This window comes from Phaethon aethereus (assembly GCF_964289735.1).
Source record: "Phaethon aethereus genome assembly, chromosome: 2".
NCBI classification, from domain to species: domain Eukaryota; kingdom Metazoa; phylum Chordata; class Aves; order Phaethontiformes; family Phaethontidae; genus Phaethon; species Phaethon aethereus.
The window spans coordinates 49,424,219-49,531,776 of record NC_138582.1 but is presented as its reverse complement, the minus strand read 5'-3'; the positions used below and the strand labels follow the sequence as shown (position 1 = coordinate 49,531,776).

General features: G+C 42.3%; 1 protein-coding gene across 1 annotated transcript; it reads right to left on the bottom strand.

Annotated features, from left to right (window-relative positions):
* Positions 1-1,079: 1,079 nt before the first annotated feature.
* On the bottom strand, positions 1,080-100,803 carry GAREM1 (GRB2 associated regulator of MAPK1 subtype 1; the record flags this gene model as incomplete). The annotated part of the gene is made up of 6 exons (XM_082015319.1): positions 100,628-100,803; positions 77,180-77,320; positions 22,830-22,960; positions 10,569-11,747; positions 5,386-5,552; positions 1,080-1,992 (listed from the first exon to the last, which is right to left on the bottom strand). The coding sequence occupies exons 1-6, from the start codon at positions 100,746-100,748 to the stop codon at positions 1,080-1,082; spliced, it is 2,652 nt and encodes an 883-aa protein (XP_081871445.1). The 5' UTR covers positions 100,749-100,803.
* Between the last annotated feature and the right edge of the window lie 6,755 nt (positions 100,804-107,558).

Here is a 107,558-nt window from a genome sequence, read left to right as displayed (position 1 = left end):
CCCTGCTTACCAGCGTGCCACATGCTGTTTCTGCCCCACCTCGCTAATGCTTTATTTCAAAGGCATCCTACAGGAGCACTGTCACCTTCCCACACAGATCCGACTGCAGGAATAGAACAGCGCATCGAGCGCATTTTCAGATGATCGTAACAGCGGCAGAGGAAACGTAAGGCGCTGCCTTGCGCCAGAGCAAGGCTCTTGCAAGGGCTGTGCTAGCAGGCCACCGCGGCGGGCAGGATCTGCCGAGAAAAGAGCCTGTGCACTGAACTGCCTTTCCCATGAGAAAGCTGCATGACCAGAAGTCATGCTACTTACTCCAGCCATCCAACTACAAAAGCAACTTTTGAAATCTACAGGTCATAAACTTTTAATTGGCCAGGGCAGAGTAGCTCAGTAGGAGAATCCCCCTCCTCCCTCCCCTCTGGGCAAAGAGCTAAGCAAGACTCTTGTTTAAAAAACATTTAACTCTTTTTGCTCAAAGTAACATGGAAAATGTATCCACATTACAGGTAGTCAGGAAGATACTGTTAATAAAAATATGCTGCAAGAATAGTGTATTAGTGCTACTTCACAGCAATTCTTAACATTTTCAGATGTAGTGTCAAAATGACGTTTTTGTGTATCTGAACATGCTTTTTCTTAACAGAAACGGAAGAAAGTCACAGCATGTTGCCAAATATTATTTGAACAGAAATCATCCCATAAGAAATACATTTTTTTTTTGCAGTTAACACAAAACTGTAAACTGGATTGGTGTGTGTCTTTCAGCATCAAATTGTTCAGTAATAAATATGACTAAGTCTTAACAGACTACGGAGTAAAAGTTCCCTTAGTGTCCAGTTTTTAGCAGCTGTTGAATGTTCAGGGATGCACAAGGCACACCTCTGCAGATTCTCTACCTTTATTATTGACATAAAAAAAAATAAATCCATTCACCACTCAAAAATGTTTATCTGCATAGTAAGAATTTTTCTACCACTATTTACAGGAAGGGCTTTTAGTGCAAAAAACAGGAAGTGATGTACTATCCGAAGTGCATCGAGCACATCTTGTACAGTGTCACTAATAACTAGTCAGCATCACATCTTGGGCCGCCAGCCATTAATGAACTGCAGTATTTTCTTAACCTGCAATTTGCTTAGCTTAAAGTCTTCTGACAGGATTTCTTCCGTAAGCTGAACCAGTAAATTGCCATCAATCTTCTCTGTAACAAAAAATGATATGACATCTTCTGACAGACCAATAAACCTCAGCGATTTAGACACTTCCTCTATCGAGAGTCCAGAAAGGTCTGTGGGTGGCTGCCAGGGAGAGCCATCCCCACAAGACCTTGGTGCTAACTGGAGGTGGAGGGGAGACGAGAAGGGGTAAGACACAGAGAATGTATCCTGCATGCCCTTTTTAACAAGATACTGATCTTCCAAGAGGTCTGGAGAACCAGTTTTCGACTCCTCCTCGGCACCATCTATTTTCAGCGGCAAGGGACACATGTCTGTAACTGTTTTCTCTTCACTTGACTTTGGTGCCCGAGGAGGTAAGGCAGGACACGAGTGGCTCTGCTTTGCATTGCTGACTCCCAGAGTTTTCTCATCAGTGCAGTCTAGGGAGTAACTTGCCGACTTTGGACAGCTAGAGATGGTGCTCGCGAACTCTGCTGGGGTCAGCGGGGAGTACCCCGCCGGGAGCTCACACCCGTCGAAGTCAAAAGTCAAAGGTGCTGGACAGTTTCTCTTTGGCGTACCTGGAGTCTTCTGTCTGGGGTAACTGTAGCTCCTGCTTGGATCAAGCAGGAAATCGCTCCTATTCAGGCCTTCAGCAGTTCCTGAAAAATGGTTTGGCCAAGATAACCTCAAAGGCAGAGCTTCAGTCGAGGGGCTTCCCAAAGGCATCGTGCTCTCAGGCTCTTTGGATTCGTTTTTTATCATGTTACAAGGGTAGCAGGAAACAGGTGTGCTCTCAGCTGGGTTGGTGTTGTCGCTCTCAGTGACATTGCTTAAGGAACAAAGCAGAAAGGATGTCGTTAGTATGAAAAAATGTGGCATTTGAATAAATCAATAAATCATCTGACAGAGTCAGAGGGTGGCTGACACAAGGAAAGAATCTTCTTTCCTCCGGTAGAATTTCTCAGATTTGAGTTAACACCACGTTTGAATAATGCACTGACAGTTCTTTTACTCATTCTACAAGCCTGACAAGATACTGAGATAGCCAAAAGCCTCACATCTTGGTTTTTCAATCTCCCAAAAAAGTATATGCCTCAATTCAGTTCTGTGTCAGCTTCTGAATACTCAGTTTTTCCACTGTCGAATTCCTGGGGGACACCACCATACAAAAGGAACAGCCTCACGTATACTGGAAGATGCTCTAATCCTGTATGTTCTATTTATATACCACAGATGTGTAATGGTGTGCAAAAGCTCGTAACAGGGGCAGGTCACTATTGCACTAGACCCAAGCTTGACTGACATACGAGATGACCAAAAGACCTTTTGGAGCCAACTTTTTCATTTGTTATTGGCACTTGCTTGTGCACAGGGCACAGGATCCTTCCCCACTGGAAAAACTGCACCAGTGCACAGTACAGTAACACAGAATAAGTTAATGATTACTGCCAAAGGAAAAGTTTTACCTGGAAGGGTAAGCAGACCTAGCTGTGTGTGTTGAAGTATCAGGCTCTAAGCTTACCCCACAGTAACTTGTTTGTGTGTCCATATCCTTAAAAAATTATGACGAAAACCACTCGCTTTTCAAAGGCACCTAAAGAAAGTTACCCTGACCTACTTCCAGGTGGTAAACTAAGCTCAGCCTGTCCGAGTGAACTGATGGCTTATATCCAGGTGTTCTCGAGAGACAGAGGTGCCAACAAAAGCATGCAATCTGTTATCAAAAGCAAATTTTTGCCACTTTTATACCACTTTCAAAAATAAAGTCTGAAGGATTGGGTTGATCTTTGCAATTCTGGCCAATTAAGCCAGAACACTGGAAAAACAATTAGCAGATTTAAAAAATCCTTACTTAACACAATAGACTGAAACCAACAGTTGAAAAAATTGTTTTAATTACTCACCTTTCTTCTGGAAACTAACTACTCGAGAACGAAACAAACTCAGTAGACATTCTCTGACAGCTCAGTGAAAACTGCTTGAGGAGGGCAGCAGCTTTCAGAAAACCAGCATAGTTTTGTATGGATTGACACAAAATTAGTTCCTCATGTGCTTACAGTGAGCCAAAGGGGATGCTAACCTGGACTTGCCCAGCTCAAACACAAAGCGCAGATGCATAAAAGCAGCTCTAATCTGTATCACTGGAAAACTCAGTCCCAACAGATGCAGTTTCCCCTCTGTGTCTAACCATCCCTTGGTTTCCACTCCATGCCCTCCAAACTTTTTTTTTTTTTCCCTGTTTATGTCACTAATACAAGTCTGCCAGTTAAAGCAGTTGGATGTTTACAATAGCAGAGTTGGGTTTTTTTCCCCCTCAGCAAGGATACACTGTCAGCTGGTCATTTCTGGCTGCTTGAAGGCCAACTGGTGTAACATACACATTGTAGAGCATTTTTCACAAATGAAGCCATTGGGCTGCTCAATTCAGAGAAGACAGTGAGGTGTTGTAAACAACTAACTATACAGAAGAATTAAATTGGTTGATCCTCTTTCTGTTCTCTAATTCAATATTAGAAATGGGAACATTTAATGATTTAAAAGATTAATGGAATTACTCTTTTAATTTTTACTGATAAAATAATTATTTTATAATAATAAACATACAATGATATAAATAGTTTTGTGTAAATATAAATATTAAAAATAATACAAATTAAAATAATTACTGATAAAGCAACATTTTCAAAGTGCTTCCTTATTCGTCCTCCACCAAAATTAACTCACTGGGACTCAGTGACAAAGGATGCAAGTGAAACCTCAAATACAGCTGAAGTCGGACATTTTTATAGGCAGATAAGGACAAATCATATTGGTTTTGTTTGTGTTTGAAATACTGGCTGCATGCCTTCATAATCCAGAAAATAAGATAATTGATACAAAAGGGAAGACTCAAAAAGCAACTTCACCAGCAATCTGGTTACTCCACACATTGCCAATTTGCTAGCAGCTTCCTCTGCAGCGCTAGGCCAATTCTACCAAAATGGAGACATCTGGTCTGGACCCAAGCTGGAGATAAATTTCATGCACATATTGTGAAGTTCATGGCAAATAATACCACCTGGATTCCTGAGAAACTTCATTTCTCACTGTTATCCTTGTTTCTTGGGAGGCAGATGTATTCTTAGCCACAAAGAGAGAAAGCAGCATTTGGTGGGCCCCAAATGCTGGGAGGTCTTGTGCTCAGCCCCCTGTGGAGTAGACCTTGACAGAACTACCCAAGAGGCTTCCATAAAAACAAACGAGCAGCCTTGATCTAGAGTGATCATTGCCAGATACACAACACAAAGCTGCAAATGTGCAGTATGGCTTAGAAAGGCAATTTCAGCATTATATAATATATAATAATATATATAATATATAAATAATATTATATTATTACACCAATTCCATCCAGGCTGAAATGATTTCAGTGGCATTTCAGATCAATTTGTAATATCCAGACAGGTAGTATCTTGTCATTGAAGAGATACCAAAAATAATGGCAACAAGACATTCAAGGCAAAAAGGAGGTGAGACTTCCAAAGGTGTATACACTTTCTAAAGCCAAAGGAAGAACACTGCATTGCTAGGAAAAGGTATGCAGCCACATAACTCAAAATTTACTGTCTGAATGGATTTTCCAGTTTGTGGCTTCGGTTTCTGCTGAACTGGGTTTGATCTGGAAGCTGTCTGGCTCCCTTCCGCTACACCTCACTTGGCACTCAGTGGTGTTCTGCTGGCCTCTCTGTTCTTCATCACACCCACCGTGTAGGTTCCCATATAGTTGGCACAACACATTTCTGGATTACCACACTCCTTTTGTGCCCCCACTTATCAGAGCTGACTGCACTGCATGCACGTAGCACTGAAATCCCACCTGAAAACTAGCTTTGAGATGTTCTGGTTTGAAGATTCAAACCTTTCAAGAATTATACAGAACTGTAAGGGATTTTCCATTTAGACAGCCAGTGCCACCTTACAGTGAGATTACCTATAGCAATATGTGCACATATTTAATATAAATGGCTATGTTCTATCTAGTAAAACATAGTTTCTGCTGAAGCTTTGCCTCCTCTTCAATCTCTAAAAGTATCTTGACAGGTTAGTCCATTTCACAAAAAGTCAGCAACTCTGACACAGTACCATGCCTTTATAAATGAACACTTTCAAAAAGAACACCGCTAAATTTAAGTTTCTCAAAAAGTGATAGATAGCATGGGGCTCTCACAGCTCAAGCACATACATGTTGTGCAGTCCCGAAGAGTAGTAGGACAGAGTAGGGCTAGGAGAGCGGGTCTGCTGTCGTGCAGGTTTGACTGTGCGAGGAGGGATGGAAGGACTGGTGGAGGACGGCTTTGAACTCCGTGGTGGGACAGGGGGAGCATTCAGGAGCCTGCATTCCTCTTTTACCTGTACAAAAGAAGAACATGTAAGTAAGCAGCGAGAAAATCTGGGCAACAGCACTCTCAACCAGATGAAACACAGCTGGTTCTGCCTTGTTCTATGAAAGGAAATAATTAAAAAGGGAGGAGAAGAGAAAAATGATGCTAAGTATATACATTTGGAACAGTATGTGGCTGCCAAAGAAGTCCAAAAGAACGCCTTGCTACCGGTAGAGCTACTAGCAATCTTTTTTAGGGTTCTTTTCCGTAGTTTGATATCCGCTCATTTAAAAAGCAGCATCAATGGCAAGATGTAAAAGAACCTTCCAGTAACATACAAAATCAGACATACTGTTCCAGATACTTTACATTTTGTAAGGAGCAATTCCTTAGGTTTAAACTTCATTAGTGTTGTTTATTTAGATGCAATAAACCAAGATCTCAGCAGACTTTTATGTTTCCTGACTTACTTCACCAGCGATACTCAGGCATCCAGCTCTAAGACAGTCCCCAGCCTTCCTCCCCCAGGAATAGTACTTGTATCTCATATTTCCCAGATGCTGGGATTGAAACCTGCAGCTTCAGCCCTTCTGTAGCTGGCAAAGCAGTCCAAGATCAGGTTAACTACAAAACGTGCAAGCTGAAAGGCGTGGGCAGAAAAGCCTGTTCATATAATGCACCCAGCCAATAGGTCTACTCTTTGCAGCCAGCCTACTTTGCAGCTTAAAACACATGACTGTAGCACTGCTTTTCTGAAATTTAGTCTGGTCTGCCTAGGTAGGAGCAAGATGTCAGGATCTATCCCCATAGAAAAAATGATGGAATTAAGACCTTAATCTCATCAGTTACATATTTGGGACAGCAACTTTATTTAGTAGGGCTAGACGTGAGCAAGGCTACTGAGAATTAGGCTGCCCGGCAGGATTTTTAAGGACTCGCTACCTCCCCCTGGGCAGGAGGAGACCTCTACGTTCTCCTTGTCTGAAACAGCCTTAGATGCACCAGAATAGGGAAATTCTCTTTATGTTTGAAAGTTATAGTTTATTTTTAAGTTTAACAACACTGCAGAACTAAAAGTTATCTTAGCAGTTCTGCAACACATAATTAGCAATTAAAGTGATTTAATTTATTTAAAAAAAATAAATGTGGAACGTTTTGCAATCCATTTCAGCGTTTTCAAAATGCAACAACCCATTTAGTACTTTTGTGAAATGGAAAATTGGGGACTAGGACATTGTAGTACATTTTTTCCCTAATTCAAAACAAGTCAAAATTACAGGAAATGCCTGACAGCATAAAACACTGAAATAAATCTTGCTCTAAGGGTTCTTATTTGCTCTTTCAAGAAAAAAAAAATCAATTTTATTCATGTTTGTTATTGAATTCAGGCATAAAACCCTTCAACCATATTAGTGCTGTGCCCCAAGGATGCCTAAGGACTTTGTTGTTGGTTTCCCCCCCCCCCCCCCCAGTTAAGACTGCCTGCCATTGGATATACACCCATAGGGCTTGTGAGACCGTTCAGGGGAGCTCGTGGAGCACGGCAGACAGTCAAGGGGTTAAAGGGATTCTTTCCGGGGAAGATTGCTGGCATCCAAAGGTGCGGGCATAACAAACTGTGCCAAGCTCCCTTGCTGACCTAGATTGCAGATCAGAACAGGGCCATAAATAATACCGGTTTGCAGTCCCAGTTGTTCCCCGTCACAAGACCGTGATTACAGCTGCCAGACACAGCCCAGCAGAGGTATAAAAAGGAGAAATTTTTGCGATTAAACTGACAAGAGCAAGGGGAAACTTCAGAGGAGAGCTACCCTCACTAGGTCCAAGCAACCAGCAAGGAAATAAACGTGGGAGAGGAGGGGAGCAACATGATGATCACCTCGACGGCTCCTGCTCTTAGTAGGAAAACCTCTTTTGCCCAGAAGCACTCGATGCCGTACGGCTGCCAGAGACAGATAAAGTGCATTTGCACTGCACGTCCCGGGACTTTTATTCGTCACCATCTGAGATGAGAAAGGGACAGTGGCCCCTTTCCGATGGTGTGAGGTGCTAGAGTGGATTTTAAGACCTCTGCTTCTTTTCCTTGGTGCCAGCCCAAGCCCCACCAGCACCCCCGGGGCCCTGAAGTGTCCCTCCCGTATCTGGGCATCACCGGTGCCCGTTGCAGTGACCGCTTCCGAAGTTGCCTGGATAAAACCCACCCTGTCGCTGGCATGACCACGAGCGTTAACACAAAGTGGTTCAACGCTCCTTGCCGATGGAGCCTGAACGGCCGGCATGCTCTGTCAGGTCAGGCTTTAAATCAATCAGGAAATCAGCCTCCGATTTTATGCAAGTTAGTGTTTGGGGACTGAAGCAATTTTTAATTTACAGGCCTTAATTCAGAGGTCATTGTCCCCCCCCCCCCCCCCTTCTGCCTTTTATGCTGTTTTGATTTTCTGAAAAGTATTTAGAAAATAAGCATTATATGTCAGAATGCTTCACCCTGGCAGTGAGGGAAAAAAAAAAAAACCAGAACTGTTTCTGAAACACCCGAATGTCCTTTTCTCTTTCCTACAAACAGCTCCTGTACACATATTTTAAATTTAGTGCATGCAAAAATACAATTGCCAGCCAACCTTTATACAGAAATGCTACGGAATATCATTCTAGAGGGAGTGATGACTAAACCGCATGTTCATCAGCAGCTCCTGAGATCTACTTATTCTATAAATACCCTACATGGAAACCATGCAAACATCTCCTCGGCCCCAGCCCACTCATGAATTCAGTAGGACACTGATACTCATTCCAAAGCTGTTCCAGGAAGGCACAAAACTGAGTCTAAATTATTATCATCTATGGAGATGCAGGTTTTTTAAATTTTGTTTCATTTCTCTGTCCACCTCTAAATGCAAGCTAATATCTTTAGCAGAAATTAGTTCTGCACGGCTAGAAAGTAATATTGAAATTGCTGACAGCACTCACACATTACCTCAGTGATGCAAGGGAATGTAACGTGACAAAACCGCACACTTTTCAAAATGTCCTTAAAAAGCAAGATACGTATCTATCCCCAACGCCACCCTGCTGCCCCCCAGAAGGGAGTCGCTGCGCCACGAGGCTTGCCCAAGTGCGAGGTGCTCCACAGCTCTCCCGGCATCCTACCACCCACGCCTCAGCCGTGACCCGGGGGGATCGGCAGCCCCTGCCAGGAGGGCTGCCCTCACCCCACTGCGGGGGCAAGCCTTCCTCCCCCACCACCCTCCCGCCCGCTGGCTCCGGCGCTCCTTTGACCCTGCGCTGAAGCAGTTCAGCTCGCAGGAATCAGCAGGAAACTAATCATTTTCCAGATCCAGACCTGGCTGCCTGCCCAGGAGAAGGAGTGCCAGAGCCAGCACAACAGAGGAGCCAGGACCATGTGGCTGGGAAAGGAGGAGGAGGAGGAAGGTGGGACCAGCCCCACGCCGGTTTACATCAGCATAGGCTGCCAGGGAACCTCATCCCGATACGGTGCTGCCGGGCACTTGTCCAGAGGCGCCCGGACAAAGTGTCAGCACGTACCTGACCTCGGAGGCAAGAAGTGCTCTTGGGTTCCCGCACTTAAACATTACACGTAAACACTCTTTACCGAGAAGATGTAACGTCTTGACTTTCCTGTCTTCGCTGAAGCTGCTGCGGCTGCTTTTTGGGCAGTTTTGGCGGCGCGGTCAAGGAGCTGTAGCTGTGCATTTTGTGTCTGCACTGGCGTCCTCCTCCCCTTGCCACACCTCCCCAGCAGCTGCACAGCCTGGCCGGGGGGATCCCCACGGCAATCCACTGCAGGCTAACCCAGCACAAATAAACACAACTTAGCTTTCAACCAGATGGGGACCTGGCTCATGATGCAAAGGCTACGGCCAGCGCCGCTGGACTGTGAGATGGGAATTGGAAAGGGATGGGATCACCATGGTTTGCTGCAGTTTGGTCTTACATTAGTCTCAGTTTACCGTGCAGCCATGCTCTTGAAAATATCATTGGGCTTGCAAAGGCAACAACATTTTCTTTATTTAAAAACCCAGCAAAAAACCTGCAAAACTAATTTGTTAAATTATAATATCTGTCAAGATTTATGTGACATTAAGTCTGTATCATTCAAAGCTTGCTAACAATTCCTAGACATTTTTTCCTGGGGGTAGTTTTCTTTTCTCCTCCATGTTTTTTAAAAAAATAATGTTTAGGACTATGTCAAGAGACCACGTAATGGTTGAATTTTCCTCCCAGTCCACATAAGCTCCTGTTGATAAAACATATTTGTATTTTTGCCTCTGAAGTCTCCATGACATTTCAGGTTTGGAGAAATTATTTCTCCCACGAGTTTTTATTAGAAACCCGAGGACAGGAAACATGCCTAGTTTAAAATTGAGTCTTCTAGAATGCTCATTTATCAACTCTGCAGAGTTCCTATTTAAACATTTTTTTTTTTTTTCAATAAGTGGTACAGAACGATTAGTTCAGGTCTAGTTTGATAAAGTTTCCTTCAGATCAATGACACTTAATACTCTTCAAAATCTGCCATAGACTCGTAACAGAGAAGACAATCTCTCGTTAACAAACACTTCAAATCCATAAAAATTCTAGCTGTCCTCATTACTAGGGCCTGTTAATTGAAGATGCACACACTAAGCAGATCCGAGGGTGTTCTAAGTGGGGTCATGCCCCATACACTTCAGCCACAGAAAACATGAGAAAACATGGAGGCCACATGGAGTGAGGATATGGAAAGCAACAGAAGGAAGCGACCTAGCAATTCTTAGACCTTGTTTGGGGGAGCAAAAAACCCCAATAAATATCTCCTGAAAGTATCAGGATTAAGCTACTAGATCAGTTATATTCAAAATACTCCAGTGATTCTTAGGACATGACTTACACTTGGGAGGAAACTAGTTGAAGTTGCATGTCTCGTTAAGTCTCACCATTTCCTTGCCCTCCATGTGCCCTCCCCCAAGTCTTCCCTAAAAAAATACCCAAGCAAACTTCACCAGCTAAAAAAAGAAACAAACCAGCATAAATAAACCTGACTTACTGCTTCTGATTTGGGAGGCACTGGAGGTGGAGGTAGGGAAACATCTGAAGACTTTGTAGTTGCTCCAACAGTCGCAGGCACAGAAAGAGATGTGGTACCACACTTCGATCGGAAAGACCCTCTGTAGTTGTCACATTTGTTCTTCTCACTTAGCGAGCGAGTCAGAGGCTGATCACCAGCCTTTCCCGACCCTTGGTCCAACCACAGCTCTTCATAAGGAAGTTCTGGTTTTGTAGGCAGAAACATTGATTCTTCGCTAACTTCAGGAAAAAGGTAATCACTGCTACTGTCACCAGACTCCTGGTACTGAAGAGCATCGTGAGAGAACAGGGCCCACTCGTTACACAAGTCCCTGCAGCCGTGGAGGTTCACTTCGCTATTCCCATGCAAGTTGTTTCCATAGACACACACCGAAAGCCGGTGGAAGGACTGCGTAAGTTCGTCCCGTGCGTAGCTGAGGGAGTTTGGCACGTGGCTGTGCCCCGTGCATCGGCTCTTCTTCGGGCTCTTGCAGTCTTCGTTCCAGTCAGTTTTCACATCTCGCACAGCACGGGAATACTCATCAATGTCAAACTGTTCCTGGCATATATTAAACCAGTGCTGGATAAGGGATTCGTGCCACAGCTCCCCTTTCACCAGACTGTCGGGTAGAGTAAATTTCGGAAGTGTCAAGTGCAAGGGAAAATGCATGGGAATAATTTTGTTGCCACGAAGCACGCAACAAACCACCACTGTCTTGGTTTGAATGTTGACAAACTTGTACCTGTGCCCTTCACGGATAAAATGTAGGTCATAAGGGTTTCTTGGTGTAGGACTCGGCACAGTCACGTTAACGGGCAGCCTGGTTTTTTCTACTATATTGCGAATCGTGTGCTCACCTTCTTGCATCTGCACTTCCAATGGGCTGCGGGTGCTAAACTTGCCCTTACACTGGAAAGGGAGACTGATGCTTTCGTTGGTCCTGTGGTTCATGCAGATGAGGCAGGGCATTTTGCCTCTGCCTAGCTTACTAATTGAATTAAGTTTCCCAATTTTTTTGAAGATAGTGTTGAGTCGTGACTTCTCCTTAGAAGATTTTGCATAAAGGATTTCTGCTTGCCCCATTAAAGTGAGCTCATCCCCAGTACTAAGGGTAATGTTGTAAACCTCAGTGTCTTCATTGCATTCACCTGAAGCCACCTGTAAAATAATAATAAAAAAATTGTTTTTCCCCCACTGAAGATAATACTTCAAATCATATCAAATCTATTGAGACTGAACTTAGAAGACTATATACTGGGAGAAACAAAACTAACTTTAGTTGAACAGCTGAGTAGTCAAATGCAAGGTGTTTAACCTGAAACTCAGCCAAGTAACCTTTTTTATTGTTCTGCACATTCCTGCATCTTATGTGATTTCAGCCACCTGAAACTGCCAAAGGTGGCATGAGAACAAACATAACCAATTTTAAAAGAAAGGACAAATCCACGTATCCCAGCAATTCAAAGAGCCACTTGTGTCATACAGCTATGACAGAGCATGTCTGTATTCCCTTGGGTATCTTTTTCCCACCCCCTTGTTTTTGCTATTTGCTAGAACTTATTTGCCAGGCTCTTGAGGGAGCAAACAACTTCTTTCCCCATCTTCAGCTCCCTGAAGAGCAGAAAATGTGATCTCATGATTATGGATGAAGCATATCCCTGTGATATAATCTCTTCCAGGCTAAGGGGAATGACAGCTGACATCTATTCCCTGAAGGAGAAGTCAAGAATATCAGCATCCCATATGCCTAACTGCCTCGCTCTGCCTTGCCCTCCTAGTCATAGACTTCCTTCCTCATTTTTTGATCATAATTGCAATTAGGAGATTAAACAATATATGCACAGCCATGTGCGTTTCTAGTATGGAAATTGTACTGGAAAGAAAAAAAAAAAAAGAAAAACACATGTCCAAGGCTCAGTTGTTCCTGAAGTTATTTCCTTAAGACTAGAATAACTCTCTACAGACAAGATTGCTGTGCTTCATATTTGAGTGGTTTAATGTGAAAAGCCCTTTTCAGGGACCTAACAGAACCCACCCAGCTCTTCCTTAGCAGTAGCAGATACCTACTCACAAAGGAAGGTGCATCAGATAAATAAATGCTACTGGCCTGTTATAGACCGTTTTATTTGGAAATATAGAACGTACTAAAAAATTGCAAATGAAAACAGGTACTAAAATAGCATAACCCTTCCTCACCTCTGCAACCCCTAAAGACTTTGTGAAGCTGTCTGAAGTTCAAATTCCGGGCTTCAAATTCACGTATCATCACAGAATAGGCATTGCATGAAATCAAGACTGTAATTCCAATCAGTTAATAACTGAAACGTGCTGTGAATAACGCTTCCTCTTGTAAGATGTGATCTGCAATTCACCCGTATTTGCAAAGTTGTGACTATCTTCTGCAAGCCTTTCAGTGCAAAGGCACCGGCAGCTCAGCTGAGGTGTGCCGCCTTAGCACTTCAGTCTCCGGGCTTCCGGAGAGGAAGCCGTTGAAGCCCTGAATTATCTAAACAAACACTAATTGGTCTAATCCAGGAAACTGCTAAGTTTTCTGGTACGTAATATTCACAGTTCACACCGCTGGCCAGACAACATTTTGAAACACTGCGACATGAAAGGAAAGCACTCGGGTTTTTTGCTGATAACACTGGTGTGATGCTCATTGCTGGTTTCTCCTCAAAACCACCACAGACCTGCGGTCAGCCACATAGCCCTGCCTTCCGTAGAGCTGATAAAGGCTGAGGACGCACAGGGCTCTGTGCATGTAACACCCAATCTCCCCCTTCTCTTTTTGAAAGGCCACGTTCTGTAAGAACATTGGTTTCTAGCATCAACAAGTCCCCACACATGGCTTCTTTGGACAATGTGAGCTATGCTGTCAGAAATTTTAACTTGAGACAGTACAGCTACAGATTTTTCTCGTTTCCTGTGGGACACCAGCCGGAGTGAGGGAGGTGTCACAACCTACGGCTGTGGGAGCTGCTGCTTGGCCAACTCGCTGTTCCCTGGTGATTCACAAACAAACAAGCCACTGTAGGAGGAAACGGTGGGTCAGATGTGAAACCACAGAGGTAACTAACTGGCTGAGCTTCACAAGGAAGGTCTCATGAAGCAGCTGCTTATTAATGACACCCAATTCAGCCAGCCAAATAGCAAATGGATTTTTAGATCCAACAGGCATGTCAGATAGAGATAAAGACAAAATTATTCTCAATTCAAAAAATTGCAAAACATTCTTTTTTTAATATAGTCACAGGATAATAATAGGTGAAATAAGGTTGAATCTTACGGTGCTGGAACAAAAGAAAAATCATGCCATGGTTCCAGTTTGGTTCTTTGAGAAAACTACTGTTCTGCACTCTTCCTTCTGAACAAAAATATAAGGTATCAGGTGCTGTCCAAAATGGTAATAAAAACATGAAAAAGTGAAATGAAAAATCTATTGTGTTCCTACCCACTAAACCTTACTATGTTGAAGTTAAGGCTACTGGTACACCTCAGCAGTCTAAGTATATTTTAAAATTTAAGTTCTGAAAGTCAAGAAAGCTAGCTCCTCTCTTCTTGTGTTAGGTTAACTTCTTCATTATCACATGGTAGTTAACATCTGTAAAGCATACATGGTAGGTAAATACGTGTTCCAGGACATTAACAACATATATGTACCACACATATCATATATATGTCTATCAATACATATCATACCATACATAGCAATCACTCTAAAATAATCTAGAAACTCATGCAAAGATATCTCTAAGTTTTTGTTTCTCAGATTACATAGCTAAATGAACTTTACTTTGTCCTTGTAGCAATGACCTATGTAAATCAAATTTGCTCCATCTTTTTCATTCAAACATTTCACTTTATCAATGGCCACAAAACTTACAAAAACATCAACAAAGGGCCATGGACTTTAGCACAGGACATCAGGTGAGATTTGTAGAATCCTCCAGGTTGGGCAGGACACCCAGAGTTATCTAGTCCAACCTGCTCCTCAAGTTATGGCAGGCTGCTTAGGGCCATGTCCAATTAAATTTTTAGTTTCTCCTAAAAAGGAGAATTCACATTTTCTCTGGGCAATCTCTTTGTTCAACCACTCTCATGTTAAAAATTATTTTTTTCTTATGTTGGGGGAGAATTCTCATATTCCAACTTGTGCCTGTCGCCTCCTGTTCTCCCGCTGGGCACCTCAGGTGAGTCTGTCTTCTTTACACCCTCCCATTAGGTATGCACAGCAGAGAGATCTCTCCTCAGCCCTCTCAATGAGGAACAAACCCAGTTCTCCCTGCCTCTCCTAGTATGTAATTTGCTACAGCCCCCTGACCATCTTGGTATACCGGACTCACTGCCACATAGAATCACAGAATAGTTGGGGTTGGAAGGGACCTTTAAAGGTCATCTAGTCCAACCCCCCTTCAAGGACCAGGGACATCTTCAACTAGATCAGGTTGCTCAGAGCCCCATCCAGCCTGACCTTGAATGTTTCCAGGCATGGGGCATCTACCACCTCTCCAGGCAACCTGTGCCAGGGTTTCACCACCCCCATCGTGGAAAATGTCTTCCCTCCATCTAGTCTAAATCTACCCTCTTTTAGTTTAAAACCATTACCTCTTGTCCTATTGCAACAGGTCCTGCTAAAAAGTCTGTCCCCATCTTTCTTATAAGCCCCCTTTAAGTACTGAAAGGTTGCGATAAGGTGTCCCCAGAGCCTTCTCTTCTCCAGCCTGAACAACCCCAACTCTCAGCCTGTCCTCGCAGGAGAGGTGTTCCAGCCCTCTGACCATTTTCATGTCAATGTCTTCCTTGTATTAGTGTGCTACTGGAAAAAGCTGTTTCCAAAACTGGAAGCAATACTTCAGCTCTAGCATCACAACTGCTGAATGATGGGGAATAATCACCAACCTTGACCTGCTGGCTACACGCTTGCTTATACAGCCCAATATTGCTGTCGGCTGCCTCTGCCACACCACCACTGCTGTCCACCAGGTACCCCTCAGACTAGAGAGCCACTTTCTAGCCTGTCAGCCTGTTGCAAGGCTTATTGAAACCCAGCTGCTGGGTTTTGCAATTGCCTTTGGTGAACTTCACAGGGTTCCCATCAGTCCAGGAATCAGTCAAGCACAGCAGCTCCTCGGAACGGATTTGATTCATGCCAAATAGTATGCTTAAAGACAACATGATGTGGGAGAAAGTGCTTATCATAAATTATTCCTAAAAGGCAGAATGGGTAACACCACACAAGACTCTCTGCCCTCTACGCTTCCAGCACTGACCCAACAGGATTTGCACCTTCAAGCACCCCTACGCTCCTTTGCATCCCTGCCAAGAGTATGCCCCATGCACCCCTCCGCTTCCCACTCCAAAAATCACTGGTGGGGTGGAGCAGAGCCCTACGCCATTTCAGACACTTGGAACTGCCAGTGGCACGTCCCACAGCGTATCGCTGGTATACGATGGAGGAAGACAGAGCACACTAACTCAGAGCGGCAGGGTTAAGGTAGTCCAGAACACAGACTGACGCAGAAGTAACGATATATTTTTTGTGTCAAACCGTTAGAATCACCTCATAACTCTGGAAAACAGGTAATGCTACAGAAGGCAGAAAGCACCCAAGAAGCCTTCATTCAGCTGCATAAGATACCTGGGAGGGCCGACTCCAGTCCCAGCGTGGCTCCACTCTGCCCCCCACTTCCAGCTCACCTCTTCCCTCCTGCTTTGCCCACGCTCGAGCAATGCTCTCACCTCCTTTGGGACTTCTGCCAGGTTCCACCAACCTTCAGGTGTGGAAACCTTGCAGCTAATAGGGAGTGGAGACGAGCTGAAGGAAAGGGGGGAAGGAAGGTAGGACTATACATTTTCCTCAAATACCTCCATAGCGGGACTGTGCCCTCATATTTTTTGTGTATGCCCACTCCTCACATCTTCTATTTCAAACAGGAATTCTTCACTAGACAATTCCAGCGCAGCAACTTGCTGCAGTAACCACCGTATCTCCAGTTGCTGTCATTACCTGATAAACACAAAGTCTCCCCCAGTTATTAAGCTACTAGCCTTGGAATAGCTCCTTCCCCAAACACATTTATCTTCATGGTTGCTCTCTCTGTTTTACCAAACAATGACTCCTGCAGTTCAACTTCCCCCTTGCTTCTCTTTTGCCCTTCCCAGCCAGTTTTCACTTTCTGGTAATAGGTGAGAATAATCAGTGCTCCCAGGTCTGTGGAAGAGGCAGTGCTTCCCACACTGTACTCCAAAGCCACCTAGAAATCACTAGTAGATGTTAAAATTGAACAACTCCGAATGCAGAGGACTCACAGAACCAGAACCTACTCCATGCTGTACTTGCCCTCCACCTCCCTACTGCCAGATGTTGATCCATACTAACCGTTCACTACTGGTGCCAGGATGCTGACCAGAAAGGTTACTGGCCTACAGACACCTTATCAAACACACTGCAAAACAGCACTGGGTTAAGTCACTGTGATGTTTTAAATTTTAAGACTCCCGCAATTCAATAACAGTCAGAAGCCAATCACATCTACTGCAGAAGACAGGCATCAGAAAAGTGATGAATGATCATTTAGGAAACATGTTCTTTTGGGAAAGCTCAAGTATATTGCTTTTGCTTAAGGAAAGGTTAACTCAGAAAAACAGATTTTGATAACACCTGAGTCAATATCCTATCTTGGACTCCAATTGTTCTAATTTTTTATAGTTTGAAGTAGAAGTCTTTAAACATTTGGACACATATGAACTCCTTATAAAAATGATTTGCAGCTTTATATGGCTTGTTATACCTGCTAGATTTTATTAGAGTAATACAAGCATTGCATTCACTTTAAAAATACAGTCAGGGTTGTTTTTTTTTTTTTGGTAGAGCTCTTTTTAACTGTGAGGTCTCTGATTCATAGTTACTGCATATGTTTTTTACTATCAAAGCCAAGAAACCAATCATAGCACTACATAAAGTATATCTGTAATATATACGATATATTAATTTTTTTCACATCACAAAAAATGGATAAAGATTTTAAAAATATAAAACAAAGAGTCATCAGAAGAGCTATTAGCAGAAAAAATAAGCAAACTTTCTCAAGGAAAGAGTATCAGTGAGAGAGTATCTCATTTTTCTTTTATAAACATCTGTCTCCCAAGACAGAGAATCAGCAAGTGCACTCTTCACGTTAGTATATGGGCATTTCCCCCTCAGCTTAGAGGGATTTTGCTCTGATCATTACATTAAAAATTGGCTTCAGTGCTGTTTAAGGATGTCTCAAATAAATCAAGGTGTTCCAAAAATGACTCAGAACGTGACAGGTAATACCGCAGAGCTCTAACATGAAGCCTCTCTTTGTGCGGGATGTCAGGAAGGCCAGCTCATGAAGCCACTGTGTGGCACTGGCAGTCACTATCCAGGTTCCTTTCACAGAATCAGAGAATCATTAAGGTTGGAAAAGACCTCTAAGATCATCAAGTCCAACCATCAACCCAACACCACCATACCCACTAAACCACGTCCTGAAGTGCCATGTCCACACATTTTTTGAATACTTCCAGAGATGGTGACTCCACCACCTCCCTGGGCAGCCTGTTCCAATGCTTGACCACTCTCTCAGTAAAGAAATTTTTCCTAATATCTAGTCTAAACCTCCCCTGGTGCAACTTGAGGCCATTCCCTCTCATCCTATCACTAGTTACTTGGGAGAAGAGACCAACACTCACCTCACCACAACCCTCTTTCAGGTAATTGTAGAGAGTGATAAGGTCTCCCCTCAGCCTCCTCTTCTCCAGACTGAACAACCTCAGTTCCCTCAGCCGCTCCTCATCAGACTTGTTCTCCAGACCCCTCACCAGCTTTGTTGCCCTTCTTTGGACACGCTGAAGCACCTCAACGTCCTTCCTGTAGTGAGGGACCCAAAACTGAACACAGGATTCGAGGTGCGGCCTCACCAGTGCCAAGTACAGGGGCACAATCACTTCCCTACTCCTGCTGGCCACACTATTTCTGATACAGGCCAGGACGCTGTTGGCCTTCTTGGCCACCTGGGCACACTGATGGCTCATGTTCAGCCGGCTGTCAACCAGCACCCCCAGGTCCTTTTCTGCTGGGCAGCTTTCCAAACACTCCTCCCCAAGCCTGTAGCGTTGCATGGGGTTGTTGTGGCCAAAGTGCAGGACCCTGCACTTGGCCTTATTAAACCTCATACAGTTGACCTCTGCCCATCGATCCAGCCTGTCCAGATCCCTCTGCAGAGCCCTCCTACTCTCCAGCAGATCCACACACCCACCCAGTTTGGTGTCATCTGCAAACTTACTGAGGGAGCACTCGATTCCCTCATCCAGATCATCAATAAAGATATTGAACAAGACTGGCCCCAGAACCGAGCCCTGGGGAACACCGCTTGTGATCAGCCACCAACTGAATTTAACTCTGTTCACCACAACTCTCCGGGTTCAGCCATCCAGCCAGTTCTTTACCCAGCAAAGAGTAACCCTCTAGCAGGTACGTCAATGCAGACACGAAGCAGCAGGTCTGCTTCTCTCTCACTCAAGCCATGCACCAGATGCTGGAGGAAAGAGGCAGCCACAGCAGTGCACTGCCAATGGTAGACACTGAGGTGCCACAGTCTGTCTGTACTGGGAACAGAGGTGGAAGAAAAGAAGAAAAACCTTCTTGGGGCTGAGGCTTGCAGCCTCATAAGGCTGGCATCAAGCCACAAAGCAATGAGGAGACTAAAGCACTAATTCTCAAGGTGAAGTACTATGAATTGCTTGCAAATTTGGAGTTAAAACCTACACATGAACTGACTTCAAGAAATTCGCTATTGCAGCTTTTAAAAATGCCAGTGTAGGTTACAACCTTCTACACGTGCTTTTTGGAAACTCAGGGCAAGTTCATCAGAGCCAACAGAACTGCAATCAAATCAGCAGATCAATTTTGCTTCACTGTACTGCATTAACATTTGCCAAAAAAAAAAAAAAAAGCCAAGTTTTCACTATAGATTTCTGCCAAAATGTACTCTGTATGGGCCAACACAGTTAAACCACTGTGAAAAGAGGATTATGTTAAAAAAAAACCCCAACAAATCCAGTATCAAAAGTTCATACCAGCCAAACAATGTCTTTGATAGGAAAGAAAAGAATCACTATAGGTCTAATCAAGTAACTCACCTCTCCATCCAGGAAAGGCTCTGCAAACAGCTTCACAGCCTCTCCTGGGAGACTGAGTGGTATCTTCAGGACAAAAAGGATATCCTAGAGGGTTTGAAGGGTCCTGCCACATTAAATGGGCTGGTTTTTAGAGTACAGGAATTCATGGCTTATCCAATGTCCAGTCTATCAAGACAATTTGTTTTTTTTTAAGAGAACTTTTTGTGAATTGCCCTTGGTATGATGTGGGGTTCCTGTTCCTGGTTTTGTTTTTAAATCTTAATGCAAATAGTTTCCTGCGTATTTGTACAGACTGCCATCTCTATGGGACCAGAGCATCTGACTGCAGAAACTACTGCTGTTGGTTCAGCAAAAGCTAGCACCCTGGGGTAGCTTAACTTTCTTAGTATTTTTCTTCCTAGAATAAAAAAATCCTCATCTTTGTAGTGTAATGCTGTTACCTAACCAAAATTCTCTGCAATTATACAGTGAATATTAACTAAAAAAAGGTTATCACCTATCCGGTCAGTGAGGAAAAGATAGAATGCCTCTAATTTTAAATTAGAAACAGATTAAATACCTATTGACTGAGTGAAATTAGCTTATCCCCAGAACACTCCAAATTGCTGTGCCTGTAGATGCTGCTGGACTTGTATGTACGTCCAAAGAAATTACCAGAAATAGTTTTAGCCGTTAAAAAAGTTCGGTTTAATCTAAAATTTTTGTTTGCTATTCTGTGAAAAGTGACTCCACCTTCTGCTCCCAGCTCTGCTTGATGACATGCGTTACAGCCCTCCCGCAAGTATCTGGCTGGTCCCAAAGCCCCTGCCTGAGCGTACTGCCCAGAAAGACTGCCTAGCTGCAAAACCGTGGGGAAGGAAGGAAGGGAGGGAGATCCATCTCTCCTGCCTCTCCCAGGATAAGGTGGCTTATTTTGCCTTTTAACAACTAATAGATGAAGTAAAGTAGCCCCTTTGGAGAAGATCCCAGGGCCCATCACAGTGAGAACGCAGTTCTCCGAACAGCAGTGCTAGCTGCAAAATCCTGCCGGCACAGCAAAGGATTTACACGGAGGAGCAAGGTTCGCACCAAGTCCAACCGTAACCGTGGCATATTGGCAGGCAGACCTCAACAAGCACAGAAAAAAACATGCAGTGACTGTCTGGTGTAACTCTACAGGCTCCTTCTTCAAAAACGATCCATGAAAGACTTGAGTGTTTGGATTAAGAAAGAATTCCCATACTTCAGAGTTTCTCCTCATCTCAAATGCTTCATCAGATATTTTGGGCATTTTTTTTTTTTTTTATATTGGATTAGCTACCTTCTGATACTCTCTTCTGAATTTAAACAGCAATAGTGCATTGGACAGAAATCACTGTGCTTAGTATTCCACCCTTTGCTCTAATCAGTTTGATAGGATCTCCCCTATATTGAAATTTTAGCGTATGTAATTCCCTTGCATGTAAAAGGGTTATTAAACCCTTTAATATATACAGTTAAGTTCATTTATTTTTTGGAAGACTATAACTTTGGAATAGATTTCTATGAAACTGGAAAAACTGCCAAGAGAAATACTGCCAAGATAACTGTGCAACTAGGTTAAACCTGGATTATTATTACTGTTATTTACATTAAGAAGTATCACTATAATATCTTTTAAAAATTTATTTGCTATCTAGCAGTAAGCTATGCTTAACTCTCAGTTTGCTAAATATGACAAAGATTTTTAAGAACTCTCATATTAAACTCAAGACATGAAATTTTACATTTAAACATTTCGTCTGCAGACGAATACATTTCCCCCTATAAAATCAAAGCTGCACATTTTACTGTGCCACTCTCTTAATTTGTTCATTGATCAACTGAGAAATAATGGCACAGCACTGGATAAGTCGCAAAGTAAGACTGATTTTCCTGGGTAGAAATGGAATTTTCTTGTTGCCCAACTACATCCTAAACATACAAAAGTATTCCAACTTTCTCATGTAGCCTTCATCCGTGAAAGACTGTTTGATGGGTTCAGCTTAATGGAGAGCATACATGAAAACAACCTACTGTCTTGAAAGGCATGAGTCTGTGTCGCTAAATGAATTAACTGATGAGCTCTCACGCTTACAGCAGTCTTCAGCAATCTTGTTTCACACCTATACAAACTGCAGACTAGCCAGTCTCACCCAACTTTATCGTGCATGAAAGAGAAAAAGTCATTAAAAAGTTATTATAAAACCACCACATCACTACACATGAGACCAGGAAACTCTATACTGGTTTTGCACAAGGACTATCAACCAGTTTCCCCAGTAGGGTACATGATGTGGATCTGTGCCATCGCATCACAGCTCTAGGATGCTCTTCTATCAGTCTTAGGCAGCGTATCAACTGAAGCAAAGCAGACCACTCTGCTCTGTTGGCAGAACCGACCCACCTTGCATAGCGTCACACATATAGGCAGGACAAGGAAGAACAACTTCTGTCTTCGTTGTTTCATGCCAGTGCACTGCAGTGTGTTTGGTGGTAGCAAGCCCTCTTACACTCATGGGATTGCTGACCCTTTGATGAGCCCAGAGGCGTGCACATGCAAACAAACACGCGCACACAGAGAGCAAGTGTGTCTTCTGTTTTTTTTTTTTTGTTTGTTTTATTCACAATGCTATTTAGCTGCAGTATTTTTGAGACAAGCAACCCCATCATTTCACCCTGCGTGCTCTTTGAGAATAAGGCTTTCTGGACAGGGATTTTGAGCAGCTGCTGCTTAGCAGAGAATAAAATTCAGACTGTGGGAGGGGGAGGAGAAAGGGGGCAACAAACAACATTTGTTTAAAATCTGGCAGGAGCATCCTAATTAGATGAACTATTGGGTGGATCATCAGGACTGCTCCCCAAAGTGCCATAGGATGAGAGCCCTTAGAGGACATGATTATTTAAGACTGCAAAAACAATCCCGAAGAGCACCATCACTGAATGCAGAACACTAAAGGCTCATTTGCCACAAAAATCACACTTCCCACACAGCACTGTTGCTCACTTGCCTTGTATATAAAGGTTTTAACAGTTAATCATTTAGACAGGGATAAATATTTATTCAGGGACTACCTTAACGTTGAATGTTATTTCCTCCATGACGTAAACTCGTTCAGGAAATGCTTTAGCCACCTCCTCCACACTGTTAAAATACTGCACTGGCTCCTTAATATCTCGGTCTTGTTCCAGCAGCTTAAACTGCCCTGAAAACAGATGATAAACAGAAAGAGTTGTAAGATATTTATATTGGACAACTGTCACTGTGGCAACTGCTGGCTCAACTTCTTCACCGTTTTGCTCGGTCAGTTTTTCTGGTTATTAGCAGCCAAACAAGAAGACGAAAGATTGCAGAGTCTTCTGAACCTGCTGTGAAAGACACCCAGTTTCCCCAGGTCAGAACAAAAAGAACGTGTGGGAGCCAAAGTTAAATTAAAAAAAGATCCTTTTATCACATGCTCTCTAGAAATAGTAAATAACTATGGAGTCATTTGTGTTTGTGTACTTAATTCAGGGTAATAGTATCTGTACGGATAGCATTTTTGACCCTTTAATATTAAAAGTTTTACAAAAAGAAAACACACCCATTGCTATAAAATCCCAAAACAATGAACATAAGGGATTTGGTTTTGTTTTTAGCATCATCAAACAGCTCTTAAAAAATGTTAGGCTAAAACCCTTTCCCCCCTAGGCTTCCCTAAGAGTGGAGTAGCACCTAACTTTCCTTTATCATAAACCAAGCTCTTTGAGAACTTTAGCTAACACAAGAAATTAAACCATACACATCTACAATCCTTTTGAAGGTGGTTGCCTTCAGAAGAGCATTAGAAAGAAGGGTTTCTTGCTGACTTTACCTCCCCAGCGTAAGAACCTTGGCTATATTCTAACTCTTGTAAAAGGCAAGAACTAACACAGAGGCGGCTACCGAGGGCAGACCTGCCAGGGACAGCCAGGCACATCAATCACCTCTGGGCACTACGAACACAAAGTTTAAAAGCTTTCTTTTATAAATACAGTGATAACGAAAGCTTAGACACATTTGCTGCTTGCATGACTTAAAATCAGTGGAGTGATCTTCCCAAATTTAGAAACATTAACTACTATGAAGTTAAAGGCTGGTCTCAGCAAGAGACTAGTACATTAAGACTCAATGTAGGAAACAACTCCAGAAAACGAGAAAAAGGCTGAGTAAAGTCAATGGTTAGTGCATATCCTGGAAATCATATTTTAAAATTAGCAATGCACACAGCCACTGGACTATTGTTCCCAAACAGTGTTCACTTCATTAAAACACATCCAGTAATCAGGATGTCAGCCACCTACGGAAATATTCTCTCACTCCTTCAGCATTTCTGTGCACAACACCCTGCTGCCCCTGTACATCCCGTCAGACTTGAAGCTTTTGTGACATGTTCAGAGAATTCACCCACACTAAGCTCTTTCAGGCCACCTAGCAGCAGAGGAGGGAACGGACACAAGCTCAGCAAGTCCTGACGTCCCATGAGAAAGACCCGTCCCACCACCCCGCCAGGTTGTGCGCACACACGTGCATGCACCAAGAGAGGTGCGAGACCAAGAGGCTCAGCTCCTCCACGCAGCTCCAGCACCCCACTGACAGAGGCACACTCTTTTAATCAGTATGCTCGAGTACTGTGATTGCAAGCCTAAATATCAACGTGCAAGAGAGAAGACTTCCTTTTATTGCCTTCCATACGTTTTGTCTTTCTAAAGTGACCACAGTAACTTTGAAGTATTATCAGCAGGGTAACTAGAGATGCTGGTACTTCCCACCACGAGATTGTATTTTGCAACTGTTTAATAAACTTCACCACACTTCAAAAATCAGTTGCTTCAGAGTTTTCCTAACTCTGCCTCTGCTTCAGGACACACTATTGTTTGAAGTTCAGCCAAGACAATTCAAGTGCTTCAAAGACCAACACTGGGGTAGAAGCAGCAGGACCTTTGGTCTGACCTGCTGAAGCCATTCCGGTAGTATATTACAGCAATGTAGCTGACTACAGGAATGGCTTCAGCAGGTCAGACCAAAGGTCTGCCTTGTGCAGGATTCTGCCTTGGACAGGAGTTGATGGCAGCTGTGTAAGGAGGACTTTAAGCACAATTAGCAATATCCCTCCAAGGCTCTTCCACACCTCTAATGGGAACTCATTGCTCAAGGATGCCCAGAGCAGGGAAGAGGTAGCTCCAGTTTTTCTTCCTTGTAAATTTGTTTAATTGCTTACTGAAGGTATCTAAAACTTTCATTATAGACATACCCTCTATCTTGAAAAATTCTGGCAACCTCTTCTTCCACAGGCTCTACAGTGCCTCCACAAATAAAAGTACAGATTTTAGGAGTGACAAAGCTACATCTGGCAGACACTACAGGTAGCCATAGGAAACCTGACAGTGGACAAGCATTTGGAAAAACACTTCATGCGCTCAATAGAAATGTGCCAGAGTCTTGAGGCTGAACTCCTCAACCTGTCTGCTCTGAGCCCCTTTCACTGCAAAGCAACAGAGGGGCCAGGCTCAGGGAATCTGGACCATAAGCAGGAAAGGGCTCAGCTGAAGCTGGAAAGCGTGTTGTGACTGAAGCCTGAGGTGCAGCCAGGGAGAGATGAAGACAGGAGAACTGTGCTTTTTAATCCCCATACAGATCATTCAAGTCCTGGTTTCAGTATTTCCCTGTCAGCCACATCCTAACCAAGAGGAAGATGCGTTCCCCAGCTCTGCAGGTCCTTCCCCCCGCAGGCACCCCACTTTCCTGCAAAGGAAATTCTGGAGTCGGCGGCAGAGGGAGCTGAGTGAAGTCAGACCTCCTCCTACATGGAGTCAGGACATGCCAGGCCATCACGCAGCAGCAGGGACTATGAGTTGCACCAGGGAGCACCCGACTGCACAGAAAAACTGCTACTGTAGAGCGCAGAGCCGACGACCGTATTTCACAGATAGTCATGAAGGGCAAGGTGGTCTTAAATTTTACAGAAGCTATTACACAGTGTTGGTTCTCCATGGGCTGACCAGAGACTGTTGCTCTCTCCTGCTTACTCCTGAGTCGCTCCTCGGGGAGCGTTGCTGTCCTCTGTGACTACTGACACAGCCACCTGGATGTAACCCGAATGGATTGCCCAATTTGGGACCCAGGGGTCTGATGTGCAGGACTCCCAGCTGTGATTACTATTCGAGGCAAGCTGTGATTACAATTTATAATGGCATTTCATCCTTTAAGTTCCCCGAAGGAAAAAGATCAAAACCACAGCAAGTCTGAGTCACCTCAGACAGATCTAAAACCAGTGGACCTACTTCCAATTTAACGCTCCCCCGTACATACAGAACGGAGTTGAATATGACACTGCATGGAAGCTACATAGTTGTTTGAAACTGTAAGATATTGCACTGATAAAAAAACTAATTGAGAAGGAATTTGAGAACTTTCACTTCAGAGTGGGAATTGAGTTGGGCACAATAACAAGGCATGAATTCACACGAACAAGGAAGGAAAACAACATACTGAATAATTATACATTATATGAGCAATATTAATCCAGCACTTTGAATGAGACAGTGGTCTTTAATTCTAGGTTCTCTGGTTACTCTTTTTGGAAGCATAATAATACTACTTTACTATGGCTGTTATGTATTTAACAACAGATAGCCTGGTGGCAAGAAAAGGCCGGCTACCCCTTACAGTCCAAACTTCCACAAAAAAGTCCTAAATTCCTCAGCACAGGACAAATGCTTTAGGCTGTGTGCAACCGGGAGCAGGGTCTGCTATCTATTGTAGACTTATACATGTTTCTGGGGGGATGGCGGGGGGGGGGGGGGGAAGGCAAACCAAAAAAATCAGCTGGAGCTTCACTTTGGTACAAAGAGATGCTCAGAACCGTCTGTGTCGCTATCTGTGCCATCCTCCCCTTCCTTCAGCTGAGCCGCGCTAACACAAAGCCGTCTGTGCCTTCACTGCTAATAAGCAGCAGTTCACGAGGAGGTTGACAACAGAGGAGTACACACAGATCCCAAAGCATGTAATAGAAGGGCAGCATTAATCTCCCCCTGTTACGAAACCAAGAAGTATGCTGTGCATGGAAGCTGTCAGGGCTGGATGTTAAAATGCCTCTCCTTTGCAAAAGATGGTTTATAACTCGAGATTTTCTATCGATATTTTAAAAAACATTTATTTCCTCATTGGAAAAGGCAGACTTTTTTATTGGAAGGGGAGAAAGAAGGGCTGAAGAGAGGCCTGCAATACACATTTGAGCCAGATGTCAAGTAACTAACTAATGGGGAGGAAGGAGAAAATTTCTTATTATGTTTCTCCCCAGTCTCTACTCAAGCTGCCATAAAAAAGATAGCATGGCTGAAATACAAGTTAAATGGACATAAGTCTGGCTTGACTGCAAGTTAAAGTGGAATTTTATTACACTTCACAAGAGGCACAACTGACAGCAAGTTTAAACAAATCACAAGGCAATTTAACTGTGTGTTAATCAGGAATTTAACAAAAAAAGTAAAGAATATCCAAAGCTAAAACTATACTTTTATAGAAGTATCCCTATCCCCCTCTTACTAGCACAAAAAGAATAATGAAATGTTTCTCTAGTAAATCAGTGCAGGTTCTAGAAATATCAAAGATTTGTAATACCTACACGGTCCACCAAGCAGGTGTGGTTACTCCTTTGCAGCCAAATGCAAGGGAGTAATGAACGACTACTGCAAGCTTTATATATCTTTTAGTCTGGCCTGTGGCAGGCACAGTATTGGAACAGTTTCATTCTAGTATATATTACCTCTGCAGATTGTGAATTCTTATTTCCCTGTGAAGGTACTTACAGCAAAGACAGTAAATCCACTACTGCTAGAAATGAGTCTGGAAAGATAAAAAGGCAGGGAACGACCTAAACCAGGGGTTATCCTCCAGTTTATGGAGGCATTATTAAAACCCAGTAGGAACAGGAAGATAAGTCCATCTTCCTTCTTTCCAGAAGTTGGCCAGTCCTTTCTGTTCCAGTCTTTGGGTTGCTTCTGCTGCTTCCCACTGCTTAGGTTCTTGCAGGTTTACATATGTTCACAACTCTAACCCACCTCATACAGGTTATTTCTGTAATGTAAGATCCCCTGGTTTTCGCAGTGACTTATGCCTCACCTCCAAATAGTCCAGCTATTTCCAAGAGTTCAGAATGTTTCCAAGACAGAAACACCCATTTTGTACTGTGTCTGTACTGTGCCTAAACCAAGGGAGCCCTTACCTGTGGCAAGGATTCACAGACTGAAGAAACAGTCAAGTTTTCATGGATATAAAAGGATGACAGCATGCATATGCTCATATACAAAAAAGAAAATACAAAAAAAGAAAGTTTGGGGGGGGAAAAAAAAAAGAGAAAAGTAGCTGCATGTCATCAGTAGGAAACATGGAAGGTCACTGAAACATCTGCTCAGTTGTGTTAGCTTTTAAATGTTTCTCCAAGGAGGCAGGAGTTGCATTGTCTTTCAGCAGCTTTGATTACTTAGTAAGTCTCACATCTCTCTGTGTGAGACTGTGCAAAGCCCAGCACTTCTCAAGAATGCGCAGATGGCACAGCAGGGTAGCAAAAGTACTGCAGAGGTTTATGTTTCATATTATTTGTTGATTGCTGACTGCATTTCAGTATTTCAAAGAACAGCAGAGCTCACTCAGAAAGAAAAGGCTCTCCACCTGCCAGAATACCACCATTTTGGAAAAAGACAATTTTTGTCTACTTTTTTCAGTATTCCTGTGTATCAAGCTGACAGGAATTAACTTGGTTTTCCTCCCCCAAAAGATGATCCTTGATATAACTGGGCAATGTTGAACAGCATAAGCCTAAAGTGTAAGACATAATAATGAAGGGTACAAAGAGGTGGCTTGCTAGATATCAAGGAGAATGCAGTCACATGACTTGGAAAGTACACTTCTGCACGCCCAGTTCTCAGATGGACCTGTACAGCCTTCATCTGACAAGTATACACAACTGCCTTCAATGCCCGATGCAGAAATACATTTGTCTCAGTGGGGGATGATAGAAGTAAATCTGAGTTTACGGTCTCACTTGGCACCCCATCAACTAGATCATATGGTAGAGCTATACGTCCCTACCTAATCCTTAGACAAGACAGCCAGTCAAGAGTAAGCATGGCAGACCAAAGACTCTAAAATAATAGATTAAGATAGAATTTTAACACTCCAGACTACACGTAATTTTTTAAAAAACATTTTCTTCTTTAAATTGACATTTGCCAATATGTCTTTGCATAGAACCTACATGTGGCACTTTGTAATTGCAAGAAGTGTTGTCACGGCAGTGGCTGTAGCTGTCTAGACCGGAAAAAAAAGGAAGAACAAAAAAAGAATCCATCACCTCTTTGATACAGCAATGATGTGACTAACTTAAAGTAAAGTTAGGTGTAAAGTTAATATTGCAGCTCTTTCAGGAACCTATCACTAAGTAAATGTGAAAAGGTTTTGCAGACACACAGAAGTAACGACAAGTGGGAAATAAACGCCTTGCTTCACTTTTGTCATCTTCCAGCTGGCTTGAAACCTAGCATTTGTTCAGAGAGGAGAGAAGAGCGCCTGCGTGCTCAAGTCCTCTGGAGCAGCAGAACTTCCAGGTCCCCACTGCAGAGGTAACACTGCAGGGAGAAAAGACTTATTGCAGAGAGAAACTGCAAGTACAAATGGAATTACAGAACACCGTTTTCACCAGTGGGAGCAGACAGTAGCTCGCAAATGAATTGGAGCAGGCAGGCTCACAGCCCTACCGCCCATGGAGAGGACAGGAAAGCTAATCACCTGCTCTGTCACCTCCGGGTTCTCTACTGAAGGAGCCACTGACTTCACCTCAGGTTGGGACCTGTCAGCAAACTAACATGGATGCAATGCTACGGTAAGTTCATCCCCTCAGTCAATGAAAGAGCAAGACAACCCAACGGTACAAGTTCATCCTTATCTGCCACACTGACAGCTTCTGTGACTTATACCAAAAAAAGGTTTGGGAGGGCAGAGAAAGGAGTTAATTTCTGTGTTTTAAGAATTTATTTGTTTGTTTTGATATTGTAGCCTGTTGAAAGCATACAGGAGACTATAAAAGTGTGGACAACAGAGCAGGAAAATACACAAGAGTCTTAGGTACACAGCTTCCAAAGGATAACGACTGGGCCGCAAACTAGAAAAACTATGATTGATTCTTATATTATAATCACCATGAAGCAGCTATTAAACAGACTTTGAAATACTGCCTTTGTTTTTTAAGAGCTGCCGGACCGTAGTACTTCTTGAAGAGAGGGAGAGGGGTGAAGAAGAGGACCTCCTGTGTCCCCATCTCTACCCAATCTTCTGGAAATTTTGGGAATGTGTTAAAAAAAAAACAGATAAAACATGAACTAGAGACATATTTAAGTAAACATAATACAATTAGAATTCATCAAGTGCACTGGAGCTAAACTTATGGCACTGCAAAGCAGAGGGCAAGGCACAAAGGCACATTCAGTCAGTAGAGATTGTGCAATTTTTCATGGGGAAGGAGCCCTCCAGAATGAATAGTTTCACTTCTCGGAAGTATTATGAAGACTGTGAAGCCTTAAACGCCTTTATTCCTCTCTGTTATGTCTGCGGTACAAATACCGATTCAGCCAAGACAGAATGAGTCAGGCATCACAACCTGGTGAGACATGTCAAAGCAGAGCATCAGCACGCTGACACATCACCTGTGTGTATGCACACATGCTGTTGGAGAGAGCAAGGAAGGGAATCCAACCACGTTTCCCACACAGCAATGCAATGCTTGCTAATCAAAACCTCTAATCCTATGCTGGCAAAGAGAAGGGGATGGCACAACCTAGCATTCTAGTTTCCCTTATCTTACTTTTATGACTCTTAAGTAGCATAGCAAAAAAAAAAATTCATTTATTCTATTGGCAGCATAACAAAGAAAAATCAGTTCAAATGGTGACTGATGATAGCTTAAAGCAGATTTAACTCACAGATACTGCATGAGAGGGAATTTTAGGTTAGACGATGTAAAAAGACAGGGAAAACAAGCCTAACCTCTAACCTTTGTTTCATAAGTTATTATCATCACAAATACGAGATTACCACAATGAAATGTTCCATTTTATGGGGTCACATGTTTGAGTGTCTGGACTGTAAGTTAACTACATTTAACTTACTCACTGGGTTATCATCGATCTAACCTGTAATTAACATCATTCTATTCCTTTCCCATGTGCTGCAAAGAGACACCAAGAATATTCCGTAGGCAGCCTATTAGTTCACACGCTCAAGTGACCACACAGAGGAGTCTGATGACTACTGCACCGTCTGACTTTGTTAATTACTATCAACAAAAGCTGTTGCTAGTTCCCGTATAGAGTCATGCACATGAAGATGGCATGCTCTCCTGGTGAATACCAGAGCTTATCCAGATCGCAGCACAAAAAGGCATCAAGAGAAAGAGGGAAAAGTTGCAGAAAGTGCAGCTAAAGCAACCCAGAGCTTGCATGAAACAGTGTTGAGATGACTATGACTATGCTTAACAGCAGCTGCCCAATGACAAAAGCTTTTCTTACGTGACGACTAGCACTGCTCCCCTGTGACCAGAGTGGAGGCCCACTTAGACCTCAGTTAGGAAAATGGTAAGAGTCACTAAAAGCTTATGGATCTGACCTACTACAGTGGCATCCAGGATCCATATGATAATGTCTGCTGGAATTACCTGCCACCAGAAAGGAAGATTTGATTAAGAAGGTAAAGCAAATTTATCCGTCACTTAACAGAAACATCTTCCAAAACCTTCTCTCCTCTACATCAACAGCTGGAAAAGAAAATGAGGTAGAACCAAAGGTGAAAATGTACATGGTTACAGTTCTTACTGCAATTTGAATCACTTGTCTTACTAAGCAAACACGTTGCTTTTGTTCATACATTAACACCAATTCAGGGCTAAAAATCTGTCCTAAGGAGTGGAGACCCAGTTTAGACACATCAATGCAAGCTGAAGATCAAAACATGCACTGGATAGCAGCGCAGTCCTTTAACAGCATCTTACATTGTTCTGCCCAAGTAGATTTTCCCATTTTAGAGAAAGAGATTACATATATTTAAACTTAAGAGGCAGCACAGGCTTAATCTGCCTTTGGACCTGTACTTAACCAGGTGATCTCCTCCCAAATCATCAGTATACACTTGTCCCAAGACATTAATCAAAAGAACAGGGGTGTCTACAATAGATTAACATTTAATTAAAGCACAGGAGAAAGTTCAGATGATAGTAACAGAATAAACTCTTAGTTAACATTTGAAATCAGTATTACTAGTTTCAAGCAGGCCATATTAGAATACCTGTTAACAGTTAGCCAAGCGTGCTGGGACTTTTATCACAGCTGCATCAAAAATTCTTGCCTTTACACCATAGATTCCCCCAACTCATTAACACTGGTTTCAGTAGAAATTATGAATGTGTGAGAACATCAGATTTCCTCTTTAATGCAGAAAGAACAAAATCACAGTTTTTATTCCAACAAAATTTGTGATCATTAGTGTGAGGAAAACGCACTAACACAAATTTGTTCTGTTTAGGATGATGCCCCCACCAGTAATGGTGCACTTGTAGTTCATAATCTGCATGACTGAGTACCGAAACCCAACTCCATCCTTCTCCCACTTCAGAGGATGCCTCCTCATGGGAAATCCACGTGGAAAGAAACCTTTCTTCCCTTTAACTCTCCCCATTTTGGTTGCTAAGAATGAACGTTAGTTTCTTGTGCAACTTGTCAGTGACAGAAACTGGAGTATTTGCTAAGGGCAGCAATATTTCAGGACTTGAGGTCAGTGCAGCTGTAGTTAACAGAATTCTACTTTCAGTGTCCAAATTTGTGCAAAAAGTTAAAGAGGAATTTGGCACTGATGGAAAGTTAAAGTATTTTAAACACAAACTGTACTTACAGGGAGCAGTTTAATTTATCTCCTAATTACAAGTGGATGCAAGTAAACGATGATATTTAATTTAGGTTAAGATTAAAAACAGACTGAATTCAAAAGAGAAATCCCATCCACCAGTGGCAACAAAGAAATCACGGACAGATGAAAGAGGCTTCATTCCTCAGAGGAACAACTGAGTTTGGAAAGAGAGTTAAGCGTTTTAGGGGGCAAAAACTTGACTGCACTGACGAAAGCAAACTTTTGCACTTTAGAAACTGCCAGGTCCCAACCTCTGTATCATGCCTTCTCTGAATTGTATTACTTCATTTTGTTGATTAAAAAATTGGAGACAGTTGCAATTATAGAGAGGAAGGTAAGCTGTGCAGAAGCATATTTTTGGTCATAACATGGACTGCAGAGTTTCTAACCATGAGTGACTTATGGATTTACACCAGACACAACTTTCTGGATTTGGTAGCCATCTCTTAAAAAATAAACTTGACAGAATGAAAGTGGCTTTTGCACACAACTTCATACACATTCTTCTATTTCTTGGCAAGTTGAGGCTTTTGCTAAAATAACAGCAGCAACTGCTGAGCTTAATCATTAACTTTGCCTTACTAAGTAACAGCTTTTATTATTTATTTTGCAAAAGCTTTGAAGTCACTACTCACCAAAACTCAAGCTCTCAGTGTTTCTGCCACAGTGCAAAAACACTTTTCTTCAATCGCAAAACCACCACCCTTCATGCTTTCTGCTCTTTCGCTGACAGATCTTTTTCCTCCTGTTCCTCCCACGTGAGTATCCCCATTTCTATGTCCTGACTTCAGCACCATTCATTGCTTTCTTGCTTGCTGAGCAGCCTTTTGTGCCTGTCAGGTTCTGACCCCATCCCATGCTCAACGGGCCCCAGCACGAGTGTAGGACGGTGTGTAGTGAAATATTCCACCCGAGAAGGACAGTCATGTCAACAGTACTGCCTCCGGCTGGCACTTGTGCTGCAATAAACAAGGCTAAAGAAAAAGTGCATTCACGAAGCAGAAATCTTGAAAATGTACATAGATCAATTCTGTATAAAAAGTGCTTTTGTTTCCTGTTCAGGAACAGGTTTTTTAATTGACTGAATGGGAGGAGTTGTAAAAATCAGGAACAATGACTGAGTCAGCAGCTCAGTCAGTTCTTAGTGGCATACAGGGCTTTACATGAGACAGAATAAACGTATTTCATTCAGAGTTAGACATTTTTATCAATGTGTAGAGAGACTTCAGAGCTTGGGCTTGGTATCCTGAAAGACTGTCTGTGCATTATAGAGCAGCTTATTGTTTCAAAGCTTGTATCTCATTTGCTTGCTGAATATACATGTGGTTTACAATACAGCAGCCTGTATTTTTTTTTCCTTCTCCTTCCTCCCTCAACTTAGGTCTACTGAAGTATTGCACTCAAATTACTGGAGAACCTGTCGCTGAAATAGTTCCCAGCACTTGTGTATCAGCAATGGAAAGGAGTGGTTGCTGTTCTTTTGTGTGATTAAAAAAAAACCACCAATTTTCTTGGGAAAGGTACTATTGCTTTGTACTGTCAATGCCAGGTGCCGACTGTAGCTTAGCTTACATATTTACAAAGTGTTTCAATTAGGATGGCATTCAATTTATTATAGCTCTGACCACCAGCAATCATGAGCAAGTTCTGAAAAACAAGTTCACTTCACTTCTGGAACAAATTAGGCAACGTATTTGAAACTGAAACAAAGCCAACTTCCAAAGAAACTCTTTAATTACACAATAGATCTGGTTTATTCAGCTACAGTCTCCTGTCAAGGAGAGTATTCAGTGTACATTAATGCTACAGCTAAAACTATATTAAAGAGAATTTAAAACAAGTGTAGAGCCAAGATAATACATGGTCTGAAAATCACCTTAGTGAAATACATGTAGAAGCTTATGCTGCAAAAATCATCATCCATAATGTTGGAATATCTATCAAGCATGCAAAGTAACTTGCAGCAAGAAAACATTACTTTTTTTTTTTTGGTTTAGCCATATTTTCATCATCACTGTGGTTGAGAAGCAGAAGATGTTTTGGTACCCGTATTTTGCATGAGGTAAGCCATCTCTTCACTCACTCTGTATGAATGCAAGAGAGTTTCTATGAGAATCGTTTGTCTGGTTTCCAGTACAAGAGGACACTGATTCAGCCTTGTGCAATTTATCTATGAAGTAGACAAAGCTCTAGATAACAGCTCAACATGAATGAAGGCAGCTTTTAAGAATGAGCATTTTGGCATAACTTCACAGCATGTGCTAAAGTGTCATCAGAAAAAAAAAAAGGAAAAGAGGAGATGAGCTGAAAAGGTGGATGAATAGAGATGGTAAGAGCACACTGCTTCAGCACTGCCACTTCTTGTAATTTTCACTGCTACTCAAGAAGGCAAAGATGATAAATTTAAAATTCAGATTTAAGCAACATATGCATCTGCTCAGTTCTCTTGAATGCATTCCGTCACACATATTTTGTGCCATTACCTTAAATAAGGTGGGTACCATCTAGACCCATCTCTGGCAGTTCAAATTATCATAGCTGAATCCAAAAGGTATAAAGAAACAGAATGCTCAGCCAATTTTTCCCCTCTTGCAAGACGTCTGCCAGCTTGCTGAGAGCCAAATGAAACCAGTTAGTAGAGGCAGCCTAGCCTAAAAGAGCTTGACAGAAAATAAATGCTACAGACTACACATAGGGTGGTTTAATTTCAAAAGCGTTTTTAGAAGACCACTTAGCGGACTTTGTTTTCTTCATGTAAATGATAATTCATGATTTAAAGAGGTATACCTTGCTAATGCTTTCTGAAATGCTATTGAATATTTTATCCTATATGTGTTTCTAGTGAAACCTTCTTGCTAATATGGTTTGGGGCATCTAGTTGAAAGCCATTTTTGCACCAATTCCATTTTGTAGCCTTTCACAGAAAGGGCTGTGAAGTAGCAATTATCAGAGTGCCTGGCCGCCTATTTGTCTTTGAACGCACACAGACTTCCTCAGCTGCTAGATTATCATGAGATACGTTATTACATACTGATTGCTAAGTATGCAAGCTAGCATTAGCAGCTGCAAATGCTCCAGAGAAATTCTGTGCTTTACATTTCTAGTTTTAAAACAATGTGATCTTAAATCTACCTCTGGGATTAAGAAAAGTACTATTTATATTTTTAGTTAAAAAAAAAAGTTATTCCTTGAATCATGAAACGGAATCAATACTGGGCAGTTTGTATTAGCACACAGATTTAAGGTTGTGAAGATACCATGGATGGAAAAAAAGGGTTTCAGACACTTAGAATTGGTTACTGTAGATATTTAGAAAAAGAGAGACAGATGATGCTCAGAGACCAGAAAAACTGGGACATCCCAAGCTAAAAGCAACTCAAAACCAAAAACCGTCAAAAGATCAGTCTTTGCTAGAGTTATCCCAAAGTACTGAAAAGGTTTTCCCAACAGCCTAATGTTTCTTTCAGGGAAATGACTATTTCAGTTGAGATCTCTGAACACTGGGAGCAGAAAGGCAAAGACACAGTTAAGAAACTCTGCCTTTGAAATTACATGAATTGTGCTCCTTGAAGCAGTAATATCCTAAAAAAGTCCTTGCCTTCCTTTTTCAACTGCACTACTGCATATCCAGCAAGAGCAAAACCCAACAGCAAGCCTCTGCAGACATATAGTGGCACAGTCATTACTATGCTGCAGAAGATAACTTGGAGAAGGGTCACCTGCTCCAAGGAAGCACCACAACACTCCTCTTACCCCTTCAGTCTGCCACCTCCTTCCACGATGCTGAGTTGCCTTGAGGGGACCCAGTGTCTATCCCACCAAAATCCTGCCATTGAAAGTGACAGTCTTTAGCACCAGTAAACTTGGCCAACAGTGCATACTGGGTTCATAGAAAGTAGTCACAGGCATGGCTTACTCTGACTGGACATATGGCACCACAGCTAACAGGTTTATCTACACACAGTTTCAATGCCCGTAAATTAGCACAAAACATGTTTAGTTAAATCTTCTTAAATGGGAAGACTGTGACCAGCTAAGCCAAGCCAGATACAATCTAGTTTACAATCTGTGTCATTTTATCTGCTGGGGGCTCTCTGACTGACGAATGTCAAAGTGGGCAATTGCAGGGCCCTCTTCTTCCCTGCAGTCACTCTTCTTGCTCCGAGCACAACACGCAGCCCTCCCCAGCCGCTCTTCAGTCTGAATTGCCCAAGTGGCTGGGAGTCTAAATACCTATAACAGTTACTTAACGCCTTACCTATGGGTCACTATTCACCTAGTGTTGCACTCCTGCCTGCTACGGGCTCTTCATGGCTGACGAGGCAGCTCCGTTGCCAGCTCCAGGAAGACTCAGCTGAGCCAACTCAGGAAGCTGTATGCCAGCTGACCCAAGATTTTTCTTGGACAGGAGTCAGAAAACCATTCTGCACACTTTCCATCTGATTCATATTACACGAGCCTTATGATAGCCGAACACCACAAAGTGACAAACATCTGCAATATGATAAAAAGGTGGCTATTTTTCAGTTTCCACAGTAGAGAAGACAAGTGGTACATCCAAACAGAACGAAGGCACGCAAGTGTCACGTACACTATCACACACATCTGCTTCCTTGAACCAGCAGCATGCCTGACGGCAGTAAGGCAGATATGGCAGCACCGGCTTTCATCCTCAGCAGCACAGGAGAGAACACCTTCCAGGGTCCCAGGGACTCCCAGCACACAGATCTTGGTTGCTGTCGCATGCTGGGCTGCTGCTCCTTCCCCGCTATTGTTAAATGGGCAAGGCAGTACGCGCTGTGATCTTACACACCCACGGTGCTGCGTGGGCAGACCCTACGTGCTTCACTTCCAAGGATTCTAGGGAAAGTCTATGGCCATGGCAGACAGCTGATCCGTGAAGCCTGTGCACATCTTCCTGCGGAGCTGAAGGCTTAGCGTGGCCCTTCACACTTTATTTACTTGCTTCTTCCCTCGCAAACATCATGTGTGCCAATTCCTCCCTGTTCCCCTTCCCCCTCGCTCAGAATTATTTCCCTCTGAAGAAAAGGAAAAGCAAACAAACAAATATGTTAAAAATATGTTCTGTGATTTTCCTCTAGGAAGTAGTATAGCCAGCAATCAGTATGATGCAAGTTTCATAATAAATGTATGAAACATGCAGTAATCTACACTACTCAAAATTATTTTTTTCTTTTACCGTTAAAAAAAAGCTTTAGAGTTAGTATTAATATTGAGAAGAGTTGCTATTAACGTTGAGAGAAATGAAAGTTAAAAAGCATTCTTCCCAGAGTAATAATAGAGGATGAGTATATCTATGACCGCATAGCACACCACTCTAACGATCAGCAAAAAATGGAAGAAGGTTAGTTAGTAAACAAATTGAGCCAGACACCAATCCTTCGGAGCAGAAAAGCTACAATATTAGCAGCTTACATACACCAGAAATATCAAAACCACACACTTAAGATCTTCGTGCAAGATTATAGCACAGAGCACTATGGGCTAATCCAGGAATGCCAAATGATTTAATTACATTTTCTACTGAAAAATTAAGCCATATGTATAGCTCATCAGATCAAGCTTTCTAACATGTTTCTGCTTTTGATATCCAACATCTGTCTGAAAATGAGATTCTCATTTCCCTTATGAAATCTGATTCTACCTCCACAGCCAAAACTCAAGCAGCGCTGATGGAAAGAAGTGAAGGGGAAAAAGAGCAAGTGTTGGATCATCGGACTTAGCCTTATAGCAGAGTTCAACCTCTAAATAGTAAAAATGTTAGAATACGACAACTCTTTCTTCACAGGTGAAGGCAAAAGAGCAATGCATGAATAATCAGAATTTTTTCCCCAAAAAATATATATCCTAAATTTTCTTCATTTTCTTCCTTCAGTTCCACAATTAGGTAGGGTCTCAGCCCTCATTAAACAATTCCTCTGACACAGTAGTGCTATCTCACTGGTTTTGGCTGTCTCCTTCAGAAAACCATGTAGAAGGACTGCATATGTGCAATGTGAAGACAAAAAAAAAAGACAACAACGCATCTGCTGGATCAGCTCGTCTGCTATGTTCATCACCTGCCACCTGCTGTCACTGAGCAACGTGAAGCACGGTGAGCTTTAGGCACTTGCCCATCATGAGGATCCAGGCAACGCACAGTGCTCCAGCTCTTATCAACTGAACAACATCTATACTAAGGAGAACTGTATGAGTAGGGATTTAACCCAAAAAAATGCTTGCTGCAAATGTTATTTTTACAAAGTTGTTACACCAATAAAAAGTGCTTTTCTGAAGGAAGAATGCAAGCCTGCGTATCCCATCTGTATTTTACCTTATACAGGCAATTTGCTTGCCGTTTTTTTCAGCGGTGTCTTTCGAAAGGATCTTAAACTTTTGATGAAAACTTTATTTCACCAAGCGTACAGAATATTGTAATGTATTCAGAAACCTGGCTAAACTTTTCTGCCCCTTATACAGATCTGAAGTTTTAGAGTTATTTCTTTCTCTTCTGCCACAGAACTATTCTGAGATACTTTCTCAGTGCTTTGATGCCCCACAGAAGGGATGCCTGCATGCATGCTCGCTCAGTGCCCCCAACTAGGGTGGGACAACCCTACACCTTGGTGAGCGACTTCGAGTTCACGCTGCCCCTCTTCTGTTTCATTTGAGGTAGTGATTTGAATCCAGTCTCCCACATCCCAGTTACAGAATCAATCTTTCTGCCACAGTCAGAACCATATGTACATTAAAAAAGTGAACTGCTACAAATAATCCTTGGGGCAGAGCAGCTGATTATATACCTTTCTGGTCAGGGAACTGTGAATGTGGGAAGCAAATTTAAAGCCACTGCTTCAAATCCAGCAGGGCAGGAAATGCATGCATGAGCATACGCATCTTCTGTGTTACATGCTAAAGCTTCAAATTGCCAGTTAATTGTATGGTACAATTTTCTTTTCTATTTCCATTTTGGATCCAAGAAGCCTTTCAATAAAAAAACCAAACTCCAGGTTGAACTCAACATGATCCTGCAATAGTTTCAATAGGTCAGCATTCTCAAGGAAAAATGGTATAGCTGAAAATGAATTCTGCCAACTCTAATTTCAAACTGCTATAAAGAGATCATTATGAATGTTCGCTCACAATATTCACCCATACTTATACTAATAGCCTGTATTTGACTACAAGTTTCCTGGGGACGGAAATGCACTATACAAAACATCAGCAAAATGTCTTGCCCACGCTGCCGTCAATTTAGCAGAAAAAAATTAACCTGCAACCCTCTGGTTCAAGAAAAGTTTCATCAATACACATCAGACAGCAGGATCTGGAGCTGTGTATATGTTCTTTTAATGATTTCCAAGTAGTGTTTGCTCATTAAAGTAATTAAAATAATAGCTCAATCCTTTCAGGGTCGACAGTTTCTTAAAAATTAAACTGCTTCATTTCAGCTTCATCCATCAGAAAGAGTAGGAAATCATTCTTAAACCAGAAGGGGTTCCTTCTCACCAGGCAATTTACAGGATAATCCCAGATGCTGCAGCGTTCGGAGAAGCCAGCCAGCACAAGAGGTGCATTGTTAGAAGCCCCCTGCCTTGCAGGGGCACCCTGGCTCCCCGTAGGGCAAGGGTTCAAAGGCTTTATACAAAGCAGTGGAAGGAGCAAGCTGCAATTCACCCTCTGCCCTGCTTTTTCTCCTTGCCCAGGGTGCCAGAGCTGATGCCTTGGAGACAGGTTTCAAGGATCAGGTCTCCGCCTTGGGTTTCTGCACTCTTCTGACTTGACAACCTGAAGGCTGGTGGCAGGGAGAGGGTTGCGGCTGCATTTCCTACCCTGTCAGGACTAGTCCCACAGGAGCAGAGACACAGTTAAGCTATTACACAGAAGGGAGTTTTGTTTTCCTTTGGCATCAGAACTGATAGAGAGAATCAAAGGGAGGATCAGCACTGATGATTTATTTGTGTATCAAGGGGAAATCCAGAAGCCATTGAAATTGTTTACAGCAGGTTGAAAGAATAATACAGAGAACAAACATGGCACTGACAGATATCCAGATGGAGTTTGTAGGCAAACCTCAATACCTTTAGCCCAGCTAAGTTTCATTAACATTTACATACAATTTCAGGATTTTACTTCTGATATTTAAAAAGTACCAAATTATGAAGGTTTCAGAAGAACAGGAGTCATCCTTCCCCCCCCCTCCAATTTTTCTCTGTGACTGAATTAAACCTACCCGGTAGAGCAAAACAGTTCAAGCAACTGGTGTAGATGACAAAGAAGGGAACAGAGGAAGGGCTGTAATGCGCAGGGGAATCAAGGGATGCTACTTGTGCTCCCACGGGGTTTTTCTGTGACAGAGTTTCACAGAGTTCCTGCCAGGAACAGGCTACCCAGAAGTTTGGAAGAGGCAAAACCACACATGCAGTAGGAGAAAGCAGGTCCATCACCTTGTATTCAAACACTTGAAGTGATGGACCTACATAGACTCACCCTGGCAACTTCTACTGTCATTTGAAAGCCCTGTGCCTAGGAGAATGGTGGCAAACCACAGCAAGGGATGTTTCCCTACCAGATACAAGAGCAAGCCAGGAGTGATGTGTCAAGGACTTGCAGTATGCCGTGGAGGCCACTCTCCTCACTGGGAATCAGGGCACAAGTATTCAGAACTTGCTTTAAGACAGAGCGCCATAAAAGTTGAAAATATCTGTCTGCTATTTGTATGAACTGAAAGGTTTACCAGGCAAACCCTTTCTTTCCACAGGCCCATTTTGCGATACCAAAATTTCTTTACTTCTGTACCAATGCATTACTGGTCACATCACTGACAGCTTTTTCATGTACTGCGTATGGACAGGGTACAAACACTTAACGTTTTTCAGTCTATCCAACTAAATCATGCCAGATTGCTGCAGGAGGTAAGAAAGGGTGAAAAAGTAGCACTATATCCTTCACTTCTGTATAACGGCACTGAAGTTAATAATAGATTTATAAAATATTTGTAATCCTTAATCTCCCTTCAAATCAAAGCAACAGCTAGATTCACTAGTGATTACAGACCCCAAGAGATCTATTTGTAAATGGCTCAGACTCTGCTAAATCCTCCTTTTTATTTAGCCAGTTTGCTGACCTGGTAACTATTCAAAACACAGATTTTAATGAGAAACTACCTCCAGCATATTAAACCTCTGTAGCAGACATTATAAAGGGAAAAAAATAAGGTGTTCGTTCAGACAACACTGGCGGGGAGAGGGGAGACCTTTTCAGCAGCAGATGAATTCAATGTTGAGAAGTAGCCTAAATCTTCTATATAGGCAATGTGTTTTGTGGTTCCCTGCACAACTAATCTGTTGTTATTTATTCTTTTTCCTTCAGTATAGATGGACCCTGTGTAGCAGGGAACAGGGTTTTGGAGAACAGCCCTCATTTTGTTCAGTACAATAAAGCCTTCTCACTCTTACACTGCCAGTTGAACCCTCAAATCGTACACAGGCAAGAGAAGGACAATTTTGAAATGAATAAAGCAAATAACTGATTTTAGTCTCCTTTGGGTATAATGCCACATTCCGACTGATAAAAATTTTACGTAATATTTTCCATGCCTGGTAGTTTATACAAACACACCCTATGGGCATTTCTTGGCTTTCCAGGAAGAGAGACAGTTGCTAACGTACTCAACAGATTTCCAATCAGAAGTTTGGCAAAGGTTGGAGAGGAAGGCATTGGTGTCTGCTTGCACATGACTAATTAGCATCCACTGCAGACTAATGGATAGCTGCCTAAGGAAAAGGTTTTAGGCTTTATCAGTGACATTTTAGATCATAGCCAAGGAAGCCTTGCTGATCTACCATGACTCACATGGTTTAGTATTTCCCACAACAAATTTAGTAATATAGAAAGAAGTATGAAAGTGCCCACAATATCCCAGAATAAAAAAAATTCCTACTGAAAGACATTTTTGGTGAATGCTGATATTTTTATATAGCGACACCCAAGAATACAACTCACATGCTAAATGTGTTCCACTTAAAGTTTTAACAGATTTTTATCCATCAAGGCTCAGAGAAATGCAAGCTCAATTCCCAAAAGATGAAAGAATTCCCATTCTCATAGTTAGAAGTGAAAGGAGTGGGCTGAAGAGGGAAGTGACTGTAGTTAAAACTGTCAAGGAGTCTCAAGTAATGAATATGCATTGCCTGACCTGAATCTATTCCAGTTTCACATGGTATGAGAACAGAACATTTGTTTCCAGCTGAAGTACAGAAAAATAAATGGGTTTCTATGGGTTTCCTGGGTAAAGCAATATTTGAATTTGTTTTGAGATAGCACTTTTCGTAAAACGGTTCAGTTAATATTAAATAGTTCACAGCACTTCAGGCTGGTAAATGATAAAGTAGTTAGATTGTTGGCTCACTAAAATAACACTGCTTTCAAGTATTGTACAGTAAACAGAAAAACCCCTTAACTTCACGCAAAGAAAACCATAATCAGCAGAAGATCTCTGTTTGTCCTTCATTAAACGGGATGGAATTTATTGCTCAATAAGACCGCTCAGGATGTCAGATTTTTGCCATTTGCTGCAAAGCTGGATGTTGGTGTGAGCAGGTGTGACGCAGCAAAAAGTTGTTCAAGCATGCTAAAGCACGCATGTCCTGCTAACTCCTCCAGAGCACTAAGGTTTCATTTAAGAAGTTTGTTGTCTTAAAGTGGTACTTGTGAACTTTAGGCTTCTGAACCTGAATGTACCCGAGCACAGTAGCGGCAATTCAAGCACTCGCCCCCGAGGAGAACATAAGACTAACCTACTTCTTAAGGATACCTATGTTAAGCTATGAGACATGGGTCCTCGGGACTTCAGGATTCACTCTTGTGAGAAATTCTGCACTGAGAGAGATTTTATTTTATCTTTTATCAGTGATTTTTGGCAAGTGTCATTACCAGCACTGCAACAAAGAAATTGTGGAAGATGGAAAAAGGGAAAGAAAGAGGGGGAAAAAAAAAATGGTGATATTAATGGTTATATCTAGCATGGAACTAAATTCACATAAAATTATGAAGCTTAGAAATCATGGTCCTTTACCTGTAAAAAGGAAACTCTACCCTAGTTAGCACAGTGGCAGTGTATCTACTCTACCCCAAGGAACTGTATTGTACCATTGTATTGTACCTCAGGGGAAAAAGAAAGGTGAGGATTCAGAGGAAGCTATTTGGCATCTATCCCAGAGAGCCACTAAGCCCTGTCCTTCCATCCCTGCCTGAAGGAACTACCTTATAAGGAACTACCTTATGCCCCGGTTTAAAGGAAATCTGGAACTGCATATATGGAAAAGGAAACAGTGTGGCTCAAGTGTATCAGGGTCATTAGATCCGATGGCAAGTAAGTTTGAGCACACAGATAATTTTGGGGAGATGACATGAAAAATAGGAAAAAGGCTGCTTATTAAAAAAAAAATAATCCTAAAATGCAGAGCTTGGTTTCTGCTCCTACCTGGTCACCTCTTTAAAACCTGCGTGGATGACTGACTAATCTAAGAGGCAACCTGGAGGGGTGGGGAAAATTTCCTGGACGAAAGAAAAGAAGGAGGTTGAAGGAAGAAAACTCCGTACAGCAGGACAACTGCTAAGGCAAGCCTGTCTATTCCCAACTTGGATGCATTAAGGACTTAAACCAGTAGGATCCAGTTTTCACAAGTTAACAGACATGAGCGCTGAGACCTTCCCTCTCAAGAGGAGCGAAGAGACGGGGAGGAGAACCAGCAAGTTAGCCAAGGAAGGCCATCTGTTAAGTGAACCTCAGCTATGAACTTAAGACCTGCCCTTCCTAGGCTCAAACATTAATAGAAGTGTCCAGAAAACACCAGCAACTAAGCAAAAAAATTCTTTTAAATCAACAAAAATGAAAAAAGTTTAGGCATCTTATTCAAAATAGTGTTACCATATGCTATAGCCTATTAGTCACAAATTATATACAAAATAACTGCAAAATGAGAATATTAGTATTTTTGAAGGCATACTCTCATTGATTAAGAATAAGTGAACAATTAAATTATATGCATATGACAAATTTTCTTCTGGCAGTATTAGTAAAGTTGAGAAAGAACTATCTTGGAGGGATACAAGGAAGAAAAGGGAAGGGGAGAAAAAACCTCCCACACACATCCCCAGCTCCTAGTAGGAAGGGAGAAAAGAGTGAATCTGAACATCAGCTCCAAATTTCATCCCATAACTCAAAAGGTCAGGAACCAGAGAAACATGAGAAATTTCATGGTCATGTCTTACCACTACACCTTGTAGTACCCCATAGAGTTTCCTTTCCAAGGAAAGGAAAAGAAATTTCACCAGTGTACTGCACGTAATAAAGACAGGTTCATTCCTTTCCTATCTTGCTGCCCAACTCTTAACAGTATCTCATAAAACAAAATAAATGTCAGAATAGAATTGCCCATTTTAAGATAAGGATTCAGCTTTTAGCAGGAAATAAAGGGAAGGTATTACTATCCTTACAGGACAAATCTGTAATATCCTTAATAAATCATACAATTTGGAAGGAACCTCTGGAGGTCAAGTCCAACCTCCTGCTCAAAGCTGGATTAACATGAAAGGTGGATCCCAGCACCCCATTCCATCAAGGTTTGAAGGTGTCCAAGGATGGAGACTCCATGGCACCTCCAGGCAATCCCTTCCAGGCTTTAACCACAACTGTGGTAGCAAAGCTTCTCCTCACATCCAGGTGGAATTTTCCCTATTGGTCATTGTGTACATTGCCCTTTCATTGTGCATCTCTGAGAAGAGTCTGACTTGTCTTCTCTACAAAGCCCCTCTGGCTGGTGGAAGACCGCCCCCACCATGTTTCACTTCTCCAGGATGACTAAGCCTAACTTCCTCCAGCTTTCTTCATATACCACGTGCTACAGTCCCCAACTATCCCAGTGACTTTTTGCTGTTGTACTAACTCCAGATACACTAAAATTTGAGGAGAGCTCTTCATGGCTAAGCTTGCCAGCAAGATCATTTTGAAGCCAACAATCTTCCTTTTTTGACATTACTTACTTCCCTTTATAGAGTATGCTGTTGCCATGTCCCTCAATGGGAAGTATGTATAGTTTCATAATTCCATCTATAAAGGGTTAACAAATACTAGAAATGTAAGCCAAGCCTACTCTATCCCAAAATAAGTTCATGATATATTTAAGATGAAAAATATCCACACCACCAACTGCTTGGTTGCACTTTTTCCTCAGATTTTGCAGCTTTCAGGATACATTTCTATAGTACTTTCTAGCTTTTCTTTATTAAGAATGAAAGAAACTTGCATCAGTAATTATGTGACTCCAGAAACTGTGATGCTAGACAGAACAACAAATGAAAAAATTACTGAAGTTAAAAAAAAAAAAAAAAAATCCAGAGCTGAGGGAAATTCCCTTGATGGTAACTGAACAGTCTCCTCCCGGCTATGAGAAGGAAAAAAGCTAAAAGGTGCTCCTCTGACACAAACACACACAAAAAATAATCAATTAATAGAAGTATTAATGACCTAAAAAGAGCAGGCACAAAGACCGAAAAAGAAATTTTCAGAGAAAGATTACAAAATGCCAGTCATGGGAAAACCCTCCTTCCACTCCCATGAGAGCTGCTAATCTCTCATTTAAACCCCCACCATTTTGCAAAATAAATTATGAAGCCAGAAGGAGCCAATGTAATCATCTAAGTCTTATCTCTTTGATAACACAAGCCAGAAGACTGCAATGAATTATTTCTTTTGGGTTAATGCTTACGGGTTTTTGCTTTTTCCAAAGGGGAGAAAAAAATTCCTCCATCAATCTTGATTGAAACGTTTCCAGGGAAGGAAGTTCTACCCTCAAATTCCCGTTTTTCCTCATGCTCAGTGCTACCATACTCTTTACTTTCAATTCCAGCTCTGCTGTGACTTGGTCTGGCAGACTCTTTCAGCTTTAGCATTACATAGCTTAATTTCACCGCTTTGATAAGAGAAAGCTCTTGGAGACTACAGCCGAACAACACTAACTTCCCTTCCAAACCCCCAGAGTTTGCAAGCAATATTATTTTCCAGCCTATCATGTTTATGCCTCCTCTAGGAACTCTGCTTTTCTCCCAGGATCTCTTCCACAATGAAAACCAGCCATAAGTTGTTTCCCAGATGCAGTTACATCAGTCCCAAAGAGAGAAGGAGACTTGTATATGCCTCCGTTTTAGATATGCATTGATTACATTAGGCCCATTTACTACAGAAATCAGAAAAAAATTTCACAGTGGATAACCAAGTACTTTTCAGAAACAGTACTTCATAACATAGTGTTCCACTACTCTGTAAATGTAACTTATAATCCTTTGCTCCTACATATATACATTTCTGTATCTGTCTGTACTGAAATAAATACTGTTTTAACGTAGATGAATATGTAACCTGGTTTCATTTACTACTTATGTCTGACCTTCTGTTTCCCAGCCCTCTAATTCATTAATAAAAATACTAAACACAAACAGATGAGAAAGAGAGTATAAAGCTGCATTCATACCCAATCTCAGCTCTTAATTCACAGAAAATAAAAGCAAACATCCAAAAGGTTCCCTCTTCCCTCCCTTTTCTCACTTCCAGTGCACAATTTATTGTCCCTACACCAATTCTGGCAAATACCTGACCTATTCTTAAAAACTTCCAACATAAGAGATTTCGCAAGCTGCCTAGGCAATTCATGCCAACATAGAGCAACCTCACATTTGGAAAAGTTTGGCCAAAGGCATTGGCCTCTCTGTGACCAGCAAAGGAGGACTACCTGTCCTGGTTTCAGCCAGGGTAGAGTTAATTTTCTTCATAGAAGCTAGTGTGAGGCTATGTTTTGGATTTGGGATGAGAAAATGTTGATAAGGTGCTGATGTTCTGAGTTGTTGCTAAGTAGTCAAGGACAGTCCAGCTTCTCATGCTGGCCTGCAGCGAGCAGGCTGGGGGTGCACAGGAAGCTGGGAGGGGACACAGCTGGGACAGCTGACCCAGGCTGGCCAAAGAGATATTCCATACCATATAACGTCATGCTCAGTATATAAAGCTGGGACGAAGAAGAAGGAAGGGGTGGAGGGACGTTTGGAGTTATGGCGTCTGTCTTCCCAAGAAACCATTACGCGTGACGGAGCCCTGCTTCCCTGGAGATGGCTGAACACCTGCCTGCCCATGGGGAGTGGTGAACAAATTCCTTGTTTTGCTTTGCTTGCGTGCACGGCTTTTGCTTTACTTATTAAACTGTCTTTATCTCAAACCATGAGTTTCCTCACTTTTACTCTTCCGATTCTCTCCCCCGTCCCACCGTGGGGGAGTGAGCGAGCGGCTGCGTGGTGCGTAGTTGCCGGCTGGGGCTAAACCACGACACTACCCTACAGTTTACAGAAAGACCAAAGTGATTCTGGAAAAGTTCTTTGGAATACTTGGAATAACTTTATATCTGCTTTGCTAGAACTGTTTCCTTCAGAGGTTGTGTTTCCTAGATCATTATTATTCTTGCTGCTATAATCTAGATTTTCAGTTGTCTGCATTTTTCCTGAGTTCAGTGTCAAATGTGAACATGCTGCTCACCTAATGCCTTACTGACAGCCAAGAGAGCAGAATCATGTCACCCTACAAACTAAAAGTTTCATCTCAGACACTTCACCCCCCCCCCTTACTTTGAGGCAACATCATGACACTGTTGACTCATGTTCAGATGTATAAACAGAAGTAAACTATTACTAAATTTGTTTTCCATATCTAAATATCCAGCTGAACATAAGGTCTTTGATGTTTGCTGCCAGCAACATGTTTAATGCCTGCCTTTAAACCTTCTTTCATGCTTTCAATTCTAGAGTGGATTCCCTTTCAGCTGTCAACAATTTTCAAACTGCAACCATTGGTAGCTTGGATGGTTCATTTTCAGACATATCTGAAGGCCACTTTCTTAATAAATAAACAAACAAAAGCATAGCAGAGTGGTAGATGCAGACCATAAATACTACTTGCTTGAATCCCAATTCTCTGTACAGGTCAAAGGGAATGCTTCCATTTTGGTTACCCCCAACCACGTCCCAATGTACCAACTTGGCATGGACAATAACTTTGCTATTTCTTTAGGAAAAAGAAAATCTGTCATAAAAAAAACCCAAAACCCAAACAATCCAAGAACAGGGAAAAAGAACTACTGAATGCAAATACAGTATTTAAAAAACATAAGCTGAAGTGTCACATGGAACAGGAAAAGAAATATGTTCTTTATTTGCCCTGTTCTTTTAAAGGTTCAGTGAGTAGATCATTTTAGAGAACTGGACCACAATCAGGAAAGAGGCACCTGCAAGGATCACCAAGATAAACAAGCAAAGTGTTCAGCTGCACATAGGGATTTCTGTCTTTGTAGCAATACAGAAACAGACTATAAAAACCCAGCAAGGGAGCAGTCAGGCTACAACCCTCCAAAACATTCCTGAGTTTAGACGGCTTCTGTTCCTTATGTATAAAAACAACTGTTTGCATCACACATATACTCCCCATGTTTTAGAAATGCTTGTAAATAATATGCACTCCAAAACTGTACTGAGTTAGAACATTTGATAAAATAGATGATGTTTGTTTCGAATATCACTACAACAGTTTTCCAAATGGGATGCTGATGTGCAAGAGCAGTGAGGGCAGTGCAAGATGGGGAATGAATTGGGGAAGAGTCAAAAGAAGCATTTTAATTATGTGAAGTAATGGGTAGGAGAGATATTATGCATATGTAAGTGCGAGCGTCTTAAGTTCCAATAGTTTCTAATGAACAGAGATGAACAACTGCTACGAAGCAACTGTAGAAGTCTTAATTTTAATAAAAAAGATTCCTATTTTTTCTAAATGCTGTTGGACAGAGAGTCAGTGAATGAAACAATCTGTTGCTTGAAGCAATTAAATTTATGTCTATACTCATCACATCCTAAAATATGCTTAAAAGTTGGGCTTTGAATTCCTCAAAGTAAAATAGTCCGAGAAACCAAGAAAACAAAGAAGCTTCTGTTGAATATTCCTCTTCTGAAAGGTGTCAGACAAACATATTTTTTTCCCTTCCTAAGGAAAGAAGTCACAAGAAGCGTTAAGAATACGTAAGAGTTTACAGAAATGAACACTGAAGTAATACCATAAAAGGCAGAAATGAGCCATAAAATTAAGAACTACAAAATGTGACATCTCAATGATGCCTCCCAAGTAATGATTAATATTTTCCTTGCCTCATATATCTGTACAAGTTCTGGAAGCTGCTCTAGGCCACGCTAGAGCCTTCTTTCCGGAAAGAAATAAAAATCCCTGGATTTGTCTTTTAAAAACCAGGGTAGCATGAAGGAGTTTAAGTGAGCCAACTCCTGTACTTTGTACATTGAGTGCAGAGGCCATCCTTAAATGAGCTTGAATCTTGAAAGCTGCTTTCAAGTATTAGTTGTTACATAGTGCTAGTCCTCTGTATTCTAGAAGGGGACATAATTTAAGAAACGGTTCTGCCTGGCTGATTTTTGAATCCCTAATTAAGGTAGATTTTATTGAATATCTCCAAATACAGCATTTTACAACAACATTCAAATCTGATGGGGGGCAGGGTGTGAAGTACTTTTAAACTGTACTAAATACCATTAAAACCATCCTCATTCATAATGAAAGATGCTACTGTCTTACATGAGACCAACAGACATGAATTGCATTTTCTGTCAATGAACATCGTTTACCCTTTCCTTCAAATACATTTTTTCACATTTTACTAAACAGTGTTTTGTACTACAGACATAATTTTTCCAGTTTGCCTGGTGCACGCCCATTCTCAACTGTAGGATCAAAGTGACCTAACTTTAGCCAAGATTTCAAAGTCATTTATGGAAGCAGCGTTATTTACTAAGTATACCAAGATAAACACTATATAAATTTCAACAACAGTCTTGTCTGGTAACAGCATATGAAAGTGTTCAGAGTTCTGGGAATATTTCTAGATGACCAGACAATATTCTTTTAAGTCAAGTCATTAGCACCCTCTACTCCCTAACCATCAACAACAAGAAGCATCTTTGAGAACCTCTTGGCTCATCTGATTTTTCACAATGCTGCCTAAGCTTAAATACTACTAAACCTACTACTCCCAATAAAGGCTAATGAAAAGAAATCTAGAAAGGTCAAGCACTTGCTTTCTTACACAGATACACTGCTGTGCTTTTCACTACATGGATATATCAAGTAACTCTCTATGTGTGTAAGGCATCTTTACACGCTGATCTTCTACTACATGCCTGGTTTATCATATTTGCCTTTATTGCCACCCACCTGATGCTTATAGTGACTATGATATTTAGGATCTGAATTACATCAGAAGTAAAACAGTGCTAGGATGTTATTTAGAGAATCAAAGTTTTCTTATAATAGCTTTGAGTTCGGATCTATTAGAAGACACCAATAGGGTCTTTCACGTGGTTAAAGTGCCTAAATTAAATTTTTGCATGTGTAGCCTCTTTAATCCAGATTAATCACATATGGTGTATACATGCAGTATAACAGCATGCACCCAGCTCACTCTCTGAACCCTTGTACTGGTAGCTAGTAAATGAATGCTTTTGAGAAGGACTTGCAGAATAAAATTCCTCTTTAATCCATTCTCAATCAGGTAAGTGTAAAATTACATGGTAAACACAATTTTCTAAAGGAGAATTGATTGAGGTTAGAGGTTAGGAAGGCACATCCAGTTAGACAGTGACATATTACAGTAGAGAGATATATCAGTGGCTTTGTGTGCCGTTTTTTTAAAATACTATTAGACTCCATTTAAAAAACCCCTCTATTTTAATTGTCTAAACCAAAAACGAATGGTTATTTCTTCACTAGAATTCTTCACTGGATTTTTCCACTACAACCACTGGATTTCAGATCCTACAACATCCTTCCTCATAGTTCTACTTCTTAGATTTAGGACTACAGGCAGCACCTCTCCTCCATGCCTCAAGAACTAGGCAGGCAGCAGGCTCACCTGCCACACAAGAGGTCCCGCTTTCCACTCTGCTATACCAGGCACTGAAGTGGGGAGGACTTATGTTCAGGTGAGCACTGCTGGCTACTCTAAGGTCTCTAACATGGCTTTTTCTCCTCCTTGTATAACAAGACAGCCTCCTCTCCTCACTTGCTCCTTCCCACAGAAGGCAGAGTTTCCCAGGTGTTGAAGCACCAAGAATTAGAGGAGGTCCTAGCTGAATGCACCACTCCAAAAATGTGGTGCCCATGCCCACAGAGCATTAAACTGGGTTCTTTCCACGCTGCTATCCATCGAGTAACAACCATGTCCAGTCTCACAGAAAACAAAGTGTAAAGTCTCACCCTGTAAGGCTGAGATTATTTTCTGCTGTACGTCAAACTGTGTTTTGCCCTCCTACTTCAGTACTCACGTCCTCCATTTTTTCCTCCCACCAAGGACTCCACGTGTCTCATCCCTCCCGTGCAGTGCAAAAATAGCTGTTCCTCCCTAAGGACCATGTGCCCAAAAGTCTGCCTGCCTTTTCCAACTGTATCTTATGAAATTCCAGCTGGTCTAACAAAAATATTATGTCTCCCTATAGAACATGCCACAGAGAAACATACCTACATACCATCCCTCTCTGCCTGCATTTTTCCTTCTTCCTCACTTTTTCCACAGAGGAAGAAAAAAAAAAATATTCCAGGGTATCCAGGTTTTAAATCTTTAGTTAAGATTTCAAGTCAGGGCTCAGACTGCTACCCAAAAAGCAGTCATTTATTTGATTTACAGAGGAAGGACCAAAACTGCTCAGAGTACTAGCCAAAAGCCTTCTGATGCCTCAAACATCCACTGTCATTTTGGCACCAGCTCGACATAGCATCCAGAGAAACACGGGACTGGAAAGAGTCACCTGGGCCATTAAGTTTGGGTTTTTGATCAATCACAGACTGTCATAGTCACAGCTCTGTAGTCCATCAAGATTTCCAGGATAACCAACCCCCACAGATTGTCTCATTTTGGACACAGGCACCACAGAATTTTGCACTGGCCTCTCTGTGACCAGCAAAGGAGGACTACCCTACAGTTTATAGAAAGACCAAAGTGATTCTTTTAGCAGGGTCTGCTGCAACGGGACAAGGGGTAATGGTTTTAAACTAAAAGAGGGTAGATTTAGACTATATAGAAGGAAGACATTTTTTACAGTGAGGATGGTGAAACACTGGCACAGGTTGACCAGAGAGGTGGTAGATGCCCCATCCCTGGAAACATTCAAGGTCAGGTCAGATGGGGCTCTGAGCAACCTGGTCTAGTTGAAGGTGTCCTTGCTCAGTGCAGGGAGGTTGGACTAGATGACCTTGAAAGGCCCCTTCCAACCCAAACTATTCTATGATTCTTCTACAAAAGTGTTCATTTAATTGGGAAGCATTACATTGGGAGACATAGCTCTCCAACAGTCTCAGAAGGAAAGTATCTCAGGTATGTGCACCCAGATTTTGAAAGTATAGGCCCCCATCTTCTCCCAAGCAACCCTTTCACTTCCCAGAGAGGAAAGCACCCTCCCTGCAGAGCCAGACTGGCTTCATCCCTGGCCACACAGACCACTTGTCAACACATACCCCGTACCACCCTTCAGAAGAGGCAGCTGGACAGCTGTAGCTCTCAGCAGCTCTCACTGCTACCAGGCAAGATTCACTCCAATACGATTTTCATCGTGAGCTCTCTTCTCAGCTTTCATGTGAAAGTCTCAGCACTGTGCCTAGGGACTGTAGTTCCTGCTGTGATTACAGAAGGTCAAAAAATGCCTCAACTCATCCAAAGAGGTAGTGGCCACCCATCAAAAGCTAGTTTTCCTGTTAATATACACTATGGGATATATTCCTCAGTTTGGCTCACCTGTGGAGGATTTCCAGCCTCAGAATGTGAACTGCAACACACGTAGGCCATAAGCTTCTGGTTTCAGTTCACACAGAGGATGAGCAGTGAGTTTAAGCTTCTTTTGGATGTTTTAACAAGTCTACTTACATTTATCCACCCATGTGATATTGTTAGGCATCTTTCTCATTCACTGCAGTACAGTCATAATTACCTACAAAGCTTAGGTCCTTATACATATTTTAATTAAATGTGTTTATAAATGGATTTATAAGATTACAGACAGCTTCTGAATTTCCAGGAAAGCCCTTAGGAAGCATTTAGTAAAGTAAGAGAATTCACAAACAAAAACACACCTGGAAAAAGCTAGATAATTGAATGTTTTGGCAGGCCCCCAACAATTCTTTTTATTGGTAGCAATCAACACTCAACAGAGACTCTAATTTGTCATCTACCACTTTTAAAATCATGAGGCGAATCCATTAGACCCAAATACCACCTCAAGCAAAAACTCCTTTCAAGTCAAGTTTCCAGAACAACCGAGCTAGGAAATGTATCCTTCTTCGTTCTTTTTAAGTAAAAGGTTAACACGCACACTACAGAAAGTTTATGCTTCAGAGTAATAACATGATAAAAATGAAGTACTTGATAGTTATAGCTATTCTTGATTAGCCCGGAAGTAATATGCAAATTAATGCACTTATAATTCAGTACAGTGTCATCTCAATCAGCTAAGCATAACTGAGTCAATACGCAATCAAGAATGCTCATAAACACGTTTCATCATCTAAGACCAGCGTAGTCCTTTGCTTGATGTAAGCACACTTCAGCCTGCACAGCAGCTACAGGTTTTATATATGAAATAACCTAAAGAAGAGTGAACCCTGTATGTCCTACTCACCCACTAGGGAAGAATCAGACTAGCAGAGAACTGACATCGATCAGCATATTTAGTAACCAAAACCCGGTTCTGTCCTCCTGCTCTCCTAAGCCATGCTTCCTATTCTCACCATCACATGAAAGGTGTCAACATTTAGTATTGCCAGGTTTGCTCCATCTCTATCACTATTTCAACTCTATTTTAATTTAAGTTCACCTAAGAGAAAATCTACCCAGTGGACACCTTTGGGGAAGATTTTCATGACTATTTAGCACCAAGCAGCTCACACCTACAACAGCAAAACAGAGAAATACCACACCTATGTCTTTTAATTGGCTTGAGGATGGGTTCATAATCATCATATTAAAGAGAAAGTACTTGTTTCAAGAATGTTTAATCAGTGAGGTGTGACCCTTAATTTTTGCTTTGCATTTCATTTTCTACCAATTGCCTTATCTCTAAGGCCCTGCAGGAAAATATATGTTAAAGGAGTGCGCACAATTCAGTACACAAGAGAGTTCTGAGGGAAAAGGAAGATTTCCAAGTTTGTTCCATCTGCAGTAATGACTACACTTAATGTGGCTGAAAAGCAAGATTTTTTTCATTATTAGGTTTACACTGGCCATGGAAAGTATCAGGATCTCCACTGAAAAAAAAAAAATTTCAGATGGGTCAATGAGATAATGCTAAAAGGAGAACCCTGTACAACTTCAACAGCAGGTAAGTGGTCCAACCACTCCAGTGAAGTTACAATGACTATCTCCAACTATACAAGTCTGTCCACCTACATAATGAGTTTGCTGTGCTAAGACAGCTTCCAGGGTGGTCCTGATTTTTAACATTCAACTGTTAGGTAAAAGTTGGAAACAAGGAGCAGACAGTGTCACCACCCTGCGAGTTCTCCAAAGACAAACTAGTAAGTGGTCTCACAGGCCATAACCTAATAACCTAAAAACCTTCTGCTTCAGAACCAAACACCTCCAGGAACTAAGTAATTCTGCAAGATTTGTGAAGAGTAGCAATAAATGAATGAAGTCTAAGACACTCAGTTCCACATAAACATAATTAATGTATCCAACTATCATGCATAAGACTGACATTATCTTGGAAAAACTCCAAGGGTCACAGGCATGATACAGGAAAGGAAGCTACAGAAGGAGCTACTGTATTTGCTTAATAAATCTACTGCCCAGACTGCTGTCAGTGGATTTTGTTCCAAGAAACTATACAAACAGAACAGTCTTTACAGACAGAAGAGAGGGAAGGGGGTGGGAGAGAAGCGGGAAGGATTTCTCTCAAGATCTCTAACAAAGTTGAACAGCTGAAATGTTCATGGACAATGTCTGTCGAACTCATGAATTTTATGAATTATTGTGACAAACTTCAATTTCACAATTTGAAGGAGATAAAGACCACTTCTTTGAGAAGCCAAGTGCCACAGTTTGTCGTTTAAACATGAGGCTGTAATTAAACAGACACCTTGTTTTTTGTTGAGATATTTGCATTCTTTGATAAATATTCCATCCTTTTCCAAGATGGGAGTCATTCACACATTGTCTCTATTAGAATAAATGGATCAAGTTTTATACAATTGCCTGTCCTGTAAGATCACTGGAGAACCCTAAATATACACTAAAGTTTTATTTTTCACATTACGTTCTCAAATCACTGTAGTTTAACTAGTAGGCTTAAACTGCTCTCTCTGCACAGAAACGTTAAGTGTTAAGCATAAAAAAAAGTCTTCATCACAAATTCTCCTAAATTTAAGACTATATACACCACAAATGTAAGGATGCCTTAAGATTACACAGAAATAATCTTTCTTCATTCAGCTTTAGGAACAGAAAAAATGCCAAAGGGTAATCAGTTCTTCTTATATCCTTCAGTCATGCCACCTTTCAGTTAAATTTAATTAATATACCCCAAAAGGTGTTACTTTCATATCAGACCACCTGTAATCACTGAAACAGAGCATCAAGTAAAATAATTATACACAAATAGGGTAAGCACTACTGGCTCTCCAGACAGGACTCTCAGACGACTTAGTAGACGGCAAAATTCACTGTACTGCCATTTATTAATTAAGGCTTATTTTAGAGAATTAAGCTCACATACAAATGTGTCTTGTAACTTGGAAAGTCCTTGCAACTAGGCCTCGGCATGTGATTCTGGTGCTCATTACCTTCCAAACAGGCTTAATTGTTCTGCAGAAATATTTTTTTTTCCTTTACTTGTTACTGTTAAGGAAGTTTGGTATTATTACCCTGTTATTTTTCTGTTCTCTGTAATGAGAAATTGGCCTTCAACAGCAGCATCATACAACTCTGAATTGCCAAGAGTCACTAAAAGACGTGGCAGTAATTAACAATTATAGTTTCATATATATAGATATGTGTGTGTATATATTTTTATATATGCACATGTATATACACATAGTATATATATACATATCAATTTTAAGAAGATGGACCTTACCTTTCAACCCCTGCAAAGAAACAAACAAAACCAAAAATCCCACTTCATAAACTCTTAATAAATTTTTTCTCCCCGGTTTCCCCCTCTCCACATCTACCGCGATACACTCAAAGCATCTGTAGATGTCGGAATAGCACACCCCTCCCTCCTTCAACACATAACCCTGACCCACTGCTCTGTGGAAAGCTAGTGAAACAGGCTCCAAATATTTCACTCTGCAGCTGGTCTTTAAGCCCTAATAACCGAGGGAGGTTGAAGTCACTCTCTAATCTCCTAATGTGTAAGAATCAACAGAGCTCCCCTTTGAGCAGCCAGCCTACGCCAGAGCGCAGAACAGATTGTGTCAAGTGACAGCTGCTTCTGGCAGAACACGCCGGCTCCCTACCAAGAACGGGAGGCAGGAAGCATCACTCACTTGCGGAAGAGGTTCCCAGCTTAAATAAAAATAAATAAAGAAATAAAAAAAAAAATCTTACAGCCATTCAAATAAGATTGTGCAGCTCTAAAGACTGCTCTAAAGGTATATATTCTGCTACCATCTCCCCTTCCCCTCTCCTCGGTTGCTTGCCTTTACTAGGATGAAAGTTTCCCAACCGCAAGGACTATTTGTCTCTGCATCTGAAAGGTGCATAAGATATTACGGCCGCTCTACAAAGACAAATAATGAAGGATTGTCAAGCTCTCTAACTAGTTAAGCCAAGTTTGAAATGAAACACGTGATACAGATACTCACTGTGCTTTAAAAAGCATTAGACGTAAGAAAATGAGCTGCAGTTTGCTGATTGATCACAGATAGATATCGCTGTCTGCGTATACGCACAAACACGTGGAAGCACATTTCGTGCAATCACATCAGCCGTGCACAAACTAGGCACGTAATAAAAAATGGTTTCATAGCTCCACAATCTGTCCACCTTGTCCAAATATTATTTTAATTTGGAAGTAGCCACTAAATGCGGCTTAAGACCAGTTGCAGTTTAATTCCAGTAAGAGGTTTCTGAACTTACATAACCATTTTTTCCTGAGCGTCTATAATGTTCTGCAGGACAAGGTTGGAATTTTTTTAAAACGCTACATTTTTGAAGACAAATTGCTGGGATTACATTTTTGTACTTCTGGGTGTATTAGGTGCCAAGACTTGGGGGGGAGGGGTGGGGAGGGAATACCCAGCCCAAGCACCTTTCCCACCTCCCTTAAAGAAATAGAAACAAAACACTTGCTGAAAAAAATCTTGGCAACAAATCAGCAACTGATTTTTTTGCAGGACCTTTTAGATATTGTGGCTGCAACACTTGACAAATTTGCATTCGTATCCTTTAGCTGTGTGACTTAAGCCCTTGTAAGCTAGACTTCAGTCCTGCTTAAAACCTTTGTCAATATGTCAGACCTAAAGCTGGCGGCAACTAACTGCTTTGTCAAATCCACATTTATGTACAAGCAGCCAACATACAGGCCAGATGAAGGGATTTTTACCAGATAGCTTCAGCAGGATGAAGAAAGGACTGGAAAAGGGTATGGAATTAGGCATTTTTAGAGGAAATGGAGCATCCAGGTCGGTGTTTCTTTTGAAACGAGGACTTAAATCAGACTCAAATCAGTTCTAATACTATATGGGCAGTAGAGAATGTTAAACTGCAGACTGGAATTTTTCAAGAACTAAAAAATGGCAAAATGGGTGTAACGTAAATACACCAGACATTAACAATTCAATTTGTGGATGAAAGAAAAGTCACAACCCCTAAGAATAAACACACCTACAAACAGATCTGGTAATAGGAAGAGTTTTGCAATACAAGATAATACTAATAAAACAGGAAAGACTGTTACAAAATCCCCTCCTGTATGTGTCCTCATTACATCATGAATTTAAGATTATAAATTATTGTCTTTACTACTTCCTCTAGTGCTTTACATTCTGTTTACCAGACAGAAATAGTATGCAAAGAGTTTGTAACAGGTGTCCCACTTTGCTCAGAGGCAGTAGTGTCCCACTTGGCCACCGCCGGCCACGTCCCGGCGGTGGGGCACCTCCATGGAGACGATGCTCCAGCCCACAGGACAGCTACAGAGTTGAGGCACAGCTATGGCACATGAACGGAGCTCAGATTCAGACTCTGGTGCTACATGCTGCTACTTTTGAGATGTTAGTGGTTGGACAGACATACTCTGTTGCAACTACATGATGCTTTTCTAGTTTTGCATCTGTGTCCATGAATAGACTGCAACTCAGTGCCAAATTACTACTGTTCTCACAAATACCCCCCTCTAGTCAGATACCAAGAACTTTTAAAGTTGGTCTCCATTCAGGATCAGGCTAGTGCAGTGACTATCCTTAATTTGGGGTCTCTGTAGCACAAGCGCACATGAATCCTTCAGCCTAGAGTCAGAAATTCCTCCTCATCTTACATTGTCTCAGCCTGCACCACCCGGTATACAAAAATATCGAGTCTCTCATCTTAGAGGAGCAGCTTATCTAGTCATGGGTTATGACCCTCACTATGTGTCCAGCCTGGGGAACTTCAGTCTTGTCCACCTTCCTGCTTCACCTGGCGAAGTTCTCCTTTTCCTCCTGGCTGGGCCCAATGGTTGAGACATATCCAGAACAAAACCTCCAATAGCACATTCATAGTCAGGAAAGCAATTCACCTTGCAAAGAACAACCAGGATGGCCCCACTGTCTTATCCTGCAAGACTATAACAAGAAGTAGTCCCTTACTGGAAAGCTTTACAGAACTGAAACCATAGAAAACCTACTGCCAACATTTTGGACCTAAGCAAGATTTATTCTAACACAAAGCAGCCTTTGAGACCATATATCAGTAACTTTTAAGAAAAGTAATAACGACCTTTGCCAAATAATATATAGATCTTCCTAACTGCACAGTGAAAGAGGTGTTTAGTTTTTTAAAATGGCCTAAAATCTACTCTCACAGTTAACAGCTATTCAAAAAGACCATTAAAAATTTCTGCTAGTCAATTACAGCATTAAAATATTTTTAATCTAATACTTTTCACAGTTCTCGAGATCAGAAAGCTTTTATTCAAAACCTAAACACTAAGGTACTGAACTTGCAGGATAGCAGTGCTTAATAGCTCACAGAAGAACATGCATCTCTGAACGACTGCAAAACAAGAGGGAGAGAACAGTCTAAAAGTGACTTTGCTATATTTAGGAATAGCACAATCAATACAATACAGACATCAACTCCACAAATATAACTCGGGTCAGTCGCCAATGCCTGAAGCCAATACATCTGCAGGGAAAAAAAAAGTAGTAAATAAATAAATAGAGAAATCAGTCTGATAGCATAAGGGGGAAAAAATCCAATGAAAGGATTTGCCAAGAACAAAAGAAATGCCTCCTTCCTTTGTTTTGGGGGAATTTATCAAATCTCTATAGGAGTTTAGCAATCTCTCGGCTGTTCTTCACATGTTTACTTTAATTTTGTGTTAGCTAACACGAGATTGTTGAGCAGTCAAAAACATTAGGTGATACCACACAGAGGCTCAAAATGACAGTAAAAAAAAATAGTGGCAACCTAACAACGTCTACTGACAAAATAACTCTGACTTTGCAGCTCAGAGGGAAATGTTGCATTGTAATCTGGATGCAATCAAATCTCTGGTGGGTTTGTAAATCATTGCTAAGAATAATCTGTCTGGTTGTTTACACTATTTAAAAGAATACTGGTGTCGACACCCAAAGTTTGATTTCCATGTTGGTCTACAACTGTCTGCAGAAAAAGTTTTGTCATCTCTATTAAGTCGGACATTCTGGAATACTCAAACGTTGTTATTAGGTCTCCACAAATTCTAAGTGATAACTCCCATGTAGAAATGTTTGTAAAATAAATTGAAAAGATAAAACCAAAAAATTCATGAAAACGTCTACCACCAGACTGAAAGACATCCATGGAAACAGTACTGTGGGATTTTACATTTACTGTGTTATTGACTTCTGCATCGTATACGTTCCATTGACAATAAAAATTCCATAAATTTACATGGCCATAAAAACAAGTAGATTTGACTACTTATGGAAAGAACAGTTTAGGTGTGGGTTTTTTGGGGGGTTTGTTTTTTTAACTAAAAAGTTATTATACAGAATTCATCTTTATCAGCTAGTTTTAATATGTGCAATTATATCCACTGGAAGGGAAGAGAGGAGAAACAGTTGAGTGCATCTGTTTCCAAATATTTGATTGGATATGGTTCAAACAGTCTGCAGCCCAACCCTTACAAGAAGAGGTACTCTTATTAAATAATACGAGTCCTTTGTATATGCTCTTGCACCTGCTCTTTTCAGTGGAAAACACATTTATACTGTTCTTTACCCCTACGATGTTTGTGAGCCATGGCAACTAAGAGTAAAGAACCTAGATTTGGTGCTCCAGAACACAAACCCCATAAATCCATTGCTGTGGGTGGTTTGAAGTGACTAATTTACTGCATTTAAAATGAATAACTGTACTTACATGCCCTGAGTTCGTAGGTACACATTTTTGTTGTTGCTGCTATTGCAAACCAAACCACATTTAATACAGAATTGCATTTTTCTTGCTGTTGCTGCCATTACATCTGAACTACATTTAATATGGAATCAGCTAAATAAATATAAGCATCCCCATATCCGCATTACCTCCATCCACCCTTGGGCATTAAACTGATTTAGCTATAATTTATTTCTATACAGGGATAGACGGACATTCTTTTATAGGCGCTAGATTGACCTTCAAAGTTTAAGGCCACATGCTTTTGAATCTCAGTTGTTTCTGATTAAGATTTGAAAACCTTGCCATTTGTAGCCTCCACCTCCTCTCAGGAAGTGAGCCCCTAGATCTAGGGCATTGTGTTCAAATAGCTAGAAGCCACCCACATTGCTTCCTTGTATTTCTCACTTTTTGAACTATGGTAGTATCAGCAGAATACCACAGAACACAAGTATTTTCAACTACTCAGAAGTAGGCTTTTCTCAAGAGCCCTTATCAGTAATCTAGCTCTGCTCCCATTGAAATTAGTGGGAATTTTATTACTCTCTTGTGTTTTCACTTACTCCAAACATTACCCAAAAGTTCTGACATCATCCATGTGCCATAATCACTCTCCTCCTATGGCAGAGAAAGAATTTTCTCTTCCAGTGAGGAATTACCAAGATGAAAGACTGGTGAGTTTTTCAAAACACGAAGAATTACCTGATGAGGGTTACTAAGCCCTGGAACTAGAAAAACGATCATTCAAGACAAATTTCTGAGTCATAGCATTTGTTAATTTTAAGCATAATTGACTTGTGAAACTCATATGGCCTAAGCAGCCACAATATGACATGCTCTAGCATGCAGCAATATGGAGTTGTGGCTGCATACCACAAACAGACCCCAAACGTAAGAAATAAACACAAAAGGTTATTTTTAAATCCGTTTCAGAGAAACCGTTTGATGACATAGGTAAGAGGATGTGTTTGTATTCGTTTTAATGGCTCCTCACATAAAAAGATGAATTTTTTAAACATTTTTATTTGTTTAGTACAGAGAATTCCTGGAGGGGAGACTAGTATTTGTAGCAATGCTAGTCAAAGTATTCTGCCTCCTGTTCCCAAGACCATCCCTCCAACTGAAGAAAGCAAGAAACAAAAAGCCTCATCTGCCAAAACCAGCCCAAGTGGTGCCTATTGTTGATTTCTTTTGAAGTCAATGATACTGAAGCCTAGGGCAAATGCTAACCAACCAGGTCCTGCGTTTTATTTTCCCAAATGGCTATCCACACAAGGTCTTGAGCTTCACAAACAACTAAATCAGCCTTTAAAAAGAGTTTGTTTTAAACCGCTCCAACTAAATTATGAACATGATCAAGTATTACTCAAGTGCTGCCTTTCAAAATGCAACAGCTGAAACTTTCAATTCGGACTGGGAAGAGCAAGACTTACTGTTGCTCAAGGTGAGGCCCCAGACAGTAATGCTTGCTTTCTCCTCCACTTGATTTTATAAATGTGTCTAAATGTCACTGTGACTGGAGCAGTAACTATGAACTATCAAAAACAATCAATAGCCATCATCACCACACACAACAGCAAACATTAGAAGTGTGCACATAAAGCACACATATGGTTCCTAGGATATAGGACCTTCAAAGTGAGGGTCTCTACACGCTGTATAGCTCCTATCCTTCATAGCAGGTTCTGAGCACAACAGGCATTTAAAGCTGAAAATGTTCTTACCCTGAAAAAAGTTGCTTTTTACTAAACAAGGCAGCAGATACTTCATGCTATTTGTTTGGGCAGAGCAATTGTCTCAGAAGCATTCACATAGTGGTTTTGTTTTCGAAGCTTGAGGAAAAGAAATTTGATTTACATAGGCCTTAAACACTAAGTTGCTAATTCTAGGAGTCAACCCTCTTCTCTGCTCCCTTTAGAACTTTTTCAAAATGGAAAGGACCGGTTGCAACTTTCTTTTGCTGAAACTTTCTAATGGAAACACCAGCTTCCTTGCACACCCACTCAGATGTATACAAGCTGTGGCAATTTCTCACACAGGAATTTCACAGCATCCCAGACTTCTTTCCTCATCTCCCTTAAGCACACTAGTTAACTTTATTCTATGTTCTTAAAATTTGTGACATTAATGTATTTCAGCATTTCATTTAGCTCCAAGTGTCTAAAGCACCATAGTTTTGTTGAAAACTGCATACGAAAGAGAATTCTTTTGGCTATTTTTGAGTAACCAGAGATATGGAAAATTGAAAATCCTGCTTTTGGGTTGCATTAAATTTACCCTACCCTTTTTCAGATGAATTTAAGCCAATGGAAATAAGCTCGATACCTTAGTAGTTTACTCCTGGAAAGGAAAGAATCGGTCACTGTGAAAACTTTCTACCACTTACTGTACAGTCAGCAGGACCTACCAAATCCTGATCAACCTATTCAATTCACTATGCTATAAAAGTGTACAGGCCCTTTATGCTTTACAATGGAAAAACTAAATTTTCTAAAAACAATAAATAATAAAAAAACAACCCTACATGCATCCCAACAGCAAAGAACACAGTTTAGCTCAGTCACATTGGTAAAAGTAGGTAGACAATTTTGCTGCATTGCTTTTTTAATTACTTGCCCATCAGAGTATAACTTCCTTAAGGTATATTTACATTTTTCCCTCCAAAAAGTTCAACCCACTCACACTGAATGGTTTTTACTCCTCACACACAAAGAAGAGGTATCTGGAAATAGTCTGGTTTCTGGCATATAGATACCTTGGAAATAAAAATCAAAGAGAGATCTGGCATTTATATGTGTGTATACAGATGTATATAGTGGCTATTACTCACACCTTGCTATGATAATATGACTTGGCAAATACAGAGAGTTAAATGCCTTCCCCCTCCTCCCCTCCATACTGTACTGCTATAATTGGTCACCAGCAATTTAACATAGGGAAGGTTTGTACGTACGCACTCAGCTGGTGTGCGTCCAGACACGGTCTGGAGGGGGAAAACTTCTTCACAAGAGTCGCTGCTAGACGCACACAGTTGGAAGAAAGCCTGTGAGACTGCAGATCAACAGTCTACAAAGAAACCACCCAGACTGCGTTAGCCAGCTGAAACGCTCGTCCCCAGATTTTGAACCAGTTTGTCAGACACTAGAGCTGGCAGTGGCCGAGACTAATGGCACAGCTCTGTTTCCAGGCTGCTTAGATAGCAACCACGCAGCTAACAGGATGGACTGGGAGAAGTTAAGTTGCAATTACTAGTTAATATCTTATCAAAAGAGCTGGATGCGCACAATCGTTGCTGCTAATAGCTTCCCTTCCTCTTCTGAAAGGGCAACAAAAATTTTATTCATGGCAACTAGAGAAGGACTAAATAGCACCAGGTGAAGGGTTAGGTGGACTCTGCTGCAGCAACCACCCCAGTGAACTCCAGTACCTCGCACTCTTCTTGCGGGCGGTGCCTCACTCTTCTTGAACCACACATCTCTTTCTTGTGGAAATACTTAAACAGCCTCTTCCTTACAGTGACAAAGGATCCAACTAAACCACCATGTCGTGGCAGTGCTCAAAGCTGAAGTCTGCACAAGCAGCTGTGGTCTGGGTAGTCCCAACTGCACGCAGAGGGTAGCAAAGTACTTTGGATTTTCAAAGCAACCGTTGAGCAGCAGGGAGAAGTGTTAGAAATCACAACTAGAAGGAAAAGCAGCACTACTGCACATCAGATGAAGCACAGCTTCAGAGGGGGTCAGTAGCAGGACGACGAAGAGCTAGCTATGCTCCATTTGCTGCACACAAACTAACTCCAATATGAGAAATGTCTATGTCAGATCCAATATTAAAAGTCATAGCCATAGCACAGAATATTTTTCAGCAGGCAATGTTAAGTGTTGAAGGACAGCCTGACCTTGCTACAAGTTCATCTGAAGTCATAAGGCTGAGAGAGGAAGTTGGGCATAAATAAATACGTTTTTACTTGCATGACTCCTTACACAGCTACACCTCGGCAATGGATTTCTCTTAGATCAGTCACGCAGCTGTTACTAACATTTAGTCATCATGGTCATCACAAATTTTATGCTCCCATACTGGTGGCACCTACAGTTTAGGAACAATGCTCCCATCAATTCTCCAGACCCACTACTGGCTACCAAATACAGTATTTTCCATCAAGTATTTAATAAAATTCATTTTAATAGGAGTTTATAGACCAGTTGCAATCACTTACTGCAGCCTTCTAGATTACTGTGACTTTCAGAAGTCAGGCATTATGTTACTTATTTTATTTATCATTAGAAAAGCCCACATACTGTGAAAAGGTACATATGGTACCCCACCACCATTGAGAGGTAAAGAACTGGGTGCCTTCCGGCTTTCTAAGATGCGTTCTGAAACATTTTCTTACAGCTTCAGTAAAAAATGGTTGAAGAAGCTAACATGAGTCTTGTCTTTCTCTAATGCTTACGTTATGATCTTTTCCCTCTCTCCCTGAAAGGAAACCCACCAAAAGGTTGCAGGATTATTTTTTTTTTCCTGGCAATAACATGCTGCTCTAAGATTGTGCCACACACAAACTGGATGAGCAGCCAACTGCTGAGTGGGAGGCTCATTAAAAAGGGCCATTTGCTTGCCATATGTCTCTTTCTTCTAGACAAATTCTAGTCATTAGAGTTTTAACCAGAAATGCAAATTAGCAAAGCAACTTTTTGTTAAAATGGTACCAGAAACTTTCCTAAGCATCAGAGCATTGAAAACCACTTGGTACTCAGAGCAAGTTACCGGTTAGACACGAGAGCCCTGATCCCAGAGCGGGATTGGCAGAGCGCCTCGTCCTTGCAAGGCCGGCATTTCCCAACCGCCCGTAGGGGAGCCCCAGTCCCACCACCTCTTCCTGCTCCTGCCCTCCACCACCACCCAAGCTGCTGCTGCCATTGTCTCCTGCTTCCCCCCTCCACCACCAATTCCTTCTCACTCCTCTCCCTCCCTACTACGGCCATAACATTTCCCCAGCTCATTCCCACACCCAGCAGGATAACTGCAGGAGGATAATCAGCCAAGCCTGTCTGCCGTTGAGAAGTCTGTGCACTTCCATCTTGGGAAGGCAGCACAAGCACATCTACTCCCAACCATCTATCTAGAACAGCTCTTGCAGACCTTTGGGTCCATGCTGTGTACCTTTAGCAGTGTGGGTACTACCACACCAGTAGACAAACACAGGTAACTCACAGGCATCCATAGTCTTCCTGCAATGGGGTAGTGGTCAGTCAGCAGGAATCAAATTGACAAAAAGGAAAACAACCACCCAGCCAACTGAAAAACCCCAGTCCCTTAGGATTTCAAGTGCATCTCTCAGCCTCTTTTTTAAAATCAGATAAGCAGTTTTTCAGACAGGAACATACTCATGCTAGATCTTATTATAAATGTCAGTCTCTCTCCTATTTACATACTGTTTTAAGACACTAGCAGTCTGAAGTCAAACGCATGTTCTTCATTAATTTTAGTTATAAAGTTCATCTAAATTCACATTACGTTTCTACAGCAACTGTCTTCCTGGAGGATCTGAAAGCATTTCACAGGAAAAAACTGATACTATGAACAGTTACAAGTAATGACCATTTCTTCCGTCCAACATCCCAAAAATGTCCAGAGAAGGCAAAAGCTGATTTACTATCACACTGCAGCTCTCATTCCTACTCTGAGTATTTCTGAGCCCACATCCCAGCATATGCCCTTCCCCTATACCAACTCTGAGGGACGCATCCTTCCCAGCAGTTGGTTCTGGGTTTCCAAGTCACACTCGTAAGAATCTCTCAACTCGGACTCACAGATCTTAAACACAGCACTAATTTGTTTTTCTTCTTTTTCTTTTTTCTGGCCATGCCATTTGTGTAGCAAATGTCTTAATTTCCCCACACACTTTGAACCCTAGTAATTAAATTAGCAGGGACACAGTAGCTAAAGAGCTGGATTATGCAAGCCACCCTGTCCATCCATCTCACCAAGGTTCCACTTTTCCCATCAAGCTTCACAGGAGTCCCACTTGGCCTCCACGGTCTTTACTTTCTGAGTTTGGAAATGCAGAGGGCCATGCAGCATTTTACCAGCTTTCCCCAATCCCAATGAACACTCTTGCTCCTCCATAGATACACGTCTCACACTTGCCTATGATGTTCAAAAGGTTATTAATGGTTAAGAAACCCAAAAACTAACTAACTAAAACAAACAAACAAACAATTCTTCTGGCAGAAGACAACAAACGTGCTTCCCATTATTTTGACAAAGACCTTCAGAAACCTTCAGATACCTTCAGATATGATCATGCATCCTAATCTCATGTCCCTCTTCCTTTTTCATGCACATGTGCAGCCATCGTGACAAAAACGAGACCTTTCACATAAGCTGGTCCACACAAACTAAGAGAGGGATCAGGTGAGCACCATGAAACAAGGCAACAAGGAACAGACGCAGCCGGCTTGAATTATTTCAGCCATCCAAATGCAGCCAGCCAGCCAGCCTTGGCTGGCTACTCCCAGTCTATTGCAATACAGAATTCGTGTGAGATGAACTGGAAAAGGTTGAACCAGTGACAAATATTTAAAGTGTGCGCTGTGAAGGTGACTCCCCCGAAAAACATAACCTTCTTAGCATTTAAATTTAAAAGGTCTTTCTTACTCTACATAGGCTATCAGCCATCCAAGATGACAGTAGCATCTGTCAGTGTTGTAGATGTTGTGACAGGTGGCTCACCAGCCAGACATTCCTAGTTTGAGGACACTCATGAAAGCCCCCGTACAGTACAGACACGTACACTGTATTTCTTTCTTTGCGCCTGCTTTGCCTGCCTTTGGGAATCAAACTGTGCACTCTGGTTCAGAAAAAGAGTTGAGTCTCACCTGCAGTGAAGGGAATGAGTGGAAGAAATGGAGCTTCATGTCTGTACATAAAGCTGTGAGGGAAAGAAGTACTGACTTCAGTATTATGTACTGACTCCCTCTATTTATATTAAAGGGATCTAATGCTTAGGTCCTTCAGAACAAGAAGTTAAATACCTACGCTTCTCCTATCCAGTTAATAACAGTCACCTTTGCTATTAGTGTTAATAGCTTCCCCCCCCCCGCCGCACACACTGAAACAAGTTGATCTCTGCCAACTGAGAACAGAAAATCTCTACACAACAGCTCATGACAGAGAAAAAAGCCAGTTTTTCCACTCCTCAAAGTTTCAAAGCTCACAGAAATGCCTTTCCCTGACACAGCAAAATTACTGTCTTGGATCACAGGCTAAATTAAACACACAAATATCATTCTCCATATAAACAGAGTTATACATGGCTTAAATAGCATGGTTTTATTTTCCTATTGGCACCAATTGGTACAGTAGTGCAGTCGAAGCTTAAGACATCCGTGACGTCAGTTGCTTTAATAGGCAGCACTGACGTGACTGGCTCTTGTTCCCAGACGTGAAGTGTGCTGCTATCCACGAGGAGGATGCCAACCAAAGAATTCCTACTGCACTTCCTATCAGTTGTTTGAGCAGCAAACACTGGCTCCAGAGGGGGAAAAGAAAAAAAAAAAAAAAGAAAAAAAGAAAAAAAATCTGTTTGGGTATCCAAAAATTCGCAAGATGACATCATCCTGTGCGACAGATTTCTGTGCAGCTCCCTCCCCAAACACACATGACCTATCAAAAACCCTGCTCTACATTCCTGCCAGCTGGGTTCTGTATTTACAGAAGGGAAAGACATTAATAATTTTTGCCTTGCTTGTTTGCCATGTTAGCTCAGTTGTAACAGTTCCCCCTCCAGCCCCAAGAAGCAAAAGGGACAGTCAGTCTAAAAGCGATTTCTTAGACTAATCATAGGAAGCTCGTGGCAATTTCTTCCTTCCCAAATTCCCATGCAGATTTAGACTATGTAACAAGTCAGAATATCAGCAAAGGAAGAGAGGGAATGAACTTGAGACAAAGTGAAACCAAAGGCAGAAGAGACAGCCAAATGAAGTTAAAAAAAAACCCAAGTATGCAGTAAACCATACCCCAATACCCTAAGCATTAAGGATTGTGCTTCTCTGTAAAGGTCTTTATCTGCTACTAAGCATGCACCATGATCCAGCTAAGTTGCATTGGTGACTGCATCATTCTTTGTAAAGATGTCGTAACAGTGGCATGTGCTTGCTTTCTTCTGCACCTGCTAGTCTGTTCATACGAAAACACGAAGCCCAACTTCATGCACCAGAGTTAAGTATGAGATTAACAAAAGGCATTATTACCTGTATGAACTATGAACTCAAAACATAACACCTCTCAGCTCAAACAGATTTTGTAAAAATTCTTCCTCAAGGTTTGCACAGAAAGGAAAGAATGTATTTTTTCACTGATTAAACAGTGACCATGGCCTCTACAACTGCCTTCTCCTTATTCTCTTCTCCCATCATGGGTCAAGTTTGAGGCCAGATGGGTGGCATTAAATCTGTAAAATTCCTACTTTAGGAAAACAGGAGTGAAGTTCCAGACTTCCAATTACAGACTACAGGCTAACAGACTCTCTTTGAGTTTCTAAACTACCTTAAAGCTTTTTAACTGTATGGTTTTCTACACGCCTGAATATCTACTTCAGGGTAGGAAAGGGTGAAGCAACTTCACACTTAATTAATGGCTTGTTCAGTGCCTAGAAACAGGCAGCTCATCCCTACCCCAAGCTCACTGGCAGGAGCTTACCAGCTGGGTAGGCTGGAGTGTTCATGCATCTCCTCCCTTTTAAATCCTTAAGTTATACACCTCATGAAAGAGGACAACAGCTTCCTCTTGGGAACTCAGGAGCCACATTCCCAATTTCATTGTAGCTAGTACTTAAGGTAGCCTCAAATGGTCGGAAACATGGGATTGGACTGGAACCTCAAGTGCAGCCCTAAATACACCTCAAATTCCCAGTGGAGATCAGCCTTTTCCGCTCAGCTTCCTAGTAGTTAAGTTAGGCAGCTTTTAAGACCCTTCTCCCAAGCACTTAAGACTTTCCAGCATCATGGAAATGAGCCCAGTGCTCCACTGTACCAGCCAAGAGCTAAGGCAAAGTAATTCAAGTGGTGCCAAGCAAATCCTGTGTGACTTAGCCCATCTCCAAGTCTTCTGGGAAGCAGTTTCCTGGCTACTATTCTACCCTCCCTCAACTACAATCTTTCAAAAAGTCATCCTCCCCAGTTAATTTCTTTTGTACAAGCCTCTAGAGTTCTTTCCTAATTGATGCAACTCTGATCAGCTTCTTTGCTGCCCACAGAGATCTGAAACAAAACAAAAAAACACCTTATGCTGAATGCTTCTAAGGTCAAAGCTGAATTTCAGCAAGTTGCAAGTTTGCAGACTTAAAGTAACAGCCAAGAACTGCAGAAGTCTGCGAGGAGCATGTGATGCTTCAAATCATCAGTTGTACAAGCTGCAAGTTTTCCCTCTCTCCTCCTACTCCCTTTTTCTTCTCACAAATAAAACACAGAAAAAGTTCAATGCTGAGGCAAATCTTAGTTTTTTTTAAACAAGGGTAAGGTTATACTCCTGCTGAAGTCAAAGTAGAGGAGAGCAAGACAGCTGTATCTAACAGCAGACACCTCTTCCCGCCTAGTACCTCACTGAAATAGTATTAAAAAATATCACTATCATCACAAGCTTTTGTTTCCTTTAAGGCACAAAGCAAATCCCATGAAACCAAACAAATTTTATAGTACAAACTGGTGTCTATAAACCACAAACTCTTATTCCAGGTTGGAAAGCGAGAGAGAAAATGCAGGTATTTTCTTTCCATGAACTTTTGGGACATAATCACAGTGTTCCTCCATTACTTGGAATAAAACTACCCTGTGAACTAACCCTAATGTTCTCATTACATCAAAGAGCAGCACCCTTTGAGAGCTGCAGACTCTACAGCAGTTTCAGATGTTTCAGATGGGCCAAGGCAGCAAAACTGGAAGGTGGCTGGGAACTAAAACAGAGTCGAATGGGGTTTCGCCAGAAGGCTGAATACAAACTTTGATATATATCCAGCCACCAAAGTGAACATCAAGAAAAGTCTACAAATTCTGTAGGTGACTCCAGAAATCGCTCAGAGACATAAAGTTGTATATATACAAAGAGAGAAGCAGTCTCACAGTCCACCGATTTTAATTTATGAGGATGATAACTTTAAGGAAACTAGACCCTGCAAAAAAGTCTGGCTGACTCCAGAGAGATGAAGTTGAGAATGAAAGATTCTCAGCAGTGCAACCTGATAAAGAATTGCACAATGCCATTTCACTAGAAGCTAAATTTGAACCATCTCCCCACACAGAAAAGGTATTTCTGATTCATAGCTTGCATTCTGGGAAGCTGCTGGCGCACAATACTAGAAAGCACGTACCATATACACTCAGAACAGACTCCTTGGGCTCAGGACAAACTGCTCAATGAAAAATCAAGTAAGCAAGCAAACAAAAAAAAAAATTGGGAAGACCCATGTATACATTCCTTAATAGTCATAAAACAAATGCAAAGTAGAAGACAGTCTCCAATACAGGTGGTTAGACAAAAGAGGAATGTTTCATTAAACTTAGGTAAAAAGCTGCTACTTCACCAGAGTGGCTAATGGGGGGACATGAAGGAATAGGAAGAACACATGCACACACAGGTGCAAAAGAAATAAGCAATTTTTGCCAGGAACTTCAGTGCCTGCATTTTGGTCCTGTGATTTGATATTGCACTGTGAATCAACGGAGAGGCATTTGCTGAAATTTAAATAGGCACAGAAAGGTGGAATAACAAACAGATAGGACCATGGGGAAGTCTGATAGCAACTAAACTTGTTGAAGTTAATTCTCTGAAAAAAAAAAAAATTTAAGAATATATATATATTTTCTCATGTATGGAAGAACAGTTCATCCATTATTTCAAGGTGACAGGTTTGAAAAATCCAGGAATATGAAGACAGTTTCCAGACTGCAAAGCCATGACTGCCTAGAAGAGAAAAACTCAGTCTTTGATGGGGAAAAAGGAGGTAGCAGTTAAGCTAAAAACAAGTAGATAAATATATTTTAAAGGAATAATCACTTCCCTGACAGAAAAGTATGGAATGATGCTACCTGGGTGATTACAAGTGTTTCAGACCTTACTGATCTCAGACTTGTAGCTGAAGAGGCACTCACTGCTCATGAAAACAAGTGCCTTCTCACTCTGCAATACCCAGGCACTACTCTATACTCTACAATCAGACTTTTACATGAATACCAAATAGACTTTCTTCTATTTGTTTATGGGGAGAAAAAGGTTGCAATTCTCAGGAAATGTTACACAGTCCAGTACTCAGAGCTACAGAAGTGAAAGCTGTCTTTTAAAAGCATGAAGACTATATGCTTGTGGCAATACTTCTATTAGCAGTACCTGTGAAAAAAGCTTTCAAACCTCTGACTGCTTTTCAGATTGTACAACCTTTGTCAAGAAAAAAAACAACCACCAAACCAAAACTTCGGTACTGGGGGATTAACATGTGGGTTTCTTTTTTTCTTGGTTTTCTTCTGAGGACACACATTCATTAACTGCTTCCCAGCCTATAGACACATGGCAGCCTGTCTCTCAGGCCCTGTTCTCTAGATGTTCTATTCAGTTGTACAGTACAAAAGCCCCAGGAGAACTATGTGATAGTTGTGTGCCAGGTTAAGTTCAAAGCAAAACACAAATTAAAATGCAAAACACATTTCATATCAGGGAGTGGTGTACCTGTTGGCTGGAAAGGACTCACCTAAATAGGTTTCCTACTCCTGAGCCTGTCCCTGAGCCAGACAGTCCCTCCCTGTCTTAGATCTCACCCACCTCTTTGAACTTAAAAATTGCCCCATCAGAGCTGTACTGCTCCACTTAAGCAGAACAACAGGCGTAGCTCTCCCTGACACCACCCACTGTTCCCAGGGAGGGAAAGCCCTGGACAAAGGGCTCTTTGTCCAACACCACCTTCCTTGAGCAGCAGAGAGCATTAAATTGCACTTGAGGGAGTGAAGAGTTTAAACCGAATGCAAGACAAGCAAGCACCCCTCCTCTGTCCCCAAAGTAACACAAGTTGGCAGCAGATACCATAAAGCTGTCAAGCAAAGGACATTTGCCAGTCTAATGTTTGGTCTTCTCTCCAGGGCCATGAAGAGAGTTGTACAGCATACTTACAGAAGACCCAACATACTATACCATCTAAGACTGCTCAGTATCACCAAAGTAAAAATCCAAGCTCTTCCAGATCTTAGATGCATCGGGTTCAGGGCACGTACTGAGCAAAGGCTGCTGCTGTCACCATCTCAAGACAACTAGGAGATACCTAACTCACACCATACTTCAGCACTCTCCTCCCTCAGTGTCCAAGGTCTGACTATCCCAGAGTGGGCAGCAGTAGGCCTGCTGGAACTGCAAAATTGTGTCTTAGAGGCAGGCATGCCTTTGGACATGAGAGAGAAACTTCTGGCAGCTTCATGTTGCAAAATCCCAGGGAGCTCTCCTGCTCCACCACTGCAAAGGCAAGTTCACTCTTGAGAAGACCTGCAGAGAGCGTCTTCCTCTGTGTTAGCAGGATGCAATGAGGAACAGGCCCACCAGGCACTGCTCCATGATTAACAAATCAAACCAGTAGAAACAGGTTTCAGTAGGACGTTTGTTGTACACCAGTTCTAACACCAGAGAAGGGACTTCTGACTCATTCCCACCCGGCTCCCCAGCTGGGGAAGGTTCACATGACAAGGTTTTATAGTTCCTCACTTAAAAGACATGAGGAAAGCTATTAGCACACTTAGGTAAGCAACCAGACTGGACACCACTGATTACTCTGTATTAGCAATAGCACACCTTCACTATGTGGTGGAAAAGTGTGAGTTCACAGGAAGAGTATTTCCAACACCCCGGATGTGTTACAGTGTGGCACACCCTGGAACAGGGTGTTACTTGCTAATGTCTTCATATTCAGTATTTTCTTTACTCCTAGGAGCACACAGATGGTAGTGATACAAGAGGTGTTCCCTCCAAACCCTGGGCAAAGCCGAGTAGAAGCTTTGAGAGCTTCTTCTCCAAGACGAAGAAGAAAGCTAGGGGTTTGGGGTTTTTTTATTTTTTTTTTTAAACGTCATCTCAAAGGAACAGCTTTGCTCTTAGAATGGAAAAAACCTCAAACGGACAGAAGAGCAAATGAACCATCAGTTGCAACAACAGAGATAAGGCCCTAAAAACAACGGTAAAGGGCCTGTTATGATTTGATTAAACATGGGAGCAAGCATTTGGGACAAAATAACCTAGATGCTGCCAACCCATCCCAAAGTACTTTTTTTTTCATTGCATACACTCACCTATACTAGCAGGGTCTTTGAAAGAAAAGGCTACACTGTGTATGGGGGCAGGGGGGTACACACACACACACGTAGGTCACTCCACAGCCCTCTGTGCCGCCTTTCTGTACAGCAAGCATTAAGCAACCACAACCAACTCCATCAACTTTCAAACGAGTAATCTGCACACATAAGGAACTGTGGCCATGTAGCACTGGCATTTCCAACAGATTGAACCTGGGTCATTTAGAGTCAGAGCCGAAGATGTCTCTGGGTTGAGCTGATGAAGCCTCAAAAACGCTTTTGATAGTTTTGAGCTATATAGCCTTTAAAGTTAACACAAGAAAGGTCAGACAACACCCAAGGGCCACAGTGTTCAAACCCCTTTAATGCCTTTCAGTTATCACACATTACATTTGAGTCATGGTCATCAGCACCCCTGGGGCATATCTTCCCACACAGGTACCTCTGCAGAAGAATGAGAGGCATTCCTCTTGATGAGCAGCAGCACAGTGAAGTCTAATTCTGCAAGGTACCAACATACCCTGTACCTTCCAAATTCAGATCATAATCCAGTATTTTCCAGAGGCTAAGGAAAGATTACAGTGCTGCCTAAGCCAAAACTAGCTGCAACATTTGACATGGATGGGTATGGAGGGTACGGATGATATAGCCTCACTTTTAGAGCAGAAATTTAGTACTACAGATGTCACAGTACTAGGAACAGCATAAAACCAATTCAGACAAAGCTGGTAAGACCTTTCTGTAAGTATCAAGTGTGAGCTGTGTACATGAGGAAAGCAAAGGACACCAAAGCAATGTCCATCTGTTGTGACAGTTTACCTTGGGCTCCTGTGAAGTCCACTCTGCCCACGTCAAGACAGGGCAGTAATTTTGATCTGCTCTCCATTCCATATGCACGTGAAGACTTCTTTTGTTTTAGGAGCCAGAAACACATTAGCCATTGGGTTTTAATTACATGAAAATTGAACTTGATGCTACATTAACTTTAGCTTTTACTCTAAAGAGAAGCAGACTGGAAATACTATTCAAGAGGGAATGGTTAGACTAACAGCTGTCATATAGGACTGTTCTTTGACAGCAACAACAAAAATTAACCATGTCAGCCATCCCCAACAGAAACAACCAAGGTAGCAGTTTCCCAGTAGGGAAAGGAGCACTGGCAGGACTGCAGAACTCAGGTTCCGTTAATGAGATTTCACTTAAATGTAAAACACAGCATTCTCCTTCTTCAATAAGGCTTTATTGTATTTAGGTTTAATAAGCATATCAAAACCTGATTTAGCAAGTAGCAAAATAATATTTACTTTATACTTGTATTTATATATGTGAGTGATGACTTTGTGGTACTTAAGCCCATAATCTCAGGAGAATAACATCAGTTTCAACTTCCCTTCCTGCTCAACTGTTGCAACCAAAATCGTGCTGCAATTTACTACATTAAAATTCTGCTAGGGGTTTTAAAAACAACGTTATTCCATTAAAGCTGAAACAAACCTAGAAAGTCATTTTAATGAACTCTTATGTTCCATCTCCAAGAGTCATTCTGGTAAGCAGTACATCTTACTTGACAGAAATTTAAAGCATGTAAAAAGCCAGTCCTATAATCCAGAATTTGTACAGCAATACAGTTTAGAAACATTTGCCCACAAGGACATAAAACCCCTCCTCTAAGCCCAAAAACTAATGGCTGAGCCCCATATAAACATTCTGCCAACTGTTCTAGTTGTGCTTTCTGCAAAGATGGAAAGCTGCTCACATGCAAGCGGGGGGCCAGCCAGGTCACACAGCAATCGCCACCCAACAGCACTACGTTTCGGCAGCAGCACGTCCTCCTCATAAAGGCAATGATTCTGGAGTGCTCCCACCTCCCAGCCCTTTTCAGAGCTCACTGCAGGGCAGACACCCAGCTAGCTCCAGACATCACTGAAATAGAGTGCATCATTGCAGTTGCAGCACTGATGTGATTGAGATAAAACATTTCGGTCAGCTCTCGTACAACTCTGCACACCCCCATTGCACCAACACGGAAATATTAAGAAGTCCCCTTCAGCTTGAGTATGCAGTGAATGTAAAACCCACTCCATCTTTGACAGAACATTTCAAGGCATTTTCAAAACTTTCACGCTTTTGTCACCACATTCATAGATGGGAAATGCGGGCAATTCATTATACTCAAAATTGAAAACAATTCTTCTATGTAGCTATGTGTTCTGTCAATTTGCTGCCCAATGAAATACATCTATTTAGTAGCCCTGGGAGTAAATCAGTATCTCTTGCGCTCTGTAACATTATTAAAAAGTAAAGTCACAGACACCAACAGCAGATGCTTAGCTTCACTCTGTCAAATACAGCGATCAGTGTAAGCGGTAGGCAATTCATTCTCTTTGAATTTGTATTTCAGGTCAACAATAGCTTTACCTGCATAATGTACAGGGATTTCTATCTTTGGCCCTATGACGTAGTGACCCTCCTCCAGACTGTGAGCTGTAATTGTTGTCCACTGCCGACATGAATGAATCAGAAGATAATCGCTCTCTCGAAGGCCTTCTACAGTTTCTCCTGCAAAACAGATGTAGGGTTTTTTTTTAAAAAAGTCAATCACACTTATTGCATGAAGAATTAGGAAAACTTCACAAGAAGCATTTTATTCTTATTGCTGTTTATTTTTTCAGATGTTTTGATATTTAAAAATCCAATTAAGTAAATTTCATTTCCACACAGTATTCACTTTTGCAACAAAAGCACTTCACCTTGCAGGACACAAACATAAAGCAAGACAACTTAGTGCATGAATACAATACCACAGAGATGTAATCCAGATTACTCAGCAGTGGCTCTGGGGCTCCTTTTTCGGCTTTCTGCAATAACAGATTTTTCATATCTCTATTTATGTCTGCCTATCTCACTTAATACAAAAACTTGAGAGCTCTTTTAATTTGTAAATGAAGGAAAAAAAAAAAGTACATTTTCATGTGTTCAAAGCATCACACTACCCTACAGCCACCTGAAGCCAAATCTTGTTTATCACTATGAAGTAACTGGGTATCACACTTGCAGATACAGAGATTTCAGCTTTGTCATTCTCTCCCTTTGCAAGACACTGATTAATTAGCCATTCCCATGTCTGTAAACTTAATCCTGCCACTTAATGAGGCGAAAAAAAATAAAACAATTTAACGCACACCAAGGTCTCCTCTCAGAGACAAATTCAGCCAAAAGCCTCCCCAGATGATGTCCAGATCACCTTTGTAATGCCCGCTTTCATGCTCTTGTGTCTGTCAAATCCATCCCAAGCACAGCCAGAGATCCAGCTCTCCTTCCTTCCCCTGTCCCTACCAAATCCTCTGCATTTCTGCCAACTACTCCTCTCCTCCACCAGCTGCAGTGCCTGATCAGGACCAGGGTGCTTTGCTTGTCTTCTCAGCAATTGCAAGAACCACAGCAGACAGACTACTCAAAGTGCCAGAGCTATACATCTCAAGCATGATATATGAACAAAATTTCACGGAGCAGGGCATATGACAGCAGACTGCTCTTACACACCTGCAGTCCTGCTCGGTACACTTCTGCATGAAACACACAGAAAACAGCCTTTCTTAAGGTCTTTCAAGGAGCTACGTGAACTTTCAGGACCACTTAGTAAACACTAAACATGGGCCAAGAATAATGAAGCTTTAAATTTCATTTTCCTTCTCTCCCACCAGCTCTCTGCAGTTACAGCGAAAAATAAAACAAGTAGTTTAGTCCTGGAATCAAGTTTGGACAAAACTCATCCTCTTCAGCAACTACGACAACCTACACTTTCTCCTCACTGTCCTCTGATATTCTTAAAAGTCAGTGGAAGAATGAGACTTTCCTCAGCCTGGGGCAGCAGACATTTCCCCTGTTCAGCCTCTGCAGAGGAGAGGGGTTTTTTTTTTGCCCACACCAGGCAATCTTTTTCCACCATAGGCAACAGCCACTACACACCCCATTCCTGCCTGATTTCATGCTCCCATTCTATCAGAAAGTGCCCTCCTACACGATTCAAAATGCAGCAACTGGTATGTGTGAGAACTGTTAGATTTTAAATCAGAAGAGACCATTACGACCATCTGCTCCAACACTCTCCGGCCACAGGATTCTGCTTGTTTCCTCCAGAAACTTGGATTTAGCTAAACAAGGGAGAGACCTGCCCCAACCCACAGAGTCCGAGAGATGGACTTCCCTGGATCTGCTGTTAAACCTTAAAAAAAAAGTTCCTGTTTTGCACATTTGGAGCTTTAACTTATAACTGTGGATACATTGCTGTTATGGGGGTGTAGAGGGGGGACAAAAAATAAAAATAAAAATCAAAAGGTATACAGAGCTCCTTAGTACCAATTATTCTTGCTCCTATGAAAGTACCATTTCCAGGTTTCCTTCTTTTTCACAGCCAGAAAGTAGCTTCCATGTAAACAGGACATTTCAAGAACTGGTTTCCCAATGCTCCTTGGACCATGTCCCTTGGCAGCCCAGACAGGCAGACTGGCTGCTTAACATCAGATCCTGCTCCCCGGGAAGCACCATCCCTCCACCCACAGTGCACTGGGAGAAGGGACCTCGGAAAGCCTAGGGACGAGTGCCAAAACTGCCATGCAGCACCAGAGAACTCTTTGGTCCCATGCATATCTTGAAGTAAATTCAGATACATTTGCTAGAGGAGTCAGGCACCCGCTAAATTTTACCAAATCATCTAACCTTAAGCATCTCCTGTTTTCTGCTCACAGGGCAACTCCTAATACATATAAAATTATTTTGAGTTTGCTGCAACAGAGGTTTACAGTTTTTGGAGAAAACACAATAACAATAATACATGGTGCTATTTGAAACTTGTGTTTCAGTTCAGAAAGTTAAATTCATGCTTTCTATAATCCATGGTAACAAGTAATTATTCCATCCTGCAACCAAATAAAACTTAAGGGAAGAACTAGTATTTTACTAGTTTCAATGACAGTGGTAAACAAATTTTGAAGAAAATACAAAACATCTCTGGTACACTTTTTCTCTGCCTTACAATCTGTAGGTATAATTCCAGAACGTTACCTAAAGGAAGGCTGAATTCTATATCCAGGATTGCAGGGAAATAATTACAGTATGGGTCACCCTTGAAGAGTCTGAGAAAGATATTCTCAGGAAAATAAAGACACCCACGATGAAAAGGTACTTCGAGTCATGGCTCACATACCACAGTCTAAGTGGTTACTCCACTAAAACTGGGTGGGACAGGTGAGTGTAAAAAGAGATTACTCAGGCAGGCCCAAGAGTGACTACATAATTAAGTCTGCAGCTGGAAGTAGCTGTATTTTTTAAACAGAACCTTGGAAACCACAGTTCTTGTTACACCGATTATTTGGTCCAACCGATTACATCGGAAATGAATTTTGTGCTTTGCCATGGGAGATTGAGCCCAGCAGAGAAGGTGGAGCAGATGCAGTGAGGAGCTCACGGTCCCTCCGGCTCCCTCACAACAGGCAGTCCGTCCTTACCAAGTCCTGATCTTTCCTAACTGTGGGCGAGCTGGATTCCTAGGCTTGATTTACAGCAAGAGGCTCCTTGTCACCAAAGGGATTAATGGACTCGCAAAACCACCTGGCTAATGATGGCCTCCATTCTATGGGAGGAAATAGAAGGAAGAGTCAAACATCACTGACGGCAACAGAACATGGCAAGACATACTCTCTTCTTCCTTCCATTTTCTTATAGTCTGTCTCCCCCTGTAAGACTTGCTCACTGCCTTTAAAGCGTTTTCCTCCTGGAGAGGAGGACCCTTTAGGCAGGAGACATCTCTGACCCCTGACGACTCAGCTCCCAGCCCAAGCACAGCCCAGACTTGGTCCTTTACACTTTTCTCAGCCAACCGTACCTTGCTAAACAGCCACACATACCCAATCTGATTTTGTCCCCTGCCTCAGTAACACAAGTTATGCAAGCCTTTCATTAATCACATTTTAACTATGTGGGAGAGAGCTCGGCAGTCCTCACATCCACCAACTATGCAACTTGGTTCTCACCTATTCAACATACTCCTACACTGCTGCTTACACAAAAATCAGACGCCATGAGAAAACTGAGAACACAGGCCACTCATCTTTAGTAACAGTTTTGTCTCTTATGATCAAATATGGATTAGCTCTATCTTCTCACCCTCTCCTCCCCACCCCACATGCCTGCAATATAATTAAACCACTACAAAGAATCTACAGGCAAATACTTGTGTTGGTTTTTTTCCTCCAAATAAAAGTCAGAGAAGCAATGAACTATCACATGCAATTCCCCACCCTTCCTAAAGTTGCCTACCTCTTTCCAAAATATGAGTCAAGTTTATTCATAATAATGCCCGAGACTAAGAAACCCATGATTCGCTAACAGCGTCTAAACCCTAAATAAAGCGTCAACACCCATCCTTGCCCAACAATAAAAGCCTCACACCTCTGAAATGAAAAGTTCCTACACAAGCTGTCCTCCTATAAGCACTCTGACCACGACCAGTATTTGGGCTACTTCATCATGCATCACCGAAGCAGCACTGCAACAGCTATTCATGTGTTCGCTGCAAATAAGATCTATTACAATTTTTTAATTACATGATCAATTTCCATACAGCTCCTAAAAAACTACAAATATTGCAAAGCCCACCCTTGTTGAAGGGCAACTGCAGAGGGAATGCTGACCACAGAAGGAAAATTATTCACATGTTGATACAGTTAAAATAAAGGTAATTGGTTAATAAAGAGTTCCATGCTTATTAAATACCACCTACATTAAATGCCAATACTTCTTTAATAATTCTTTCCAGTTCCAAAACTGGATCATCCACATTTGGCAAATGTTGGCTCTGTCATTGTAAACACTCTAATCTCAACAGTTAATAACTGTAGCACGACTGGGAGCAGGATACCTAGATCTGCAAGTTCAGAGATGAATTTCTGTTTTCACTTGCAGTTTTTAAGAACCAGGTGAGAAAACAGAGGTTGCCTACGCACAGGGACTGAGTTTATATGTGGCAATGCTGCAGCACAGAGGAAGCTTCTTTCTTTTGAAGCAAGCACTTAACTCCCTGCAGGTTGTTGCCACCCCTTACTTTCTACAGACACACACTTTTATTTAGTTTAGCATTTCACAATTTCCAAATGTCTGGGGTAAAGCCTTAGGAGTAGAACCGAAGACCACTCCAGTGTTGAAGGGTCTGAGTACTCCCACCTCCTCTTTGCTTCCTTCTGGATCAACCATTAAAGCTTGGCCCATTACAGTCCATAAAAGACAATTCACACCAGTTCTACATATTCTGGTTTGCCAAAGACAGCAATGGCTTTTCGACACCAACCACTAAAGAAAAATCATGAAACAAATGAAAAAAAAACCCCACAAACCCAACAACTTTTAAAGGTTCTCCTCCTAGTATTGAGAAACTAACATTCAAGTCACTGCAAAATGTGCAGACCAACATGACTCATTCACTCACAAAAACTACACTGCTAAAAATAAGCAGTGATCTACAGGAATATAAACGCTTTATAATGCCACACACTTTGTCATCTTGGCTAAGAGTTTGCATCACTGCCTTAAAGCATAAGCTTTGCATCTGGAGACATTAAAATAGTAGGTAACGAGCAATTCAGAGAAAGAGAAGTCGCATGTGAGGTTCCAGCAACGTAACAGATATCATTTACACACGTCAGATGAACTAGATACCATCTCCTCCTGCCAGGAAGATGGTTATGGAGACATTCCTCTCATCTCATTCATCACAGAAGACTGTAAAGTGAGCTTACTGCTGTCCCTTGCACATCAGTTCAAACATGCAGAATCTGCTCTTCCTGGAACAAAAAGGTTTACAAAAAAGAGCTAGGAGCTCACGAGAAACTTAAGATGGCTTTTGTGAAATAGCTGGTGAAGAAGATGGCTGCAAAAACTCATCAAGACTTTGGGCCATGTGTTTTCATTAAGCCTGAACACCATCTGCATGTAAGGTAACAGATGCCGTACAATTAAGTGTATCACCCAGCCTGCTTTGGTCAGTTAAGTAGGTGGTGAGTTTAATTATTCCATCTAATGTTCCACAATCACATAATACATCATTACGTAGGAAAATCTCAGCAACATTAAAAATCATTTCAGTGGGTGCTCAGCCAGGTACCTACAAAACCACACAAATGAATAACTTCAACTTTATACCCACTTGAGCTTGCATGAACATTTGCTAGGAATGAAGGGTTAATTTGTGGAACAGCAAAAAGAAGTGGCTGCCTGGTCAGGTGAGTATGTCTGCTGTGAAATAACTATGAAGAACTGCCAGCATGTGGCTAGCATTACAAGGGAAGACTAGCAACCAAGGTTTATTTTGCAACAATTGGAGAGAGAGAAAGCAGAATGATTAGAAGCAAGAAAAAAAGAAAGAAGTGAGGTCCTTACTTATTTATCATGCTATCATAGCACTCAGGAGCCTTACCTACACGGTATCTGCTTCACTGTGGATGCAGCTTCACTGGACTTTCCCTGGCTGAGGGCCAAACAAGCCGCGTATTAAGATACACCTTAACATTGTCCTAGCGCATCATGAAAAACAAAGCACAGCCCCACCCAGCATGAAATGAAGTTATAATCTATTGGGGAAGAAAAAAAAAAAAAGACAGACAAAAAAAAAAGACAGAGATGTTTCAGGTCACAGAGAGGTCACACTGCTAGCACAAATATAAACGTCAGCGCTGCTTTTCCACTCCAGAAGAAGGAATATACACCATACACCAGTCAACTAATACAAAGCTGTCCTGTCTTTGGAAAGGCAAACTTGTGTTTCTGCAAACATTTGCTAGTCACATAGCTCCCATGCAAGTAATACCTTAAGATTAATTCGCTTTCTTTTCATCTTATTGGAAGATCCACAGCAGGTAAAAGCTAAAGCCAAGGCCTCCTCTCAGCACAAAAGCTCAGGGGCCCCCCATCTAAAAGTGGGGAGCCCAGGGCCTCGCAGTGATGAGACAGCACAACTGAAGAGACCACGCACAGGTCAGGAGCACCCAGCTGTGCACAGCGAGCACCTACGAACTGCGGGCATTGCGCACACTAACTTCAGCCTCCTTGGCAATGAGGGTCTGGGAGCAGCACAGGTACCTGCAGCCTTTCCAAGGTAGGTTTTGTGGTATTGTCAGGTGTTAAAACCAGGCTGGGTACCACAGCATCTTTTTGCCTTAAAAAAAAAAAAAAGAAAAAAGAAAAAAGAAAAAAACCCAAATCATAACTCATCTGGAAATCTGTTTCCTTTCACTGGTGGGCTCAACCTTTACACAACCTTCAAACAGGTCCCAACACTTTGGTTCTTGTTCAGCCAGTTGGTTGTTTGGGCTTGTGATCTCTTGAAATACAAGACAACAAAAAACAAGGCATAATCATCCACAAAAAAACCCAGCAGACAGCAACTCTTTGTTCCATACAAAACAAGTAAGCCAAAAAAGATCAAGGTGTACATCAGGCTGCATCATGAAGATTTTTCACCGCTGACTTCAGTTCGGTCTCATTTGACGCAGGGACACACGGCAGCATCACTAGCACTCAGGAAGCACTGCACTAAGTAAGTTGCTTTTACGTTACCAAGAGTACAAGTTCTTTGAAAAACATCCACAAAAACCACCAAACTGTTAGCATGGCCAATAGGCTACTGGAAGAGAATTCCAAGTAGTCAATTTTCTAATGTCTTTGAAGCTTAGCATCTAGTTTTATTGGAGTTTGAATTCAAAGAGCAGCATGAATTCTTTCACTCAGGGGACAAGACTGCGCTCCTAAATAACCCTCTCTGGTTTTAATACATGCAATGGAGGAGTAACAAAAGAAATGGGTATGTGACAACTCAGTAGAAGACAAACCTACTACTTTCTATTTGTTAATCAAATACCTGCAGTGCTGTCATATGTGACCATCTGACAGCAGTTGTCATCAAGGGGAGGAAAGAAACAAGTGAGCAAATGCCCTTTTTTCCTTAGAAGTATGGACTTCATCAAAAGTCATCAAGCGATTTTGCTGTTTCAGGTAGACTAAAAGTGCAACAGCACATAGGACAGCTTCCATGCAACTTCACATCTAACACAATGCTATCAACATACGAACCTTCACCTCCAGCACTCAGTCGTATTACCTCAGCAACATCTTGCTGGGGGAACAGGTGCCTCTTCTTTTACGGATCATTGCACTAATAAAGCTTTCTTCTTTTATAATGCTGAGTTTGGAATTCACATTTTGGGGGAAGAAACACAAAGTTCTTGACAAGTCTGAATAGTCAAACTAGGACTATTAATTTTATTTCATTTTATTATTTAGCAGGTCATGCAACCTCTCCTCTTGACAAACAGCTTCCCTCTAAACTCTGAGGGAGGGTGGAGAGAGGAAGTAAAACCTTTTGTTTTCTGCATGCTGCATCATACTCCAGAGTATCTGTTGAGCATTTATCTATGGAGACATACCTCAATGAATGTCAAAGACTAATAAATATTAAATTAGGGTGGTTTGCTTGCTTAAGCTTTGGCACTGTACTTGGTTACAGAGTCAAATCTCAATGAGCTGTTCAGCCTGCCGCTTTTGCTACTTCTGCTGCAAAAATAAAACTTGCACTGGTCTATGATGTAGGTCAGAGGAAAAAGTTCATTAGGAAGAGAACAACATCTGAATTTTCCAGTTTGAAGCAGCAATAGGAATTTGTATGGAAAAATTTCACATCCTTGTAACATTCCTTAACAAGGGAAGGAAAGAAAACCCCAGAAATATTTTGTTACATAAAGAACCCCACTTGTAGCAACACTAATGAACACTGCATCTACAAGGGCTGAAAATTTTATGTGTGGGTTGTTTTTTTTTTTCCACTATGACTGAACAGATGCTTGGAAGAGTTACTCTTGCATAAAATGCCTAGTGGGAGAGAAGTAAAAAGAGCATGTAATTTTAGAAAACACTACTACTACCACTGGAGAAAAAACTGCTTTGAAAGCCTCTGTATGTTATCAGTCTCACTTTGTCATTCCATACAGACACAAAAAAAGGTTGATTAAAAAAAAAATTATCTAACTGATCAGACAAACTTCCTTGTTTAAAGAAAAGCAAAACAACTTGCATGGGGGTGTATCATGCAAAGTCTAAATACAGACTACCAGTGAGTTAAAAGGGTAAATATTGTAATTTCTAGGAGCAAATATTGTTGTTTCTAGGAGCAAAGGAAACCCAACCCACGTTAAAATTTAAACATCTCAGGGCTATAAAATGTAGTGTACTAAATTTTTAATTTAAAGCGGACAGATTCATTAGGAAAGCCTGACACTGGTCTCATCTGACTGTCTGTGTCTGCACATAGTGGAAAAGATGAAAGCAGAGGGCTTTGGACCCAGCTACACACCCTTTTGAGCTTGCAACACAAAGATCTGGAATAAAAATGGCACTTATATGTAGGACTGTTGATAATCAACCTCACTTTTCAGTTTCCCTTCTTCCTTCTCAAAAAATTTCCTGAGTAGTTTTAAATAAGTGTTTCCATTTAATAATTCCATTCCTGTAGCACATTCATTCGTTCCAGTTCTTATTATCTGGATCAACCAGTACTTCTGTCATGATACAAACTGCAATTAAATACCTCTCTCTCCAAAGAAATCCGAAGTAATATTGACTTGACCCTCCATCAACTGCATAGACTCCCTATCTTTCAGTGAATGAAAGGCTTCCCCTGACAGCATAAGGAGTCATACGCATTTTGATTTTAAGACTACTTACATTCTTCCTTCCTTTGCCAAAAGCAAAAAAAGGAAAAAAAAGTTGCAACTAAAGCAGGGAAGATCAGACAAAATTAGTTGCAAATTTTGTGCGCTGTCTCTCAAATTAAGATTCAACCAGTTGGTCTTCAGAGTTGCTTTTTACATTACAAAGAATTAAAAAAAAAAAGAAGGTGCTTTTCAAAAAAAAAAAAAAAAAAAAAAAGTAATTTTATTCGAGCCACAAGAGAGCCCAGGCATCGAAGCCAGCTCAGGTTGAGCCTCACAAACTCACCAAGAGTTTCAGACCACCTCTTTGGTACTTTGCCATAGAGACCATGTTGGAAACGCCCAGGAGAATCATCCAACCCCATCCAGCGCAGACTGAGACACTCAGCTGCCCGAAACTGCTCATCTGCAGCAAGGTTCTGTTACCAGCAATTACACTTGTCTCATCCTTGGATCTTTTAAAGGAAAGACCCTGAATCTTCTCACAGTTTCAGGAAGAGCTGGGCAAGATGCATCTTACCCAAGAAACAGTTTGTCCAAGATTAAGCCTCTCCCCACTGTACACCTTTTTCCTTGGATGAAACACAACTGTTGTTGGCTATGGCTGGCCATGCTACAGCAATTTTCAGTCATGTCTGAACAACAGGGCATCCAGTTTGCTTCACTGACCCTACCTGCTTAGCAAGGAAGGAGCAAGGACAGTATCGCCCTCAGACTGCCTAACATCACGACTTGCGGTACTTTGCGCATTGATGTAATCCTTCAGCCTCGCAGTACCATGATCAAACTTTGCTCTGGGTGACCATTAAGTATTTCACAATCAAGAGAAAGGAGATTTCTGCAATTTCAAATCGCTCTGCAAAAGTCTGATACAATCAAATTGCTTCAATCCAACTGATGCTGAACTCAAGCTATCACCTACTAACACCTAACGAGAGCAGAGACTCCCATCCCCCTATTCTTTTTATGCCTGCCAGCAAGAAGGCAGATTTGTATCTTTAGGATTAGCGTTTTGCTGTTGGAATGGCTGGATATACCAGTACTGTTGCAACAAATCAGCATAAACCATAGTCCTGTTACAAGGTTACAGGACAGATTAATCCACTGAAAAACCCAGTTTGTTCCAAGACAAGCTCTTTGCTAGCTGCAAATACACAAAGACAGCATCTCAGCGAGTCTTCAAAAAAACCTGTTTGACCTACTGCAGGGAAGAGGAGCACAAATATTTTAAATAAACACCAAGTGGAATTCTGGTGCCACTGTCACTGATGGCAAATGCTCTGCTGACTTTAGCAATCTCACAGTTTGAACCTTGGCATCTTGCTTTCTTTGTGTTCATAAGACGGCTAGTGGGGGGGTTGGGGGGAGAGTAACAACACAGATTTCATTGAGTTTTGTTTGTGTTTGTTTCAAGCCTTCAGAACAAACATCTTGGAATGAGAAATCTTACTTTTTATGAACTCAAGCCAAACAAGCCAAAACACATCTTTCAATACAGATTGCTCTCCACTCCCACACAAGGGAAAAAAAAAAAAATACACCCTCAGTACAACAACATCTTAACATTTGCATTCCAAAACACAGTTTCTGCTGCTATCATAATTACACTTCTTATTAGTGCTGAGCATCATCAGATGTAACTGCAGATTTGCTGTATCCTCACGACAGATTTAGCTGTGCGATTGATCCAACAGAACAGTCAATCACCATGGTTACTTACAAATCACCCTAGAAAGTCTCAGCAATTCTTTTAAACTACTCTGATACCCTGCAACATGTTGAATAGGGCCAACTATTTATCATGGTATCTTACATTTGGGGGGGAGGGGTGTTAAAAAATGTTACAATCACTCAATTGAAAACAGATTCTTATAGAAGAAAGTTTTCTGGTTTTGAAGTCACCAAAGATCACACATCTAAAGCGTTAAGAATAAGAGCAAAGAACGCCAAGTTTAACTACACTTAAAATGATCACAGGTTAGAAATACTGAGAAGGAGAAAGCTAAATAACTTTTCATTGCATGCAAGAGAGGTTCCAGCCTAGTTTAGTGTTACCATAGAGAGGGAGAAAAAGGAATTTTTATGTCAGTCTCATGTTTAGTTTATTTTCCATTTTGAATTCTCATGGCCAATGTCAGGGGGAAAAGAAGCAAGACTTAAAATATGTATTTGCCCTTTGCAATCAAGGCACCAGGTCTGGAAACGAGGAATCCAAAGAGTAGCTTTCATAAGCAGTCTGATAAGTACAGATAAAGGGAATGACAGCGCTACCCGACCAAAAGAAAAACACAGCAGTAATGAGACTTCTGAGCAGCCTGCTGCCATTCAGATCAGCTCCTTTAAATACTTCATTAAGAGAGATGTGGTTTTCTTTCATGAAAGGCAAGCACTCCTCATGCTAGAAAGCTCCTGCTCAGATGCATCTATAAATATTGTGAGGTCCACTGGAGGATACACTTCCAAGTGCCTGTTTAGCATCAGATGCCTAGGTGGAAAAGCTTAATACTTAGGAGGTCGGAGGTCAGCAGTTAGCATTGCACTACATGCTTTTAACAGGCTCCCTATTTGTTTCCAAGCACAGATGGAGAATGGTTGCTTTAATTGATAATACTGAAGGTGGCTGCGCACCTTAGCTGCTGCAGAAGTCATCCCTTGCCACGTGCAAAGGTTGGCAGCCTAGTCAGGGAAGTCTGGCTAAAGTTCCCCAGATACAGGATGCTGATGAAGAAAATTTTAACCCTACCAACCTCATGGATTTAAGACCTAGTATTTGATTCTAGACTGCCCTGGCAGACAGAAAAGCAGCTTATTCATTCAGACTTTTCCTGGGCACAGCATGAGAACTAGGAAGCTCTCACTGACAGTTATTTATAATTAGATGATATTTTAAAATAGTATCCCAGTAAACGTGCTTAGTCCTCTCATTATATACCCCAAGCCCTAAAGAGACACTACGCCGCTTTGTGTTGCACAGCGGTGATCCCTGTTTGAACTCAGGGCATCTTGGACAAGCTCCCCATTAAAAATGAAGTAGCCCACATGCAGGAGCTGCTCAAGCAGGATTTTCTTCAGCTTTGAAAGAACACATCATTACACTTGAAGTTGTCTCTGTGGTGTTTTGTTTTGGGTTTTGTTTTTTTTTTTTGCAGCCTGACTTAAGGATGGAATAGAAACAGCTGGAAGCGAGCAAAAGTTCAGTTCTGCTCTGAAGCTGGGTTGCCACCTGGCTGCTTGCCCAGTGGCCTGGCCCATCTCCCTGTGCCCTCGGCGACCGCGCAGGCACTAACTGATGGTGCACTCGCTTGCTGGGGCTGCCGTTGCCTTTGCATGTTAGTCATGTCCATCCTACCCCTTCTACTCAACCTCAAGAAGTTCAAACTTCAATAATAAGAGGGTAATGCCTCTTCAAACACGGGCTGATCGCATACAAGCACAGAAATTTTGGATGCTCAACTGTAACTAGGCACCTGTTTGGTTCGTTTACACCCTGGTGCAGTAAGATTATCTGGGCAATATGGGAATCGCTACCAAGAGGAATGCAATCAAAGCTGCATCTAATTCTTTTCTGATCAAGAACAGTGCCCATCCTGAACGCAATTATTTTCATTGTTTCAGAGAAATCTACGCTTAAACTGTAAGGTATAAAAGGAATGGCTTTGTTTTTAATAAAACATAAAGGATAAGTGGGTAACATTTCTTCAATAATATTTTTATCATCTTAAGAAGGCACAAAAAGAAAAAAAAAAAACACCAAGGCCCGCAAAAAGGGAAGCTTCTACTTTTGGTGAGCAGCACGCAGAACATGGAGCAAAGAAAAGCCCACCATGCCTCACTTCCCCCTTGAGGGCACATTTATCTTTGCCCACAGACCATTTGGTCTTCAGATATTTTGTTACTATATTGACAGGAACCCAAATGGTATTTGACAATGCAACCCATAAAACATGCACTAGAAAACATCTTTTCCTCCAGCTTGCCCTACATTCAGCTGCAGTGGTGTTGCAGCTTTGCTGTTTGTCTACAGCCACATCCTGGGTTCAGCGACTGCAATAACACACACGTCACGTTCTGTATTTTCATATGGAACCCTATCATCTCTGAGTCACACATGCACCAACACTTTCTATATTTTCCTGCTATGAGCATAAGGTAGCTTAACATTCGGAGACTAAGACAGAAAAAAGTCTGACCGTAATGTAATTACATAAATGCAACTCAGATAACATCTTAGGTATTACCCAATCTGTGTGTTTATGGCCCCTTTGAAGAGGAAAAGGGGCATTCTGATATTTAATAGATAGAAGTCTGAACAAAACTGTTAAGAAAGAAGCAGGAATAATTTAATGTTTTGGAATCCAGTCTCCCAACAAGGATATACACGTAAGATTCTCTTTCCGTCTAGTCACATCATATAACACATGGCCAAAGATTACTATTCTTCTTACAAATACACAGCATCTCCACTCACTTTCTGTTAAGTCAAGCAAGCTGTCAGTGCTGGCTGACAAAAGGAAGCATGACATGCAAAGCCTACCCACTGACATTTGAGTCCGGCCAGCAAAACTCCCTTTACTGAAGTTAAACCAAAAAGCATGTCAACAGCAAACTCTAAGACTCCACAGAGGGAGATCCCGTGTTACCCGCGCCGATATAAACCACCTCTCTGCAGCGAAGCACAGAACACCTGGCTCCTTCCAACAGCAATGAGTTGCAGTGCCAATGTCTAGTCTCAATGACCAGAAACTTTCTCAAGTCTCTAGAAGTGTCAGAAATCACTTTTTCTGCTTGCTTTCTCACCTCTGGTAGCACATACACAGCTATCACTCCTGGTACATGCACAGCCAAACATCATGCTGCTGTCTGGTCCAAGAAACACCTCGATTTCCTTTAAGTTGAGGGAAAAGACAAGGGCATGGAGGGATGGAGAAAGCAGAGTTTGCACAGGAGCTGTATGAAGCTGGAGGACAGGACAAGAACACAACAGCAATGTGCCAGTAATGCTGGAACAGGTGAAAGGAAGGACTATCCTGTCTGAAGGCAAGAAAGGAAAACAGAAAAATGGAAGAAGCTCCTTGCACAGTTCCATTCTGCTACTGCTAGACAGTACTGGGTGTTTTACCTTACAGCGACCTCGGAAATGACTTGCAACAACCTACTGGAAGCCCACAAGTGCAGGACAGTAGCCCATGGGATAGACTGAATGACACAGGCTGGAACCAAGGGCTCCCTGAATGCAGCCGTGCCCCAAAGGGACCCACCAAAAGATGCAACAGGAGAGCTTGGACAAGAAAAAGGTATGTGTGCACACGTGCCTCTCCCTGCCCTCGCCTTAGGTAAAAATTTTCCTTTATCTTCCCGTCCCAATCTTCCCTCTTTTATCTCCAAAACAGTCAGGTGCCAGGAAGCAACAAGCATAGTCAGTGCTTGCTTTCAGCAGGGCAAATACATAAAATTGCCAGTTGGAACAACAAAACAAAACAAAAAAGCTGCAAACAGAAAACCAAAACGCATGGGAGGGGGTATCCGATGAGCATTTGTGGATTACTTTGAATTAGTTCCTGGAAGTAATTTAGTAACTGAGTATTTAGACTGTAGGACTCTTACACCCAGCCGCAAGGCGAGCGTGCTCTGTTCCAGTCCAGCAGCCCAGCTCGCTTCGGCACTCAGCGGCAGCCATGGCGGCACGATGGACAAGGCCAGCAGGCACAGTTTTGAAATGACTGCTTAGGGTACACGCGAGGACCTTCCTCTGCTCACACCCTTGGGTCAGTCTTGGGCACACAGTCTTTCCCTTCAGGACAGACCAAATAAGCAGTTTAGGGTGGTTGATCTCTAGACTCTCTCCAACTAGCCCATACCCTTCTTGCAGAGGGGAACCACGTCCCCGCGCAGCCTTGCGTCCACACCTCGCCTTCAGAGGACGCAGGCCCCTGCACCGCACCCCGGCCGGCGGCCAGCACTCCCCCAGCCAGCAGCCGCAGCCCCCCGGCCTTTCCCTGGGAATCTGCCACCCCCAAGCTACGTCCTCACCCACGCCAGGGACATGTTTTGCCACGAAGGCACGTAGACAGCGAGCACAGCAGCGCGTGGGACGCGCAGGCCTGTCGGAGGGGGCTTTTAGTCCCTTTGCTTTTCTTCCCGCTCCCCCAGCTCTGACCGTAAGGACAAAGTCCCCAGCTTCCTCGCCACCACCACTTCACCAGAAAGGTTTCCCTTGCTCCTTTCACAAACAGGACTGCAGCACCTTGTGTTTTACATAATATTTATGTTTGAGTCACTTAAGGCTCAGCCCTGGCATGAGGCAATTCCAGTATCAACTTCATCAGGTTGAGCTCTCAGGCACCTTCCAGCCTCCAAGACCGTATTTAAATCTTCGTCCCTGGTTCTCTTCAGGAGCCCAGCAACATCCTTTGCAGGCCAAGGAAACACGCATGAGTCCGAGTTCTCCACGATTACAACTTGCACCAGCTATAACACCAGGAAAGAAAAAGCCAACAAACAAGAAGGGCACTTTTCAAACCATTTTGCATTTCCTGAAGGTTTGCACCTCCAGGAAGCTCCAAGTGACCTTCCCTGCCACAACAAGATTTGCTCCTTTTCCTGGTAAGACGACCATCCGCTCCGCTGCGGAGAACGCGCCAGCTCTCGCCGGGGCGTGCCTAGGCTGCGCCCCTGGCACGGGGGTCCCCACAGCCCCTGAACCCACAGCTCCGGCAGCTCTCCCTGGTCACTTCGGGTCCGCATCGTGGCTCGATCCAGACACTCGGTATGCTCTTTGCAGGCTCAGAAAGCACCCCCCTCCGCACAACTGACTTGGCCTGCGAACGTCTGTAGGATTTGGCACTTCTCGCTCCCCATCTGCAACCTCTGTAACACCTCTCTGCCCGCTTCTCCCACAGAGGCAGCCACGGCAGTAGCTGTTGGTATCAATGCCTTGTATGAGCAGGTACCTCCTTTCCAGCCCACCCTCCCCGACAGACACCCCTCCGACCTCTTTCTGAGGGCCAAGCTGCTCATCACTCCCTTGCCCAAACTGAAAGCCAAAGCAAAACATGGGACAGGAAGGCTGGACTCCAAGCCCTCCCACCCCCAGGAGGCCACTTCTGCCCCCCAGCGCGCAGCACCGAGCCTGACAGGGCGATACACCACGCGGCAGCGGTACAGGCGATATCACGACGGAGCAGCTATTCTAGCTGACGCAATGACCCAGCCAAGCGTGCAGATGCGCTGGCAAGGCTCTGATATCAGCAGTTTTATGCCGACGTGCACACTGCCACAGAGACTGCAAAGCAGACGTGGCCCCGATCAAAGACAGACTCTTCGATCTGCTTATATGCCTCAATTTCACATTTCTGTGCTAGGCCTTCTGATCAGCACGTTTAGCTTGCAGGTGGAGGTGCAGTGAAGTTGGCTCCACAAGCTTTTCATACTGCAAACGGTATGAAAATCGCAGACCACAACTGCTATGTGAAACTCGTTCCAAAGGGAAGCACCATTTAAAGAAGAAATTTCAGACTTGAAATATTGGCTCACTGGGTTTTACGAAGGTTGGTTTTGAGTCATATGCAATCCACATTAAGATGATGAATATTTTCCTATAGGGGAGAGACTTCAGCTTCCCTAATCCAACCAACTTGTTACTCCTAATGCCAAAAGGAAATACAGCAACACCCATGCCCTTCGCTGCTGACAAACCACCGCCGGAATGACTGGGACATGCTGTAGCTCTTCCCACAACTTCCATCGAATCTTGAAGCACCAGACCACGCTGTCCAATATCCTCCAGCGCTTCGTCTTGGCATACTCCCTGGAGTTGCCTTTGCTGGGCTATTACAGGGAGTGCCAATTCACATAATCACCGAAGCCAGGAACACCTAGTCCCAGAACAGCACTTGCAGACAAAGCATAAAACAACAAACCCCTTCTTTCCTATGCTAGACTTGTACAATTCTTTACTACCCTATCTTGCAACAGCAGTACATGATTCATCACACCACATTTGTTTTAAGATTAAGAGTTTTAGTAACTGTTCAAGACACCTTAATTCCTTTGACTTTATCTTGTGCCTTATCTGAAAGCTACATTAATTTAAGGGGGGGGGGAAGGGGGAACCCCAAGGCACTAAGCTTCCTCTAGCACTTTATCCATAGATTTAAAGTTTCAGTACTTGAATTCCAGTGAAAAAAAGACTAATGGAGTTTTGCATTCCGATACCTGAACTACAGAATTATCCAGGAAGAGTTTGTCCAGGTATGTACACAAAGGCTTCACCTAATGGAGTCAGAACTTCAGAAATTGAAACAAAGCGCTCCAAGTTTCACACCCTGCATGGCAGAAAAGAATATGAACATTTATTAAGCATGTAAGAAATAAGAGCAAGGCAACTATTTTGCATTTTAGCAGCCCTACCACACTACCAAGGGTCCAGTGTAGTGCAAATGGCATACTGGTTAAAGAACATGCAGTATGCACTATTGTACGTTAAATCATTGACAAACGTGAAAGCAGCTCAAAGAAATCATGGATTTTTAGGTGTAAAATGGATATGCTGCTGAACTCTAGCCGCCTCATTGGAAGCCTGTGGTACTCCTGGGAATAGGTGTTGCCAAGTTACTGGCCTCCGTCTCTAGGAGGGCACTATAATCTTCACAGACACCATTCGGTAGCTGCAGATTTTAAATGAATTAAAAGCTTTTTCACTAAAATGTTTCTGGAATGCATCTCTGCCAGCAGGGGAAAAGAAAAAAAAAAACACCAAAACAAAAACGCCGGAGCAGTGGTTAGTGGCAACCTGTCAATTTTTTTTTCATTCAATTGTCTCGATGGAAACAGCAGACCACAAAGGTAAAGGAGGAAAGAAGAGGAAGCAAGGAGGAGATGCTTGCGAGATTACACTTTAACGGCAGAACACACAGTTCAAAGCTGCTCAGCACATAAGGAAGAAACCCTGTGGATACAGCTTATCTTGAGGATTTTTGTCTTTGAATCAGAGACACTTGTCTGTCTGCCCAGTATATAAGAATCGTCACCTACCACACCACAGTACACAACAGATGGCCACACCTAGAGTGGGAAAGCAAATCACGGCCATTGTGCAGGGTCTGAACATATCTGAAACCTCTTTCTTGGTCCACTCAAAAGCTTTCCTACCCCCACACTATTCCTTTTGAAGATTTATTCAACAGCAGACTACTGAGACACCCTCCACCAGCTTCTTGAAAGGAGGAGGTCATTCAAGACAATCAAAGCATGGATAGCAGCATTCAGACCTTAAAAGAGTAAGTGTCTTTGTAGTTTCACAGTGTTGTTCAGCTGCACAGATAACCGACATTTGTAGAGTGACGCAATATGAAATTTTCATTATGTACACGAGCATGCTGTTCTATGGAGTACGATGCTCTTCGATAACCTGTGAGGGTGCTCAGTTTCCAGATACTTGGAACCAGAATAAACCCTACAGTAATGTGCTGCAGGGAACAATAGTCCCCTGAACGTAACTGGGGTAGACAGACATCACCATGAAAATGGGAGAGAAACAGAGAACCTGAAATAACATAAATAAGTAAGTAAATGTCTTCATCCCCAGGAGCAATAGCAGCATGAACTCACTGTTCACCCACTGCTGATATTCACAAGAGTTCACTCAGGGGTAAGAAAGAAGAAATCACCCTTTACATTTGTTACCTATTTTATACATTTTTTCCTTTCTTTATAGCCACAAATTCTGTCATTTCATCTTACAGCAACCACACATCTACAATGCATAGAGAAGAATTTCTTTTGGAGTCTCAGTGGCTCATCGCAACCTGAGGTCTCCTTGCCAGACAAGTTCTGTGTGGTTTCTCCACCATGCACAGTAGGGAATCGCTTCTCTAGAAGTTGAGGACAAGTGCCACTATGTTTGATCTCAAGAGCACCAGTTTCCATAACATCTTCTCCTTTTTTAGAGCATATATAAATATGTTTATCCCTTCGGGGGGGGGGGGCGGGGGGGGGGGGGGAGAAATCAGAGGACTACACGCCCTCGTAGTCCCAGAAACTTTAGTCTTCACACAGAAGTTGCGAAGTTCTGTGAACTCTTCCAGATCATACCCAGTCTGTAGGCAAAAGCTACCTACTAGCAAAGGCTGCTCTTTACTTGTGGAAACACAGCAACAGTGACTGGGGGAAAGGGAGTTCTACTAAGAAAAAGAACGACAGACCCTTGGGAGTACAAAGGGAGCAGTAAGCTTATGAAAAAAGTTCAGCCTGAAGTTCAGCTCTATGCAAAGCAATATCTTCCAGCTCTTAACCTTGACAGCATTTCTCTTTTACCCTCCAAAACTACCCCTGGAAAAATAATTAGCAGAAATTTAAAGCCCTGAGATAATCACGCACAACATCGTTTCAGCATTAGCAACAAGATCCAGTCCCAGGTTCACTGTTAGCCTTTTCTACCAACGATCTGAAGACAGCCAACCCAAGCCTCATGCGCATCCATGTTTCCTCAGAGAGAGACCACCTTTTGCCCTGTTGCAACAACCACACTCCGATAAGATCTCTCTGCTGCGGGTTCCCAGAGCGAAATCTTATCCCCACTGCACCCACCCACAAGTCTCTCGGTGTCACTGGGGTGGGATTCAGCTGTGGCAACGCAGATCAGGATGGCAGAGGTGGGGGACGAGGACAGGAAAAACCCAGCACAAAGCTCGCTCCTCTCTTGCTCTTTGAGTCTTGCTTCTTTTCATCTGAAACAGCCCACTCAGTGAATTCCACAGCGTGAGATAAAGTCCATTCATTTTCTTTGGTATGGTGTTTAGTGGTCTTTTAGCAGTTTTGTATTTGAGTTATCCTCTAGAAATATTTAAGCTGTTATATAAGTTGGAAAAAAAACCATACAAAAACATTTGCTTCCTCTCAAGAGCAACAGCTTTTTTTTTTTAGTCTGTTTATTCAATTAATATAACAATATTCACCAGCAAAATATTAAAACACATGAACAGATTAAAACAAACAAAACTTATGACTTAAGAGCATCCAAAGGCATAACCTTAAACACAACTAAACAGTCTTAAATCTCATCTGAAAAAGCAGAAGCTGACATATTTAACATTTCTAGATGGATAAGGTAGGCACTGATGCCTAACTACTTCCAACTAGATCTTGATATAACGACAGACTACTTCCTCCTATCCCTCCTTCATCCCATACCATCAAGAAAAACCCTCCCTTCCTAGCAGAGGACCAAATTTAGCATGCATAAATATTTCATAACTTCATCCTGTCAAGAAATCAAACTGAACTACTTAAGGGCATTTTTCCAGGAGCTGCATATCCAAACTCAAAGAATAAAACTGCATTCATCATACCCATTCTCCCCCTTCAAACTGAAAGGCCTGAAGGTGAAGCAACAGTGAAAAACTGGAGATCTTGTGTGGGTATCATCTAAGGACATTATCCACTGAGTGCTAAACTCCATAAAGAAATGTAGAAACAACACAGCAAGGCTGGAATCTTCTGAAGAAAATACACCTCCAGCTTTTCAACCGTCTTTCAATCCTGGCCCTCCAGAAGAAACGAATTCTAGCTTTCACAACACCTCATGACAACTGAAACAACCAGCCTAGAAACAACTCGCTGCTACAGACAGAAGCCAACCACGAAATCAAAAGGTGACTGAAGACAGACATCTACAGGTGGTTTGGTTTCCAACAGCATGAAACCGCATGCAGCTTCCACTGATCTGGAGGGGAATTCAGCATTTGAAGAACAGACGAGGCCATTTCTGTGCAACTGAACCCTGACCTGCCGAGGAGCATCTGCAGGCTGTACCCGCAGCAGTGCGGAGGAGATGGGAGCTGCATCCTGATAAAACTGGTACAAGGCGCTACTTTGTTAACAGAGGTAGCCTGAAACTTCCTGAGCATTGGATGACACATATTTGGATTGGAATCTGCATTTATTTTCTTCCGTATTGCATCAAGAAATTCTCTGACAGAGCTCCACTTGCTAGCTTTGCAAGAGAAGGACAGGGATGCAGAGCAACCACCCCGGGATAGCAGGTGCTCCAGTCATTTCCACAAACATCGCACGTTCCCAACTTTCCTCCCTTGGGAGGCTCCGCTCTGAGTCACGGTTGCTTTCTCTTATTGCGAGACAACCTCCTTTGGAAAGAGAAAAAGTGTTCTGTTTGTACCACCAAGACCATGGCGTCTGTGTTTTTTATAAAATATTGATTCGTCTGCCATCTGTAGTCCCAGAAGTTGAAAAGTACATCTGTATGAGTAGGTAAAAGCAGACCCAAGAGCCTCTGCCTGCACGCTGAACTGACCAGACCTCAACCAGCTCCAAGCCAAAGCCCTTCGCACAGTGCTGTACCTGAGCCTCTCCTCTAGCAGGGTTTAGTGTGGGGCTGAACCGCTACTCACAGGATGCCTGCCCCAACAGCTGCCTCGTGTCTGGCCATCTCAGGGCACGGGCAAAAGAGCTCAGGTCTGTTTACATCCACTTGCCTTTGCATAGGCTTTAAGTATGGCACATAGGACAAAAAAAGCCTTTGCACAAAATCCACAACATCTTCATCTCCCCGACAAGGACGGGACATTCCCCACCACCAGGTCTGACACAAGACCAAAAAGAAAAAAAAAAAAAAAAATTACTTGCTTCAAAACCCATAAACTTTCTCTACCCACAAAGCTCTTTCAGGTCCTGTCCAATGAAGCAAGACAAGAGGAGTGGGGAGATCGGGAAATAAAACACACACAGAGGGAAATCAGTAAGTCATCGATACGTACATCCTGTTAAAGCCTGAATCACTGCCAGGAATCTCAAGTAAATTGACAGCCTGAAGTGCAGTGACTGGAGGCCATCTTAGCTGTTTCTAGTGGCAGAAGGTATTACCACGAGGAACTCCTTAACATACCAGCTTTGCCATTCTCACAGGACAAGATACATTCGACAGTATGAAAAACACCCAGCTGCAGTTTAAAAGGGAAAAAGGCTTTTCTTTAACCTGCTCCTGAGCGCCAGCTCTGAGGAAGCACTACAAGGAATAGGAAAAGTACTGCATAATCAAGGGACAAAGTCAAAAAAGCGCCAGCTTGAATCATCACTGGATTATGGGAACTGCAGTTAAGTAATAAACCCATCCTGGTCTTGACCTGCACACCGGGGAGTAACAGAGGACGATGCCTGTGCTCCTTTTTAACTTTTCAAATCAATACAAAACTTTAGAAGAGAATTGTTCTATTACATCGTGTAGGCACAAAGTGACTTCATAAGCTAACGAATGAAAAAGCCTGGAGATTTTTTCCCCGATTCATGAGTTATCTGCTGCATTCCCTTAGAGATGGGACATTTGGGCAGTTTTTACGGAGCTGCCAGGCAATGCACATACACGCTATTATAAAGCGGCTGCCTGAGCCTTTAGAAGAAATTCCCCGTATTTCCCCAGTTCTCTGTGCTGACACATGACTTTCTAAGACACGTATCTAGGAAAGGTAAAACACTGCTGTCACAGCTATTCTGGCACCCTCATTTCTTATTTCCTGGAGTAAACAAAAAGCTGCAATCTTGGAAACTGCAGGTGAGCACCGAAGTGAACAGTAATAAAAAGTTACCTGGAGACTGTAAAGGCTTCTTAACCTTACTCCTCTTTTTACAGGTCCATGGCTTTTTTTAGTGAAGTGTAACATTGGGGATTTAGCCTGCTTGGGCTAGTTAAAATCCCTTCTTCTTTGGCCTTGGTGGAGCATCACTTCATTGGGTCTCCGGTACCAAAAATGCCCTTACACCTTTTCATTCGAGACTGCCAGGACCCTTCGGGGGGGGGGGGGCGGGGAGGCGCAGCTGACAGCAAACAGGCTTCACCAAGCCCCCCCCGGCCCCACACGGAAAGGGGGCGGGGGGGCCATTACCCAGATATTTCGATGCAAAGCAGCGCACGGACTCCGCGGCGAGTCGGAGCCCTGCACCGACGCCCGGTAGCGGCAGATGTCGGTGTAAGGACCGCAAAGAAGGCGCTCCGGCTCCCTCCACCCGCGGGAGGAAATGGGGTGCACCGGGGGTCCGGCAGCCCTCCCCCGGAGCGGCCCCCGCCACCCGGCCCGCCCAGCCCCGCCGCCCCACGCACCGCTGTCCAGCCGGGCGATCTGGGGGAGCCGGTAGGTGCTGACGAGCAGGTCCAGGGGGACGGCCACCGCGCTCCACTTCACGTCCTTGAGGCTGCAGCCCAACGGCGGGCTGGGGTCCATCTTCCCGGCCCGGGGAGGGGAAGGAGGGCAGCCAGACAGGCAGCGCCGGCGGGGCTGCAGCCAGCGGGGAGGGGGACGGAAGGGAAAGAGGGAGGGAGGGAGGGAGCCCGCCCCGCTCAGCGCCGGCCGCCCCGGGACATGCCGGGCTAGGCAGAAGGGGAGGCCCGCCGGGCTACTGCTGCTGCTCCCGCCGCCCCCCGGGACCGGCTGGGGCCGCCCGCCGCCGCTCCTGGCCCAGGAAGCGCCATCCCAGCACTGACTAATCAACAGGGTGCGAGCAACGCCTGCGCAGCTGCCGCTCCTCCCCGCGCCGAAAAGGAAAGTGCCGGGCTGCCCGCCCGCCCGGCGGGGCGCGCCGCCGCCGCGCTGTCCCTCTCACTCCACCCTCCGACCGCTCGCTCGACGTGCAGCCCGACCTGCCCGCCCGCCGCCGCGCAGGGCCCCGCCGGGGGGAGCCGCCGGGCGGCCCCGCAGGTGTGTGGTGTCCCGTGTGCCCCCCCCGCCCCGCAAGCGCCGGGGCTGGGAAGGCGCGGGGAGAGCCTGGCAGCGCAGCCAGTGGGACAGGGCGGGCGGCTCCTCCCGCAGATGGGTTTACATCTGCTGCTGCTTCCCTGCAAAAAGCGGGGACGGAGGCCCGCCCGCCTGCGCCTTCGCATTTACAGCTGGCAGATAAAATGTCTCGCTTCATTTATCAAAGCAATTTTGAGCAAGCGGGTCGCGTTGCATCTTCTGTTTAATTTAGCGTAGAAACTTTGCCTGTGAAATTCCTCCTACCTTAAAAAAAAATCCAATTAGATGGCAGCTTTGATTATATATCCCTTATTTTAGTTTTCGGCTGTGAACCACAAATGGGTATTTAAAGTATGAAGAGTAGTGCATAGAGGTTAGAGGAAAATCTCCAACTTACTTGTATCGTTACCATACATGCAAGTATTACATATATTGCATATTCAAGGTCAGACCATGGGAAAACTTAAAATCAACAACAAGTTCTCTTTTCAAAGTGGCTTATGTGATGAAGTCTTACATGATCTTTGTAGGATATTTTATTCAATGTTGTCGTTCTTAATGCGTTTTTATCTCCAGATGGCTAGACTACAGAAACCCCGGGAAATTATTCCAGAAAAACCTACTCCTGGGTGGTTGCACTGTACTGTGCCTAAGTTTATTTTGTTCACTTTTGTGTCAAAACCGTTTATTTTATGGCAGTGAACTTGGCTACATTTGAGGCTGTACTGTTGACTAGAAACATAACAGTGCCTTTCAGTGATTTGTAAAACGACTGAGAGCATCCACAGCTGACATCTCTCCCCAGGCCCCATCTCCCGCGGCATCTCAGACTGCCAGGGGTGGCCGAGCTCAGGGCAGAGCTGTTGTACCCAGGGCCCTCCAGCCGCTCACCCTTCCTGACGCGCCTGGAGAAGGCCAGCCGCCGCTGCGTGCCTGCGCAGCTGCGGGTGCCAGCAGCACTGCCAGCACGAGGCGGCCTCGGACAGACACACTCTTGTTCTGCTCCGCGGCAAACGGAGACTGGGACTTTATCCGTGCTCTCCAAGATGAAACAAAGACCGTGGAAGCCAGTTGGCACAGAGGATTATGGAAAACCCAAGTTATCTTGCTTTAAATGGATCTGGGTTGGTTTGAACCTCATCCTGATGTGGGTTCATGCTTTAGCTGCACAGTTTGGCACTGTGATTTCCCAGCACTACGAAAAGCCTTCGTTCTCTATATTCAGTCATGCTGCTGTTAGATCGTACCTACCAGAATAGTTTAGCTTTAAAAATATGACAGTTTTTTTTGTTTTGTTGTTTTTTTTTTTCCAAAGTAGCTTCCCTTTTACAAAGTTCACCAAATGCTTTGAACAACTTAAGTGAACTAAGCTATTGAAGTGCAAAGTAATATAATAGCTAAGAGCATTATTGTTGAAATATGGAAAGCAAAAGCATGGTTTTAACTCATTCAGGTTTGACGAGGTTATTGGGTGCAGCATCTAAGGCAAAGCAGATCAGGTGAGACTGGGATTCACTGGGACTTGAAGCACTAGTCTGTCAAGAATTGTTTTTAAACATTGTTTTGAGTACCATTAATTCCAGGATTGATACCGTCTCACAGCATATGCTTCTCTCAGACATCATGCACTTCTGCTGTCTGGGAAGAAATGCATCTTTCACACAGAAATAGTTACTGCTGATTTTTCTTTAAAGATTTTTTCATTCTTCAGATGGTTTTAGATGTCCTACGGCTTTTAAGTCTGTCTTAATAGAACTGTGTTTGTGTTCTCTCCAGCCAGTGGAAAGCCAACCCACTCTTACCCACCCTACTGGAACAAGATGCATTTTTAGAAAATGTAACTTCTAAACACTATGTAAATTTTATTCACTTAAAGGGACATCATAAAGCTTACTAGTATTTAAAAGTCTCATTGGAGCTCTTAGAGTGACTTTGTTTTGTGTCCTAACTGTACTATAGCTCAACTGCCTTGTAATATTACACACAGTATTCAAACCACCAGCATGCATGAATCTCACATTTCTTGTTTTAACTGCACCTTACATATAATTAACACTTTAGATATGATAATTCATCTGATGTCTAGCAATGCCTTAGCCCCTTAGTGTGATCTCTTACCAGAGTCTCCTACTGGTGCAAAATGCTAATGAAGCCCTCAGACCCTGTGGGGAGTCCCTGTGAGCAGAGTCACCTCAGGAGCAGGGCCTCAGTTTCACAACGTCTTAGTTTTTGTATACGTGCCTTTCGGGCGGTGTTCAGAGACAGTCTTTATGTATCAACAGCAAATTGTCACCATAAAACCATAAGCAATGGCAAGAGGACTCAGAATAATTTCAGGAATTATTCTTAAATGCATTTTGAATTGACTGACTTTCATGTTGATTTCACGAAGCATTTATGCAGCAGGCTGGAAAATCTCTGGTATATATTTATTCCATTGCCAATAAAATGATTTTTTAAAGCATTTTGGATCATCATCAGTTCATATCTATGCTAACATTTGAAATGGAACTGTTCACGACAAACTAATTTTAGTATGAATCTGGTAGCATGCTCACACTGTAGTATGCATACACCGAATAAAACTCTGAGCCTTATACAGTCAGTTTCATGTGAAGCCATCACAGTCAGTATTTCTTTAAAGATGCCCGTGAATTTGCATTCCTTCTTCCTATATATGATTTGCCTTTATATCAAAGGCCTGATTTTCATAATAAATATTTACAAGTCCAATGGGAAACAACAGGAGATGCAGTGATCATTTCAGAATCTAAATACCTACCTTTCTCTGAGGCGAGGGGGAAAGGGGAAAGAGAACAATGCATTTGATATAGTTGATGTCTGTGCATCTCATGTTTTGAAAGAGAATACTATTCCCATCTTACTGGCAAAATCCAAGCAATCTTTGCTCATGCAAGGTATTCTAAAGAGATCCGGGGGTCTGGTGTGAACATTCACCCTTTATCTTCTGTTTCACTGTAAGAGGTGTCCTCCTTTTTCCAGTCAAATCCCCTATTTAACCTTTATTTATTCTAAAAACTCCATCTGTGGGAATTTATGCAACACTATCATCCAGACAGCTTTGGAGAGAACTAAATGAAGATCATGCATCCTATTTTTTTTCTAGTTGGGAAAATGCATCCAACAACACAGAACATTCCAGTTTGGTGAGAGGTTTTTTGGTCCTTTCTAGTGAAAGTGGTGGTTTTTCCCCAGTGCCACACTCCTGTGAACATAATACACAATGCATATACTTAGAAAAAGGCAGTTGTTTTGCTCCAGGAGAGAAAAAGATGCCACGAGGAGAACACTCATGCTACCTGGAGTGTTAGGTGAAGCATGCTGCAATCAGCTGGCAGGGGTGAGGCATCCTGCAAACACTGCATGGGAACCTAAATATTTGCATGTCCATAAGGTGGGCCAGGGACTGGATCATACCTAAGCCACAAGTAGTAGAAAACATTGCGAGAAGGAAAAATGTATGGAAGAAATTCTGGTATTTGAAATTCGGATTAGCTATACAGAGAAGAAATTAAAGTTACAAATCAATCTGATCCTCTTTTATGTATTTTCATTGTTAGGAGGAGGAGGAGGAACTATATGGAGACTAAAAATCAGAGAACTATTAGCTAAACTTCAGTGAGTTCAGCACAGCTTAAAGTTCACCAGAGATCCACTGCTGAAGGCAAAACTGCAGAATTTGATCTACACAGAGGAAGGAGAGGAAGTGAAATAACAGACTAACTTGGCTGAATCGTAAGATCTTCAATCACCTGAAAGAAATTAGAAAGTAGGTTGAATTACTAAATCATTAATCGATGTATAGACTATGTATGGACAAAACCAGGAAGATAAGGTCCCAAAATGTTAGAAAATCGGATTTACAAAAGAGCAAGCATGTTGGAAAGATGCACAGTGAGAAGACCAAGGAAAAAATTGGTCTGTTACTCCATAAAGGGGAGAATCTATTTAATCATCACCTAATGACTGGTGATGCTGAGTGGCCAGTATCCTCAACGCCTCAGTCTTCAATTTAAGAAGGCCAATGTGATTTTACTACTAGCACCACCGACAAAAGTCTAAGAGTTTAGGCTAGAAAATGAAGAAATAGGCTGGAAAATACTAAAAAAAGTTAAAGACTTTTTTATAGACTGGGCCTGATGAAACTCCCTTAGGGTTCAAGCAATGTTAGAGCTGCTACTGATTACCTCCAAGAATCAATAGAAAATGAGTGAGGTTCCAAAAAACTTGAAAAGGATTGCATCTCTCTCAAAGAGTGGAAGAACAGAACTCTAAAAACTGGATAGCTGAATTCCTACTAAAAAAAAATAGATTTCAACAGGTAATCCAACCATTCACAAGAATCTATAAAGTAAAGATATGAGAAGTAACAGCATGGGTTTGTCAGTAACAAAAAATACCAGATCAGTCTAGTCTACCAACTAAAATGCCACCGAATAAGGAGAAGCAAGGTTCTACACATACAAAGGAATAACTGACTGCACAGGTACGTGCCAGGATAAGAAAGCAATTCTTCAGAAAAGAGATTAAGGATCACAAGCAGTGCTACGCTATCTTACATTATGCTGATGCTGGAATGCATAAATAGGAGTATCATAAATAAGGTAATGAAAAAATAATTTTAATCTATCCAGCCGTTATTATGTAAACTGGAATAGTCTGCTTGGTTTTCAGATCTACATACAAGGACAGTTGAGAACCAACTCAAAAATATTGAGAGGAGAGAGACAAAAATGGCAAAAGATTCCAAAAACCCAAACTATAAGGGAAGGCAGAGGGACAGGAGTTCTCTGGCCTGAAGAGAAGAGAGGGGGCAGGCAGAGGTGTTCACCTACATCAAGAGGAAAGGGAGAACCTGCTTTCCATATGTACCAGTCAGGTTAGGTATCAGGAAACTTCCTGGTTGCCAAACCAGTTAAGGAAAGGCTGTCTGCCACTCAGGGAGACCGTAAGATCTCTGTCTCGTTGCAGGTATCTAAACATCTTCCTGCTGTACAGCCGGGACAGCTGATCGGAGGCTGAGATAAGACGAGGACCTAGACAGCCTCTCAAAATCCCTTCCAGCACTATTTTCTTCCTCTGCTACGGTTGTAACTAAGGCAGGGATTACCTTTTGTTCCTTGTTTTCAGATTTTGCTCCAAATGCTAGCTGAAGTGACCAGCCATGGAGAGTACCCAGGAGCAGCTGTAAATATCTAGCCCTTCCCGTCCCTTCGCACCCCTTCTGCAAGCAGACTGGATGGCCTAGTGGCACAGTAACCTGGCAGCATGCTCAGGCACATTAGGTCCCATGTGCTTCAGAAAGCATATTTGCAGTTGAGGTCACAGTCTCAATACCAAATTTAATAGTAATTTGATATTATGACAATCTGCAAACAGCAGATTCTTCAGAAAAGAAATGGGCATATTTCAGGAAAGTAGTGACATTCCAGAACAATAAGCCAGTGGAGTTAGTTATTCTGGATGTGCTGGGATAGCTCACAACACAATTTTGCACAGTAGTATTATTCACTCACAAATGGTGATAAAACAATTAAATATAATAAACAGCAAGAACCACATCTCCCAGGCAAAGAAAAAATTAATAAAAAGACAATATAGTCACCACAATTCTTCAGATTTCCCAACTTGTGTTTGTTTTGTGTCTGTCCTGCAGATTTGATTTGTGTTCTCTTTGCTTTTGATTAAACCAAAAGAAACTGGCAGCCTGATTCTGCCCTCTTTTAAATTTAATTAAAATCTGATATCCTCCACCGAAATTAAAGATATTGCATACCAGTATAAACCAGATCTAAATAAGCAGAATCAGATACCTGATGTATTTATACATTAAGAAAATAACATAAACACCTCACAATATCAAACAAGCACTGCATACCTGTTTAATATTGTGACCATTTATGACAAAAGGAACACTTGAAAATGCAGGTATGCTGCTAACATCTGCGTTAATTATGTTATAAAATGATAAAAGTTTATATTAGCAAGATAATTATTACTGGATGCATTCTGTTGTTCCATGTTTTCTGCCTTCCAAGGAAGGTTCAGCAACATACTGATCTTGTATACGGCTGATTCTTTTCTCTCAGCCCTCACCTTTGCAGCCTCCCTTGTTCAAGGGTATTCAAGTAACACATGTGTTTCTGAAATGGATATAAAAGAAACAAAGGCAAACATTCTCAGAAGATTATCTTAGGGGACTGAAGTAACCATCAGCTACTTAAAGAGATGTTATCTGGGGGATAGCGTAAGTGATTTCATGTATCAGAAGGTTGCCTG